We start from the raw sequence: 144179 nt of genomic DNA, 5'->3' as shown, positions 1-144179 counted from the left end.
CACGGAGATTTAAGTATAAATACATCTTATGGTGCCTGTCTACAAAATTCTTTGAGATGATACTTCATAAACTCTGTGGTTCCGACCCCAGCAGCATAAGCGTTAGCCAGGAAAGATACACATTCTTTTTTTTTTTTTTTTTTTTTTTTTTTTTTTTTTTTGCTAAATCAAGATCCCTGACAAGGAAGGATGCCCTCCTGGTAAAGAAATCTAATGTCCTCTAACGCCATTTCTCAGCTGAAGACTGAAACTGTAGCATTGGGAACATGCAGATAGGTATATTTATAAGATGAAGTTGAAAGTCAAGTAAAGATACTATTTCACTGCGTTTAAATGACAAGGCTTCCACACACAAGTAACTTCAATCAACAAAGAAGCCACAGACTTCCTCTCTGAACCACACTGGAATCAGCAATGGATTTGGAAGTATGGTAAAGTTTCTGTTTTTCTAGAACAAAGAACAAGTTCCATGTTACGGGGACAGACCACCTAACAGCAGCAACTTAATGAAGGACGTGGTTTTTCTGTCTTACAGTTCAAGGGTCATGATGGGGAGTCCGGCAGCAGGAGTCTGAGGTGGCTGGTCCCATTGCTTCCAGTCAGGAAGCAGAGAGACGGATGGTGGTGTTATCTTGCCTTCTCCTTATTCAGCCTGGGACCCCAGATCTTCTACTTAGCTCGCCGTTGCTCCAGTCAGCAGAAACCACTGTTGAAAGCAACTGGGAAATCAAAGGGTTTGTCCAGTTTACATTTTCATGTCGCAGGACAGAAATTCAAGCAAGAACTTGAGGATAGGAACTAAATTAGAGACCACGGAGGAATGCTGCTGAATGGGCTTGCTCTCCATCGCTTGCTCTGTTTGCTTTCTTATACAACCCAGAACTGCCTGCCCGAGTAGCACTGCCACAGTGAGCTGGGACCTCCCATGTGTTAATCAAGAAAATGCCCCCACACACTTGCCAACAGGCCCGTCTAATGGAGGCAGTTCCTCCACTGAGGGTCCCTCTTCCCAGAGGATGCTGGTTTGTGCTAAGCTGATAAAAGTCCACCAGCTCACCAGCTTATGGGATGGTGCCGCCCACAGGTGGTGTCTTCTCATCTTAATTAACCTAAACTAGAAACTCCCTCACAGACATGCCCAGAAGCTTGTAACCCTGATGATTCTAAATCCCTCAAATCGTCAACCAAGATCAGTATTACCACATGTACACACAGGGATGATACTGGGAAATATTAGCTTTTTGGTTATTCCTCCCTTGTCCACACAACGGTTTGGCTGAGTAATTTATGCCACCACTCAAAGTGAGTTTTATAGAGAAAAATTTAAAATCCAGCATTGAATGCAAAAAGACAGAAACGAAAGATTTGGGTTCCTTGTGTCGTTTTTTTTGTTTGTTTGTTTGTTTGTTTGTTTTTGTTTTGTTTTGTTTTTGTAGAGTCAGGTACAGCCTCCCGGGAGAGCTGCCCTGCAGGTCACTGACAAGGCCCAGTAAAAGCAGATACTCTTTTCTACAAGACTCTCAGTAAAATGTTTAACCACCGTATAAGATCATGGAAGGTCAGCACGGAGTACTGGAGCAAGAAAGACCAAACTAGAACAATCTGTGAGTGATAACCTCAAACTTTTACTAGATGCTGACTGCAGGAACTCAACATCCCTCCTAGAATGCTGGTGTCCCTCAGGCTGTATGGAATATCCAAATTATCTGTTCCCTAAACCCAGCATGTGCCCTAATGACCTTTCCCTCTGCCCCTCCCATTCTCTGCCCCTCCCTTCCTCTGTCTTTCCCCACTTTGTCCCTCCCCCTTCTGCCCCTCTCCTCCCCTGTCCCTCCCCTCCTCTCTGCCACCTTTCCCCTGTGCCACCCTTCCCCTGTCCCTCCCCCTCTACCTCTCCCCCCTCTGTCCCTCATCTCAGCCCCTCCTCTGCATCTCCCCTCCCCTGTCCCTCCCCCTCTACCTCTCCCCCCTCTGTCCCTCATCTCAGCCCCTCCTCTGCATCTCCCCTCCCCTGTCCCTCCCCCTCTACCTCTCCCCCCTCTGTCCCTCATCTCAACCCCTCCTCTGCATCTCCCCTCCCCTGTCCCTCCCCCTCTACCTCTCCCCCCTCTGTCCCTCATCTCAGCCCCTCCTCTGCATCTCCCCTCCCCTGTCCCTCCCCCTCTACCTCTCCCCCCTCTGTCCCTCATCTCAGCCCCTCCTCTGCATCTCCCCTCCCCTGTCCCTCCCCCTCTACCTCTCCCCCCTCTGTCCCTCATCTCAGCCCCTCCTCTGCATCTCCCCTCCCCTGTCCCTCCCCTTCCCCCCACCACCACCCTCCTCTCCCCTTCCCCTCCTCCTTTCTTCACTCTGATCCTTTCTTTCTCTCCCACATTAACTGTTCTCACTTTACTCCTGGCTCCTTCCAGCCGCTGTGTACATGATACTCTGGACTCGCTCTGATCCAGGCAAAGTGTGAACTCATCTATCTCCCTCTCTTCCTTAGAACCATTACAGCAGCAGTTGAACAATTTTTATTGTTCATGCTTTCTGTCTTTAGAAAGACTGTGAGAATGAGGCCGTCGGGGCAAAATTCAGACGGCTACTTCCAGTCCCCACTTCTGTGATGGGAAAGCGTTTTTATCATCTGTACAATGAATGAATTATGCCATTATCATGAAGGTTCCCACTGCAAAATGCCAGCATCTTCATTGTGTAGCTAAACTGGGGTCACTAAGAGTACAGGAAGTAACTTTGTTTCTAGTATAAGAAGAAACAACTTTATAACAAACGTACCAGGTAGTCAATGAGACGCCCTATAACCAAAATAACCCCTCCCTGTGCCGTCATCCTTTTCACCATCCCCTGCGTTGTGGTAATTTCTGCAGCAATGCAAGTTTTCTTCGCACCTTCTGTCCAGGGCTGTGGGAAGCCCCTGCTCTCGTTTCCTCCTCTCTGCACAGCACAGCCCCTGTTCAATCCTCCCCATTCATGGTCTTCATGAGAATTTCATGCAAACAAAGTCGTTCTTACTTCTAGGCCTTCCCAGAACCTATCATAGGCATGCACCATGAAACGATTGGTTCTCCATTTGGGAAGCTGTGGAAATTTTAGAAGATGGGATCTCCCTGGAGGAGATGGGCCTTGGAGGGTGGGACTATGGGAGTATTGTCCCTGTTGACTCCTTTCTGCCTTGCTCTGTTTCCTGTTTACCATGGCGGAGGCTGCCTAGACCAGGCCTCCTCTGCCATGATGGACAACTGCCTCTGGGACTAAGCAACAAAATAAAAGTCCTTCAGTGAGGTGCCTTTCACGGCACTGACAGAAGTAGCTGGTTTCCAATTTCTAACAACTGGTGATAGAATTCGTTAATTCTAAAATCGTACTACCAAGCCACAAAAAGACATGGAGAAAAACATAAAAGTGTTTTGCCGGCAGCAGCTCTCTGCTCCCAAACCCCGTGGGAGAGAGACCTCACGGCCTGATCAAGTGGGCACTCCTGAGGCTGCAGAGCGGAGGAGACCACCAACACTGCCCACCCCTGCCCACATCCCTGGCCCAAGAGGCAACTGTATAAGGCCTCTGGGTTCCCATAGGGGAGGGCCCGGGAGCGGCAGGACCCCTGCGTCTGAGACACTGCCGGAACCTGAAGGAAACAGACCGGATAAACAGTTCTCTGCACCCAAATCCCGTGGGAGGGAGAGCTGAACCTTCAGACAGGCGGACACGCCTGGGAAACCAGAAGAGACTGCACTCTGTGCACATCCAGGCGCCAGAGGAAAACACCAAACGTCATCTGAAACCCTGGTGCACGGAGGCTCCCGGAAGGAGCGGCACAGATTTTCCCGGTTGCTGCCACAGCGGAGAGGACTTAGGCAGTACCCCACGAGCAAACTTGAGCCTTGGAACCACAGGTAGGACCAACTTTTCCCCTGCAAGAAAGCTGCCTGGTGAACTCAAGACACAGGCCCACAGGAACAGCTGAAGACCTGTAGAGAGGAAAAACTACACGCCCGAAAGCAGAACACTCTGTCCCCATAACTGGCTGAAAGAAAACAGGAAAACAGGTCTACAGCACTCCTCACACACAGGTTATAGGACAGTCTAGCCACTGTCAGAAATAGCAGAACAAAGTAACACTAGAGATAATCTGATGGCGAGAGGCAAGCGCAGGAACCCAAGCAACAGAAACCAAGACTACATGGCATCATCGGAGCCCAATTCTCCCACCAAAGCAAACACGGAATATCCAAACACACCAGAAAAGCAAGACCTAGTTTCAAAATCATATTTGATCATGATGCTGGAGGACTTCAAGAAAGACATAAAGAACTCCCTTAGAGAACAAGTAGAAGCCTACAGAGAGGAATCGCAAAAATCCCTGAAAGAATTCCAGGAAAACACAATCAAACAGTTGAAGGAATTAAAAATGGAAATAGAAGCAATCAAGAAAGAACACATGGAAACAACCCTGGACATAGAAAATCAAAAGAAAAGACAAGGAGCTGTAGATACAAGCTTCACCAACAGAATTCAAGAGATGGAAGAGAGAATCTCAGGAGCAGAAGATTCCATAGAAATCATTGACTCAACTGTCAAAGATAATGTAAAGCAGAAAAAGCTACTGGTCCAAAACATACAGGAAATCCAGGACTCAAGGAGAAGATCAAACCTAAGGATAATAGGTATAGAAGAGAGTGAAGACTCCCAGCTCAAAGGACCAGTAAATATCTTCAACAAAATCATAGAAGAAAACTTCCCTAACCTAAAAAAAGAGATGCCCATGGGCATACAAGAAGCCTACAGAACTCCAAATAGATTGGACCAGAAAAGAAACACCTCCCGTCACATAATTGTCAAAACACCAAACGCACAAAATAAAGAAAGAATATTAAAAGCAGTAAGGGAAAAAGGTCAAGTAACATATAAAGGCAGACCTATCAGAATCACACCAGACTTTTCGCCAGAAACTATGAAGGCCAGAAGATCCTGGACAGATGTCATACAGACCCTAAGAGAACACAAATGCCAGCCCAGGTTACTGTATCCTGCAAAACTCTCAATTAACATAGATGGAGAAACCAAGATATTCCATGACAAAACCAAATTTACACAATATCTTTCTACAAGTCCAGCACTACAAAGGATAATAAAGGGTAAAGCCCAACATAAGGAGGCAAGCTATACCCTAGAAGCAAGAAACTAATCATCTTGGCAACAAAACAAAGAGAATGAAAGCACACAAACATAACCTCACTTCCAAATATGAATATAACGGGAAGCAATAATCACTATTCCTTAATATCTCTCAATATCAATGGCCTCAACTCCCCAATAAAAAGACATAGATTAACAAACTGGATACGCAACGAGGACCCTGCATTCTGCTGCCTACAGGAAACACACCTCAGAGACAAAGACAGACATTACCTCAGAGTGAAAGGCTGGAAAACAATTTTCCAAGCAAATGGTCAGAAGAAGCAAGCTGGAGTAGCCATTCTAATATCAAATAAAATCAATTTTCAACTAAAAGTCATCAAAAAAGATAAGGAAGGACACTTCATATTCATCAAAGGAAAAATCCACCAAGATGAACTCTCAATCCTAAATATCTATGCCCCAAATAAAAGGGCACCTACATATGTAAAAGAAACCTTACTAAAGCTCAAAACACACATTGCACCTCACACAATAATAGTGGGAGATTTCAACACCCCACTCTCATCAATGGACAGATCATGGAAACAGAAATTAAACAGTGATGTAGACAGACTAAGAGAAGTCATGATTCAAATGGACTTAACGGATATTTATAGAACATTCTATCCTAAAGCAAAAGGATATACCTTCTTCTCAGCTCCTCATGGTACTTTCTCCAAAATTGACCATATAATTGGTCAAAAAACGGGCCTCAACGGGTACAGAAAGATAGAAATAATCCCATGCGTGCTATCGGACCACCACGGCCTAAAACTGGTCTTCAATAACAATAAGGGAAGAATGCCCACATATACGTGGAAATTGAACAATGCTCTACTCAATGATAACCTGGTCAAGGAAGAAATAAAGAAAGAAATTAAAAACTTTTTAGAATTTAATGAAAATGAAGGTACAACATACCCAAACTTATGGGACACAATGAAAGCTGTGCTAAGAGGAAAACTCATAGCGCTGAGTGCCTGCAGAAAGAAACAGGAAAGAGCATATGTCAGCAGCTTGACAGCACACCTAAAAGCTCTAGAACAAAAAGAAGCAAATACACCCAGGAGGAGTAGAAGGCAAGAAATAATCAAACTCAGAGCTGAAATCAACCAAGTAGAAACAAAAAGGACCATAGAAAGAATCAACAGAACCAAAAGTTGGTTCTTTGAGAAAATCAACAAGATAGATAAACCCTTAGCCAGACTAACGAGAGGACACAGAGAGTGCGTCCAAATTAACAAAATCAGAAATGAAAAGGGAGACATAACTACAGATTCAGAGGAAATTCAAAAAATCATCAGATCTTACTATAAAAACCTATATTCAACAAAACTTGAAAATCTTCAGGAAATGGACAATTTCCTAGACAGATACCAGGTATCGAAGTTAAATCAGGAACAGATAAACCAGTTAAACAACCCCATAACTCCTAAGGAAATAGAAGCAGTCATTAAAGGTCTCCCAACCAAAAAGAGCCCAGGTCCAGACGGGTTTAGTGCAGAATTCTATCAAACCTTCATAGAAGACCTTATACCAATATTATCCAAACTATTCCACAAAATTGAAACAGATGGAGCCCTACCGAATTCCTTCTATGAAGCCACAATTACTCTTATACCTAAACCACACAAAGACCCAACAAAGAAAGAGAACTTCAGACCAATTTCCCTTATGAATATCGACGCAAAAATACTCAATAAAATTCTGGCAAACCGAATTCAAGAGCACATCAAAACAATCATCCACCATGATCAAGTAGGCTTCATCCCAGGCATGCAGGGATGGTTTAATATAAGGAAAACCATCAACGTGATCCATCATATAAACAAACTGAAAGAACAGAACCACATGATCATTTCATTAGATGCTGAGAAAGCATTTGACAAAATTCAACACCCCTTCATGATAAAAGTCCTGGAAAGAATAGGTATTCAAGGCCCATACCTAAACATAGTAAAAGCCATATACAGCAAACCAGTTGCTAACATTAAACTAAATGGAGAGAAACTTGAAGCAATCCCACTAAAATCAGGGACTAGACAAGGCTGCCCACTCTCTCCCTACTTCTTCAATATAGTTCTTGAAGTTCTAGCCAGAGCAATCAGACAACAAAAGGAGATCAAGGGGATACAGATCGGAAAAGAAGAGGTCAAAATATCACTATTTGCAGACGACATGATAGTATATTTAAGTGATCCCAAAAGTTCCACCAGAGAACTACTAAAGCTGATAAACAACTTCAGCAAAGTGGCTGGGTATAAAATTAACTCAAATAAATCAGTTGCCTTCCTCTATACAAAAGAGAAACAAGCCGAGAAAGAAATTAGGGAAACGACACCCTTCATAATAGACCCAAATAATATAAAGTACCTCGGTGTGACTTTAACCAAGCAAGTAAAAGATCTGTACAATAAGAACTTCAAGACACTGAGGAAAGAAATTGAAGAAGACCTCAGAAGATGGAAAGATCTCCCATGCTCATGGATTGGCAGGATTAATATAGTAAAAATGGCCATTTTACCAAAAGCAATCTACAGATTCAATGCAATCCCCATCAAAATACCAATCCAATTCTTCAAAGAGTTAGACAGAACAATTTGCAAATTCATCTGGAATAACAAAAAACCCAGGATAGCTAAAGCTATCCTCCACAATAAGAGGACTTCAGGGGGAATCACTATCCCTGAACTCAAGCAGTATTACAGAGCAATAGTGATAAAAACTGCATGGTATTGGTACAGAGACAGACAGATAGACCAATGGAATAGAATTGAAGACCCAGAAATGAACCCACACACCTATGGTCACTTGATTTTTGACAAAGGAGCCAAAACCATCCAATGGAAAAAAGATAGCATTTTCAGCAAATGGTGCTGGTTCAACTGGAGGGCAACATGTAGAAGAATGCAGATCGATCCATGCTTATCACCCTGTACAAAGCTTAAGTCCAAGTGGATCAAGGACCTCCACATCAAACCAGACACACTCAAACTAATAGAAGAAAAACTAGGGAAGCATCTGGAACACATGGGCACTGGAAAAAATTTCCTGAACAAAACACCAATGGCTTATGCTCTAAGATCAAGAATCGACAAATGGGATCTCATAAAACTGCAAAGCTTCTGTAAGGCAAAGGACACTGTGGTTAGGACAAAACGACAACCAACAGATTGGGAAAAGATCTTTACCAATCCTACAACAGATAGAGGCCTTATATCCAAAATATACAAAGAACTCAAGAAGTTAGATCGCAGGGAGACAAATAACCCTATTAAAAATTGGGGTTCAGAGCTGAACAAAGAATTCACAGCTGAGGAATGCCGAATGGCTGAGAAACACCTAAAGAAATGTTCAACATCTTTAGTCATAAGGGAAATGCAAATCAAAACAACCCTGAGATTTCACCTCACACCAGTGACAATGGCTAAGATCAAAAACTCAGGTGACAGCAGATGCTGGCGAGGATGTGGAGAAAGAGGAACACTCCTCCATTGTTGGTGGGATTGCAGACTGGTAAAACCATTCTGGAAATCAGTCTGGAGGTTCCTCAGAAAATTGGACATTGAACTGCCTGAGGATCCAGCCATACCTCTCTTGGGCATATACCCAAAAGATGCCTCAACATATAAAAGAGACACGTGCTCCACTATGTTCATCGCAGCCTTATTTATAATAGCCAGAAACTGGAAAGAACCCAGATGCCCTTCAACAGAGGAATGGATACAGAATTTGTGGTACATCTACACAATGGAATATTACTCAGCTATCAAAAACAACGAGTTTATGAAATTCGTAGGCAAATGGTTGGAACTGGAAAATATCATCCTGAGTGAGCTAACCCACTCACAGAAAGACATACATGGTATGCACTCATTGATAAGTGGCTATTAGCCCAAATGCTTGAATTACCCTAGATCCCTAGAACAAACGAAACTCAAGACGGATGATCAAAATGTGAATGCTTCACTCCTTCTTTAAATGAGGAAAAAGAATACCCTTGGCAGGGAAGGGAGAGGCAAAGATTAAAACAGAGACTGAAGGAACACCCATTCAGAGCCTGCCCCACAGGTGGCCCATACATATACAGCCACCCAATTAGACAAGATGGATGAAGCAAAGAAGTGCAGACCGACAGGAGCCGGATGTAGATCGCTCCTGAGAGACACAGCCAGAATACAGCAAAGACAGAGGCGAATGCCAGCAGCAAACCACTGAACTGAGAATAGGTCCCCCGTTGAAGGAATCAGAGAAAGAACTGGAAGAGCTTGAAGGTGCTCAAGACCCCAAAAGTACAACAATGTCAAGCAACCAGAGCTTCCAGGGACTAAGCCACTACCTAAAGACTATACATGGACTGACCCTGGACTCTGTCCCCATAGGTAGCAATGAATATCCTAGTAAGAGCACCAGTGGAAGGGGAAGCCCTGGGTCCTGCTAAGACTGAACCCCCAGTGAACTAGACTATGCGGGGAGGGTGGCAATGGGGGGAGGTTTGGGAGGGGAACACCCACAAGGAAGGGGAGGGGGGAGGGTGATGTCTGTCCGGAAACCGGGAAAGGGAATAACACTTGAAATGTATATAAGAAATACTCAAGATAATAAAAAAAAAAAAGGAAAATTATGATGAAAATATCATTTTAAAAAAAAAAAAAGTGTTTTGCCAGGCAAACACAGCCAACTAAGAGATGTCATAGACTGTGTGGTTCCAATTAAATGACATTCTGAGAAATGCAATACTACCTGGTATGTAGAGGCAAAAGGTTCAGAAATGTTGAGGTCATCTTCAGATGCACGCTGAGTTCAAAGCCAGCTTAGGCTAGAGGAGTCTTTTTATTAGAGAGATGGATGGACAGACAGATAGACAGACAGGAAAGTGTCAGTGAATGATAGAAACCTTGGGAAAGGAAAGGGAGAGGAGCAGTTAGTTAGAGGGGGCACTATAAAGACAGAGCACATGTTCCGTGTGCTGTCGTCTGCTGGACGCAGACTGCCACACATTTGCTGACCCGCTGGGTTGGACAAAGTGTTCAAACCATTCACAAAAAGTGACCCTAAGGAAACTGTAAGCGAGCATTTCAGTTTCTTTAAAAGCCCAGTTGTGGGAAGTAAACACGGTTTCGTTTAATCCTGGGTGTGGGCTATGAGGCTGCTTCAGATTAGCCATGGCAGCAGACTATGTGCCTCGTGCGTGCTCTGGCAGGGGCTTGATTCAGCCAGCTGCAGATCGTTTAATTCTGAGGATGCCCAAGAGGGTAGAAATGTCAGAAACCTGAGAGGGGCATGGTGGGAGCACTCTGAAGAAGAAAGGCAGCTGCTTCCCCTGTTGCTGTCCCCTGTTGCTGTCCCCTGCTGCTGCTGGCTGGCTCATCTTGCTGTGGCCTTTATTATTACTGGTTTACTGGAGAAGATTGGACGAGTCCCAAGGAACTAGGTCCTTACTCAGCAGGAAATAGCAAACAGTGGACCATGCCCTGGTTCCCCTCTAACCTTCATTCTCTCCTACCTAAGGTTGGGGATTGGAAAGAATTAGGGTAGATAACTGTTGGAGGGGAAGTAGAGATAAATGAACACAATAAAATAGATTGACACATATGTACATTATACATATACTATATATATGTGTATGTATGTATACACAGACACACACACATATATATAATACACACACACAGAGCGCCAACAGTCTGAGCTAGGATTTCTGTTACTATGATAAAAACCATGGCCAAAAGCAACTTGGGGAGGAAAAGATTTGTTTCGCCTTACAGGTTGCAGTGCATCTTCAAGAAAAGACCGTGCAAGAACTCAAAGTGAGAGCCAAGAGGCAGGAGCTGAAGCAGGGGCTTGCTGCCCATGGATTGCTCAGCCTGCTTTCTTATACAGCTCAGGACCACCTCTCTGGTGTGGCACAACCCACATGAGCTGAGATGAACCCTCCCCCATTTATTAATCAAGGAAATGCCCCCCACAGACATGGTCATATGCCAATTTGAAAGGGACATCTACTCAGTGGAGGTTCCCCCACTCAGAATGACTCCAGCTTATGTAAAACTGACAAAAACCTAATCAAGATATCTTGTACCAATACTAGGTGATCGGTTGTAATAGATGTGATATGGCAGTGCAAGGTTTAATAAGGGGAACTGGGTTAGAAAAGGGGGATCTGTGGAAGCTACATGTGTTCACTTTTCTGTGAGCCTAAAACTAATCTAAAACAAAAATGGTGAATGACCTCAGCCTACCGGCACAGCCTCTCGGCTACTTGGTTCTGTTTAAGAGAGATTTTGCATGAAGCTGACAGTAGCTAGAGCGGACGTTGAGAAGGTGCGGGAATCTGGGCTAAATTTGGGAAATGTGAGGGGAAGAAAGGGGACATGGAGAGGTTACAGGGATCTAGACGGAGCATGAAGAAGGTGGGGCTTCTGGACGGCACACAGAGAAGTCGAGGCAAGGGAGAGTAGTCATGGAGAAGGTCAGGGAAGAGAGCCTGGACGTGGAGGAGGCAAGGGGAAGAGAAGGAGAGGGAGAGTGGACTTGGAGATGGCGAAGGCTTTTAGACTGGCTCCCAGTCCACATTGATAGCAGAACAACCTTCCAGGCCCCTAGTTCTGACCTAAACAGGTTTTCTATAACTGGCTAGTTTTTCATTCAGATCATACCTGCCTTCCCATTGGTTCCTTTATCCAGCAGCATTGAACCTATTCGTCCACGCCTTTTCCTACAGTTGCTCAGCACCATCCAATCATCTTCTTGTCTGTTTCACTAATTAGCAATTGACTTCTAAATAACACAGCTCATCTTCAATGAATGTTCTTACTAAGTAAGTCGTCAATTACAAAGACCAGCTCCCAGGAATTTATGACATCATTAAGTCTCCAGTCTCCCCTTGCAAAGTCACTTTCAGGTCCCATACATCAGGAGGATGATCTGTAGAGGCAGGAGGAGGTGCCCTGTTCTATTTGCCCTGCGGTTGAGTTCAGCCCAGGCCAGTGAGCCCATCTCCCCAGGACCAGGTGCTGTCACAGCCAGATTTATGCTCTAATTATTTGCCTTTCTTTTGCAACCCCTACAATTTAGTGGCCATAGCATTTCCTTCAGCTCCGGTGTCCCTTTTTCAAATTGAATGCCATGCCATTAGTTCTGTTCAAGCTGCTTCGCCCTAGGAAGGGAGCTTTGCAAAGGCATCTATCGATCTGGTTTCACTTAATAAACACACGGAGTACTCATCCTCAATTGTCTTCTATCTGTGAAGCCGCACTTTGTTCCCATACAGAAAGCCTTTACATGTACCTAGATTAATCACTGACAGGAAGCTGCCTGGTTCAGCATCCCTGAACACTCCCCTCTGAGCTGAGGTAGCATCCTGAAGGGCAAAGGCAGACCCCTCACTCACTCACGTCCTCATGTCTGTTGAATGATGACGAGAATGCGTTATGTGCACCAGTGAAAAACGCATTTGTGGATGCAATTCCTGGCTTTCAACACACTCTCTCTGTCTCTGTCTCCCTCCCTTCCTCCCTCCCTCCCTCCCTCCTCTTCTCCCTCCACACCTTTATCCCTCCCCTCCCTCCCCCTTTGCAGAAGCAAAATACAGATGATCTGCTTTAACTAAAAAAGACTGTGTGTAGCCTGTTCTCCATAACTAGTCAAAAGCTCAGTAAGTGAGCACAGGGAATAGAGAGGCCTTGAAAGCAGATCAATCACTGAGTCAGTCATTGCTTACGGTGATGTGGAAGGAAATTCATCTGTGTAGGTCTCCAGGAAAGGCTGGTGGGACACAGCCAATATAAAAATCATATTGAAAAAATATTTAAGAGGCCACCATGAGATGTTAATACATCTCTATCAGAGTGTTCACTGTGCAAGCATTAAGACCTGGGTTCAAATCCTCAGCACCCTCACAAACATCAAGCTGTGGCTGCATGTGTGCCTGTAACTCACCATTGTGGAGATCACTGGGGTTTGCTAGTCACCTGCCTCAACCCCAGTTCACCAAGAGACCATTCTCAGGGTAATACAATACCATGTGACAGAGCAGGACACTCACTATCCCTTTCTGACCTCTGCATGCACATTGGCTCTCATGCCATCTCCTACATTTATGTGGATACACCACAAAGACATCCGAGCATACCAAAAAAATAAATTTTAAAATGGGACAGCAACCAGCACTTAGGCGGTGCAGAGTAGAACACTTAGACGTGCTGATGGGATGCGAAACAATCCAGCAGTTTTGGCATAAAGCTGAGCATTTAAGTTTGTCAGTTTAAAAAAAATTACTAATTTACCATTTGACCCACTGTGCTAGTTCAAATGAGAGGGGTACCCACGGGCTCATATGTTGGACTGCTCGGTCTTCAGTTGCTGGACCTGTTTGGGAAGGATTAGAAAGTATGGCCTTGTTGAAGGAGGTGTGAGTGCCTCGGGTGGATTTTGAGGCTTTAAAAATCCTGTGCCATTTCCAGTTAGCGTCCTCTCTGTCTCTCTGTAGTCCTCTCTCGGCTAATGCTCCAGCACCATGCCAGCCTGCCTGCTGTGGTATTTCATCTCACAATGATTATGAACCAGCCCTCTGAAACTGTATATAATGTCCACAGTATCTTTACTTGTGGTGAAAAAGGACTCAAACTCTCCCATACATCCTCCGGTAGGCGAGTGATTATTAAACTTTACCTTCAGAGAAATGCTACTAGGCAGTGAAAGGGGCTGAGTAATAGATCCAAGTGGCAGCATGGACGACTGCAGGAGCGTGAGTGCAAATGTCAATGCCGGAGTCCAAGCACTACAACCGACCTCAGGTGTGAAACCTTCCGAGATGCCAGTTGTGTGAGCATGAAAACAACTGAACAAAAATACAGCCTGCTCTCCAGGGTGAGAGAAGACGGGTAGGGATGTTAGCAAAGTGTCAGCATGAAGGGCTAGCATGCGGAAAGTCTTTGTGGCGATGGAGGACAAGTTACTCATCTTGGTAGTGGTGGACATTCACAAACCTAGGCCTGACTTCCTGTATCCACATGTGATACACTGGTGTTAATTTCCTGGGTCTGGCTTGACACTATAGCTCTGTTCAGATGTTACCTTGGGGTTAAGAATGATGAAGGGTGCATGGGACTTCTATCTACTTTCTGTAAATCAGTAATTATTTCAGAATAGAAAGTTAAAATAATATCTAATGATGTAATAAAATAGTCATGGCGTAAGACACATATTGAATGTACGTACTGAAAAAAACATGAATAGTTACATACAGGAAATGGCTAAAATGAAGAAGCCTCTATTGGTGTGGTTGTGCCCACACCTGAAGCAAAAGTTGAGTTCTGTTTCTCTCCCATGCTTTTCCTATCTCCTACCATGTCAACGTGAAAATTCTATAATCGACATGCAGGGTTCTGCTCCCCTGTAACTCACCAGAAGGACTCTACCGGAAGATGGCAAGTTAAGTGGGCTATGCCAGACTTAATGATCCAGAAAGAAGCTGCTGGGATCAAATTAATCCCCCAAGACAATCAATGTGTCCCCTCTCTTCAGGGAAGACAGGAAAATTAAAACCGGGCCGAATCCAGCTTCGGCGACAAGAGCTTCTACTTCAGTGACGTGTGCCTATTATTAACGAGTCTACTTAATACTGTAGCCATCACATTTAAGTCACACACATTATTTTTAGATTGATTGAAGCTGTAGGATTGATTTCCTTGGGGTGTGTTTGTTTACCTTCCCAAGGTAAGCGTCGGGAAGCATGTGTCAATCATACTTAATGTAAACAATCCATATGGCACTAGGAGATGGACCACCCATGCAGCCACTGGAAAATTACCCTGAGATAGGCGGAAGAGTTAAGGGCTTTACTGAAGCATCTTCTATCTGGTAATTGCTGTGAATCTCTCTCTGTCCCATTCTTTACTTCCCATGAGTCTCCTTGCTCTTCTATATAACAAATAAATTATTCATTTTCTATATTTGTACTCATTTTCCCCTTTGGGTAATCTGCATCTATGAACTTATTTTTTGTTAAGTATTTCTAAAAGAGGCCCCTGCACATCTCCAGGATGAGTTTAATAACAAGAGATAACAACGGTCTATGATTTTTCTCCAGCTATTTATGAAAACAAAGAATGGCTTATTTATCATTCAGATGTAATGCTTCTATTCACCAAAAAGGCATTGATTTCACATTTCCAGCTGAAATAATCCTAAATTATTTTAAGTCATGAGACAAATGCCATCCAAATTGCAATTTCAAGATAGGCTCCTCATCAAAAGGGCTACAGTGAGCTGAAATTCAAATCGACATTTCCCTTTCTTTGCATCCATTTAAGCTAGAATTACAGGAGCAATAAAGAGAAAATACATAAATGAAAAGAGAGGAAATTCTCCTTAACTACCTGACAGTCTTAGGAAGATCCTGTCCACTATGCTTCTGAGATAGAAACAACCACAAACACAGGCGTCTTAGTTGGGAAGATAAAACAAATATAGACATGATGGACAGGGCAGGGGAGAGTGAAAATACAAACCAACATAAAGCTGGGCCTGCCCCCAGAGAACATGGGGTCCAAACCTCCAAACCTCAGGACATCAGATGGCCACCCTGATTAGGTCTGACATTCACTGGCTGGCACTACTGAGTTCAAGACAGAAATGCCTTCAGAGCAATGCCACATTCTTCCCTTTAGGACTCAGTGGATGTCTCTTGACACTTTCTATCTGTCCTGGCAATCCACCCTTAAAGACTTAAGGGGCCTCTGTCCTTGGACCTTTTTGCAATTTCTTCCAATATCCTAGCTCAGCCTCGGTTTGGATGACTGAGCAGGGAATTCCTCTGGGATCTGCCTGATGAGAACTCCTTTGCACATATGGGTAGCATGAACTAGACTCAGGGGTTTAATCAGTTCATTAATAAGAGGAACATAAATTTGGGAAGGTGGCAAAGTTGGGAAAGAGATTTGATAGGAGGTCCTAGGGAGAAGTTAGAGGGGAGAATAAAAACAGGAAGCACGATCATGACACACTGTGTAGGCGTAGGGAATTTTCAAAGGATAAACTTTAAACCTAGTATTTTGTTCTCTGCTGTCTCCCCACTCACGCCAATATCAGCTACCTCACGGTCTGCACAGAAAGTCCAAACACCTTTGCATCATTGTTATCCATGACTCAAAATTACTGATATTTCTTAAGTTTTAATTCATGTCCCAGAAACTCTGCTAAGAACTCTGAGTGCACTACCTTACCTGATCCTAGCATCCTCCACCGGCAGTTATGGAAACGTAGTTTCTGTCATAAAGTAAACCCACATCCAGAGATGCCAGCAAAGAGCTCACGATCACAAAGACAGAGAACAGCAGGGTCAGGACTTGAACTCTCTCCTCTTAACCACACACTGCCCTCCATCCATGAGATAATAGCTTTGTGCTCCTCCTGGGTCTGCTCTCACAGAAGTAAAACTTCTCAAAATAAAACAAGACAAAGATGTATTCTAGCCAGGGCTGTAAACTGTGAGGGCATTGCCTCAGAGATCCATGCTGGAATTCAAAAATAGCATAAGACTAGAGAGAGGGCAATGTGAAATTACCCACAGTCTGGCCATACAGGAAACCATCCAGTGCCCATGCCCTTCCTCCTAACACATGAAGAACTACAAAAGAATTTTAAAGAACTTCACTGTGAAGTCTGTGACGATGAATGTCTGTGGGTTGCAAACCTCTCAACATGTAAACTCTTCAAGAGTAGGGGTGCCACTCTGGGTTTGTAACACACACACACACACACACACACACACACACACACACACACACACACACACACAATCCTTTAGTGAGTGAAAGGTAAAAAGAGCACAGCACTCAATCCATCCAAACCCAAAGGAAACTTAGAAACATAGCGCTTCAGCCTAAAGCAGTTATCCCGTCAAAGCACAATGTGCCTGTCTGGGGCTGTCCAAGAAAGAAGCCCTAAGACGAGTCTGCGTACAAACAGTTATGCCAGGAATGTCTCTCCAAGGTCAGTAATAAGGAAAAAATTAAGATAAGAGGAGAAAAGATGGTAACTGCGAGGGTTTTGTCAACTTGCCACCATCTAAAATCATCTGGAAGAGAATCTCAGTAAGAGACAGTCTAGAGCAGGTTAGCCTGCGATCACGTCTCCGGGAGATTCTCTTGACTCTATTAATTGATACGGGAAGACCCAGCCCATGAGTGGGTAGCACCATGCTCCAGGTTTGGGTCCTGAATTGTAAGTAAACCCAGTTGTAGGAATGCATGCATCCATTCTCTGAGTTCCCAATGTGGGTGTGGCTAGCTAGCTCTTTCAAGTGTCTTCCTCGACATCCCTGTACTGACTGGAATTGTAAGCTAAATAAACTCTTTCCTGTTTTAATGCTGCGTGTGACAGGGTATTTTCTCCCAGCCACAGGAATGCAACTAGGGCATTCACCAGCAAGTTAACTGGGTGAGCACAGGCAGGGGCTCACGCGTGAAGCGCTGCTCAGAATGGCCAGGAAACGGAAGTCCAGGTTATCTGCCATTACTCCCCATGCAGCATTCCTGTGCTAGAGGTTATTTCTGAGAGCGCTCACTCCCCTGAAAGTCTGGGTCCGCATAAACAAGGCGAAACAGAGTTCTGTGACTTGGAAGAAAGCGCTTCAGAGGGACTTCCCACGTGGGCTTGGTGGACGATACACGGGGCAGCTGTTGTGAAATCAAGTGGGCTGACAAGGCCTCGTGCCTCACTTAGACTTAGCAGGTCAGAGGCCGTTCTCTAACTCCTGTCTCCTGTGGTCTCCGACTCCCGGGTAGAGCTACAAAGCTGAGGACAGTAAATACCCGAGAGTTCAACCCAGAAACCACTGGGCACTTCTCAGTTGGTGGGAGCGAGGTTCGGGAACCAAACGGACAGGGTTATCTGTATTCATCCACGAAGGCCACTGTCTTCCTTACTTTTCTCATTGCCATGACAAAAAAAAAAAAAAAAAAAAAAAAAAAAGGCAGAAACACTTTCATTTGGGAAGGACATGAATTGCAGAGGCGAGGGGTAGACTCAGCTCAGCCCATAACAGTATTTCTCTCCTCTGATGAAGGTTCACCAAGCTGAGAAACTGTTCTCTGGAGAATATCAAGTTCCAGAGCTAACATTCCAAAGCTGGGCAGCTGGGTCGGTGGCTAAACAGCCTCGCTGTGCAAGCGTGAGTGTCTGAGCCTGACCTAACGCAACTACAGTTGAGAAATGTGTGTGAATATTAGAGCCTGATGTCTGCCTGCCTGCCAGCCTGCCACTGCAAGATATAGAAGATGGGTGTTCAGTGGGAGAAAAACGGAGCTGTAGAAACAGCCCGGGTTTGAAAGGTCAAGGATTATTTCCCATGTGTTTTTGGTACCCAGGCGTGAGCTACCTTCCAGGAACATGGTGAACTATTCAGTCACCGTGCTGGCACATAGAGTTAGGAGAGGTTGATGGTATTGCATCTCCTAGTATCTCATCTCCTGCCACACCACTGCTCACAAGAACCCACTCACGGACGCAGGAAGCCAGCATCTGGAAGCTTGCAATATGGGTCAACATCCAAGAGAAACAAACACCAGCCAAGTAAAAGTGCCTCTTCTCTTTTATCCTGGCCTCTGCTTACCCTGGCCGTAACCCTAGAAAGCCAGTAGCTGGAGACAAAAGGAAGAAATTATTGGGGTCATGGGGCAGACCACCGACGTCAGAAATAAACCAAAAGCAACTTTATTCTCCATGGGGAAAATGCTTCTAACCCATTAGGGTCAGTCTCAGGAGCTGACACAAGGTCCTTGGAAGGGCATGAGAAGGACATGAGCAGTGCCCTTAGGAAGCATGAACCCAGGAGCAGATATTCAGGGGATAATAGAGGAATTTGTAAATCGAGGGTTAGTTCCCTCATGCCTGTGGTATAGCAGATAGCAGGATGTTGGTACAGGCTCAAGGCCACTCTGAAGGCCTCTGTTTAAGTCACCCTTTGTGGTGCTCACACAGCCAGGTGGTTTTACTGCAACTGCCAACGTAAACAAGCAGTAAGATGAGGACAGCAGACCCAGTGCCTGGAGTTACTCTGAGCTCTTCAGAAATGAAAGAATAGCATTCAAAAAGACCACAAAGCTCCTTCCTGGACCGGAGGTCAGGCCTCATCTGAGAGCAGAAGCTCAGAGCTGGATGGGAGGGAGGAGATTTTATTCAGCCATATCCAAATCTGAGCTTCCTCACTCAGTTCAATTCTGATCTCTAGCCTTTCTCATTCTTTGTTGTTGGTTATTCGGTGTTGTTGTTGTTACTGTTGTTGTTGTTGTTGTTGTTGTTTTCAATATTTATTTGGCAGACAGTACTAGTCATACACTTTGTTGTTGCTGTTTTGCTTTTGTTGTTTGTTCCAAGATGGTTCTCCCTGGGTAGCTTCCGCTGGCCTAGAACTCAGAGATCCAATTGCTGCTGCCTCCCGAGTGCAGGAGTGTTTGTGGTTAAAGGGTTACGGCCTTACTTTTTAACTGATAAGTCATTTCTCCACTGGTGAGAAACAGGCACTCAAGCCAGATTAGGTTATATTAACTGCAGGTTTACTGGGAATCTGCTCTAGGGCAAGTTCACTGCCGTCAAGGAAGGAGGCCAGGGAAGTCACCATAGAAAGGGAGCGAGGAGAAGGGGAAGAGAAAGGGAGTGTGTGCAGAGAGAGAGGAGAGAGAAAGAAGCAGAGGAAGGAGGAAAGAAACGCCTGGATTATACCGGGAAGACCCTCTGGGGGAAGGGCAGCCCAGCGCCTGGACTGGAAAGTTCAGGGTTGGGGGCAAGGTATGCCAGGTAAGGACTGAAGGATGCTGGGAGAGCATGGAGACAAAGTCTGTTTTGGTATGTAAGATATGCACGTCAGTTCCTTGTCCCAGGGTCATAAACCAAAAATTAACAGTCAAGAAAATATATATTCATAAGACAGACCTGGTCAGTGGCACACAAGTTAGAGGCCTCGGCCACAGAGTTTGAAGCCAGCCTAGACTACACTATAAGACCCTCTCTCTCTCAAAATGCATTCCTAAAGGGTATGAGGATATAGCTGGCAAAGTACCAGCCTAGCATACATGACACTCTAGGCTCAATCCCTCAGACCACACACACGCCACAAAAAGAAATAAAGAAAATACATTTCCAGAATCCAGGATTCAGTCTAGAATTAAAATTAAGTATTTTTCTCCCCCTGGTCCTTTCTTTTTTTAATGTTTTAAAAATTGCCATATTGTCATACTGCAAGCTTGTGCCTGAGTTACAACCTCAATAAAGCAATGACAGTTTTATGTCTCAGAAGCAGGATGACCAAATTAACCTCTCTCAGTGGAGTTATTAATTGCACATTCTGCCCACATCTCTTCAGTGTGGCTTCCAAGGAAAGGCTTCGAGAAGCTTCCAGAGAAGGGAAGTACATGTTTATAGTCAGCCCTGCGGGAGACTTTGTGTAATTCCTGGAATGATTAAGGCGGTGTTTCTGAAACAGATGAATGTCCTAAGTCATGAAATGTTTTCGTGACGATGCATAGGACACGAATGTGCGTTGCACCTGATAGAGAAAATCTCGGGTCACCAAATAAATAAGTGTAGAGGCACCGGAATGAATTCAGACATGGATATAAGCAGGAACTTATAAGGGGGAAATGAGCTTTGATTCTTGACAAGAGAATTGTCTGTGATCTGAATGAGGCCAGCGGAGCAGAAAAGGGAGCCCTGTGTTCCGGGAACAGGAAGCCTCCCGTGGTTTCTCTGTAATCCTGAGTTGTAAAGGCAGCTTAATGGACAGAGGGGGTAACAGACAGAGTTCTGATGAATCCTGAGATTGGAGTTAAACCTTCTCTAATCTGACTCACCAGCGTTTAATCTTGTAAACAGGCATCCTTAATCAAAACTCAGAGGGCATCTCTAATCTCGTAGGTACAAAACAGATGATGATTAAGGGTCCTGGCCTGCCTGCTTCCCAGCTGCTTTCTCCCTCCCTGCTTTCTAGGCAATCACGGCTGCTCGGAAACTTCAGGAATAGAAAAACCATGTCCTGAAACTTTAGGAGCTACAGAAATGAAGGACGCAATCCTGTGATACTTCTTCGTGTCGGTCTTGCACCTGTTAACTCTTGTTCCCATGGTTAACAAGCATCTATTTCTCCACCACCTACTGTTTCCCATGGTCAGACAAGGCACAAACAAGGTGGATACATCTATCTTTACAGCATCCATTTGAGATTCCAATAAGGACTTTATTACCCTTCCTTGGGTAAGGCAAGCCACTCTGGAAAGTAAATGTGCTTATATGGGGTCAGTAATGCCACAGAACTTTATCCTGTCTCGAAGATGGTGAGGAAAGCTGGAGTGATGGCTCAGCGGTTAAGAGCACTGACTGCTCTCCCAGAGGTCCTGAGTTCAATTCCCAGCAACCACATGGTGGCTCACAACCATCTGTAATGGGATCCGATGCCCTCTTCTGGTGGGCAGCAACAGTGTGCTCACACAAATAAAATAAAAAAAATAAATAAATAAATAAACGAAGATGGTGAGGGATGAACTCTTGACCCATGTGACTTTTTCATAGCTGGCAAGTTTTGCACCCTTTTAAAAGACTGGGAGCTAGGAGTGTAGCCATCACCTAGCCGCAAGTGCCATGGGCAGCCACAGAAAGGCTGCCCACAGGAAGGTAGCCCTCGTGAATCCAAACAGAACTCTAGAGACAAGCAGCTCTGCCTGTGCTACAGGAGACACAAAGAAGAGTCCCTGGAGAAGACATGGGGCATGGTGGAGTCTTTCTATGACCCCGCTTCCCCTGACCACAAGCAGGTAACACCGGCCGTACTACTGTTTAAAGCATCTGTTTTAGAAACGCCATGAACCTTTGTTTTCTTCATTTTTCACTCTCCAAATTCAGGTAGAGGAACCAGGTTTAAATGATGAGCAATTGACCACACAACCCAAAAGGCCACAATAAGGAAAATTAGCCAATAGCCTAGAAAGCATCTTTCTGCAACTGGGGCCAAAATTAATGTTTTTATAAAATGCAGGTCTTCTGAGGCAAGAAGCTTGCTGCTGCTGTTCTCATGGTATTTCCTATGCCAGATCTTTCTAAATGTGCAAACAGAGGCACACAGGCTCCTTCTCATTCCTCCCATTGATCCTTCTTCTTCGAGAATGAACAAATCTGAGTCATAGGATATTGGCAAGAAGACAGTTATCATTGGAGTTTAAAAGAAAAAAAGTGATATTCTGCTCACATATTTATTCTGTCTGCCATTCTAAGATATTGGGCAAAGCTTATGGTGGCAAAAAAAAAAAAAATCAAGTGACAAGTTCCACAATGCAAATAATACTTTCTGTTGACCCTGATGCATGCAAGAACCTATGCAATCCCCAGATGGTTCATTACATAGAGTGGAAAACGCTTCCCTCTTTTCAGCTGTTCTCTTTGATTAAGACCGAATAGATCACCTCTGTAGGCCGAAAGCCAAGCGGGAACGTCACACTCCTTCATTTGTACTTACCAGTTATTGTGCAGATCCTGGGGTTCGGAGAAGGGGGTTTTAGTCATAAGTCAGTTGCTTCTTATTTGTGAGAACATTTTGTGCACTAAGAACATAGCAAGGCACCTTGAGTTGGATCCCTGGCACCTACACTTGAAGATTGGATAACCTTCACAAGTTGTCCTCTGACCTCCAGAGGTGGGCCGTATGCATGTCTTCTCCCTCACCCCCTGCCACAGACACATATGAAACACACACACACACACACACACACACACACACAGAGAGAGAGAGAGAGAAAACTCACACACACACAATACACATACATACACACACAAAATAATATACATACACATATGTACTTTTTTAATTTTAATAGATAATAGAAACACTGAATAAAGACTGACCTGGCAGGGTTGGTATAGAGCTCAGTTGGCAAAGGGCTTGCCTAGCACGCACAGAGCCCTGGGTTCAATCCCCAGCATGGCATATAACCAGATTGAATGAGAAAAAAAGAAACCAGAGTAGAAATCAAAAGGGAGGACATGATTGCCCCTAGGTTTGGTGGACAAGTTTATTACAGACATGAAGGAGAACAAAGCCAGAGGTAGAAACATCTGGGCGTGTCCCGAGTGAACATGACCCTGAGCTGGGTTGTGTGAGGAGAAGGAGTTGGGGAGACAGGAGAGCAAGAAGACCAAGAGGCCAGGAAGATAAAGGGTTAGAAAAAGGACCTGCATAAACAAAATGTCTGAATTACATAAGGAAGAGCCCCAGAGAGGAGCCTATCCTAGCCGCTGGGCTAGAGAGTTCAATGTAGGAGGTTCAACGTAGAGCCACACCCTGTAATAGGTGGGAACTCGGGGAGGCCAGGAGACTGGCAGCAAGGTCTGCTCTGATATGTTAAACAGGCACCTTCGTTAGCCTTTTGTCCAGCTTTGAGACCTAACACAGTTGTGGTAAGAAATACCTATAATCCCAGAGCACAGATAATCATGTCAAGGTGGCTACATATAGAGTTTAAGGCCAGCCTGAGCTGCATGAGACCCTGCCATAGATAGATAGATAGATAGATAGATAGATAGATAGATAGATAGATAGATAGATAGATAGATAGCTTAACAAACACAAAAGACTCCAGCGTTCAGTCCCTCTGTGGTGACTACCAGAAGGATCACTCAGAAAAAAGAACTTGACTGGCTATGCTGTAGCCGATGCAGTTGAGGGGAAGAGTGGACACCATGGGTGTGAAGACCCTTGATCTCAGCAGAGAGCAGAGAATGTCCTCAGCTGCTTCATTTCCTACTTTCATTCTAGAGCAGTGAAGGGAGAGAGAGGAGGAGAGACAGGGTGCAAAGACCATGGCCCCTTCCCACCTCTGCTAACCTGGAGCCCGATACTCTACTTTCAACTCCCTCTGCAAAACTCTGTGTGTCTCCCTCTACAAAACTCTGTGTGTCTCCTTCTGCAAAACTCTGTGGCTTAGAGATAGTCCCTTTTCTTTCTAAAAGGAAAAAAAATACTTTGCAGTATTGGAGACACAAAAGAGGAAGGAAAATAGTACCACTCACTTATGTTTTTATGCCCTGTCAATCCCAAAGATGGGAGGAGAAAGTTCACCAGCCCAAATCATCATGGCCAAATTAATTTTTTTCTTTTCTTTTATTGGATATTTTCTTTATTTATATTTCAAATGTTATCCCTTTCCTGGTTTCCCCTCCAGAAACCCCCACCCCATCTTCCCACCCCCTACCTCCATGAGGGTGCTCCCCCACCCCCACTCTCTCCTACCTCCCAACCCTGGCATTCTCCTACACTGGGGCATCGAGGTTTCACAGGACCAAGGGCCTCTTTTCCACTGATGTCCAACAAGGCTATCCTCTGCTAAATATGCAGCTATGGGTCCCTCCAAGTGTACTCTTTGGTTCATGGTTTAGTCCCTGGGAGCTCTGGGAGCTCTGGTTGGTTGATATTGTTGTTCTTCCTATGGGGTGGCAAACCCCTTCAGCTCCTTCAATCCTTTCTCTAACTCCTCCACTGGGGACCTGGTTCTCAGTCCAATGGTTGACTGCAAGCATTTACCTCTCTATTTGTCAGGTTCTGGAAAAGCCTCTCAGGAGACAGTTAATATAAGATTCCTGTCAGCATGCACCTCTTGGCATCCACAATAGTGACTGGATGTGGGATGGAATGACCAAATTAATTAAAGCAAGCTTTTTTATCCATGTATACAGGTTCCCTCCTCCCCAAAGAGGGGTTCAGGAATCAGCACTGGATGTGAAGAAGACAAGGCTCTTATAGCTCAAGGATAGAGGGTTTCCAATTGGGGGATTTGGTGGGCAAATTAGGCAGGTCACAGGAACAGAATCATAACAATAGACAGTCATAGCAAGGTAGTCAGAGGAGGTCATAGAACCTTTTGAAACAACGGCAGGGTTGCAAGATGGTCTTAAGATCCTTTGAAACAAAGACATGGTTGTCACTTCCTGGGATGTGTGGTATAGAACCATTTGTAGTCGGGGTTGCAGATGGAACACGGTTGGAAAACAGAGGTTTAGTCATACACAGGAATGGGCCCAATCTGTCTTTACCGTAAGATGGCTTTTAAGCCCAAAATGGAGGCAGGCTGGTTCTTCATTCCCTGTCATCTGGCTTGAAAAGAACTACTAGCCAATCACATTATAGCCTCTTTCCCCATCTCGAAATCAGCCTCAGCCTCAGCTCAAAAGCCAGTCTCCTAAGTATTTCCATACACTTCTACTCTACAGAAGCCAACAGCAGCAGACATACCCCAAACATCTTTATGGCTGCATTGTATGGTGGTCAGCCCCCACATACAATTCTATCATTTTCATCCTTACACACATTTTGTATGTTCCTGATTATTGCATATTCTCCTACAAGCTGCCTTCTTAAACAGTATTATATCTTTGTGGTTCTTTCACTAATGTATTGCATTCTCTGTCACTGTCAGCTGCACGGTATGTCACGGTGTGAAACGCTAGCTTAAGTTACTCCGTTTCACTACTGATGGGCATGGAGGTTCTTCCTAAGTCTTCGCTACATGAGCCATTTGGGTCTGGTGTTTACAGGAAATGCTTCCCAGGTAGCGTTTAGAGGAACGGGTGTTCTAAGAAATGGCACACTCAATGAATCTTCAACAGGAACAGCACTAAGTATGGCAAATGGATCTCCAAGTGGCTCTGCCAGTAGACAGACCTGTGTCCCACACAGTGGCACCCACAGCTTTACATCCAGCATTCAGCAGTGAATGCTGTCAGATTTCACCATTTCTGCCAATAAGATAGATACGAACTCTCCTGGTTTCGTTTCCTAACTTCCAGTGGGGTTGAGCATCCTTTTGAATTCCCAACAGCTGTCTGTGATATTCCGCTCTCTTTCTTTTCTGCTGCACTCTCTTTGCTTTTCCCCTTCCTCAATAGTATGTAGAGTTACGGTGGAGAGTGAATAGTAATCCTCTACTGATTGCACCCTTTTTCTGTGTTTTATCTTATGACATGCTGCTTTTATGCCAAATTAATTAGCAACATATTGCTTGCTACTATAGTATACACCATCTTTACAATTATCTCTAAAATGGGTACAATAACACTAACACCTACACAGCCAAGAAGCAAATCCTACTCAGAAGACCCAAAGGTACTTAGGACACCTACTGACTTCACTGATGTGATTGTGACCGCCACCATGTTACAAGAGGCAGGGCTTCTCACATGAGTAGTCAGCTTCCCACTCCTCTCTGTCACCTATCCTACCCCACCTCTCCCTCACTGATCATACACACCACTCTGTCATACACCAGCTTGGTGATGTGGATGATGTCCTCAGTTTCTCTCCATCCATTGGCACATTTATTCTCCAGGAAACTTCAAGCTCCACTATATATCTCCGTGAGGATGCTGATCTTGATTCTTCTTTCATCTACATTCCCCTCGACACTACCACTCTGGTTATTAGAGAAGTCTAAAGGAGAATGATGCTGGTGGCTTCTTATGGCTGAAGTAAGCCATGAATTAGGTGCCTCCAAATGACAGAGATTTATTCTCATAGTTCTGGAGCCTTAAAGTCAAAAGGCAAGGTGTAAGCTGAGCCACACTCCCTCTGAAATCTGTAGAAAATTCCTACCTGGTACCTTTCCAGCTACTGGTGATCTGCTGGCAATCTTTGGACCTTGGCTTGTAGCTGCATCGCCCCAATTCCCCATCTTCCCAAGGTGTCCTCTCCATGTCCCAACATAGATTGTTTGGTAGACACCACTATCTTCCAGAATGACTTCATCTTAACCAATTACATAAATGCCCCTGTCTGCAAATCAGGTCACAGTCTGAGTTCTTGTGAGTTAGGACTTGATACTTCAGAGGGTAGAAAATATAACTTTGACAAGATGTTGGGGCTTTAATCCAATTTCTAATTTCCACTCAAACATCTTATTCACCGAATGCTGGAACACTGCCTTTATGTAGCTCCAATACTCCTGCAGCCAGTGGCTCTAATGTGGATATCCTGTACAGCAGGTTACCATAAACCTCAACTACTAACCAGTCCCCCTTAGGGGAGTCTGAAGAAAGAAGGTTTAAGACTGACTCAGTGCATTGGCACTACTGTGGAAGTCAAAGGCCTAGACAGGAGTCTTAAATGTCCATCCTAAAGAAAGGGCAATTAGTGGAGCTGCCAACATCAACCCTTGGCACCCAGGTAGCTGCTTACAAACCCACAGGTCTTGAAAGAAGATGTTTATGGAGGTCTAGAGTCTGCTTGATAAATGCCTAAAAGGTTAAATTAATTTTGCTTCATGATTTAAAAATGCTTTTTGTAGAGCATTATAGAATTTAATGGATTCCAATTGCTGATTAGAGTTTAATTGTACCTTTGGTCTCCATAAGCTGCAGTGCCCACCTCAAGACCAACAGAGGGCACTGCAGGAATCTAGCCATGGTGATGAAGCTTGGAAGCAGAGGCTGCCCTTTTATTTAAGGGGAGCAGGAGGGGGAGGAGGAGGAAGAAGAGGAGAAGGAGGAAAATCCGAACAGTTGTCGTTTGCTACAAGCTTGTTACTTACCAGACACTCCTCCTCAAGGCCTTATCCATGTATTATCCTGGACAAAACAGACAAAATCCATTACCGGTGATGCTTTTATTCTCCTAGAGGAGAAACAATGAAAAAGCAAGATACATTGACAAAATTCACATCAATTCATGATAATAGGTATTTCAGTTTCATCCTAAATACCTGTACAGGTCATCCAGCCATGGTAGAAAGTCAACAAGCAAGCACTTGACCAAATGTTGGTTAGACTTTGAGAAACAAAGTAGGAAAATGGAGTAGGGATATAAGGTGGGGCACAATCTCAGATGAGAGAACCAAGCACAGCCTCAAGAAGTATAACTGAAGTACATCTCCGAAGCCGTGTGTGTACATCTGGGAAGGAAGGAAGCCACTGGACAGTCTATACAGAGACCCCAGACAGGAGCATGCTCAATGTGATCAAAGAATGGCATGGGGTGTGGTTGGAACTGGGAAATGGATAGAAAGCAGGAGAGAGAAATGCTGGAGAACGGACACATGGTCACATTAAGAAGGCCAGATGACACTGTGGGAAACTCAGTGTTTTATCTGATGTGGGATGGGGGCTTGGGTTTATTTCAAATCCTGTATTGAGAAAACATTGAATGAGAATAAAGACAATAGCAGAAAGATATTTTTAAAAATTCAGACATGTTTGAGGGTGACTTCGATCAAAATGTACAATGTACGAAACTAAAGACATCACGAGGATCAAGGTGCTGGGTACATCTGGAACTTTGGAGCAAGAGGATGTGCTTACACATGGGAAGTTAGATACAATCGAGGAGGAGGTGGTTAGGGTTATAGACGGGTAAGGGGGTGAGGGACCTGGAAATATAATGAGTGGCTGGTGGATGCAAAATGGCTTAGTCGCCTTCAACAACTGAGGTCCTGAAGAAGTTACAGGACATCTCAAAAGCTGCACATCACCCCTGGCAATGAGGGAAATGCAAATCCAAACAACTTTGAGATTTCATCTTTCTGGTGTCAGAATGCAAAAGTCAACAAAACAACTGACCAAAAAGAAAAAAACTCTATAGAGGATGGGGAAGTCAGGAAACCTTCATACGCTGTTGTCTGAGATTTCAAACTGGTGCAGGCACTATGGAAATCAATGTGGAGAATTCTCAAAAAGCTACAATAAATCTATCACATGACCCATGTACAGCTCGTCTTGATAAATGCCCAAAGGACTTGATATCCCGCTTAACAGACACCTGCTCAGTCCTGTTCCTTGCGGTTCTATTCGAAACACATAGGAAATGGAGACAACTTAGATTGTCCTTCAGCTGAGGAATGGATAGTAACATGTGGCATTTAGATACAGACACAGAGATATAGAAATAGATACATAGATACACACTTTGGAATACTATTCCTATATAAAGAAAAAGGGAATCATGGGCTCTTCAGATAAACCTGTAAACCTGGGAAAGACCATAGTGAGTGAGGTTGTCAGACCCAGAAAACCAAATGTTGCTTGTTCTCTCTCATCCATGTGTCCTAACTTTAAATCCCCAGATGTAAGCACATGACCTGGAATAACTGCAGAAATGAGAAAAGTTAAAAAAAAAAAAAAAAAAAAAAACAACCCTGAGATTGGGAGTGCAGGGGTCAGGGTCTAACAGAACACCCATGCTTTGAAGGGGTGAGCCAGAAAAATGGTGGGGGACTTAAATTAGTAAGAGGGAGGTGAACACAGAAGAAGGAAGTTAAGGATGGCTGAAGACGTCGGGAGGAATCACACTATTGTCCAGCCGCTTAAGATTACATATACCATACAAGTCTGTATACATACGCATGCATAATTTAAATGAAATGTCCTTATCTCTGCTGGCAATGCTCCCTGCGAGAGGCATAGATCATCTTAAAACCAACAAACGATGACAACAAATAGCCCTCAACACTGTAGAATGCCACTGTTGCCCCCTCGGATGCCCCTGGAGGTTGGAGGGTTAGACCCTGTTGCTGAAGAGGCCATGCACTTCAGACACAGAGCCTGTTGGACCCAAGCCGGATCAGACCTGAAAGCCTCCTGTGGTACCAGGAGGCTTTATGCAAGCTACCAAGGGAGGGAACCAACCTAGCTATGGCGCCTAGGAATGGAAACGATGACCAGCGTAGCATTATATCCCTAAGGCTGCAATAACAACACACAGACCTTGGTGGTAATCAACAGCGCCATGATTGGATTGAAGGGCCACTCAATAAGAGAGACCTACTCTAGCTAGCGAAGTCATGAGTCTCGGAGGAAAACCTACAACTGCCACTTTACTTAAACCAGCATAATCCCTATATATGTTTATATGTATATATATATATATATATATATATATATCAGTTTTATTCATAGGAAAAGCTAGAATTTATGTAAAAATTACTACTATCACTGACCCTTAAGAAACAAAGTTAGCTTATAAAGACGACGTAGAGACTAAGAGTGCACAGTGTGCTCTGCCAAGAGTCAAAGGCACAAGGCTCAATAATCATTGCTAATTCACTTAATCACCACACAAGAACTGCAAGTTAAACATTAATGACCCCACTTTAAACAGTAATTGGGTCTCAAGTTCAATAACCTTCTTACGGATATACACATTAAAAAACAGTGGAAGAGAAAAATACGTTCAGCAAACCTATGAACGATTTCTTTCCCACTTTCATGCCACATCACGAAAGGTGGTTGGCCTCTGCGTCACCTCACTGCATCACGAAAGGTGCTGACTCTTTTCGAGTGGACCTCTCAAGGAGGCAGCAGGCATGGCAGAGTAGGCTCTCTCTAGAGGTGAGAGGGCTTACGTGAAGATGTCAGGCTGCTCTTTAGGGACCAGAACGCAGCCTATAACATTCTCACGTCTGTGTTGCCCGTCTGTAAAATCAGTTTGATATGCAGCCATTAGACCTATTACAATGACAATTTCAGATAGTTCAAACTAATACCTTCCAACCATGGATTTTATGTGGAGTAAAACATACATTAAAGCATGTATACCTTGTAGACATGGAGATGGTAAGGATTTTGTGCACAGTAATGATACAAGCATCCTTATGCCTAAAGAAGTCCTAAGCTAGAAGGAAGCTCTTCAGCTAAGGAAAAATGAATGAGAAGCAGGCTTCAGGACACAGAATTGTCACACGTAAATATAAAGCTGGCTTAATCACCTTAACAATGACCTATGGGCTACTTGATGGCCAGCTTCCCGTGATATGGAAGAGATTCATCAAAGTCTGGCTGTAAAGGAGAGATGGAGGGACAGTGGATGGGGCAGATTCATATACGATAAAAGCTAATGCTTGCTAATATTCAGAAGGTACGATATTATGAAGCATTTTAGATTTCAGATTTTCCCGACAAGGGATGTGCAACTAGATAAGTCTTTGCAAATTTAAACTCTCTGAAATCTGAACTGTTTCTCGTCGCAAGCATTTCGGTAAAGCGTGTTCAACTTGTACATGACAGAGAGCCGGTAGTTAAGGGATTTCTTTCCCTCTCCTTCATGGTTCCACTTCCCCATATTCAAGAAAGGCTGAGCTGTCCGACTTCTCCTCTTTATAACGTTTGCTCTGGTTTACCGTCTCCCTCCTAATAAACAAATACAGAAGAAACTCTGACTCAGAATGACAGCGCTAAGATTCAAACTCGAATCCTAATCTACTCCTAAGACGCTGTTATCAGATTCGGTATTCTTTTGTTTCATTTTTCTAAGAGTAGACCACAAGAATTCATAATAGGGAAAGAAATTGTTTTCCTAGGAGATAAGATTAGAAAGAAACAGTTCGCCTTCGAGACGGAGTTGGAACGCCTCACTGCATCTTACCTGTAGGTGACAGAATTGAAATGATGTGGGGGAAGATGGATGTTTATGCTTGGATGGTTTCCCTTGGGTCAGAGGCTACAGTAGAGTCTAGGGGGAAAAAACTATCCCATAATATTATAATAAAAGCAAGTTTTTTCTTCTTTCCTTTAAAAGGCAGAGTCTAAGTGAAACATCTGCCCGAGAATGCATATTTTTAAATTACAGTAAGGAAAAGACTCATTTACCCAAAATTAATGGCAACCAGGGGTCATTAAAAATTCCTTGCTAGCTTCCCAGAGCTTTCTTAAGAATCCTGACTTGTGGCCTCCTTGCTCAGTGACCTTAGGCAGGCTGTCCAAGTCCCCAGTATAACTATGTCATTCATAAATGGAGATCGGGAAACACTGACTTCATAGGGTCGTTACTAAGATTAAATAAGATAGTATATATCAAGCAGTGAACACAGTACCAGGACAAACCTTGAAAATTAAAAGAAAAAAAAAAGCAAGCTTAACTATCTATGTATATGTGTAAGCTCGGAAATGAAGTCATGGGGAGAGCTTCTTGTTTGAAGAATGTGGTGGCTTGAATAAGAAATGTCCCCATCGTCTCAGACATTTGAACATTTGGTCCCAGTCGGTGGCATTGTCTGGGGAGGCTTGGGTGGTAAAGGCTTGCTCGAAGAAATATGCCACTGCGGACAGGCCTGCCTGCTTGTAGCTTGTTCTTATTGCTTCACGCTTGTCATTCAGGATGTGAGCTCTCAAAGTCCTGTTCCTGCTGCCGTGGCTGACGCTTACCACTGTAGGGCCAACACACTCTTCCTACTGTAAGTTGTCTGGTCATGGTGTTTTACCACAGCAACAGAAAAGTAGCATCAACAGAAAAAAAATCAGGTTTTCAGATAGTAAATCCCAAAACTACTACTACTCTACAGAGTTGGTACCACAGCTGGATGATATCAAAATGTTTCTCCTCTGCTGCCACTTTCCTAGATGTTTTCAAAATATATTTGTTCCCCAAAGAGGAAATCATATGAATGAGAAATTTGAAAAACATTTTTTTCCTGGTACCATGATTCCATGGGTAAAGCACTGAAATGCAGGACGGGGGATTCTAGTAGCTGAAAATGGTAGAAAGGACAGTTTTTAGCATCCCACTCTCAGAAGAACACCAAGTCAAGCTGAAGGGTTAGGGGAATTGGGTGACCAAAGGCCGGCCTTCAGTTAGGTATTACAGAAGACGCAAGGTGCCTGCTCCTCTTGTCTACAGCAGACACCAAACCTAAGTGGTTTTCTCCTTGATGAGTGAGGGAAATAAAACAGGAGCTGGGGGTTTTTCAAACACATCAGGATGAAAGAAAGGAGAATACCAACAATTCACTCAGAGATAGAGCTCACCTCTAAAACCACCTACGGAAAGACTCAGGAAGTGGGTAGCTTTCAAAATATCACAGGGGTGCCTGACTCGTACAAAGACAGCAAGGTATACAGGCTGAAAGGAACCAAAGAAGAGATCGAAATTAGAAAACAAATGAAATTTCAAACTTGAAGTTTAAAGTAGTATGGCTGCTGTGTAAAGCCAGGTGATGGGCACCGGGAAGGGCTGGAGGAGACGCAGATTAATAGCAAGAAGGAAGAGCTGCAGGGAACAGGTGTCACCATGACAACCCCAATATGTCTCATGAAGGTGAAATCGCAGAAACTCTTAAAGTGGGTGGGAAGGCAAACGAGGCAAGATAGGCATAGTCTCCAGACCGGGTGGTGAAAACCGCCTAAAATGGCATGCTCCTGTGCCAGCTCGTACCTGTAAATCTCAGCATTTGGGCCATGGAGGCAGGAGCAGGCTAGCCTAGGCCACAGCATGGAGCCCAAAACAATATCAAAGTAATTATTTAAATGTTTGAGAGCTCAGAAACTCAAAGACATGTAAGCAGAAGGATTCACTCCAGTATGGACCATAGAATAAGTAAATAAACATAAATAAAAAAGGTAAACAAAATATTTTATATATTTATGACTTAAAGATACTTAGATACAGATTTGATTTTACCTCAAATGAGTTACTATGAGGGGACAAAGACAAGGTGACCAAATTACCACCACCACCACCACCACTACCACCACCCCAGGCACCCCATCCCCACACTCCACCCCACCCCCCACCCCACCCCCAGTGAATAGTATAGACTTCTAAAAAGAAAATACAGGAGCCTAGAAATTTTTATGCAAACAGCAGGGGAAAATAAAAATCAAAGGTTTTATCTCTCACAGAAACCCTTGCTGGAAAAAAACTAACCTAAAGGTAACTGTCATTTTGGCAGACAAAACTAGATCACAATCCCAAGAAAATTGTTTTAGAAAATAAATACTAACACAAGAACATAAAACCATACCACAGGTGAATTTAGTCTGAATGATTATCATTAAGAATCCAGACCCACTGTAGGAGGATTTGTGGACGTTTCAGTAGTTTTATAACAACAGAGTCTAGTGTACCGGAAGCAAATGTGTGCACTAAGTGTAACGTTTACAGAAGACAAGAACAAATGGTTATGTTTATGATTCTCCTTCCTCAATAACTACGGAAGGATAGCTTAATGAAGGCATCTTCACACTTCAGTGTAGTGGCTTCAGGGACAGCAGGAGGGGTGTGAAAGTCCCAGAACCTAAGAAAATGTGACCATACAGAATATCTCAGAATCAGAAGTGTGACAGTGAAATGAGCGCCGGGCCCCGCCCCTGCCAAGCCCCTGCCCCACCCTGCAGGAATGGTGGCCCTGTCCATTGTGGGTGTCACAGCTCAAAGCATCATTTCCTCTTAGAAGCAAGGAACCCACACCTCACACTGGGCTTTTAATTTGGCAACCTGTGGCCACATAAACTATTGAAACATACTACCCTGCATTTCTCTTCCATTTCTCACACTGACGTCTATTTTAACCTTGAGACAAATAAAAATAAATGCTTAAGTAAAATATGGATTATATTTTATAATTTTGACCTAATGAGTATATGTAAGAAATTTTTAATTAATTTGATGTTTAAAGTAAATTTATGACTTAAACGTGAAAACCATTAAGATAACTAAGATTAAACAGAAAGATAATCTGGGAGATTAAACTTTGATTTTATATATAAGGTTAACTTCATTTCCATAATATATAAAGGTATATGGAAACTTCATTTCAATAGTATATAAAATATTATAAATGAAAAAGAAAGACGTGGTACTTCCATATAAAGGCGGGTTAAAGACTTGAAGGGAAAACTGGTAAGCACAGATTCAAGAAAAAGATGTATTTGAGTAAGAATGAACGAAATTAAAATGATGAGACACTTTTTTCTAACATCAAGTTATAAAATCTTCAGATCTCATAGTACTAAGAAATCTCAAAGATACTCTGCAATAGGAATGTCCACTCCATAAGAGCAATTCTGCAATAAAATTTAAAAGTACACCTGCTCCTTGGCCCAGCCAGGCCCCTTCCAAGAACCCACTCTTGGACATATGTATGTCACACCCACAAAACAGCTACAAGAAGGTACAAAAACGAGAGAAAACTGGAGCCAGCCTGCCAGGCAAAAGGGAGGCTTACAGAAATAACTGCCAACCTCCAAATTGTCTTTCTCTTTATCCAAAGGTGCTTCTTTATACTTCTTCTGTGACATTAAGCATACTGTATTATATGTGCAAAAGCATAGATCAAATTACGTTGTTCTACATGCACACTGGTGCCCTCTGATACATGGAACAGCCTTGGAAGGAGGAACACGCTATTCTGTTCCATAGTGAACTCTCCGGAGTCTTGCTGAGAACTTAGGAAGTGCTTCGCACAAAGTGTGTGTGTGTGTGTGGTGTGGTGTGTGTGTGTGTGTGTGTGTGTGTGTGTGTGTGTGGTGTGCATGTGTGTGTATGTGTGTGTGTGATGTGGTGTGGGTGTGTGTGTGTGTGCGTGTGTGTGTAGTGTATGTGTGGTGTGTGTGTGTGTGTGGTGTATGTGTGTGTGTGATGTGGTGTGGTGTGTGTGTGTGTGTGTGTGTGGTGTGTGTGTGGTGTGCATGTGTGTGTATGTGTGTGTGTGGTGTGGTGTGTGTGTGTGCATGTGTGTGTGTATGTGTGGTGTGTGTGTGTGTGTGGTGTATGTGTGTGTGTGTGGTGTGTGTGTGTGTGTGTGGTGTGTGTGTGGTGTGCATGTGTGTGTATGTGTGTGTGTGTGTGTGGTGTGTGTGTGTGTGTGTGGTGTGTGTGTGGTGTGCATGTGTGTGTATGTGTGTGTGTGTGTGTGGTGTGTGTGTGTGTGTGTGTGTGGTGTGCGTGTGTGTGTATGTGTGGTGTGTGTGTGTGTGTGGTGTGGTGTGTGTGTGTGTGTGCGTGTGTGTGTGTGTATGTGTGGTGTGTGTGTGTGTGTGGTGTATGTGTGTGTGTGTGGTGTGTGTGTGTGTGTGGTGTGTGTGTGGTGTGCATGTGTGTGTATGTGTGTGTGTGTGTGTGTGTGGTGTGTGTGTGTGTGTGTGGTGTGCGTGTGTGTGTGTATGTGTGGTGTGTGTGTGTGTGTGTGGTGTGTGTGTGTGTGGTGTGTGTGTGGTGTGCATGTGTGTGTGTGTGTGTGGTGTGTGTGTGTGTGTGGTGTGTGTGTGGTGTGCATGTGTGTGTGTGTATGTGTGGTGTGTGTGTGTGGTGTGTGTGTGTGTGGTGTGGTGTGTGTGTGTATGTGTGCAGTGTGTGTGTGTGTGTGTGTGTGTGTGTGTGTGTGTGTGTGTATATCCCATCAAGACAGTGTAGAAATCCTTCTCTACTGCAGTAACTACTGAGTGCCAAAACTGGCATTGGGCTCAAAGGTAAACAAGCTATCCTCTGCTGTCACTAAAAAGACAGGAATGAAAAAGTACACAAATGACTGTAAAGTCTGAAATGGCAGTGCACATAATCTCAGGAAGATAAAACAGAAAATTATTGGCAGAGGTCTCCTTTTGTTATATTGGTCAGAAAAAACACCACCGTGGCAACCTTGGAGCTGATTTCAAAGAAGTCATAGACAACAGTGCTGGAGAGAAGCATCCTAAGTCCAGGAATAGCTGTACAAACATTTTGATTCAAGAAAGGCTTGAGTGATTGCATTTTCAAAAATGATCCTGGTGCAATGGGAGATTAGTATAGCCTTAGGTTGGAGAGCTATGCAGAGGTGCACACCAGCCTTTGTGAATTTAGATTTATTGGAAGTATAACAAAAAGTCACTGACACCTTAAAAGTGTGATGTCCTTAATGGTGTAGAGACTATGACTGCTTGTAAGCACTGTGGTAGAAAGTGGAACCTTGACCAACAAGCAGAGAACTGGGAGATATCCATGAGGTTCTGTCACCACCCAGGTGAGGGAAGAGCTATGATCAGGATAAGCAGGCAGAAGAGGCAGAGAAAGAAGTGGGGCCAGGATACAGAGTCTAACACAGTTGCTGGAGGCCAGAGAGAAAGGTTTTATGAAAAAGGGGAAAATGAAGACTGACTCTTAGGTTCTGGGTTGAACAACTTCAACAAATAGGGCTGCCTATTTAGACGAATCACATGAGGATGTGAGTGATTTGTTGAGGCTGATCTGTCAATCGACAATGTCGTTCAGAACAATTGCCCGAGTTAGAGGTCAGTGCCGGAGTCTTCAGTCACAATAATAATGAGTAAAAAAAGGCATAAAGAGAATAGAAGAGGATGCTGGACGCGAAAGGATGCTAACTCTTATGGGGAAGACTGGGAGCTCAGGAGAAATGGAAACAAAGCAGCGAGCTAAGGATCAGTGGCCTGTAATTATCACCCAAGAGGTTCAAGAAGTGAAGGGCAGCCCTACCAAACCCTGCTAAATGGGGAAGAGGATGAAAGAAATGCAAACACTGCTAAGGCTCTGTGAACTGCTGGGGATCCCTAGAATGTACATGCCACTCAGAGAGACTGGGGTGGGGGTGGGGGGACCAAAAGGAAGTGGGTTAGAGAAAAGTCTCATTAAAGATGTAGAAATGATATAGCTAGCAACCTTTGAGAAATCTGGAACCGAGGATAACGGAACCCTGTGTAGGAACTTAAGGCAGACATGGAATGGAAAAAGGTGACTGTGCTTGTTGCGTTGTGATTGGTTGGAGTAATGACAGTGGCAACCAAAACACCAATAGGAAGCAAGGTAAAGGGGCAGAGCCCATCCTCTGAGTGAAGGCTCTCCCGGGACTTCCCCACCACGCACAGCTTGCATGCGTTCATGTTTCGGTTGAAAGTGTTCTTTGAAGAGTTTCCTGGTCACAGTGGGTGTCTATATAAGGCTTTAGGGCATCCAATGATTCAATTAGTCTCTGGTATAGCCAACCATTCAGATCGACATGTAGGTACAAAGGAAACAGAGATTCGAATTTCACCAGACTTGTATGCGGGAGATGAGGGAGAAGAACCCTGGAAAGCATGTGAGGGGCAGCCAATAAGAACATGGTAGGAAGCACTTAGTATCGTACACACGAGCAAAGGGTGAAAGAAAACGTAATAAGATTTGCTGAGGTCAAAGAGCACAACGGATTTCCATTTTATCACTATGTGTTACATTTACACCGTACATTTTCTATGATAGGCATATTTCATTTCTAAGTATGATTATATTTTAACAGTATCTAGTATAAAAGGAAAGCAGCCATATACTTAAATCAAGTTAAAATTGAGAGAGTAAAATTGAACACCCAATTTAATGGGTTGCTCTGTTTAAAACCACTGACTAAAATATATTAAATATTCAAATGTCTTGAAATATGAATATATTTAATAGTTTAATGAACAAAGTAGAGAATAAATATAAAAACTTTATATTCAAACTGTGTTTTGAAAAATTAAAGTCATGTCGGTCATAATTAGATATTTCTGGACTCGTTCTGAAATTCAGTAAGTATAGATTAGAATCCTGCATTATCTTCTCTCCTTTGAGTCATGCTTCAAGTTAAACAAACAGACGTGAAGAACATCTTTCCCTATACAAGAATTCCAATCAATTCAGAAAAAGTGTTGACTTAAAAAAAAAATCTTGCCACTCCCTGTGAAAGAATGGCAATAGTTAACAGTGATCATAACTGGCAAATCTTAAAATAAATAGACAATCCCGATCACATCAGACCCAACAGCCATTTTTAGAGTGGGAATACATAAAAATCATGCCTAATGGCATGATACAATATTGAATATGCAATACTGACTGTGAAATATTTTTGACCCTTATGAAAAATAAACCAAAATTTAATAAAGCTTCTAGACTCAGTACCAGTATATAAGAACTAGAAAGCATAAGTTGGGAGGACGTGTTGGTGCACTCCCATAATCCCGGCACAGAAGAGACTGAGGCAAGGGGATGGTGAGTTCAAGACCAAGCTGTAATATATAGCAATACCCACACATGTATACACACACACACACACACACACACACACACACACACACACACACACAAAGCTATAAATACAAACAAGGCAAATAACACCACAGGATAAGATCAGGTTCAGGATGTAGGAAATAAAAGAAGAAAAACATCATATTAAACAGATAAATGGTGTTGTGGTTTGAGTGAGAATGCCTCTCATGGGATTGAGTGCTCGTTCCACTGTTGATGGGAGATGTTTTGAGAAGGATTAGGAGGTGTGGCCTCGTTGGAGAAGGTGTGTCATGGTTTGTGGGTTTCCAGGTTTCCAGCACCCCTGGTGTTGTGGATCAGATGGGAGCCCTCAGCTTCTGCTCCATCACCGTGCTGGTCATGGGTTCCTCATGAAGCTGCTCCCAAGCTCCCCACCATGATAGTCACAGCCTCTCTAGCCCTCTGGACCTGTGAGCCCCAAACTAAATGCTTTCTATTATAAATTCCCTGAGTCATGGTGATCTGTCGAGGCAATGCAGAAGTTACCAAGACAAATGGAAGAGAGAGAGAGGAGAAACTGCTAAGACTTCGTAAGACCCTGCGACAGGTCACCATCAAGACTCAACCTTTTTTATTATTAATTGTAAAAATAAATACTTTTAAAAGTAAAGGGTCTATAAATCAAACTTAATTAGCAACTTTTGGAGGTCTTAACTGGAATGAATGTGCTGTGTTTAATAAGATCAAGAAATCTAAACATAGACAACTGACATGTTTAAAATAAGAATGTTATTGGGTATGGCAATAATATTCCAAGTGGGTCGTTTTGAAGCCCGTGTTTGTAGTTCTGTACTGAACTATTCATAGATGAGGGATTACTGCACATGGACTGACTGAACACAATTGGCAGATAGCTGCCCAGTGTGTGTGGGGAGGGGGGTTGATAGCATCATCGTGTGTCCTATTATTGCATGTTATTTTAGATATATTTGAAAATGCAGTTTAATAAAAACAAGCAAACAAAACCAAGTGAGAAAGACAGTGTGGCATTAAAACCTAAGACTTGAGACCCAGGGCACCTATAGCCCTTTCAGAGGCTAAATCAACCTTCAACTTCAGATTACACACACTGCTCTAAATGTCACCACGTTGTCACTCTCCTGAACTGACATTCTCTGCTCCAAGATCTATAATAAACTGAGCCACCCAGCTACCTGCAGGGGCTTCCTGTCTCTGTCATTTGGAAGAGAAAAGAACATGTGGCTAGAATCATTCAAGTATCTACCAAGCTTCAGCCTTTCAGCAGGTGACTACAAGGGCATTAAAATTTACAGCCCATTACTTCCTAGCAAACCATTCAACCAGCAGATTCACCTGGGTTCCTTCAGCCAGAAGACCAGGGAAACGCAAGGAGCAAGTAGCGGTGTGCAGCCGAATGCACAAATATTGATGACCACATCCCACCAGGCAATGAGATTTAGTGCCCAATCTGAAACCATACCATGTAGATCCCAGGCAGCATGGGGCAGCCAGAAGAGCCTCTAGGAGATGCTGAAGCCTTCCCTCTGTCTCATTTCAGAGACAGCCAAACGGGAGAGGCATAGAGCTGTCAAACTACATCAGTTCTTCTGTGTCATCCTTTCTCTCTCCTATATACCCTTGGATCTTAACAGAACTACCATGGCTTTATGCATGCATATGAACACACACACACACACACACACACACACACACACGCACACGTGCGCGTGCGTGCACTTCCATTTGCTTCAACACCAGCAGATCTGAGCATGTGTTCTTGATTCCAGTGGTACTCACCTCCCTTTGGAACCTATGCTATATGCCCCATTCTGTAAGTCCCACCTCACACCCACAGACCCAGGAAAATCACTCACTTGGGCCAGGGATCAGCACCCATGCATTAGCCAAACAATTCTGAATAAAAAGAAAAGGAAAGTTATGCGCTCTGTGGAATTCAATGAGGTTAGAGGAAACACTGTGGTTCCTTTTAACTCTTGAAAGCCTGGCATGGAATAGAGTAAGATATTCTAATTCAACCCAGGGTAGGAGCGGAACCATTGAGAAACCAAAGAAAGAGGAGAGAGGCTGTGTCTACACTGTGTTCTCACCTATGAACATCTGAAGGATTAGTAGCCTAACATTCCCTGAAAAATAAGACCCGGAGATGACCACCAGTCTGGTGTCAGGCAGGCCTGGGCAGCCTTCCAGGATGGAGAGAGAGCCGGAGACTACAAGAACCCTACCTGGGATGCCAGGCCCTGGGAGGGAGGGAGCCAGAGGCAGATAATTCTCCCATGGAGCCACTTGGGTGAGCCCAGGCCAGGAGCGAGCCTGAGAGGACCACCAGTTTGGTGCTGTACAACCTTTGGGGGACAGACCACACCCAAGATGACCCCTGTCAGACACCATAATGCACTAGGGGGCATAGCACTCCTGAGATGACCCCAGACACCAGGTACCACTAAGAGGAGCAAGTAAGTGGTGGAGAAATGGAAGAAAAAGAGAAACAGAAGGATGGGGGCACAATGAGGAGACACAGAACTGGAGACTTGAGGGTAGAGGGGAACTGATATGAGTAGCCTGTGATGCCACCTGGGACCATTGTGGGGTCCTGGTCTGTGCAGCCCCTGGGGACCATGTGTGGATCCATAGCCCTGCAGTAGCAGTGTCTGTTACCACCAAAGGCCAGGCAGACATCCCTGGTCTGGGCTGCCATCCAGGGACATGTTGATGTCTGAGGCCTATGCAGAACTGGCTCCGCCCCTCGCCTGGGCATCATGGGAGAACTGGCCGTGGGGATGTGAGAGCAGGAGCGCCGCCTTTTGTCTGCTGAGCAGTGGCACAGATGAGGGAGAGACACCCTCCTCCCCTCCCTCATCCCTCACCATCTGTGGCAGGTGGGAGAGCTGGCCCCGGGGTCACGAGAGTGGGAGAACAGGCCCTGTCCCTCACAGGCTGCAACACTGCAGGGACTGGGCCGGTTGACCAGTTCAGACACCTCTCAGGCCCAGATGCAGGGTTTTGAATTGGTTCACCCCGACATCTACCCCGTCAGTGAACTGCTGGAGTCCATGAAGAGGTTGGTCCTACAGATCCAAATCTACAGAATCTCCATGACAGAGGGCAAGAGAGAAATCCCAGCTCGGTTCCAGGACTGAAGAGTAGTGATAGTCAGAGGCCTCGAAGCAGACCCATGAGCCATTGCAATGAACATTTGCAAGCAAAGAAGTGTGGACCAAAGGGTTTGCTGTGGGACACACTGTGACACACTACAGCTCCCACGATGAGATTTTTTTTCTATTAGGAAGGGGAGGTTTCAAGGGTGGAGGTGGGTACGAGGGGAGGGGAAGATGAGTGGGATCGGGGTGAACGATGTGAAATTCACAAAGAACCAATCAAAGTTTAAGAAAAGAAAATGAAAGACCAATGTGATTAAGGGTGATGAGGTAAGGGTGGGGTCAGAAATGAGGGCTAGGTGACTGTCTCACCACACTCCTCCTCTGCTCAGCCTATATGCCAGCAATCGTGCATTAAACAATTCCAGTGTCTGCTTCTCCGAAATATACCAAAGGATGGTGAGACTCGGAGGGAGAGCATGGGGAGAGCATTGTAGTGTGTCACAGTACTCCAAAGGATCCGGAGGACTGTAAGCACAGCATGGCATGCGCGAGCGAAGGGGTAAAGACACTCCTGCAGCGTCCACATTCTCTCATGTACCTTCTCTACGTCTAGAGAGAAGAGGAAGGGTCTCTAGAGAAAGATAAAAAGCATGTTCAAAGACTGGATCCGTAACACGCATCTCAGCTCCAATTGTGAGGTGAGTCCTCACTTGTTTTGAATCCAAACCAAGTGTTCCTTGCACAGAGCTCTGTGTTTTCTAACTCCTGCTGAGAAGGGCATGGGAGGGTTCACATCTCCAGGGAAAAGACATCAAGGAGAAGGAGGCTTCCTAAGTAGGAATGTGTTGCTAATGCCACCATGTTCCCAGAATACATTTGATTTTTTGCAAAAATTCAAACGCCCAGGGTTTTTCTTTTACTTTTATTTTTATTAGGTCATAAAAACGAGTGAGATAATGATTCACACTAAAAAGAATTATTTTCAGGTTTTAAGCGATCACCATGTTTCAAACTCTTTTCGTATTATCTTAATTACCGTGAGACTGCAGAGTATTTACAAATGTAGAGGAAAGTCACCCAGATGATAATATTTCAAACACTCCCTACATTCTATTTAATTTAATAAAGCCACAAGCCATCCTTTGCAGAAATAACTGCCTTAAGCTTAAAAGAAAAGAGTTTTCCGTTTAAAAGTAGTGAAGTTCAACATTTTTAAAGTGGGTTGTTTTATTACAGTGTCTATAGTAAGAGGAAAACTACTAATGGAAGAGATTCAAGGACAGCGACCCCTTCTGATCATGTTCAATGTGCATGTACATCTGTCTGTCTGTCTGTCTGTCTGTCTGTCTGTCTGTGTCAGAGAACAACTCTTGCAGGAGTCTGCTCTTTCCACAGTCATGGGGGTCCTGGGGAGAGAGCCCAGGTCCAGGCTCTCTGGTACCTGCCTTTCCTGGTGAGCTGCCTTCCCTACTCCTTCTCATACTTGCTGCTCCTTTTCCCTCTAGTTTGGCCATTTTATCGAAGGCCTTTATTATTTGGATTTTCTGCGAAGGACTGGACTTGTTTTTGTGGAAACAAAGACAAATAGAAAGAGAAGAGGCACAGCGGCAGTGTATGCAGCCCTGGTTATTGCAAAGGAGTCAGTCACCATTACTTGAGTTCTGCACTGACTCAAGGACAAGCACAGGCAAGGGATAGGCTGTCGGGTGGGGACACGAGGAGTCCTGCACATACTTTTGTTGGAGGCCAGTGCCAGGGGAAGCTGGAGGCATTCCACTGGCTACAAACTGGGCCTCTGTGGACATAGAGCTTTCTCTGACTGGCCCAGAATTGGAAATGGGAATAAATTCCCTAATTATTACAAAATAGTTATTTAGTTATTTTACATATGAGAGTACACTGGCGTTCTCCTCAGACACATGGTTGTAAGCCATCATGTGGTTGCTGAGATTTGAACTCATGATCTCTGGAAGAGCACTCAGTGCTCTTAATGACTGAGCTATCTCCAAGAAAAAAAAAATCAATCCCTATTTTTTGTACTCAGAGGAAGGCACTTACCTCTGTGGTCATAGGGCTCCAAACCCAGGGGACACGTCACACCACTCCACTCGTGTAAGGGCCACAGAGACAACATGAAAACACTGAAGCTGACAGATACAAGTTAAAGACAGTTGCAAGCCACTACACACAGGTTGTCTTCACTAGCGAGGGTAGCAAGGGAAACAAAGTCCACCAGCTCTAAGAAAAGAGGAGAACAGCGCTGGACTGAGAAAGTGCTATCACTGCAGAGGTGCCCCAGCACTGACGCAAAACCACTGTGAGCACCAAACAAAAATGCTGTCCAGGGAATATGGTCCAGAAGCCAGCACACTCATGACCCTGTCCACTCCACTACACTGGCCAGAGTCACCAATTGTATGGTGCACAAGGCACAATGTTGTTAAATATGTATTCTTAATGTCACCTCACTCAAGAATGGCAGAGTTGGGATGCCTACAATCAGTGGTTGTCAAGAATGAGGGTCTTATATCCAGATCTTAGGCATTGGCCCCTGGTTGAGGACACCCACCCATCTCAAAAATATTAGCACAGTATTGTTCCTGTCTAAAAGAAATACAGGGACAAAGAGTGGAACAGAGACAGAAGGAAAGGTCATCTAGAGACTGCCCCACCTAGAGGGGGGGCGTCCATCCCATATGCTGCTACCAAACCCAAACACTAATGCTGATGCCAAGAAGTGCATGCTGGTAGGAGGCTGATATAGCTGTCTCCTGAGAGGCTCTGCCAAAGCCTGACAAATACAGTGGCAGATGCTCGCAGCCAACCATCAGACTGAGCATGGGGACCCCAATGGAGGAGTTAGGGGAAGGACTGAAGGAGCCGAAAGGGTTTGCAACCGCATAGGAAAAACAACAATATCAACCAATGGAGCCTCTTGCCTCGTCTTCACACCGTGGGAGGCAGAAGGAGAGAGTGGGTGGGAGGGTGAGCATCCCCACTTCTGTCCTTCATAGGGACAAAGTCCACAAATCTTCATAACTTAGAAACCTCAGCTAGGAACCCTTGTATTGGGGGCTAAGTTTCCAGAGCAGAGGGACAGTGTCAACATCAGAGTTGGAGACTCCCAGGAGGGGACTGGGAAAGACAGAGAGTACCCATGATGACAGGAGGTTGGGAGGGGATAAAAAGGGAATCAACTTACTGTCTTAGTTGAGGTTTTACTACTGTGAACAGACACCGTGACCAAGACAGCTCTTATAAAGACAAATTTAATTGGGGCCGGCTTACAGGTTCAGGGGTTCAGTCCATTATCATCAAGGCAGGAGCATAGCAGCATGAGAGTTCTACATCTTCATCTGAAGGCTACTAGCAGAATATGGCTTCCAGGCAGCTAAGATAAGGGTCTTAAAACCCACACCCAGGGTGACACCCTACTCCAACAGAGCCATGCCCACTTCACATCTTCTAATAGTGCCTGCCACTCCCTGGGTCAAGCACATACACTTACTATTAAGTCTAGAAAAATGTGCTGTCCATTCAGTGTCTGAACTGCCCCACAGCTCAACCAAAATGCCAGGAAGAGTGAGGCTCTGGTGCTATCCCAGAACAGGAATAGCATCCCTGTCACTTCAGGTGGCACCTTCCTTTTTGGCCTCCAGCATAAATTCTAGCTTAAAAACAAGGGAGCAAACAAAACCCTGGACAGTCAAATGAACATCCCCTCAACTTTTCCTCTCTCCTCTCCTCTCCTCTCTTCTCTCTCCTCTCCTCCTCCTCCTCTCTCTCTCTCTCTCTCTCTCTCTCTCTCTCTCTCTCCCTCCCTCCCTCCCTCCCTCCCTCCCCCTCTCCCCCTCCTCCCTTCCCCTCCTCCTCTCCCTCACCCGCACCTGCTGTCGAGACACTGAGCTGCATCCCATGCCCGGGCACCCCTTCCACAGTTTACTCTGAGATGGGTCTAAGTTGCTGCGAAACTCTAACCCAAGCAGACCTTGACCTTGTAATCCTCCTGCCTCAGACTCTGAGCCACCCACCAGTTTAAACTTGACTTCCCAGTCCCCATTTTTTCAATATTCAGTAGTAATTTTTTAATTATTATATCATTTGATTCTAGGGATAGAAAGTAAATTTTCTACCCCCCATGAATAAACATTTGCCGTGCTAATTTTGAAATACACTCTCTTTGTTTTCAAGAATGTGGTCTTTGACTCTGGAAGCACAGTGATAACCCAGGGGCACCTAGAAGGGGGCTCTTGTTGAGAGTGACATTTCAGGACACTTATTCCTTCTGCCTCAGAAAAAGTAAGACAGAGAAGGTTGTTTAAATTCATTCTTTTACAGCTTCCCAGTCACGCCGTTATAATCTGTACCAAGTTTAAAATGGATAAGATTGCAAAATAAGACTGAGGGAAACTTCTCCATGTTCAACCTGTAACCCGCCCTACCCCCACCTCTATGATTCTACAGAGGAAATGACAAACCTACAGTATGTAGCCCAAGCCCCAGAACGCACTGGACGGGCAGCACCTAGGTTCCTGGTTTGAGTAGGTGTTATGGAGTAACCGTGTCTCTCAAAGTCCATACTTTGAAATCTTAGTGCCCAAGGCCACCACGGTTGGAGACAGATCCTAAGGGATGTAACCAAGTCCTAGAATTAGAGGATTCCTGATAGGAGAAAACACTATCCTGTTTTCTCATGTGAAGGAAGACACAAAAAAGAAATATCTGTCTGCAACCCAGAGGAAAGCTCCATCCAGAAGCTGATCATACTGACCACTCTGTGCTGTTGGATTCTTAGCCTCCAGAACAGTGGATCTCATCCTTCCTGATGCTGTGACCCTTTAATACAGTTCCTCATGTCATGGTGACCCCCAGCCATAAGATTATTTCATTGCTACTTCGTAACTGTACTTTTGCTGTTGTTATGAATCATAGTGAACTGTGGGAGTTCAGAAATCACGAGTACCTGATGTGTAGGATATCTGATGTGAGACCCCCCTGAAGGAATTGCAACCCACAGGTTGAGAGCCGCTGTCCTAAAGCAATGGGAAATGAGTTCCTGTGGCTTACAGGATACTCGGTTTGGGTTACTTTATGATAACGCCCTGAGCAAATTAAAGGAAGAAAAGGCAGCTTGGGAAATTATTCAGCAAGAGGCCAGGCAAGAGCAAGCATGATAAAACCCCACCCAGTAAAACACAGAGTCAAAGTTTCCAAATGCTTGCTACCAAGACCTATTATAAAAAAGCAAAATGACATGCCATGATGCTCTGGGCATGGACACACATGATCTATTAAAGTTTCAAAAGCAACATTTACTCACAATGTGTAATCCATATTGATAGTTTATATTCGGGTTTTTACAATGTTGGTCCATGACTCATACAAATTGATTTCTGGACCTTAACTGTCTACAAACAGCAATATAAACAAGACTCATGAGAAGAAGATGGCCCATGAAAGGAGGGGCTTCTCATATGAACTAACAATATGCCTTTTCTCCCTGAAGTATCACACACACACACACACACACACACACACACACTCACACACTCACACAGACACACATATAGACAAACACACAGACACATACACACACACATATAGACAAACACACAGACACATACACACACACACTCACACACACAGACACAGACACAGACACACACACAGAGACACACTCACACACACACACTCACACACAGACACACACACACACACACACACACACACACTGTTCCTTCTTTATCACAGCAGGGAACCATAAGTCCCTGACAGTACAGAAGAGTTATACCACTGGAAGTTTATACTCTCGGACTTATTTTCTCTACCTACCATGCACACCTCCCAAATCCTACCCATTGTGCGATAACATGAGAAGTGGTGTCTTTATAAGTTACTTGCATGTCACCGTGACCAAAACACCTCCCAGAAACAAGGTCAAGGGAGAAAGGTTTCTTTGGGCTTATAGAATAGGAAATCTCAGTCCATTACGGCAGGAAAGGCACACTGGCTTGGCCGAGACCACCCAGAGGGGGCGTGTGGCAGCGGCTAGTCTAACAAGCAAGAAATGTGGTAGGGTCTGACTTTCAGTGATCTGCCACCAGAAACCTTCCTCTGTCATCCAGGTCACCAAGTTCTAAAGGTTCCACCTTCCCCCTTCCCCAAGGTAACAATATCATCTCACAAAACTTAGAAGAGATGCCTACTGATGGCATGGAAGTCTATTAACTATCTCTCACTATTTTTGCTTGACTTGTGAAGTGAAGGTCTTGAGTCAACTGAAGTAGTCCTGAAGGAAGGTCTCGCATAAATTATGTCCTCATTGCTATGTAGACCTTCATTTCATATGGATGTGGCAACCTTGAGTAAGACACGTCTTGTAACTTTTATTTTCCACCAGGGGGCACCATGCACAAGGCATTGGATACCAACAGCACCTTAGAGATAGCCAAAGTTGGCAGGCAATACTGGAAAAACAAAAACAAAACGGTCATGCTTCAGACCATCTGACACAACTCTATGTTAGACAGTAGAGGAGAAGAGTCATTCTAGTGAGTGTTTGTAAGTTCTTAGTGTCTGGAAAGTTCAAGGTCATGGTGGAAACTGGCACACCAGTTCTAAAGGAGCTGTGCTCTGTTGTCTTCAGGCTTTTCCTGTTGGCCTTTAAGTTAGAGAGCGAGTACTGGCCTGTGGTGCTTCGCTCACCGGGGTCACCGTGGATCCCCCTGTTCTTCATTCCCCACTGCCCTCATCCCTGACCCTTGTCTCCCCTCTTCTCCACCCTCACCCCAAATAGTTCCCACCCTTGATTTCATGTCATGTCTCTTCCCTTACCTTCTTTTCCCTGACTCTTTAAGATCTCTTCCTTCCTTCTCACAATCCTGTCTAGCTTCCCAGCCTACAGCCACATGCACACACAGAGGTAACGTCAGGTGTCTGTCTGAGTCCTGCTTGTTGCACTTAACATGGTTTCCACTTGCAGCAAATTTCTTGGAAATGTCATGGTTTCACTTTTGATTGCGTAATAAAATCCCATTCGTGTAACTGTCACATTTACTTCATCCATTCATCCGTTTGCAGACATCTGTCCATTGCCTGTCTGTGGACATAATGAGACAATTAAACACAGGTGTGTAAGTATCTCTACGCTACACTGACTTAGAAACTTCAGCGTTATCCATCTGAGTCATGTGGGGTGCTGTCGTTAATTGCTTTAGAAACCTCCACAGTGGCTGCACCAGCTCACACCCCCATTGGCAGTCCTTTTTGCACATCCTCAGCCAGGATTTGTAGCCCTTTGTTTGCTTAATGACACCATCCTGAGTTGAGACAATGTCACAGAGCAGAAATAATTTGCATTTTCCTGTAGATTAAAAGCATTGACCATATTTTATGTATTTATTGGCCATTGGTAACTCTTTGAGAACTGTTTATTAAATGGATTGATCGGTCCACTTATTGATGGTTTTGTTGTTTAATTTTTGCAATTCTTTATGTAATCTAGCTATTTTTTAACTACTTTTAGATTTATGTAATTTTGTGCCCGAGAGTTTTACCTTCACCTATGTCTCTGTAGTACATGTGTGCCCAGTGCTCACAGAGGTCCCACAGAGGTCAGTAGAGGGAGGGAATTGGATCTCATGAAACTGGAGTTCCACACTGTGGTGAACCACTTCATTGGAAATGGCCACAAACTCGAGTCTTGTTTCCTAGGGTCACTTTGCTAGTGTTGAGTCTGGAGCAGTTGACGTCCACAACTGGCTTCACTCTTTCCCCTGTTTTACACACCAGGTCCCTCTGCTGCCCGGACTTCCTGTGCAGCCTGTGGGCTGGGCAGACTCCCCAGATCCTACTCTCTAAGGGTAACTAATGGTTTGCTGGGGAAGGGAGGCCTCTTCCACCCTGACTGAGGATATGAAAACCAGCAACGTAACTAAGATTGGTACCAGGAGGAGATCTATCTTTTCATTTCCAAGACTTGCTGAGTGTCCATCACCTGCTGAAGGGATGAGGGTAAGGTGGATGGCGCTAGAGGAGCCAAGTTCAGCATTGGAACGTGGGCTGTCAGGCTCCGTAGAGGTGAAAGGCAGATTGATAATTCCCGAGACTGAGCCTCCGATGAACACAGGCTCAGAGCGACTCCAGGGTTTTTCTCGGTCGATGAGGTCTTTGCCCAACCTTGTGATTCCCTACCTGTGCTGGGCCTCCTGCAACCTGCCGCCTTCAGCTGGGCCTTCTCTCACACATGCTAAGATGAGGAGGCTCGCTGCGTTCTGGCTGTTCTCTCTTCTCAACCTCTTCTCCTTTCACCCCCGCTAGGTCAGTTTTTAACAACTTGACCTCTCAAGCCAGGAAGATGACCAGCCACTGCCATCTAGATCTTAAGGAGTGACAAGGGCTTTGTCTCCAGTGCTGAACCATCTCCCTGATCTGCCACTAGAGGTGAGGTGGGTGGGACTGTCCTGGGGACTGTCTTATCTCGCCTAACTTTCCTTACAGCTTCAGGTTTGTCCTCCTGCCAGCACACTTCACAGCTCACCACACTGTCATGTCTTTCCCTCCACGTTTAAGGATTCTTGCATTGCCTCATGTGATTAGTGAATCTCCCTGTTCTCCTCTGCAAAGTGGTAGTCGGGGAGGTGACACCCACTATCGTCCTGCCCTGTCCTCAGCCACCGCTGGTCTCCTTCGCCCACCCTGTAAGAGCACAGCACAGCGTCACAAGTAGGAGCTGCCAGACCCAGTGTCTTCTGAAGTTTCACAAACAGCTTAACAATTTCACCGCAGTAGCAGTGCTGGGGTTTGCCATGAGCCAGTGGGAACAACGTGGCCGTGAGATCTGACAGAGCTGTTTCGACATCCAGATTGATGAGTCGGGGAATTCCTATGAAGCATTACACAGCATCCGAGAGCCTTTGCCCTGTTGAAGTTGCTTCTGTGAGTCAGATCGGATTCTTGCTGACCCAAGAGGCAAAGTAAATGTAGAGGAAGTTCTCCGCATTACCTGTCACGAACACCAATTTTGTTTGTCTTTAATTATCTGGGTAACTGCTCTGGTTCCTCTACTTGCCTTTACTGAGAGGCGGAACAGGGACAGACAGAGTATTCATGGAGGCTGCTTTCCCCCCACCCCCATCCCCTGGAGCTGAAGACCAAACCCAGGACCTTGCACACCTCGGAGCTGTTTTTCAAGTACAGCTTCTTTGGCCTGACCTCCCCACTCCCTAAAGCAATGGCTTAGTTATCTGTCCTTGCCTTGTGCCTATCAGCGTCTGGACTGCTGTAAAGTAATGAGGCCTTTCTAATTGATCTGTGTTGCTGCCCTCCTGGAATTAGGAGGGTTGTTTTTAATGCATCTTAAATAGTCAAATCTTCTTTTTAAAATATAACATGTAGATTAACTTCCTAATGTAAAAAACAGGAAAGTGGCTAAGACAGGGGTCTCCAGGATTTTCCAAGGGTACAATTCTACTCTTGAAGATAGTTTTTGACAACCACGTATAAATCAAGCCAGAGTTCATCAGATACACACACATTCACACATTCTCTCTCCTGTCTCTCTCTCCTCTCTCTCTCTCTCTCTCTCTCTCTCTCTCTCTCTCTCTCTCTCTCTCTCTCTCCCTCTCCACTGGTGTTTCTATGCCCATGGACAGCTGTCATTAAAGTCTCTGGACGTGATGGTTTGAAAACTTAAGAGGTGAAAGGTGAGTATAGGGCTGTTGAGTGAGTTAACAAACGTTTACATGGCAGAAGTGGCATTTCAGGGGAGTATGAACACACCATTTGGCATCAGCATGCAACCCCCAAGGGCAAGTTGAAGCCTACCCACCCAAAGGATCCGCAGATCTGCAGAAATCCCCTGCTGGGTGTCACTCAATAAAGGGTGCAGTCTTCTGAGTTCTGCCTCTTTGTATCTCGGGAAGTCCCACTATATAGTTCAGACATGTCAAATTATACCCCAATAACGAATGACCCCAACTCTCAATTGTTCACGACCACACAGGTTTATTAATTTCTTGAGGCGTTCTAGAGAAAGAGGTGGAAGCTTTATCTGTCATCAGCACGAAGAACCTGAGAAAATAGCTCATTGGACTGTGGTAACTGAGAAGTCCTGTGATCTTCCACATGCAAGTTGAAGACTCTTTGCATCCAGACCAAAGGCCGGAGATCCCGTGGAACCCGTGGCTTGTCTGGGCACAAAGACAAACAGTGCCCAAGCAGGAGGAGGTGTATTTTCCTCTGCTCCCTGTTCTTTTCAGAACCTCAGTAGACTGACAAAATGACACCTACTTAACGGGAGAAAGCAGCCTAGTTTACTGAGTCGCTATTCCAGTGCTAAGGTTACCCATAAGTGTCCTCACGGGCACAGACACAGAGCCAGTGCCTGAGCCAATCCACATGATGCATAAAGCAAGCCATCACATCCACACCACATGCCAAGCAAAAGTAGCTCTGGCTTTTCTGGAGAGAAAGGGCGGACAGAGAGGGCGGTGTAGCGCTTCCTGGTGCATTTGCCCACCGCTTTTCCTGCCTGTATTTCATTACCCACCCACTTCTCCTCAAATGGCCTGTGATGACATAATAGGTTTGACCCCCAAAGATTCCTGTGTTCGAATGCTTCCCCCACGGAGAGTGGCACTATCAGAAGGTGCGGCCATATTGGAAGAGGTGTGGCCTTATTCGAGGAAGTGCGTCACTGTGGAGTCAAGCCTTTGAGGTCATACACAGGCTCAAGCTCCGCCCAGTGAGGAATTCCAGTTCCCTCCTGCTGCCTAGAGATCAAGATGTAGAATTCTCAGCTCCTCTAGCACCACGCTGCCATGCTTCCCGCCATGATGATCACGGACCAAACCTCTGAAGCTGTAACTAAATCAGCCCCAATGAAATGTTTGCTTCTTTCCTGGGTTTAGCAGAGGTCAACGAGAAGCTTAGTAAATACAAATACTGGTCTACCACGCCATTAGTTATTCTCCTTCGGAGCCACTGCTCCAGTGACTGCCTCTCGTGTCACCCCACGCCATTCTTACCACCTGTCTATGCAATCCGGGTTCTGGTCTTACCTAAGAATAACAGGCCTCTCCCTTTATTCTCAAAAGTACAGAAAGTACACGGATAGACACATAAACACAGTTAACAGAGGACTTGATTGTAACAGAGGGGATTATAATGGAGAACAAGAAAAAATACAGCACTGGATATAGCCGTGACTGCTCCTGGAGTTGTGTCTGTCAGCCATGCCCCTGTGCTGCCCTTAGTTCCATGGTTCCCTCTAGCCCATTCATGGCCATGTGCCACAGACACCCACAGTACCCTTGCCAGTCCTTCTAATAATCCACGGCTTTCTCACTCAGAGGCAATGCCCCCATAGCAATACAGAACTGTAATTCTTCACACAACCCTCTCCGCCCTAGGTGACTTTATTCGTAGCCTGTGTGGATGAGCTTCTAGGTGGGGAGTTGCCATTATGTGAACGAAGGAGTCACTAAAGAGTAATTTTACTGAGGGATAGTGAGTGCCTTCTATCTCAAAAAGAACAAATTACAAGATGATTCAAAATAATCTTTTCTACTCATGAAAGAAGGGAGTGATGTGTGTTCTATGTATATATATATATATATACACACATATATATATGAATAAAGTGAGTGTGTATGAGGATATATATATGCTTATATACATATATATATATATGAAATTTGGATATTCAGCTAAGTGCTGATTTACACTATGCTATTTGGAAATTTCAGTATTTTATGTAATTTCTTAATGTAGTTGAAGATGACATCTTAGCATGCTGACATAATTTGTTACAGCATTCTCTTTAACTGGATGTTTCTCTTTAGTGTAATGAATGAGGTTATCATATTACTTCATGCATAGGAACCCTGCTTTTATTAGATTTTAAGATTTTTATTTATTTTACATAAGTGAGTACACTATAGAGTGAGTACACTGTAGCTGTCTTCAGACACACAAAAGAAGGTTTCGGATACCATTACAGATGGTTATGAGCCACCATGTGGTTCCTGGGAATTGAACTTAGGACCTCTGGAAGAGCAGTCGGAAATCTTAACCACTGAGCCATCTCTCCAGCTCCCTAGATTATTTTACAGAAGCAAATTGCTCAGGATAAAACTCCTGGTCAATTTACCTTGTACTCATATCTCTAGCCCAATTTATAATCATCATATGTAAGTATAAAATAACTATACAAAATGTAACATTTTTATATTATGTTAGCTCATTCTAATTTGATAACTAATCTGTGAAATGAGGGTGGTAATGTTTTCTTCTAACATGAAAATAATTATCATTTCCCCCAAATAAACTTAAGAGCTTTGTATTAAGATGAGAAAACTACCTCTTAATATCAAAGTGCTACAATCTAGACACAGTGTGTATGGGGTCATAACCCTTTGTCCACATTTAAGAAACGCCAGCTTGAGAAAGAAATGGCCCCTTTCATTGTTAGCTTCAGCTGCTAGCTTGAACAAAGCCTAGAGTCATCTAGAAGAGGGAACCTCACGTAAAGAGTTTCCTCAACCAGACTGGCCTGGGAAGATGTCTGTGACGTGTTTTCCTAATTTCTAATTGATGAAGGCGAGCCCGACTTGCTGTGGGCGGTGCCATCCCTAGCCAGACAGGTGAGCTACCTGAGCATCTCATACGGAGCAAGTCAATAAAACTGTTACTCCATGTTTTATGTTCCTGGTTCCTGCCTTTGGTTCCTGCCTTGGCTTTCTTCCACGGTGGGCTGTAATCTGTAAAATGAAATAAGCCTTGCCTTCTTCGGGTTTCTTTCAGTCATGTTGTTTAACACAATCAATAGAAACCAAACGAGGACACCCATCCCAAAGCAAGGAAAACTGATCAGTTAAACCTTATAAGTACCTGAGCAAGTCGACATTAGCACGGAAGCTGCCTGGGCTCGCCAACCGTGCCCTGACAAGTGGAGTATTGTCAGGATCCTCTTACAGCCTCCTCTTCATCTGTTTCCTTCAAGTCTTTAAGCTTCAAGTTCTCTGTCTGCACACCACAGAGCTCATCTTTCACCGTCTAGGACTGAGGAAGACGATGCTTCCACCCTTCCGCAGGCTACACCCAGGCCATATCCTCTATGTAGGTGCTGATTTTTCTGCCTTGGCATTGAGTCCGTCTATATGACTCACATCAGTGACACATGTGTAGAAGTCATACTATGACATGGTAGACATTGCAAGTTTTTACACATTCTCATGGAACATACACCTAACCAATCTGCTGCGCTGTAAGAGGCATATGCAACAAACTCATAAATCACCAGTGTGGACTGCAGACACAGACAGCCAGGCTCCTACAATACAACCAAGACAGCCTACATCTTACGCGTGTGTAAGTGGTATTGCTGAGGGCAGCTTAGTCCTGCCACCAGACCTGCAGATACGAAACTGACAAAAAGGTCAATGCGATATGACAGCAATAGCATCTGTGGAAGTGAAAGTCCCAGGAGAGAACAAGATGGCAGCTCCTGCCTTGGGAGAGGACATGTCAATAAAACCTGAGGACCCAGAAGACTTGGAGAAAGAACCTTGGCAAGTAACTAGCCTGGTACCCTGAAAAGAACACGACTTTCAGTTGGGAAGCAAACAAAAGTAATCGCTACATTTCACTACTTAGCAAGGGGTATTTTATTGATACATGGTTCCTATAACCTATTCTTGGGTTCAAAAGGAATTTAAATCAACCTGCAGATAAAGGAGAACTCAGCACAGACAGCTGGGTCACAGTTATCACAGGGCCACGACTTTTAGGATTTAGCGCCTAAAAAATAATTACCTCGGGTTGGAGAGATGGCTCAGCGGTTAAGAGCACTGACTGTTCTTCCAGAGGTCCTGAGTTCAATTCCCAGCAACCACAGGGTGGCTCACAACCAGCTGTAATGGGATCTGATGTCCCCTTCTGGTGTGTCTGAAGACAGCTACAGTGTACATTTTAAAAGATGTTAAATCTTTATAACTATGGGCAACTGTTGATCCGATGTTTGATATCTGTGGTAGGAAATGGGGTCAAGGGCCAAAAGTCTTCCCTTGCTTGTCCGTTTAAAAAGCTTTTAGAGCAACTACAAAGTGAACCCACTTTCTTTGAATTAGTAAGAGCAATGGGCAAGTTCTACGTGTGTATATGTTCTGTGTGTGTATATGGAAGGCTTTAACTTACAAATAGCATGCAAAAATATTTTTATTCCATGATGAATTAGAAAAAAATATTTGGGAAATGAAGGTTTATCAGGCTTGACCATTCCACCAATAAGTTTTTCATTACTGACACAAATACCTGAGACAATCAGTTTGTAAAAGAACAAGCTTGGAACTGGGGGCTGGAGAGATTGGTCAGTGGTTAAGAGCACCAACCAATCCCCCTAAAGGATTCCAGTTCAACTCCCAGCATCCAGAAGGCTCACAAGCATCTGTAATGCCAGTCTCAGGGGATGCCATGCCCTCTTCTGGCCTCACCAGCCATTGCTCTGCACATGGCACATAGACAGATGTGCAGGCAGAACACACCCACACGTAAAATGATAAACGTAGTTTTGTTTTTTAAAAGAAAGAAAGGTCTTTGTGCAGCGGAGACAGGTCAATGGGTAAAGAACTTGCTGTACACAGAAGCACCTCAGTCTGAATCCTCCGAACCCATGTAAAAGCTGAACAGAGCAGTGCATGCACCTTTAACCCCAGCATATCCACTGAAAGATGGGGAGTGGACACAGGAGAATCCCCAGGACCTTGCCCTCCAGCTAACCTGGACTACTCAATGAGCAAATATGAGCCCCTCTCAAATGAGATGGAGGGTGAGGACTGAGGCTGGATGCTGTCCTCTGACCTCTAAGACAGACAGACAGACAGACAGACAGACAGACAGACAGACAGACACACACACACACACACACACACACACACACACATACACATTAAAGGTTCCACTCCCAGCCACTCGCTGAGGCTACAACCAAGCCTCAATGGCCTTTGGGCGCATTTAAAATTCAAACCATAACAACGTGCAACTCACGTGGGGTTGGGGAGCTCGCTTGACATTTCTGGTGAATAGAGGTCGTTGAGAACCCTGAGTTCCCTGAGCCTTTGCCTCCTGCTCATTTTATGAAAATGGTTTCTGGCCTTTCTGGACTGCTCCCCAACAACTGTGAAATTAACTACACGGGTTGCTTAAAATCTGGCATTGTGAGCCTAGTAAATTCCAGACCCCTCACCTGAATGACAACCTCTGCTAAGCAAAGTTTTGTCTGTCTGAGTGTCAGTCTTGTTTAACAGACAAAGATCTTACTTCAGCTTAGAACAGGGCACTAATGCCATCTTGAAAGAGTGGCTTCTTTTTACAATACTCAGTTTCCCATTTACCTTGCGTGGGAAAACGAAGGCAACGCATGAAGAGCAACTTTTACTAATGACTATATAAGTGTGCCGGTCCCGAAGAGGACAAGTCTGCATGAGCTTCATGCAGATAAATCTCGAGATTCCACAGTGAATCTCTGCAAGTGTGACTGGGCTTTAATTTAATAAATCCATCGGGTTATAAATATCCTGACCTTGTTTATAAAGGAAGCCAGTTTGCTCACTTAATGAAGACATCAATTTGCCACTCAGCTTGGACTGATTGCTCATTAGCTGCTTTCCCCTGACCAACAGCTCTGCCTTCAGCAAACCCAACCTCGAAGCCGATGTAGATGGTGATGTACTGCCATCTATGGCCGTAAAGAGAGAGATGCTTTGCAGCACATTCTGAGAGCCACAGCTACGAACAAGAATGGCCAAGAATACACAGTACAGGGTGATGATGGTGGTGGTGGTGATGGTGGTGGTGGTGGAGGTGATGAAGTTGATGATGAAGATAGAAAAATACAGTCCCAGGTTCCCAACTGTGGCCCTTTCACCATGTTAAAATCAGTGCAAGACACTGGTTCCGAGTAAAATGAAACAAATAAACCAAGCAAAAGAGTGTCGCAAGTGCAAAGTGACTCATGGCTGGGGCAGGTGCAAACGGAAAGCATGAAAATGGTGTTGGCACAAGATCTGCTAGAGTTACTTTCCGAGTAAATCCTGACTGGGTTTTCACAGAATTCCTGCCAGGAATTTTCCCCTTCCTTCCGTGTTTTTCCTAATCTGGAATCAGCAACATTGGGCTGGCTGGTATTATGTCTACTTGACACAAGCAGCAGCCATCAAAGAGGAAGGAATCTCAATGCCTCCATAAAAGCCACCTGTAGGGCATTTTCTTGATTAGTGGTTGATTGGTGAGGTGCCACCTTGAGTCACGGTTCTATAAGAGAGCAAGCAGAGCAAGCCAATAAGACAAATGACAACAAATTCCATTTATTACGTGGAGAAAGAGCTCTTCCTTACCATTGGTGGGAGTGTAGACTGCACTGAGGCAGTCAGTGTGACGGCCCCTCGGAAAAACCTCCAGGTAGAAGTACTGACCAGCTACGCCACTCCTAGGTACTGACCCGAAGGACTCTAGGTCACTGTATCTCGAAGATGCTTGCACATCCATGATTACTGCTGTTCTGGTCACAATAGCTAAGAAATGCAGTCAGCTCCCATGCCCATCTGCAGAAGAGTGGATAAAGAAAGGTGGACATCTACACAATGGAATTGTATTCAACCACAAGGAAAAAAATGAAGTCATGACATTGGCGGGAGGGGGAGGGGTAGAATCATCGTGTTACCTGCACAGAAAGACAAGCCCACATGTTTTTTTTCTCATAAGCAGAATCTAGATTTAAATTGTGTGTGTTCGTGTGTGTGTGTGTGTGCACGTGTGTAATAAAAGTATAAAGAGAGCTATGTGTGGAGAGGAAGAGATCTTGAGGAGGTGGTCAGAGGGTAATTGAATAGATGTGACCGAAACTGACTATTTGTGGGGAAAAAGGAGACCCGAGAGTGAGCGTATTGGAGAATGGAGTTGTTTACAGGAAATATAGGATTGAAATTTGTATCAAAATGTCACGAGGAAACACATTTGTACATGCATACTTTGAATGCTGACTTTAAAAAGAAAAAGAAAAAGGAAGCTAAGTCTACTCTAACAGGTCCATAATTCTAACATCCAGGAGGCTGAGGCAGGAGGATTGTAGTTTACTGCCCTGCAGGGCTACAGGGTGAGTTCAAAGCCAGCCTGAGCAAATAATCTAGAGAGGTGGGGGGGGAGAACAGGAGAGAGAGAGAAAGGAAAGGAAAAAAGGAAAGGAGGGATATAGCTCAGTGGTAGAATACTTTCCTACTATGTACAAGGCCATGGGTTCAATCCCCAGTAGATAAAAATTAAAAATAAATTAATAAGGAGGATTTTGGAAATAAAAGTAAAACCATAAACAATTTCAAACACATTATTCTTTGAAATTCCATAGCTAGGCATAACCCTCAAATATTTGTACTTCCAAACCAAAGGACAAAGAGGACCCATGGTCCACTAGCAGTCCCTGAGAGCAGTGGCCACAGTCATTCACTCTTCATGCTTCTGAAGTCTTTCCTCCTACTGCCAAACAGCTTGCCTCATGCAGTCACATAAAGGGGGCACAGAAAGCTCACAAAAGGGCCACTGTGTTCTTTAATAGCTATGACTTAAACATGTTGACCCTTCGAACAAAAGAACTGCAGTGTGTTAAGATCTTGGAGTCCCAAGCAAAGAGTTCAACTCTAAATCATCAAAGGGTAGCTGGAATGGTAGACACACACTCGTACACACCACACACACACACACCACACTCATACACTCACCATGCACTCAAACACACACACACACACACACACACACCACACACACACACCACACACATACACATACACATACACACACACCACACACTCATACACATACACATACTCACACATACACACACACACACACACACACACACACACACACACACACTCCACACTCATACACACCACAGTTTGTTTGCAGTAATCATTTTGCTGAAAGTCGGACCCAGATATCTAATCAGCCCTATAGAAAGGACTTAGTTGGAATTTCAGCCAATGACCTCATACATAGATCATCTGGTCCATATTTCACTTGCTTTCCTAGGGGATGACACAGTTTGTGTCCATCCCATCAACTCCCTAAAACCACAACTCAATAGCTGTAGGCTCATCACTGGATTCTAATAAAGTTCCTTGAACTTTGACCTTTTGAGTCACCATCGAGTTATCTCCCTCACTAGCGACATCCTGAACACTGTCACAAAACAAATATGCTACTCTTCTTGTTTGTAACCCAGCTTTTCTCTGTATCTCAGATCTCTCACTTCCTACATTCCATGAAACTAGTCATCTTTGTGCTACCACAGCTCTGGTGGGACTGTAGCTACATACACAGCCTACAACCACAGCCAACATCTTTCACCTCCAGGCTTCATGAGACCATCTAGCTCCTCTCAGCATCTGCATATGCCTTTGCCTAGGTCCCTACTTTCTCCTCACCTTTTTTGTTTCCCCTGTCTTGCATCCCTCTCAGTCCTAACCTTGAAGGTCAATCTCACCTTTCTTCTTTCTCCAATATGCTGTTCCTCAGAAGACCCCTGTGTGGAACAGAATGTAGAGGGAGCAAGGAGACCAATTAGGAAGTTCTCCGGGCTCGGTGGAAAGATGGAGATAGCTCAGAGGGGAATCTTGGCACCATAAGAGGTGCCCTTAGATGCTCTACATATTGTTCTACTACATATGGTTTTGTAGCAGAACCAACCGGCACCGCTGGTACACAGAGGATTGGAGAGAAAGTAATGCATGTGATGACTCCAAGGGTTTGAGTCAGCAAAGGAACGAGCAAATGGTGGTGCAATTTGCTGAGATGGAAATGACTGGAAGACATGCTGGGCTTACCTCAGGAAGTCATTCAAAGAATGTCTTGGTCATCCTGAGTAAGGTGATTATGACACATCTAAGAGGAAAAACTGAAAGAACAACTGGAGTTCAAAGTGTAGCTGAGACAACACCTCAGACCACTGCTACACATCGAAGCGCTCCTAAAGCATGGTCCTAGGCAAGAAGGTCAGCTTGTTAACACTCATGGACTCTGAGGCATGGGGAATGGTCTCTGTCCTGCAAACCTGGAGCCTCAGCTGGAAAGGCTAACACAGTAGGGTGACTGGGGTTAAAATTACCTAGAGGCGTCACTCATGTATGAAGCCCCATGTTTGAAGCTAGGCTCAGCTAGTATTGTCAGTGGGTGGGGTGCATACACATGACCTTTCCACATGGCTTTCCCACAGCATGAGGACATGAGAGCGTCCCTGCTTGCTCATTATAACACAAAGTTCCAAGAACAGCTATTCTGGAGCTGAGCCAAGAAACAAATCATCTTCTGTGTCATCACTGCCATAGAACTGCACCCTGGTGATCATGCCACTGAGCAGTAGAGTGATGGATGCCCAGGCTAGGAAGGAAGAATGGCAGCATCGCCTCTAAATCTAAAACATCAAGCCAGGGACTTGTGAGATCAGGAGTTGAAGGCCAGCCTGGGCTACATGAGACGTTGTTGTTGTTGTTGTTGTTGTTGTTGTTGTTGTTGTTGTTGTTGTTTGTTGTTGTTTTGTTTTGTTGTTGTTTTGTTGTTGTTTTGTTATTGTTGTTTTGTGTTGTTGTTCTTTTGTTGTTTTGTTGTTATTTATTTATTTGTTGTTGTTGTTGTTGTTTTGTTCTCCTCCTCCTCCTCTTCCTCCTCTTCCTCCTCCTTGTTTTTAAAGAATCTAGGTTATTCATGCAGGTGATAAAGAAAATGGGGAAGTGATTCTGAGTTTAAGAGACCTGTTTCATGCCCATCCTGGAGGCCCCAGCCTCTTAAGAGACTAAGCAAGAGAATCACAAATTCAAAGCCTGCCTGGGCTATAGAGTGAGTTCAAGGCCAATCTAGTTCACTTAGTGAGACACTATCTCAAAACAAAAACTAGAAAGATGATGGGGGATAAAGTTCAAGAGAGTGTTTGCTTAGCAAGCAAAACCCAGAGTTCCATCCAGTACTGCAAGTAATGGGAATAGGGGGGACAGTTGAAAGAAGGGAGGCAAGGGGGGGAAGAGGGGAGCACCTTCATGCGAGAAAGGTCAGGAGGAAGGAGCTGAAATGCAGCTTAACTGGGAATGGCCTCAGGCTAACAGTACACATGGACCCTGAGAACAAAACCTTGTGCTTAGACTCCATTCCTAGTGGGTAAGATCAACCAAATAAATGCACATGATGCAATGCAGTCATGTTTTTTATAGACAGTGCCTTCCTACCCTTTGGTGGTTAGAGCTGGGGCAAGTCTCAACCTTCCACCAGCAGATTTTTGAGAAGGGTGTAAGGATGGTTTTATTTTCGAGGAGTTAAAAACTCAAAACGGAATGTGTATGCTAGCTGTAGAAAGTGGATTGTTTGACACAGAAACAGGATTCCAGCTGCGTTTGAAAATCTCGTTCTACAGCAGATAACTGGAGCCCAGTGAGGCAGCCCATGCCTCTGCTTGTCTCTCACTCCGTGAGTTTCACTCACTTCTGCTTGGTCTCAGGATCCTGGGAGCAGCCTCAGGAATGGCATGTGATTCAGTCCTTCTTCATGGGCCTACTAGTTTTTTCTGCTGTTGAGGCCTCTAGTTGTGGCAAGCCACCAACTAAGAAGGCACTGACACGCTCTGCTGAGGCACGGAGAGGCATCTTGTAACTGACATCTGGCCATGGCCGCTCCACCCGGGTCCTTCCCTGTACAAACACAGACTTTGTCCCCAGCCATGAAGGCAGGTGCTTTATATGGCTTTAGACTGGCTGACCCTTGGGGCACACTTATAGTGCACCCCTACGTGGGCCCCTCCAGAGAGGCTATGAATGGCAGGGCAGGCTGCCTCTCTGTCTCTCTCCTCTGCACGTGTTCACGGGGAGCTCTGCCAGCCTCTCTGCCATTACATTTCTCCAAGGAGAAAGAGGATTTCTGAATTGGTAGAGGCCTACTCCTCAAACCACCTATCAGAGGAATGAGGAAGACGGCTTCACAGGCAAGAGTGCTTGCAATCACAAGGACCTGAGTTCAAATCCCCAGCAGTCACATTAAAAGCAACAGCAACATCTAGGCATAACTGCATGCCCGTAGGAGGAGGAAGGGTAGAGACAGGCAGATCCAGATCCTACGAGCTCTTTTGCCAGACAGCTAATCTGAAACACTGAGTTTCCAGTGGAGAGCAATAGAGGAAGAGACGCCACATTGTCCCCTGGTCACATCACAATAAGGAAGATACTCTATATCCTCCTCTGATCTCCATTTATGCATGCATGGGCATGTGTACATACACACACACACACACATATATATATATATATCACAGACACACACACGTTATCATGCACATGCATAATATACACACAGCATACTTTGAAATACACATACCCACCATGCTTTGCACACATGCAGTTTTGAACACACTCATCACATATCAACTTCACTCAAGAACCATTCAAAGAACAAAAGGCTCGCCCAAGGTCATGAAGTTCACATGAATCTAGCAAGGAGTAAGATCTCAGGCTCTCCTGCCACTAGACAAACCCATCTCTATGAGGGGCTCCTGGGAGGAGTCTCTTCTTGAGTCCTACAGTCCTCTCCACTCCCAGGAACTCACTTAAAGAATTTGAACTCTTGATATATCGTGGGTTCTCCTAAATATGCTTGGGGAGCAGAAAAAAACTGGCCAAATGATTAGTACTCTAAGTCCTGCATGTGTCATTGTTGATCTTTGTCCCCCTGCCCCCACTGTGTGTCCATCTCTCTGTCTGTCACCTCACTCTCTGACCTCTCCTTCCCTTTCTCTGTTTTGCTCTGAGATAAGGTCTCACTCTGTAACCAAAGCTGTCTTGGTATTCCAGGCTGCCCTGGAACCTGTGGCAACTCTCCTGTCTCCGTGTGTCAAGTGTGTCAGCTGACATGTCCAGTGTGTGTTGGACACTGGTCTCCCGTGTCTTAAGTTTTGAGGCTTGTACTGACATCCCAAGGTGGTCTCGCACCAGCACACCCCTCTTCTGTATACAGAAGCATTTCCCTTGACTTCTCAGTGTGACACATTCTAATGAGCACTGCCAATGGAACTTACCACAAGGACAGTGTACTGAATCGAAGTTTGTGCTGTGGAAACCAGAGCCTAGTGAGCCCTTGAAACGTAGCTGGTGAGAATGAAAGATTATGTCATTACCAATGTTCATTAATGTAAAATAGCCACTGCTTATTTTATTTATTTGTTTATTATTTTTACACTCCAGATTTTATTCTCCACCCCACTTGCTCATTCTTCTGTCACATCTACTATCTAATATGTGCATGTTTTATGCTTCTGTTAATTTTTCCTCTATGTTATAACATAAGGTGAGCAAAGGTAGAGCCTATGTCTCTTTCTTTAGTGTAGTGGATCTCAACTGTCCCAATGCTGCCACCCTTTAATATATCTCCTTGTGTTGTGGTAAACTGGACCACAAAATTATTTTGTTGCTACTTTATAGCTGTAATTTTGTTAGTGTTATGAATTGTAATGCAAATGTCAGCTAAGCAAGATATCTGAAAGGGGACCTCCAAGGGGATTGAGAACCTCTGCTCTAAGGGATCATTGGGTTTTGTACGGTTTTTTGTTTTGTTTTGTTTTGTTTTGTTTTGTCTTGTTTTCTGATGCACAATGAGGTTTTTCTGTGTGATGAGTAAATTATCTTTTAGGTTAGGCAGACACTCCACGGAAGGAATGCAATATCGTCTAAAACCTCAGTGGGTTTCTGAGTGAAGATCAGAAGTGAACCTCCGAGGCAGAGTCCAAGGGAAGTTGGACTGCTCTGTGGCTTGCAGAGAGAACCAAGCCATGAGTAGAGAAATGAGGAGGGGCCAGTGTGCAGAGCCACAGTGACTGTAGCATTTGCTGGGCGAGCATGAAAGCTCCCTGGCGCAGCGTTCAGTCTTAAGCTATGGTGTAGACATTGTATCTCCCAGATTTTCAGTCAAGTGTAATCTGACCACAGAACAATTGGCTTACCTAGTCTGATGGAGCTCAAGCAAGTGTTGGAGGGAAGTGCACCCAGCCATGTTAACCACAGAATAATAAGACAACTGAAAAGCTAACTGGGTTTGCTGCAGCAGGCATCCAGACAAGGTGGCCATGAGACTCTAAGTCAAGCATAGTAATAACACCCACACATACCACCGACAGATGAAAAACACGTAAGGAAGTCACGACCAAGAGGAATTAGTTTTCTTTTAGCTGTACAGCTGTCAAACTTCAAGCCAGGCTCCAGAACCAGATGTCTCTTAAGACCGGGTCTGTGCACTCACATTCCTCCCAGTCCCTTTAATGAAGAGGGCTTAGATTTACGCCCGAGCCACTGCCCAAATCTGTGTCATTCCTTTAGTTCTTAAGCCCATACCTCACACTGACTATTTCAAGCATGCCACAGCTGTCTGCCCTCCCAGACTCTGGCGAACATAATCTAGTAAGTTCTTCAGCTGGCCAACTTCTCCCACCTTACCAGAGCAGCTACGAGTCCCACCACTCCTCATCCCTATAACGTTTTAAACTCCATGCTGGGTTCCATATTGAGCTCCATTCCCGGATGCTACTCCTCTGTGTAGCTGAAGGAGAGACATCCTGAGTTCTGGGAATGCCAAGGAAGATGTCTTGGCAGATTAGGCTTTCCACCGTTCCCTAAGAGTCAGTCACCCTTCAAATACTGAGAGCTCAACCAAGGCCAAAATGATTTTAAAATGATCTTCCTTGGGAAACTTTCCGTTAAAGGCACCAGTGGGCAATCCTCCACCCAACATGTAAAGCTGTCTAAATCAAATGAAACTGTCCACATGATCGCACCACAAAGCAAGATTCAAGCAGCACCTCCTTACACACGTTGAATAGCATATCTGAAAACTGCTATCATATCCTATAGCAATTAGAAAATTATTTGGGTCCTGGTATTCAGAAGGAAGTTAACTCTTCAGGAGACAACTGTCTATGAATAATTCAAAGTAAACTTAGAGTTGAAAGCATCAGGTGCAGAAAAGATGGCTGTGTTTAAATGAAGAAGAAATGCGGTCTGCTTGGTCCTGAAACCCACTCTGATCTCTTCCTTTAAACCTGAAGGACAGCGGGTGGAGCAGAGGGGAGGGAAGTGAGCACTTTGACTTTAAAGCTGGACCCGTGTCCATTTTAGAAGTCCTGTAAGGCTGGGAAGGCAAGTTCAGGACTTTCACTGGGGTCTGCCTCTCTTGAGGCCACCCTGCTGTTTTCTCTCGAACTTCTTGAAGCTTCCAGATTCCTGCCTCTATGTAATTCTTCTCCACATTTCTCCCAGTGTTTAGACAAAGTGTTTCCCCTTAACCTTTTTGTTCACTCCAGCCCTTGGGGACTGACTTTGAGTGGGTGACTGATATTAGGGAAGAAACCTGGTAGCTCTCATCTCTCCTTGGTCACTTTTCTCCTCGGAATAATGTCCCTCCCACCAGCAGTAGTATAATGTTGGGGGCTGGTCTGGTGCTGCTTTGTATTCCAATACTAACTACTGGCCCCCAAGGTCTGGTTGCCCCATGACATCCTCATCCTCATTCACACCAAGTGATGCTATGTAAGCCTTGCTCCCCAGGTTAGTTGGTCAATAAAAGGCTCAGCCTTGTGATTGAACCATAGAGAAAGGTGGGGCTTAATGACAGAGTGTGTGTGTGTGTGTGTGTGTGTGTGTGTGTGTGTGTGTGTCTCAAGAGAGACCAGAGGAGAGAAGTAAGGATACAAAGGGAGGATGCAACTGTTGTGACAGGAAATGGTCCATAAACACGTGGCCAGGAGAAGCAGATAACAAGAAACATATGGCTGGGACGTAAGTCCGAATAGCTCAAAACCTACCCAATCCAGGCTTACAGCTTGTACATAAAATACCAGGACTATGTGTCTTCTATACAAACTAGCTAGAATATATAATTCATTTTATAGTAGAGGTCATGTGCTGCTGAGAGGAAACCTGCTCTCCAAGAAAATGAGTGTAGGGAAATTATTTCCCTCCAACAAGAACTAACTGGTATCGGAAGTCCATTGGCCTAGTTTTGGAGTCTGCCACTAGGCGCTTGCGCAGAGCAACTTGTCATCAGCAATTGGGGTTTAATTTGGTTTTGCATCTACTATCATTCCCCTTCTCTAGTTTTCACTGTGGGGAAGGAGCACGAAAGATATCTGAGAGGCACGGTGGAGAGAAAGCGTGAGAAATAGAATGTGAAAAGTGCTTGTGTGTTTAGGACCCCTGAGCCACAGCTCTGCGCAGGCTCAGAGTACAGCGTACTGCGCAAGCTCAGGGAAGGCATTTGTTGGTGAAGCTGCTCGAGGTGAGCATTTTTAATTTGGAAGGTTGCCACAGTATAGTGCTTTATCCAGCAAACGTGATTTCCTGTGGAGGTTCCTTTCTCCTTCCTTGCGTCTTAGAGAATGCAGTTTGGACACATTTAAGCCAAAGTCACTGAAACCTCAGCAGAAACGTCACCGTTCACTGGACTGAAAGTCCCTTCAGGCACGCCATCATATTGCCCCACTGCCAAGACTCCGAAGGGACTGATACGAGATGATCGTCACCTGTGTAGAAAGCTCACAAACGTGCAGGTACTAGTAGCAGGAAAAGTGGTGTTTCTATAATGGAGCACCTGGTATGCTCAGTACTTTGTGGAAGACGCCCGCTGTGTCTGCAGGAAGGAATGTCAACAGAGAATAGCACTGCCTCAGCCGTGCCTTGATTTCTGCGCATCGTTTTCTTCTGCGGAGAACCTACTCTCTACGGTCTTTAAACGGCAGAAATGCTCCCTCGGGCTCCGACCCCATAGACTGCAGGAGGCCTTTCAGAGTGTGCAGTGTGCCTGGTTAAATAGTGAGTGGCAGGGTTGTGGGAGTCCTCTCCAGCTCCAGCAACTGTAGAGCGATGCGGTAACGACAAGCTTTGTGTGTGCTTGGGGCTGGAAGGGTGCGGTAAGGACCTCAGATTCAGTCAAAGAATTTATAAGACTTTCAAGTACAAATAGGAAGAATATGTACTGATGATTCAGTTTCCAAGGCAACTGGGTTCCAATGAAATGTCGAGCACCCTTGAGGTTCTAGCTTTTGAGAGTTATTTCGGCAAAGCCAGCGGGACGCACCAAATTCCACACTATTGGTCCCAGAGTGAAGAGCAGAGATCCCAGTCTTGAATGCAAGAGGCCCCTCCTCAGTACTTGCTGTTTAAGCCCACAGAACAGCCAGTCCCTAGGCAGCCATTTTTTTAGGCCACATTCCAGTGACCCTGGCCTAATCACAAGGCCTGAGGGAGCTAAATCAGGTCCCTTCAGCCCATGCCAAAGCTGTCCTGTTGGAAAGGAAGTGTAAATTAAGGGATCATGCAACGCTTGGTCCGTCTCCCAGCATGCTCACGGTCAAAACCAAACCATTTCTAGGCAGTCCCAACGGAGAGTCTGAGCACAGGTTGTGAGCTCCAGAACAAACACATCTCTCAGAAACAGAAGCCAGTGTCCCCATGCACACACATCCCACTGAGTTCTATTACCATGCTGGAGCAGAGGGTACTGAGTTCACAGGCTATAACTTTGTCCCAGACAAGTGATTTACATCTTGGTATTAGCTGACTTCAAAGAAGTATGGCTGTGGGGCCACAGGTGAGAGGACTTTACCCATCTGCTACTATGTGCTAAAACCATTGGCTCTCCACCTGTGGTTCACAACCCCTTTGTAGGGGGACAAATGACCCCCTGATGTTCACCTAAGACCATCAGAAAACGCAGAAATTTGCATTATGACTCACAACTGTAGCAAAATCAGTTATGAAGCAGCAACAAAATAATTTCATGGTTGGGGGTCAGCACGGCATGAGGAACTGTAGTAAAGGGCCACAGCTTTAAGAAGGCTGAGAACCACCACTTTAAATGGTGATGTCAGACTCTGAGCCTCAGCCTTAAGCCTCTCCAGGTTCCTGCAGGAGCTTCCATGGGACGACGAAGCTCCACCCCATCCCAGGCATTGCTAGGCTGTACGGGGTTCTAGTGTTCCTAAAACTTTCCCAATTCGAGTGAGGCAAATTAATTCTTCTAGACTTCAGTTTTAAGCTTTGAATTTTAACCTCCCAAGGGACTGGCTCTGAATTTGTCCTGACTCAAAGCTGAACAGACTTTTGTTCATCTGCAGAGCACCACAGCTGGAGTCCTTCCTTCGTGTGCATCTTTCTAATGGGTATCTTCCTGTGTCAGTGTTCGTTTACTCTTACTGCAGAATCTCTGATATGCTGACCAGGTACGAGGCAAGGAGGGAGAAAGGATTATAAATGGGAGAGATGAGACTTCACAGTTTGGAGTACACAAGAAACTTCATTTAGTTACTAGTATGTTGCTGGATCCGCTTTTCAGCCTTCCGAGGGACCAACCACAGCCCTGAATGTGACAGCCTTGAGCTGGAACCTGAGGGGGGAGGGAAGTGGCTTCCTTCTCGGGTGTCGATGGCAGATGGCAGCTGTGTGTCTGCAGACTGACTGACTTAGAGGTGGGAATGTCACAGGTCCAGATCCATGCTATCTCTACAGTGGCAGCCCCCTGAAATCCTCACACTGCTCGTCACCTGAACATTTCTCAGATGTCATCTTAATGCCTTATCAGTGTCCCCAGGGCTTCCCGTCAGTGTGACCAGACACCTCAGGACACGGACTGTCCAGGGCTGTCTGTGTGCTGTCACATGCTCAGCAGGATGTATCCTCCACCGGCACAGTTGGAAATCAGTGTTAAGAGAACAGGCTGTAACCAGTTGCTAACATTAAACTAAATGGAGAGAAACTTGAAGCAATCCCACTAAAATCAGGGACTAGACAAGGCTGCCCACTCTCTCCCTACTTATTCAATATAGTTCTTGAAGTTCTAGCCAGAGCAATCAGACAACAAAAGGAGATCAAGGGGATACAGATCGGAAAAGAAGAAGTCAAAATATCACTATTTGCAGATGATATGATAGTTTATTTAAGTGATCCCAAAAGTTCCACCAGAGAACTACTAAAGCTGATAAACAACTTCAGCAAAGTGGCTGGGTATAAAATTAACTCAAATAAATCAGTAGCCTTCCTCTACACAAAAGAGAAACAAGCCAAGAAAGAAATTAGGGAAACGACACCCTTCATAATAGACCCAAATAATATAAAGTACCTCGGTGTGACTTTAACCAAGCAAGTAAAAGATCTGTACAATAAGAACTTCAAGACACTGAAGAAAGAAATTGAAGAAGACCTCAGAAGATGGAAAGATCTCCCATGCTCATGGATTGGCAGGATTAATATAGTAAAAATGGCCATTTTACCAAAAGCAATCTACAGATTCAATGCAATCCCCATCAAAATACCAATCCAATTCTTCAAAGAGTTAGACAGAACAATTTGCAAATTCATCTGGAATAACAAAAAACCCAGGATAGCTAAAACTATCCTCAACAATAAAAGGACTTATGGGGGGATCACTATCCCTGAACTCAAGCAGTATTACAGAGCAATAGTGATAAAAAGTGCATGGTATTGGTACAGAGACAGACAGATAGACCAATGGAATAGAATTGAAGACCCAGAAATGAACCCACATACCTATGGTCACTTGATTTTTGACAAAGGAGCCAAAACCATCCAATGGAAAAAAGATAGCATTTTCAGCAAATGGTGCTGGTTCAACTGGAGGTCAACATGTAGAAGAATGCAGATCGATCCATGCTTATCACCCTGTACAAAGCTTAAGTCCAAGTGGATCAAGGACCTCCACATCAAACCTGATACACTCAAACTAATAGAAGAAAAACTAGGGAAGCATCTGGAACACATGGGCACTGGAAAAAATTTCCTGAACAAAACACCAATGGCTTATGCTCTAAGATCAAGAATCGACAAATGGGATCTCATAAAACTGCAAAGCTTCTGTAAGGCAAAGGACACTGTGGTTAGGACAAATTGGCAACCAACAGATTGGGAAAAGATCTTTACCAATCCTACAACAGATAGAGGCCTTATATCCAAAATATACAAAGAACTCAAGAAGTTAGACCGCAGGGAGACAAATAACCCTATTAAAAAATGGGGTTCAGACCTAAACAAAGAATTCACAGCTGAGGAATGCCGAATGGCTGAGAAACACCTAAAGAAATGTTCAACATCTTTAGTCATAAGGGAAATGCAAATCAAAACAACCCTAGATTTCACCTCACACCAGTGAGAATGGCTAAGATCAAAAACTCAGGTGACAGCAGATGCTGGCGAGGATGCGGAGAAAGAGGAACACTCCTCCATTGTTGGTGGGATTGCAGACTGGTACAACCATTCTGGAAATCAGTCTGGAGGTTCCTCAGAAAATTGGACATTGAACTCCCTGAGGATCCAGCTATACCTCTCTTGGGCATATATCCAAAAGATGCCCCAACATATAAAAAAGACACGTGCTCCACTATGTTCATCGCAGCCTTATATATAATAGCCAGAAGCTGGAAAGAACCCAGATGCCCTTCAACAGAGGAATGGATACAGAAAATGTGGTACATCTACACAATGGAATATTACTCAGCTATCAAAAACAACGGCTTTATGAAATTCGTAGGCAAATGGTTGGAACTGGAAAATATCATCCTGAGTGAGCTAACCCAATCACAGAAAGACATACATGGTATGCACTCACTGATAAGTGGCTATTAGCCCAAATGCTTGAATTACCCTAGATGCCTAGAACAAATGAAACTCAAGATGGATGATCAAAATGTGAATGCTTCACTCCTTCTCTAAAAGGGGAACAAAAATACCCTTGGCAGGGAAGAGAGAGGCAAAGATTAAAACAGAGACTGAAGGAACACCCATTCAGAGTCTGCCCCACAGGTGGCCCATACATATATAGCCACCCAATTAGACAAGATGGATGAAGCAAAGAAGTGCAGGCTGACAGGAGCCGGATGTAGATCGCTCCTGAGAGACACAGCCAGAATACAGCAAATACAGAGGCGAATGCCAGCAGCAAACCACTGAACTGAGAATAGGACCCCCGTTGAAGGAATCAGAGAAAGAACTGGAAGAGCTTGAAGGGGCTCGAGACCCCATATGTACAACAATGCCAAGCAACCAGAGCTTCCAGGGACTAAGTCACTACCTAAAGACTATACATGGACTGACCCTGGACTCTGACCTCATAGGTAGCAATGAATATCCTAGTAAGAGCACCAGTGGAAGGGGAAGCCCTGGGTCCTGCTAAGACTGAACCCCCAGTGAACTAGACTGTTGGCGGGAGGGCGGCAATGGGGGGAGGGTTGGGAGGGGAACACCCATAAGGAAGGGGAGGGGGGAAGGGGATGTTTGCCTGGAAACCAAAGAATTATTATTAAGTATTAAATAAATTAAAAAAAAAAAAAGAGAACAGGCTGTGGCCGTGGATGGCCTCAAAGTGAAGCAGACAGCCAGAGCTCAGCTCTCAAGTCTTTGATGAGGAGCAGATCTGAGAATACTTCTGTGTGACTGTGTTGTGTGCACACACATGTTCACACATGCATTTGTGTGTATGTGTGTGTCACAGATAACCTAGAATGCCGTTCCTCAAGATACCACCTCTACTTGTTGAGACAGCATCCTCACTGGCCTGGAACTTACCAAGCAGGCTAGGCTGGTGGGTCGGAGAGCGTAGAGATGCGCCAGCCTCTCCTGATGTTGTCACTGTTAGGCACACAGGCTCAAGGCAATGCCTGGACTCTTCTAATGAGTGCGTTTTGAGAATTGAACTCAGTTCCACGGTGAGCCCCTTACCAACTAACATTCTTCCTCACACCCTGACTGATAAACACCCTTTACATGCACCCACTCCACACACTGAAACTATGTAACCCAAACGCAAGACTAAACTCTGTCCGACTTCTTCTACCAGAGCACTGGGAGGTTCCCCCAACCCAGGCATAAGATATTCAATTAATAAAAATTCTCCCCTATCAACACATAATCAGGCTTGTAGTGACTGATCAAAAGACTACCGTGGTGAGGTGCCCTGAGCCTTGGGACAGGAATGTACAGCTCTAGTCAACTGAAAGCTGTGAGAGGAACTTTATTTAACTGTCAGTCTAGCATCACCATCTCAGACTTAAACTGACGCATCCAGACAAGCACATCAGAAAGAAAATGTAAATTAAATATTATGAGGTATACTACTAATGAAATATGGGCTTAATAGGACATGAATATATAAGTTCAGTGGTTTTATTGCAGTTAGAAAATTATATTATGAAAGATACAAAAAAGTCATTATTATTATTTGTTTATTTTACAATCAGTATGCCATCTTTTACCACTATGGCTTTAAATTTTCATTCTACCCAACAGGTGTCAAGGAATAGTTAAGTCCATGCCTTAATAAAACAGTTAAAATATTTACAGATTCAAAATAGATGTTTTCATAACTGAAAAGTTCACCTGAGAGTTCACTGTAACGGTGCCGTTGGCTTCTCTCTTTTCTTTCCAAGTTGTTAGCATGGCTGAGGGCCCTCACGCCATCTCCACTATCCGTGTCCTAGATGTTGAATTCCTCACTTAAAATTGGCTAAGCATCAAGCTACAGTAAATTGTTCTAAAGTTTGCAGGTGGACAACCAATGTCATATCCATGTTTACTCTTAATATAAGCAATTTAACAAATTATTTTGATTGTAGCTATAGTATTCAAATAAGGGGCCAAAATTTAAGATGACATTATTGTATTGAGTCAGACATGACATCTTTTAAAAAAAAATCACCGGGCGTCGAGAAGGCTGGCTCACACAGTAAGGAGCTCCAATTGTGTGATAATGCAAAACGCCAACCAAACCCCCGTCCAAGTGCTGCATGAAGGAAAAGGCATACGTTGTACACACACATGATCCTGCATTTGTCTTCGGCAACCCATCCCCCCCCAAATAGTTCCTTAAAACAAATTTCCTTAGCAAAGAGAACATTTTAGAAGTTCATGTTAAAATAGGCATAAGTGTTTATAATGCTATGCGATATATTTCTATTATCACCTACCTTATGGCCAAAAGACAAAGTAAAGCCTGTCCTGTCCACCTACGACAACTTGAAAATCACGAAGGTACGGATGAGGTAGTGTAGTCACTTGTATTACATGCTGGCTGTTAAAAGTAATGCTGAGTTTTAAAAAATATTACACTTGGCCAATCACCAGACACCATTAAAATTAACCCTTAATGCTAAACTGTTCATGAATAGAGAGAAATTTAAACCAAGTGTCTAAAACAAATACCTTTAAACTGAGGAGAGAACTGGGTTTTATCATAAAATGGAAACTTTCCAAAGCAAGTATTTACATTTAAAGCAAACACACAAGAACTGATGACAGACAGCCGAGTGTACAGTGAGGTAGGAAATCCATTGGCTTGTATAAGATTTTACACTTTGTAAACCAGAGAAGTTTTCATATTATTTTATGTAAAGTTGAAGTCTAAACTTACAAGTATCAAATAGCTGCATGGGGACATATACATACATATGTGTATACATATATGTTTGCATACATATATATACATGTTTATGTATATATGTATGCATACATGTGTGTATGTATATATGCCTGTGTATATGCACACATACACACACACACACAAATTCTTTTGTAACATGGGATACATTATCACACAGTGAGCACTCTCTCCCAGGCAAACTGAGTGGACTTTTCGAAGTTTCTAGAAAATAGTTCCAATTTAATTTTCTCTTCCAAAATGAAACACATACTACCCTCCCTCCCTTGCTGCACCCCAAGGGAAAAGGGCAATATCTGCTAACTATGAAATCATGAAATATTGCTGCTGGTCCCCGTATCTTCTCATGGCAAAATCAGCTTGCCACTGACTGGATACCACTCAGGGTAGTGTGCACTCTCCCTCTCCGCCCGACCCTCCCTTCCTCCATCCCTCCGCCCTTCAGTAGATGCAGCATGCAGTGAAGTGTCTCTCTCTGGTATGTGACCCAGAGAGATGCCATCCTATGGACTGTTCCCCTGACAAAGGACTCTACAAGCGCTCCCAGGAGCGACCAGGACTCCTCTGTCAGAGACGTCTGATGCAAAGCGGATTCAGGCTCTCCCCTGATTGAGGACAGACCCTCCCCCAAGTCCTAATGAGATCCTATGTGCCCTAGGCATATAAAGTCTCAGTTCAATGATCTGTTTTGACTACAAACTCCCTCGTGAGTTCAGGACTAGTTGTCCCACAGCTCGGTGTTGAGAATATCTCCAGTTTTAAGGCATCTCACATTCCTTGACGAGGGATATTGAACCTGTATAAACAAGGCTTTGTTTCCACTGCTGAGGTCTACAGAGTGAGGTCCCAGAATGGCTAAGAATCACTGTAAAATGTTACGGGGGGTAACAGATTATTATCTGTTCAGATTATTATCAATTCAATTTCTACCAACATTAAATAAACACAAGATTGATCTTTCAATGCCCAAGTCAAACTGGGGTATGTGCCTTTACACCGTACGAAGTGTGGGAATAGGAAAAACAATAAAAGGATTAAATCTGGTTCTCAAGTGCAAACCCACAATGGACCAAGACGGAATTTTAACGTTTCAAATGCCAGCAGAGCCTCAGGGCCATGTCTGCCTCCAAACTCAGCTTTTTTACACACCACAGTCTTCACAGGATGCCAATAAGCCGCTCTTCCGGTCAATGTGGACATTTCCCTCTCCTTGACCCCAGTGCCCTCGTGGTCATCAGTGACCTGCAATGAGATGACCGACATCCTCATGCAGCTCTCTCCAGGGAGAGGCAGTGACGGTTCTGGCCAGATCATGCACACTAGGGCTGCTTCAGCCTAAATCCCAACTTCTTCCTCCAGGGGACGAGAAAAGTCAGGGAACAGAAAGTTTCTAACAGCCTAGACAAGGTGGAGACTAAAGAGAGGAACAGAAGCGAGAGCAGGGAACGTTACACTTTCTAGTTTGTGCAACCAAAACTCCTAGTCAATACTGAGGACAGCAGAGGCCTCCAGCTCAGGCCAGCTGCGGCCTTTGACTAGGTCCGGCCAGGGCAGCCTGAGTCACCAGGTCCAGCCCATGCTGGACTTTGGTAGGAGCTGAGGAGCAGAGTGTTGGAGTTCAAAGGTGATTTCTTTTCCACATTACAGCTCTGCACTGCTGGGGAGATCCCCACTGTATGGCTTAGGGGGACTCTTTTTTCTGAGCAGGAGGACTGCATGCAGATGCTTTGAGCTGTTGAGATGGACACTGTGGCTTCTATTGCTGTAGTTACTTTGAACACTAGGAAATTATTACCTGGTCACACACAATTTCCCATCATTCAAGAGATAGAGCATGTCATGTCTCCTATGAAAACCAAGGAGAACTCAGGGTCACCTTAAAGAGAAATTCCCTCAATAGAAAGCTACCAGGAGGAAGCAGGGCTGCTAAGACACAGCCACACTAGGCTCTCAAGACAATGCCAGAGCGTCAGAGGGGAATCCGTGAGCTGAAGGACACTCCTGCGGCTTACTCATCAGTAGTACACTTGTCAGACATCTGCTGACAGAAGTCTGAGATCCCAGCACTCTGCCGACAGGGTTCCAACAGCGTGGCCTGCTCCGGGGTGGCTGTGGTGGTTGGCTGAGACTCCTGCACAAGCTCCTGGCGGGCCGCGGTGCTCCCTCGCCCACAGGGAGGTGGTGCAGTTGGAGGCATGTCAGACACACTGAAAACTGAAGTAAAAGGAAGCTCGCCGTCAGGAGTACTTTTTCCTTTCTCAGAAATTAAAAAAGAAAGCGGACAGTCTGAGGCTGAGTACTTGGCGAGGATCTGAATCTGCTCTGGACTCAGTGCGGCTTCCTTGCACACTTGTTGACAAAGTCCGGTAAGGTTCTGCTTTGTCTCCCCGAGCGTTGACAAAATGTGATCTCGCTCCTTCAGCAAGCTCTCCTTTTCATTTTGCTGTGCAGAGAGGAGAGAGCACAATGGTGTTTATTGTGTCCACCGACATCTCTAAGGCAATCAAGCACTCAGTCTACAATGTCTTCTTCAGTAAGATCATGCTGAATGCTGCCTTTCAATCAACTCCAACACACACCCGTGTCAACTCAACAAGCACACTTGCAATGTTTGCTGCAGCACTACTCACGATCTGTAAGTCGGGGACCGACCCAGGCGCCCAACTACAGAGGAAGGGGTGACCTGCATCAGTACGTAATGGAATCTTTTCCACCATTAAAGAAAATGCGGTTATGTTTGCAGGAAAACAGACACGACTGAAGCTTACAATACTTGAATTAAGGTAGGATTTGAAACACCAATGTTTTCTCTTGTATGTGGGTCCTAGATTTTTAGAATCATACAAACCACATATGATATGAAAGCAGAAACAAGTCTAGAGGAACAGAGAAGACTAAAGGGAGTGGAAGGTAAGAAAGGGGATGCAGACTTCTCAGTGTACAAATGTGCTTGTATGACAGTGTCCTCATGTAATGTAGTATTATACACTACTCCACGCACAGAGTACCCATGTGTCCTCACGTAATGTAGTATTATACACTACTCCACGCACAGAACACTCCATGTACAAGGAATATGTAAACTGAGAACTGAACAGACACAGATAGCACACACACACACACACACACACACACACACAGAGTAAATACCAAAGGCTCATTATCCTTCATCCAAAACTCCTAGAGTCAGTCCCTACGTTGGAATTGAATACAGGTGTGCACACCAAGTGCTCTGGTGTGTGTGAACTTAGCACCCACTATCAAACCTCCTTATACTCTTAAATGAAACACTGAAATATCAAGTAAGGCAGAAAGTGGGGGAAAGACCTTATAGCTGCTTATCAAAATGGGCTGCGTTCTGGCCAGGATTCCAAGGCAAACTCACTGTCTGGAGAGCTTGGGTTTGAACTGTGGGTAAATACAGACTTGACACTGTGTGGAGACCAACACGGTTCCTAGTTAGCCCCTGAACTTACCTCACTGCAAGACTCTAATGCCTACTCTCCTGACATGTGACTGTGAGCCCAGGGTGATGGTCAGTGTTGTAAATATGCAACCTTAGCTATTCACAGTGACCTAGTAAACCAGAGTAAGACTTCGGCATATCCGTACAAGATGACTGGGAGGTGAGTTCCTAGAGTGTAATGAGTGAAGGCATCATGGCCAACAGCATTCCCCTTCCCACCATCATCCCGCCTCCTACCTCATCTTACCCCCTCCCCTCATCATTGCCTCCTACCATTCACGTCTAACCTTTTATTACCTCATCCTACCTCCTCCCCTCACCATCACCTCCTACCATTCACGACTAACCTCTTATGAGCTAGGCAACCTAGTAATCAGGCTACTTGTAAAGGGGGAGTTAACAAATGCTAATCGAGGGTCAAAGGTTTCACCTTGAAAATGAGATGACTGGTGGTGTCTGAGCACCGCTGCCTGCTTTCTGCTCACTACAGGTTCTGCAGGGTCAAGGCTGCCGCAGACCTCTGAGACGGGGTACTTCACAGCAGTAGTTTCTAACTGTCAAACTTCGGTCCCACTAGCACAGCAACACTTGAAAGGCATAAGAGCTTTGCCAGATACAGCAGTACTCCTACAGTTTCATATTCACAAAAATATTTCAACCGTGTTATGTGAGAATTCAATTATTAGTGGTGTTTGTTAAATATTAAGATTATACAATATTTTTAAATATGCAATCATAGGAATTTTTGTTATAAGCACAATATAAATTTCTATAATGAAAAGCAATTCTCCAATTTGTTCAGATTTGTATGCTTCTTTTAAGGCAAAAATAGGAGCAGAGCAGGTCATGAGAGAGCGTGCGCTCGCTTGTGTGTAAGGTCTTCCTTCAGCCATTTCCTTTTTTTTTTTTTTTTTTTTTCTTTATTTTGGAGCTGGGGACTGAACCCAGGGCCTTGCGCTTGCTAGGCAAGCGCTCTACCACTGAGCTAAATCCCCAACCCCCAGCCATTTCCTCTTACACAGACTCTTCAGTTACACACCAGATAAGATCAATCTGCAGGTGTCAAGCGGAGAAGAGCAGCCCTGACGTCTATTCCCGAAAAGAACCACATTTAATACCATGTGAGGCTTCTTTGCTTTGCACCTCTCCACAGCTCATTCTAGTGGGAATAGAGAAGACCTGGGCGAGCGTAAACTCCCCCTTTACTCAGTGACAGCGATACTGATGTCTGGGTTCCTCTGCCACAGCCAAGATGAAGCTTAAGTTAGGAGAGGTTAGCTCTAACAGTGACCGTTTGGGCTTGCTTCCTCCTACAAATCACAGTGCTCAGAGATGCTATAAAGACCACGAATAATTATGTAATTTCTGTATCTTCATGTAACTATTTATCTATGTGGTCCCTCCACATTCACACTCGCATTCACACTGCAGCACTAAATAAGAGATGACGGCATTCATTAAAGAGTTGGCGGATGGCTCAGTGGGTCACAAACATAAGGATCTGAGTTCGAATCCCCAAAACCCAAATACACTGGGGCTACAGCAGTGGCACTGTTAGGAGGTGTGGCCTTAGAGTAGATGAGTCATTATGGACGTGGGCTTTAAGGCCCACTTCCTAGCTGCCTGGAAGTCAAGTCTTCTCTTAGAGGCCAGCAGAGGAAGATGCAGGCTTCTTTCTCAGCTCTGCCTGCACCAGGCCTGCCTGGAAGCTGCCGTGGTCCCACCTTGATGATACTGGACTGAACCTGTAAGCCAGCCACAGTTAAATGTTGTCCTTGTAAGAATTGCCTTAGTCATAGTGTTTGTTCACAGCAGTGAAACCCTAAGACACCAGCCTAGCCAAAAACAACAACAACAACAACAAAACCAAAAAAACAAAACGGGCAAACTGCAAGTGTGCTCAAAGGGCAGAGGACAACGGAGACAGGACCCAGATAGCCTCTGGCCCCTCATGAACACACGGGAGTGTGACGCACGCGCACACACACACACACACACACACACACAATTTTAAAAATAGGAATGTCCCACAGAAGAGGACTTGTGCTCAGGTACACCATGAGCTCTAGAATCGTCCATCTGTTCTTCACACACCACATCAGTTAACTGGTGTTGTCATTTACCTGGGTCAGAACAGCTGCCGAGTAGTAAATCAGACCAACCCAACACAATCGCTTCATAGCAGTATCAGCACCTCCAGACAGACGAGGAGCAGGAGCTCAAAGCGAGCAACTTAACTGAGACACCACCTGAAGACGTTTTCAAAATGGGGGTGGTAACAGTTCAGCACATATGTGAGGCGCTAGGCTCAGCACTGGGGGTGGGGGAGAATCGTGTCTTAAGCACCCCCAACTTCAAACACAAGCTAACTCCTGAAGATTATAATCGTGTGCTCCTTAACAGGAACCCGCTCTAAGAAATGTCTTCTGAGGCAGCTGGGCTGCTGGCCAGCATGGGAATGGTGCCCCGTGTAACACACCTGGGCTGAGATCTCGCCCGTTAGCTCCTGGGCTACACACCTGAACAGCGTGTTCCTTCCTGAAGCTGTGAGTGTTTGCATATCCGCACCTATGCAAACATGAAAGGGCTGCGGGCTCCGTGAGACATGTTCAGGAGAACATGCACCTGCACGGGCGCCGGCACAGTGGGGCTCCCAGGACCGGACCCTGCTGCCGCTGGGAGGGCAAGTGAGGAGCAAAGGCCTGGCCGTGGCTGTGTACTCCAGCGCCCTGGCAACCATACCACCAGGCCATGTGAACTGCCTCAGCGCACTGCAGTTTTTTCTCCAGTAGCGAACCTGGTTTATTATTAATTGTTTACTTTATACTTTAGAGTTACTTTTTAACATTTGAAATAACACAGCTTACCATATAAAAAGAAAACAAAGTGAGACGGTGATGGTAGAGTTCCAAGTTTGTACCTAAAGTAAGTGCAAACACTGTGCGGCTACAGCAAAGTACTTTCTCTGTGTCCTTAGCCTGTCTGTATTCTTTCCCCTTTTTAAAGGACTTTAAAAACATATTTCATTTAAAAAAAAAAAAAAAGCACCCATGCTGGCCCAGTTTGCACAGGGATCAGCAGTATCGCTGTCCCTGATGAAACCTTCAACACCTCGCCCCTCTGGAGGGTCTTCAGGGGTGTGACACGCATGGAACCCCTCGAGATGGCTCTGGTTCCGCCAGCTCCCTCCTGGGGACCTGCCTGAGGCTCTGCTGAGAAGGGCTCACCCTGCAGAGACAGGCACAAGGCAGTGTGCTGGGTCTGGTTGTGTTCTCCACCATCCCTGCAAATAAGCAGGTAACAGACACTCCTGTCTGTCAGGGAAGCTGTTCAGGGACCTGTTTTACTACTATTACAGTAGTTTACGTGGAGGAGGGTCACGTCCCATGGCACATATGTGAAGAATTCTCTCAATCCACCGTGTGGGTCCCACGGGTTAAACTCATGCTGTTGGGTTTGGCACTGAGATGCTGCCTAGTCTAAGAATCAGACTTCTAAAGGAATCGGCTGTGGTCTACAAAGTCACCACTTTCTCCATACTTTCTCTCGCAGCTTGCTTTCCCTCACCTCACCTTCTGCATGGTGACAGCAACCCAAGAACTTCCCCATGGTGAGGACACTGATTCAGCAGAGCACTGAGCCCTGAAGTCACCATGTGCCATGATGCCACCAAGTGCCATGATGCCACCAAGTGCCACGATGTCACCGTGGGCCATGCATCTGTAGCTGAAGCATCACATTCTATACTTTTGGCACCTTCCTCCTTCTTAATTGCTAATAAACACACTTTTTGCCACCACCCCTTCCTTTTGGAGAAAGACATGCAAGGCAGGAAGGCAGGACCAACATTTATGTGTAGTGCGCCCCTTGCCTCTGCACCTAGGATTTGTAGAGGACTAGGGTGAGAGTGGTAAAGACTGAGTAGGGTTCAGGGATGGACACCCATAGCCCAGCTCAACCACACATAAGCCAGCAGGCTCTCCAGGTAGGGTTTTGTGACAGAACTGAGCTGTGAGAACAGACGGCCCCCATGAGCTACATACTTGGGCTGCTCCGAGAGACTCAATTCTTGGCTATCCAGTCATAACCAGGACATAAGCCTCATAAGGCCAGTCCTCCTCCTTCCTCCTGAGCCTTCAGCGACGACTGTAGGTGTTACCTGTCTTCATGAATGCCTTAGGAGCTGGGAGCAACCCCCTCGTGGCTTCCCAGTTACACGCTATTCACAAGACCTGGCTCTATCCCAGGAACTACACCTTAGAGCATATTCTATGCACTCTTCAGACGGCTCCTGGGTTTTGTAGCTGGAGTCCATATCAATACAGCAGGTAAATAAGACTAGCTCTTCTGATTTCTGTACTCACAATAAGGGCCGCAGAACTGGAGAGCAGTGATCTTTCTGTTGATGAAAGAAACCCTTCAGGGCTGAGAGGAGAGCAAAGGAGGCCAATCAGAGTTCACAGTGAGTCAGTCAGTCTCACAAGCTAGGGTCACCCAGAAGGGACTTAAGCTGAGAAAATACTTGGGACAGATGGCTCGTAGGCAAGCCTGTGGGCCATTTTCGTGATTAATTCCTGATGTGGAAGAAGTCTACCCACTGTGGGCAGTCCTGCCCCTGGGCAGCTGGTCCTGGGTAGTGAGCAGAGCCATGAAGAGTAAGCTAATAGGCAGCACTCCTGTGTGGTCTCTGCTTCAGTTCCCGCTCCCAGGCTCCCGTCCTGCGTTCATGCCCTGACTTCTCCAGATGATGGAAATGAAGTAAAACTCTCCTCCTCAAGTAGCTTGTGGTCCTGGTGTTCAGCGCAGCAGCAGAAAGTGAACTAACACAATCATTAGGAGGAGACGTCAGGAAGGAAGCCAACAGAGCTGAGAGAACTGGCTGTAAGTAAACAATGATGTGGCTGTAACAAGAAATCACTGGGATTTATTGGGTGCTAACTCTGTAAGTGATCCTTAGGAGTTCTGACACAATAAACCATTTACTCTTCACAAATGAACATCTTAACTTCAAAGTGTTAGTAACATCACACACACACACACACACACACATATACACACACACACATACACACACACATACACATACAGACACACATACACACACATACACACACACACATACATACACACACACACACACACACACACACACACACACACACACACACACACACACACTTACTTTAGGCTATGTCTCCTACCCTCCTTGTCACCCTAGGTATATGAATTTTGTTTGAAAAAATAAAGTTATCCGGCAACCTAGTATATGCCTTCAGTTCCAAATACGGGACCTCTGAGGCAGCAATGGCAAACTGCACAGCTACTCTTCAAACACACAGCCATTCCCTGTGCATAAAATACAGGGAGTCTTCAGCAGACATGTTTATTTTCGGAGTGAGAAGACCGGGAAATGCTGCAGACGGCTGTAAGTGACCAGGTGAGGGGAGAGAGGCGCAGGCAGCAGAGGTGCTCACTAAGACCACGTGACCCCACAGTGTAGACAACATCTGTGCAGTAACTGACAAGCAGACTACAAACCCATCCATCCGGAGGCAGCGGAGTGCAGGAAGGGGATGACACTAAAGACAAGCAGCGTGGGATGGTGCGTGCGGGCCAAGCTGCCTGTGAGCCTGCTCTGTGGTCCGAGGAACTCCAGCCAGCCTGAGGTCTCACCTGAGTCCTCCTCCATCTTTTTACACAGCTATACTTGTACCTGTCTCTCCCCTAAGGATGTACATGGTATATACGTAATAAAAAGTTTATGTTTCAGCTACTCTTAAAACCATAAAAACATCTTTTACATTTTACTGTTTCTAGTCCCGCTCAGAACTAACAATGTTCACACTTGGAGTGCTTGAAGACCAGTTATAAATACAACTTTCAACTTTCACCCTTGACTAGCCAAGACACAGACCTGAGTATCTGAGGACTCTTGTTACCGTTTCCCACTGTTGCTGCCCTGCCACCTGGCCCATAGGTGGCCCTCAGCTGGCTTACACCATCATTGTCCTCTCACACAGTGGGGGCAGACTAATCATCTCGCAATTAGCTTATGCTCTGAGGCCAGAAGAGATAGATAGGTCCAATAGGCAAGCACTCCATGCACTGAGAATCTTGCCACCGCTAGGGGCTTCTACTCTAACCACAACATCACAGCAGACTTTCCCTTGGCAGAGAGAGCCTGGTTCATCTGCTTGGATTTGGTGCCAGAACAGGTAATTCGGGTCTGCAGTTCTGCTCAACTGGAAAGCAGCTTTACAGAGATCAAACGTCACAAAGCACTATATAACTGTTTTAATCTTTACTCAGCCACCAAGGATCAGATAGAACAGCCATTAAATTGAAAAATCATTAAAAAAAAAAAAAGAAAGAAAGAAATACTTCCCCACCTACACATTTTAGTATAGCATGCTAAAAATGTAGAATGCACATACAATCAAAAGAATCCACAGAGACCGTACTTTTAATCTTCTAATCTTCCTGAACATGCCCTGATTCCTCTTAAGAGGTATTTGAACTCTGACTCTTACCTTGGAACCTAAGTAACTATTTTATTCTACAAACAGAAATGTCTGGGATTTAACAACCTGGAGCCACCCACCCACTCACTCACCAGCTTCTCAATTTCTGACTCAAGGTTCTGGATGCAGTCGAGCTTCCTCTTGCGACAGCGCTGGGCAGCGATCCTGTTCTTGCTCCTCCTGCGGATGTCATGGATACAGTCCAGCTGCTCTGGGGTCAGTTTGTGCATTTTCAACAAGGACTGGAAATCATTTCGTGAGAGCGAAATTATTCGTTGAGCATTGAAAGGCAGTTTCACCTAGAATGTGAAATAAACATTAGGGGCTACTGCAGTGAAGACAGGCCCTGCACATGAGCTAACGTGTGCACGGGGAGACACACATTTCATTTTCAGAGACGTTAGCACATTACAAATCACACAGACCTTGGGTCAGAGGAACGGTTCAGGGGTGTGGTGCGCTACTGCCCTGCAGAAGAGTTGAGGTCTATGTCTAACACCCATGTTAGGCATTTCACAAATGACTGTGACCCCAGCTCCAGGGGCCCAACACCTCTGCTCTTTGTGGACACCACCACACATACAAGCACACAGGGACACACCCACACACCTAAGTCAAATAAATCCCTAAAAGACTGTTCTTCCATTCCTACATAATCTACCCCGATAAGAACTAACAATAACAGCCCACCTGACACTCCTGGCCCGGGAGAGCATTCAAAAGTCAAACACTGCGGCAAACCAGACACACCAGCCAAAGAGTAATACATCTACAAGTTTACTACTGTATGTTAATATTTTAGTAGTTAGTATGTTAACAACTTCTTTAAGTTTCTGCCTAAAGTATTTTTAATATGTGTTCTTCATTTCCCCAAATGAATTCCATCTTGTCTTTGAGTATTACCACATAGCAAAGACACTACACTATACTGGTGTGAAGTATGCTAATCATGTCTATAGCACTTTAAGAAATTTCTTTTCTGTCAAAAATTTAGTTTCATATGACTTATTTAAAAAGCTATATCTCACTTGCCAATGGAGAAAGTATTAGAACAAATTAGGAACATTTTTTCCTAGAATAGTTTTTGGTCTGTGTGTTTTGGTGGTCCAGTGACTGAACCCAGGGCCTTAAATCCATCTCCTCCCAGGAAAGGCAGCCTCCTCTGACTAATCCATCCAATTGCTGCGAAGGAAAAGACGGTGATGAAGAACAGAACATGGGGGAATGGGTCCTGATACACGGGTGGCAGGAAGCAGTGCCGATGCCATGAAAACCAGCATCAAGTTCTCAGGAAGACTGAAGGTAGTTAGTACTCCTACCCCCAGGTACCTGTCCAAACGAACTGAATTCAGACCTCAAAGTGGCGTGGCGTCTGCCTTTCTACACGCACTGCTGTGCTCACACTGACAGCAGCCCAGGCAGAGAGACCGTCTGAGCCCCACACAAAGGGGAGTGGACAGAGGAAATGTGGTCAGCCTTATGGAAAGACGAGCTGCGGTCTGAAGAGCATTACAGCAAGCAAAATCAACCGAACTCCACAGAATGAACCTCCATTGCTTTCCCTATTACAGGCGATAACTAAAACAGGAAAGCCAACAGCGACAGAAGAGTGGTGGGTCAGGCTCTGGGAGATGGGGCAGGGGAGGGGCATCGGTGTCCAGTGAGTCTCAATGACAAAAACAAGTTATAGAGATACACCACGCAGGTACAATGAGCAGAGCTAAAAGTGCCATGCGGGACACTTCATAGACGGGCCTCGTGTTATCACAGGTTTCATAAAAAGATAAAAGAGTATGGCTGAAAAGTAGTTATAAAAACAAAGTGAAAACTTCCAGTGTAAAGAGAAAACTGACTTTTAAAAACAAAAGAATCCTTATTTCTAGTGCACGGACCTCTACTTTCTATCACTGAATCACTTCTCACAGAAAGCAAGCAGTACGTACAAACTTCTATACACTGAACGCGCACACGCAGACCAAGCTTGACACGGTTAATATGTCAGTAGCTACATGTAACTCATGCTAAATTATTAGGATACTCATTAAACAAATACTTAACATGGCTAAAGAAAAACAAAACAAAATAATACATAAGCTCAATAGCTATGAAAATCAATTCTGAGAAAGCTTTCCCTACAGGCCACAATCCTGCAGCTATTCACAGCCAACCATGGCCCACATCCCAGACTGGTCTCAGGTTTGTCAACCCGGGGGCTACAGGTACCACAGACTAAGGGATGCTCTTGTTTAACAGTTACCATTGGGGAAAGACCTGCTGCCCCTTCTCCCTACTGGGACATGTGATTACAAGGTACTCAAGCCTGTGTTGAGGTCTCCATGATTAATACGCACAGCAATGTGCGATGCATGCACACAGCCCGTCTCACCGCTCTGGAACTCGTCACACAGTCCGTCTGTCCCTCCCTCCCACTCACCTCACAGTCCTGCTCCCTGGCAGAACAGGACTCGCTGTCGCCTTCCGTGTCGGTCTCCGAGTCATCTCCCAAACTGATCACACAAGCATACGGGCAAGGCTCCTGCTGAGGCTCTGCGACGTAATCATAGTTTCCAATTTCCAAGTTGCTTGAGCAGCCTTCAGAACTCAGAGTACTAATAAAAGGGCAGTTGACGGAACTGAGAGTTGTGAAAGTCCGCTGGCCTGGCTCCGGGCTCTCGCTGATCCTGATACCCAACCAGGGACACTCAGATCGCCTTTGAGAGTAGCCCTGTTCTGAGCCATCTTTGGCCACAGCGGATGACAACTGCATTTGGCAAGGCGAGTCCGTGCTGCAAATGTCACTCCAGAAGCCTTTGGCCAGGTGCTCTGCCACCTCTCGCTCCACACTACTCCGATCCTCGGACGCAAGGCTGCTGCTGTCTTCTTTGGGTCCCATGTTAGACTTCAGGTATAATTCCTGATTTTCCAATGGCTTCTCGTCCTGGGCATCTGGACCCAACAGAGGCTTTTCTGTTTTCACTGTTTTACTCTGCAGCCCAGGAAAGCCCACATCGCCTGACTGCTCGTATGTGTGTAGGACCGACAGGGAATAGAGCCCGTGAGGTCCAGCAGAATCCTGGGACAAAGCAGTCACTTCAGCCTGCTCTGCAGGACACTGAGGGGCGGGGTCTTTGCACTTTGTGTCTTCCCTCTCCATGGCTGGCTTCATCCCTTCACATTTTAAGATCACTTGTAAATCTGCACAGCCCTGCGCTCCCCCTAAACACTCAAGTTCAGATGTCTCCTTTGGATGGACAGAGGCAGCATGAACATCTCTGACGCCGGATTCAAGAGTTCGGATCTTGTCGGTTCCAAATGCTTTCTGGAACTTTCTATATTTGGGGCATAAAGATGGCAGTGCCAGGGCTCCGTCCTTGTCCACGCACATGGACTGGCACGTCGGACCGACACTGTCTTGGAGATGGGGGGATGCTCTTACATTGCCCTGACATCTTTGGGAGTCACAATGAGAAGTCTGAGCACTTTTCTTTTCAAAGAATTCATCTGCTTCATCAATTTCTAGATCTTTCTGTTCTGAAAATGAAAATTTAAAATCTGCTTTCTGACAGTGTGAGGAGAAGCACTTTTTTCTTGCACATCCCTGCTGCTCTGAGGTGGAGTCCAAAAACTTAAACTTGAGAAACTGAAAGCAGGATTCCTCGATATTGTGTACGCTTAGAAACTCCACACACTTGCAGACTTCGTCAACATTGTCTTTACTTAAAATGAGTTTGGCAGTGTAGGCAAACTGAATTAAAGGTTCAAATCCTTTAACTGTTACCTGTTAATACACAAGATAAAAGTAAACGTGGTTTAATAGCTGTCTGGTCAAGACAACAGAAGCAGAAGAGCAACAAGGAGAGGGCAAACTTATCCAGGCTCACTGAACAATAGGTACATTAATTCCGTAAGAAGAGATAACCCTCTAGGACATCGAACAACCTTTACACAGAGGTCTCACATCAGATATCCTGCCTGTCAGATACTTACAATTCATAAAAGTAGCAAAATTACAGTTATGAAGTAGCAACAAAACTAATTTCATGGTTGGGGTCACCCAGCATGAAGAACTGTGAGAAAGGTCACAGCATTAGGAAGGTGGAGAACTGCTCACTGCTCTAGGAAATACAAGACCAAGGGGGACCAGGCTAAGCAGAGTAGAACCCCTACTCAACAGGACGAAACTACAATTCTGCAATATCACATCAATACGTGTTACTCCCTAAGACATTGCCATGATTCCCCCATGTAGGGAATTCACCTATGAATGAAGCAGGACAAATCCACCTGTAACCGTGCTAGAAGGAAGACAATGAGTCCGCCAGGTGTCTGAGGCTAGCACAGCTCCCAGAGGCCAAAACCTGTGAGCAGCAATAAACTACACAGGGGAATTTTTAAGAATTAAAAGTACTGCTAGAGAGGCAGCTCAGAGATCACAGACCTGCACCTCCTGCGGGGAGTCGGAGTTCGAGCCCAGCACCCACATGAAAGGTTTACTAATGCTATTACCCCAGCTCTGGGAGACTGGATGTGTGCACTGGCACCTGCATTCATATCATACACATACACATAAGCACACAAACATATAACCAAAAATAATATTAAAAAATAAAACGAATCTAATAAAAATGAAACGACTGTCTTGTGCCAAATACATGTAATGGAAACATTTTTAATGATCCAGGTTACGGAGGCTCTAAAGCTGTGTGCGGGCGCTGGGCAGCAGAATGTCTGACGGACACTGTGCATCTATAACTGAGTCTGCATGTGCCAAGCTGACAACGTGCAGAGGGCATTCACCCCGCGCAGTCACACATGTAAATTACAACTTCCGGGTTACTGTCCAACTGACCAAAAATCCTAAGACTTGCCCAAAACATGCTAACCTTACAGCATGTGACTTGAAACAGCTAAAATAAAATTCTGTTAGCAGAACAGAACTGGATCACTCCCAACGCTGTGGGAATGTCCAGTGGACACCCATTTCAAAAAGTCGCTTGGTCATATTTTAGAAATCTAAACGTGCAAGCACCTTATGACCAGAAACTCACTTCTGGTTTTATATCCCTAATAAATGAGAAGTTGGCAAAAACATCCTATACCAACTTCTATCTGTAGCGATAAAAACTGAAACTAATCTCAGTTCCTTCAATGGGTAAAAGATTCTGAAAAGAAAAATTAAGACATCACTATCACAGTGTCCACACAGGACAAACTGTTGACACATGAAACCTGAAGCATCCCAAGTGGGAAAAGGGCAGCCCGAGAGGTGCGCAGAGCTCTACATGGTCCCACTTACACACCTGTTTGGAAAGGAAGACTCCCCAAAAGGAGGACAGAGAAGTGGTTGCCAGCATCTAGAGCTAGGAGAGGGAAAGGAGTCTGGGGCCAAGTGTGGGGAGGAATTAGTGTAAGGAGATCCAGATCCTAATGGCCGTGAATATAGGGACAACCTAATGACTGCATGTAACAGAACAGCCATCTGATTACCAGGCGTGCATTGTGTCTGCAGTAACATTCCTGCGGGGACATTATTAATTTTCCAAACTGTTAGCCACAGAACACTGAGCAAAGGCTGAAAAGGAAACTCTGCATTACTCTGTACAACTGTACTGGACTTACAATGTTAATGGGAATTTCGGTGAGAATGTTCTAGAATAAGCTAAAACTATTAACTATTACAATGTAGTGTGATGAAACAGCTGAAGCATTTGACAATGTGTGACTTACACGTTCAGAATGAACGTGAAAAATCCAAACATACACATTGTCCGTACCCATGGGTATAAATATATGCACCTTCTCTCAAACATCCACTAACCAAACTTCTGTAGAACCTCCTTAAAGAGCCAGAAATATGAACTGTAGAAAGCGCACCATGACTGTGACTCATGTCCCTTTGTAAAAGCAATGGTAAGGTACCCTTGGCTCACACCTCAACACTACAGCCATAGCTGCACAGATGCAGCACCCGGGACAAGCTCCCCTGTGGGTCAGCTGGGAGATCATTCAATTATACCCATCGGGGAACATCCTCATGATGCCTCATACACAATACTTTCTACACACTTCCTACTCCTCCCTCTACAACTGTGTCCAATGTCAAAATATTATAATGGCAAGCACACACTCCAGTAAACAGAGCCAGGAAGAATAGTACAGACAGCTCCCCCCGCCTACCTCAGACTAGTCCATTGAAGCTAGGACAATGGCAGGGACAATAATATTTATAAGCTTGAGTTGTACAGACAGGATGGAAATGTGTGTGTAAAAGCAGGGTTCTACAGTAAGACAACAAAGTACTTTTTATTTTTAACATGTATTTATTGGGAGGGGGGCGTGGAAGGGTTAGGCCAGCATATGCATGGAGGTCAGAGGACAACTCGCAGGATTTGTTTCTCTCCTTCCACCATGCAAGTCCAGGAAATTGAACCCAGATCAACAGCTTGGTAGCAAGTGCCTTTCCCTGCTAAGCCGTCCTCTCACAGGCTGAGACAGCACACCACTTCTCTCATCCCACAGTGCAGGAAACTGAAAGGAAGGAAGGAGATGTCCACCTACTGAGTGCCTGTTTTTCATGGGCCATGTCTCAGGAGAAAGAGTATACACATCCTGGAACGGAGTGCTGGCCCTCAGTCACCCAGCCAAGTACCAGAACCTGTCCAAAAGCCTATACTCTATCAGGTACTGCCTCAAAACAACCCACTGTTCAACGAGGGTCAACATCCAAAGTGATAACCTTACATGTAACTACTCCTGTTGTGTGTGAATATCCCTACAACAAATGCCAGGTAACGGTTACTACGGTAATGCTCCTTGGGATGCTCATCTCCTCGGGAGACTAGGGTTTGTCTCAGTTTACAAGCAGAAGGTAGCTGCGTCGTAATGACAGGCTATAGTCGCCACCACTGTGGCCCCTCACCTCTTGCGGCAGTGTGATGGTGAGCTCGGCATCAGTTTGGCCTACGATTCGCGAGTGGAAGTAGCTGCTGCATGCAGCCAGCACCGAGCGGTGGGCTCGGAACTGCTGGCCCTCCACCAGGACAGTGACATCGCACAGCACATCCTTCTTCCGCTGGTCATTGAGGCTGAGCAAGACGTTGGTGCTGTGCACAGAGGACTCGTAGGCAAACACTGCACTCTCACTCACAGACATCCTGGGTGGCAAACGGGATCAGGGAGAGCAGTGGAAAGCATGCTTCTCACTGTCATCGACCTGCAAACACACACGGAAGATGTCACGTAACAAATCCTGTGGGGACTGGGTTTTAAATGACAAACTGTGAGTATACATTAAAGTATGTACTTGTCTCTGACACAAAAAGTGGAAACAAAACTCTCCAAAGAACAATCTAAATTCATTCAACAAACCTCAAGTAAAGCAGACCGACCACAGCAGTTCTACTTTTAAGGCAGGAATCTTAGAGAGACAATGCAAGCACTTCCTGAGGCCGGGACGGCCTAGACTTCTCAAAGGAAGGTCAGTCCACTCGAAGGACAGTATGGATGCTGGCAATGGGCTGCCTGAAGCTTCATCAGGAATTCCACCCACTACTTCAAGAGTTTACCGGTGTGGACAGAATGGGAAGGTCACACATGTGGGTGGGCACCCCCCCCTCCATGTTCCATTCACCCACAAGGAGAGATTAGGAAAAGACTGTGCCTTCCATCCTGAGCCTCCGATCAGCACAAGGGGAAGCTGGCTCACAAGTCCAGAGAAGCAGCGACCCCCATGTGTCAGGACACAGCTTAGGAGTTGGGTTCATACACTGCACTGGAGGAGGCCAGAGTCAGGCAAAGACACAGTATCACCAAGAACATGGTCTGTCATGCCCAGAAAGCCTCTGTTTCCTCGAAATGCTACAGCATAAGAGAAAGTCATCACAATCTATTTAGCCATAAAGTGGCTTCCAAACATCTGTGATCAGGTGCACAATACTGGCACTCAGAGAAAGAAGGTAACCCAAATACATATCCTAACATGACTGTCCTGATACACACAGTCTGGGACACACAAACTAGAATTAAGAGTCTGAGACGGCATTTTCCTGCAGCCCCCTCCCCTCGCCATGGTCTGTACTGAGCACTCCCAGGAGTATAAATTCCACTGTGAAGCAGACCAAGTGCAGAAGCCTCCCCACCACCCCCATTGTGCATTTCTCCTGACAACTGACTCACTGCCTGGCCTCCAGAGGGTCAGTGACGGAGACACTGTCACACGTTCAGGTTTGATACAGCATAGGGAAGAAAGGAGAATTCAGAACTAGTCAAGTTCTCACAGAGCACAGGCGGGTTCCACCTCTCTGTCCTGGTGTTTTAGCTGCAAACACACACACAATCAGTGCAAAACTTCTCTTCTAGTTGGTGTTTGCTTTTATACCTTACTCCTTACATGTGTACACGAAAGCACTGTCTTCCAGAATGTGGTTAAACTCTGCATCAGGTTGAGGATCCAGCCTGCCTTTAGCAACCCAGAAGACACACAACAGCATTGTTGACTGTAACATTAAACATGAACTTGGGGTTGTACCTTTGCAGAAGGAACAGATTCTTTAAATGGTCTTCCTGTTACCAACAAAAGAAGTAACTAGGAACTGCTAGAAGTGACAGCAACTGTCTTTCCGATATCCCGTTATCCCATCTAAGGATGGGCACTCCAGCACCAGGAGCGTCCCCCCTCCAAGGCAGCTGTCACCCTGGCCTGCTGCCAGTCAAGGTAAACTCCACAGCTACTATCTGCCCCATGATGGCTCCTACCCCTTCCTGCCTCCTGACTTAAACCCTTTAAAAGCACGTTACTGATCCATCTATCACTGTCAGTCTGGTGACACTGAGCTGCCACAGGAAAGCAGAGAAGCCCGGAGATGGATGTTGCCATTAGTGAGGGATGTCAAAGGCTCAGCCCTCTCCACCAACATGCTATACATGCCCTTGTCTCACCCCACAACAGCTTGCCACATTTCTCTTCTCCTCAGAAAGACAGAACTGGGCAAGGTGCATGGTAACCTAAAGGTTGTTTGGATCCCAGGGTGACTCCAGGGGAACTGTGAGAGGCTAGCATCAAGAACCGACACAAACAGCATGAGGACCCAGTAAGAGGCCAGGCTCTCTACAGGCGGACCAAGTGCTGGCCCCATTCGGGATCTCACCGTTCCATGGTTCTCTGAGACGCACTCCTCATTTTCTCAGGCAGATACACAAACAATTCTACAACTCTGTGCCGAGTCCTGGTGCCCCTGCCTCTTACCCTGCTGTTCCTCAGCTCTAATCCAGGCCCTCGTCAAGTCCTGTTTCTACAAATACGTTTTCTCCTACATGGCTCCCAGTCTTACACGGGTACCAGTGTAGTTACACAGAATTAAAAAGTGAAAAAACTTCACACGTCAGCACTTAGTTCTTACCCCATACAAAGTACTCTGACATTTTTCTACTTTAAAAAAATAAATAATCCCAGGAACAAGAGATATGGCTCAGGAGTTTGGGTGAGAGAAGAGGATGGGGGTCTGGATCCCAGCACCCACTCTGGGCAGCTCACAACTGCCTGTAACTGGCTTCAGATACACTGCCCTCTTCTGGCCTGCCCTCTCCATCTGCCTGTGCCTTGGATGACGCCAACCAGCTGACTATTCAAGACCTTTAAGTTAGATGTCATGTGTTTGTCTAGACTGTGTTCTGTCACAATCCAAGTACACAGCACTTGCCCAGATATAGGCATCTGCTGCTGAATGAATGACTTGACATCTTAATACAATCCCAGATCATGTAATACAATATTGGTGAATGGAAGTTCACTAATGAGGGCTCACTGAATGCAGTGCCTTGATGGCTTTTCCAGAACCACAAAAGGCACTCAGGATCCCAGCTCAGACCCTTGGAGATACAACCCTAGATAGAGACTTAGGAGTTAGGGCCGCCAACTGTTGACTTATTAAACCCAAACCTGGACTCACTACACTGGAGTAGTTCTGTATTCTCGGAAACACCACCGCCCGCCCCGCTCGAGCGAGGGTGTGCTGGCGGAACTGCTGACTCACACCCTGATGCTGACGAAGGATGAACGTGCACTTCAGAGCTTCCTGAACTTCAGTTTGGAAATAGCTGTTCTCTACTCACAGTGGGCAAGTTACATTTTAATACAGCTATTGTGTGGTTGATGTTTTCACTTTCAGAAGGCCACTGGAAATTAAGGCACAGGGCTCTGACTCATCACCATGTAGTAACACTTCAGATAAGGAAAAAACTCAACGTAAGGTGACCTCAGACGGCAGGGATAGGTGTGTGACGAGAAAGCCGCAAGTGCTTGAAGCACTATTTGCCACACAAATTCCAAGATAGTGATGTGATGTGTTGTGTCCCTGTAAACAAGACTGTGGGCCAAACCTCCTGTCTGCACTGCACAACGACACAAGTTCTTTCTTACAACGGCTAATGTATACCACTCTATGCGTGACGTGCTGGAGAACACAAATGAAAAGCAGGCCACTCAAGAACACGACCTGGATGCTCAAGAGAGGGAGAATCCGGGGTAAACAGACAGGGCAGCAGCTGTCAGCAGTCACACAAGACACCTGACACATATTACAGCAAGTACTGAAGAAAAAGCTGGTCATTTTTCATTTAACCATACTATTTAGTTAGTGAGAAAAAATACTGTCAAAAGAACTTTCTCAACCGTGTGCATGCGTGTGTGCATTACACGTGTGTGCACAAATATGCATGTGTCTAGAGAACCACTAACCAATGGGCATCAGAGATGATACATAGGACATTCGTCATGGCTTCTCTGTGTTCGTATGCCTGGATCTGCAGCTGATCCAGCCTTCTGAACCTGACTTCCTCTCCTTTATAGAAGGTTCTCCTCCTCGATGCTTTTGCCTCCTGCTGTCCTCATCAGCTGCTGTGACTTCATGTCCACCTAACTGGAATACACGGCTTATGATGGCGACCTCCTGACCCAACACCTTTCTTGATCCTTGATAAGCTTCTAACTCCCCTATTACCCACCAAGCACCCAGATGTGAGTGCTCTGAACTCTGGTAGTTGGTCTTACACCATTCTTTCAAGTAGATGACAGTCAGTCAGCACGCTGTGGTATGTACACACTTATTTTTCTTTAAAATGTTAAAAATTAAGATGAGGCTGCCCACAGAAAAGAATCCTCAATGCTATTTTTTTTTTATTTTCCTTGAGTTTTCAAAAAACTTAACATCAAAACTTGGTGGAAATTCAAACCAGCAGCATCTTCCCAAAACCGTAAGACTCAGCGGCTTGAAAAGGTCCAGAAGGAAGAATAACCCAGTAACAGAGAGCGGCTACGTCCATTAGTGTCTTGGAGGCTTAAGTTCACAGGCTCAGCCACCCGCCCTGATACCACATCTCTTGGGTCAGTTCTCTTAGCGTTGGTTGGCAGAAGCCTAAAGTAGGACATGACAAGAAACGCTGCTCAAAGTATTTTTCTAAAGCCCAGATGGACACCAGCAGCAAAGCAGAGCGCTAACAGCACCAGCCAACAGAGAAGGCTACCAGGTCAGGAGACCCAGGGAGCCGGCTTAAACAGCTCCACACCTAAGGAGGCATCACTTTCTAAAGCTACATTTTTCAGTCAGCACACAAAGCACTGGGCTTCAGGCAGCTCTCTCAAATGCTGTGTTCTAGTTGTCCTGCCCACTGTGCTCCCTGCTCCCCATCAGCCTCCCCTCTGTAGTGTCTCCCTCCGGGCACAGCCCCTTGTGCTTTAGTGGTGCAGGGACTTTCTAAAAGGAGAGAAAGACACCAAGAACCTGGCAGCACTGAGGGGCTGCCTGAGTCGGCCGGGCTTCTCCCTCTCCCCAGTCTGAACAGTTAGGTACTTCAGTGATGCCCTGTCTGTTCAGTTTGTTTCCTTGGCTTTTGTTTTGATTTGTTTTTTTTTGAGACAAGGTTATATATAGCTCTAGGTGTCCTGGAACTCACTCAGTAGACCAGGCTGGCCTTGAACCACCTGTCTCTGAATCGCAGCTGCTGGGATCTAACATGAGGGATATCGTACTTGAACTGCCTTATATATTATCAGGATTAAATGTCATATCTAAAATTTTAAAACAAAGTTAGGCTTAAAAGCAAGAAGTTGAAGTGTTGGGGGCACCTGGAAAAAGTATGCGCACATGAAACCAGCATCGAGGCACACGGGTTCTGTTACTCCGCAGGACTCGGAGTGGTCTCCTCCATGTCCCTGGCTACAGGAAGCTAATGACCCGCTGTCTGTCACCATCATTGGACATCAGCATGAATCTTCCTTTGGATATGGAAATGGGTTGTGTCAAGTTTCTTTCACTCATCTGAATGATTTCAATACACACCCATACTAAGAACATCTGATGGTTTTGTTGTTGGTGGTGGTGTTTTGTTCGAAAATATTTCACTATGCAAATATGCAACAATTCATCCACATCCATCGATAAAGATCCATAAGAGACCTGGCCCTAGCTTGGGATGCTAATAAAGTTTTATTAGACCCTGCCCGACACACAGGGCTGAGTGGTATGGGAGGTGTTCGCTCTTTAGCACCCCTGTAACGGCTTCGCAGAGGATAAATCCCTTCACTTTGCTACCGGTATGGCAGTTCCAGTGGCCCTGAAGCAGCACTGAGCCTTGGTGCTGTCCTAGTCTTAGCTATCATGGTGTGTGCACAGTAGTTCACTGGGGTGTGTGTGTGCCTTCCGCATGGCTAATAATACTGACTGTCCTGGCACATGCTTGTCGGCCAGCTTTTATAATCTCCTTGTGCGAAATATATTTAATTCTTCCTAGGCTGATTTTTATTATCTTTGAGTTGGAAGAGCTAGTAGAACTGTGATTATAGTTGCAATAAAAGTGCCCATTAATTTAGAGGAAATAGCTAACAAATCGAGTTCTCCGGCTCACAAGTATGGCTTGCCTCTCCATGTTTAAGGGCTTCTTCAATATCTCTTAATGTTATGATGATGTCTAGAGAGAGCAGCTCTGTGCATCTTCTACTGAATTTACTCCTATACATTCTGTGGTGTCTGTAGCACTTAAATACATTTGAGTTCTTGAGCTTTATTGTCAATCTTTACTATATAGTTGCAACGCATTTCTGAGACATGAATCAGAACCTTACAACCTTAACTAACTCATTGACTGCGGCAGCTTCCTTGTAAATTCTTCTGTTTTCCGTGCACAGTCACATCTTCTAAAAACAGATGTTTTACGTCTTTCCTTCCTTACCCTCCATTTCTACCCTCAGTGCAGTGACTGGTCATGTAACAGTAGAGGACCTGACTTGTCATGAGACTGTGGGGAAAACTGACTAGTCATGTGACAGTGAGGGGGACCTGACTAGTCATGTGACAATGAGGGGGACCTGACTGGTCATGTGACAGTAGGGGGTCTTACCTCACTCATCTCCAATCGAGAATAGCTTTAGGTTACAATGCAGGGTTCAAATGATCCTGTCCTACCTTAATGAGACCAAGCAAACAATAAAAACTATTTAGAATGGAGTGAAGCGGGCTCTTTATAGGAGAAACAAAATCAACTGGAGCGTAACGGGGAGGGGAGAGAGAGACAGGAAGTCACAGACACAGAGGTAGGTGGTCACCACAAAGTTCAACACCAGATCTGAGTAGACACTGAATCTCTGCAGATGGGATGCAGTGAAGCAGGCTTTCCCTACCTTTTTACACTCTAAGCAACCTCGTATTGATTTCACTAAAAGCAAACCTGAAAGGCATTCACAGAAATAGTGACAAAAACCAGTCAGATTCACTTAAATATAAATTGCTGGTAAAGTAGCTATGAGTAAACCTTTGAAGATTTTTCAAATAGAAAAGGCAGTCAAAAGAGAAAAATCGATTTTAAACTAAAATCTTAGATTTTTGACCAAATGAGAAGCTAAGAGAAGGTGGGAAAATTCAGTATTAGAGGGGAGGCGTGACTACACAAGACTCCAAACCATAATACAAAGGGCCTCTGAAATTCTTGACCCTGCTACCCCTTTGAGATGGTTAACATGGTCGACCTTGCAAGCAGTCCTGAGACAAGTCTCTGGGCACACTTGAGGGCCTATCCTACCCGTGGGCAGCACAGCCTACCTCAGTACTTCATCTTACTAATGCTGCGAACCTTAAATACCATCCCTGCAAACCTTTAATAGCACCCCTCGTGTTGTGGTGACCCCAGACCATAAAGCTGCTTTGTAACTACTTCCTAACTAACTTTGCCGTTAGGAATAGCAATGGAAATCTGATATGCGTATCTGATATGTGACCCTGTGGGGGTGGGGACCCACAAGGTGGGAACTGCTGATCTAGCAGCAGCCTGAACTAAGGAAGCCCAGGGAGAACAGTTTTCGCTCTTTGCCTGCTTGCTTTTGTGTCTTGCTGATGAGTTAAGTTCATTTCCCAGCTGCTCTGACCACTATCACTGTCTACACTGCAGTCATCAACCCAGAGTCTTCGGCCATCCAATGTGTGGCTCTTGAGGAATCCCCCAGGCCTTTGATGCCACACTGGGACTGCTGAGCCGTCCAGCCCAGAGGCCTGTGGAGCTCTGGTTCTCAGCTCTAACTCCCCCCACTTAGAGCACAGAAAGTCATCGCTGGTCCTTTCAGGAAACATCTCGTAAGCCAATCTAATTAACTCTTTTTAATATGCAGCAGTTCTCTCAATGTTATACAGAGAACCCTGGCTAGTACACACTTACACTTAGAATTCTCTACCTTTCTTCCACACTGTCTCCACTTCCCTCTCTGCAGTTCCTCGTGAGTCCACCAAAGCCAAATGGTCAGTTTCCTCAGTTTCCTCAGCAACATTCAACACCCTTTTCATCTCTTCCCTGCAACTGCTGTGCTCCTAGGATCCCAGCACTTCCCAGACTTCCTAAGATGAGTAGTGTTAATTATCAAGCTGACAGAATCCAGAGTCATCTGGTGGGGCGTCAGCCTCTGGACACACCTGTAAGAGTCCCGACCGTGGGGGGAGAGCCGCCATTACTGAGAGCAGGGCAGAGGAGCGAGAGCGGAGCCGGCACTCCATGCACTGCCCTCCTCACTGTGGAAGTGATGTGACCCGCAGCCGGCTCCTTCCACCTCGACGTCCCACCCAGGATGGACTAGACACATGACCTGTGGTCCAGGATAAACTCTTTCTCCCCTAAGATGCTTTTGTCAGGGTATTTTATCATAGCAATCGGGTAAGAAGTGGAGATAACCCTCCTCTGCCTGAAAGCCTCCGACTTTAGAGAACCGAGGCTGCCCTCACATCTCACCTCATCTTGGCCTCCCACAAACCACCTTCACAGGCTTATCGAAAGCCACAGGAAGAACATAGACTCAAGGTCACCAGATACTCCTGTTTGTTTGTGATCTAATCGTGACTCCAGTCTTAATCTTCAGACTCACATACCCACATATGCACTCAAGTTATTAGATGTTTGCCCAACAGGTGTCTCAGATTCACACGTGCAGTGACATCTCGGTGATATCGGGGTCATCCGTCACTACACTCCCAGGATAGTCAGCAAAATAGCGAGGGAATTTTTATCTTGTTCTTCCTTCTGTTTCTGGATTCGAATTATCAGCTATAAACACACTACCTTACAAATAAAAAGAATAGCTCTAAGCATAAAAAGCATGCCTTAGTTAAAATGTAGCTCATGTTTATTTTAAAAGTCAATTAAACTAAAGGACAAGTGACATTTTCATCTTCACAATGGGGTTTCCTGTACTCAGCAAAGACGGTTAGCTCAACACTGTGGAAAGTCTACCAGTGACTTTAAAACATAGGATCCCGCCGATATGGCTCATGGTGACTACCAAATACACATTAAGTTTTACTTTGAAAAGTGGCTTGGGGCTAGGGAGGTGGCCTAGGGTAAAGTCTTGCTCTGCCAGCGTGAGCATCAGAGTTTGGGTCCCTAGCACCCACACTGGCAGTTCCCACTTGTGAGCCCAGCACTGAGTGCAGGGAACACAGGGAGGTGTGGGCAAACACATCTCTGGGTTGTCCTGAGCAGCCAGCCAAGCCAACGAAGGAACTTCAGACTCAATGAGAGGTGTGTACCAAAAAAAACCCAAAAGCCATGGTGTGGGAGTGACAGAGGAAGACAACTAGCCACCACACACACACACACACACACACACACACACACACACACACACACACAGACGTCAGACATTAAAGCCAGTCAGAGGTTCCACACATTCCCCTCGACACTGACATATGTGAGCCCAAGCTTGGGGGATGCTGACACAAGTAAGAGATAGGAGCAACATCTATCAGACTTTTAAGGAAAGTCTTACACACTGATAAAGAGGCATCCATGGCAGGGGTGGGGCTATCTCTCCTCCCAGAAAACTTAGTCGCTGAGATAAATCAGCTAGAGCCAGCTATCTTGCAACCCTGGGAGGAGGATGCTGGCCGTTATCTCCAACTTTTATCCACAGCTAAGCGTCTGGAGAATGTCTTGGACTTGCTAATGTAGGCCAGCACTATCCTCTACTGAGCCATGTAGTCATCTTAGTACTAAGGCTCTCCTGACTTCCCCAAATGTCGGCTTCTTGTAGTCTGATTCCCTAGCGCATTTTACTATAACTGGCCAAGCTGTAACAGAAGTCTGCTGGTCTGTTAAACTGTAACTTCTGGGTCACCGGCGTCCTTCAGAGCGGAAGGAATATGGCGTCTGCTAGTTGTGCCATCCAAAAACTGGGGAACTGGGCGTCTGGGCAAGACCTGCGGGCAAGACCTGCAGGCAAAGCTGCAGCTGCACTACCAGGAGATCGGACCCAGCCACCACCGGAGCTCCCTGTGGGCCCCAGTCCCAAGCTGTCCAACAATTCTACTGTACTCCTGATGGCCGCCGGGAAGTTGTGCCTCCCTCAATCATCATGTCCTCACAAAAGGCCCTGGTGTCTGGCAAGACAGCTTAGAGTTCTGCTGTGGCAGCCACTAAGAGGGTAGTGACACCTGCTCCTCCCATGAAGAGGTGGGAGCTGTCGAGGGACCAGCCATACCTGTGACCCTGAGTTGGCTACCTTGCTATGTTTCCAGGGCCACATGACTGCTTTTCCTTCTTGGATTCCCTCTGGGGAGAGTGTGACCAAATTTATAACAAATACATGAAGTACCACATTGTTTCCAAAACAAACAAACAAACAAACCCTGTAACTTCTGTAAAGTTCTGCCGATATCTAGAGAAGTTCCTGGCATATCAAGCTGTAGGTATTTGTTTCCTGCATCACACGTGCAAACCGAGCATCTAACAAGCTTCGATGTCACGCATGTTCAGATACATTTAGCAACCCACCCTACTACGCACACTCGTGGGGATCTGTGTGTGAGTTTGGGAAGTGCAACAGCACGCACCAGGAGGCAAGAACAGAGCACCTCAAACCCAAGCACCCCTGACCCACCCTGAACCCCAGGGAGCTGTGCAGTTAAGGGAGGGGGTGGAGGGACGCAGTACTCTAGGAGGAGCTCTCCCACCAAGAACAGCTCCTTACTCAGTTGACTCTAGTGACCACTCCAAGGTGCCCCAGATACTTGAGGTCTGAACCTAACTAGACCAGGGATGAAGGCAAAACACAGCTCACGGAAACCCAAAAGAAGTCGAGCTTGATCAGTACATGTGGCGTCTTTACAGAGAGAACCAGGTATCGGAAGCTGACAGTGGCCACAGACTCAGCGTCAGCTGCAGGCTCCTTTGACTTCTCTCAATGGCAGCTACAGCTGAAGCCATGTCAGCAGAAGACGCCCACTCAGAGGGGCAGCAGGCCCTTCACCAGCCAAGCCAGGCACAGCTACGACTCTAACATTCCCGAGGTGGAGGCAGGGGAGTCGTGGAGATGAAGGCCAGCAAAACCCTGCCCAATAACAAAGTCTTACACTAAAATGAAAAAGTGTGTGTGTGTGTGTGTGTGTGTGTGTGTGTGTGTGTGTGTGTGTAAAAAGCCATAAATTCATTTGCTGGTTCTTCCCATTTAAAAGATGTCTCCTACTCGGGAGTAAGCTGTGAGCTGTGCCAAGAAGACACGTCAGGAAAGTACAGTAAATGAACGTCAGTTCCTTGGAAAAGACACCTGAGCCAACACAGTAATCAGTTTTCTCTTCAAAACTAGATGTCAAATATAAAATGTACACATAAAATGACTGCTCTGGCCAGGAACCACTTACTCTGGAATTACAGCCTAATAAAGGTATTGAAATGTTAATGTTTATAGCTTTATATTTTGTAATCAACTCTCTGAACTGATGGAGCCAACATCTAAAGGATGCAGGCATCCTGAGGGGAGAGAGGACATTAAGCAAAGGAAAGCACCAGTAAGCAGGGAGGCGGGCAGGTGGCTCTCACTACTTCTTCCTAAGGCTTCGCCTTCTCAGTCAGAAGCACCTTCTGGCAATAAAACAAGACAGGACAGTTGGGAGGAGGGAAGGAGGGCAGAAACCTCTCTCTACCTTTTAATCTACAGCTTAGAAACATGGCCCATTGCTAATGTCCAAGACACAGAAGAACGGCGGCCGAGAAAGCTCTGCTATGAGGGAGTTCTGCGCGGAATTCAGGCTAAGAAGGAACGAGAGGGCAGAGAGCAACTGTCCAGTGTCACTGACCCCATCTAAAATCTGCCAGAGACCTTTAAAGTGTAAAATAACTTTGACAGATAGTACGGTAGGTTGAGTAAGAGTGGCTCCCACAGGCTCAGAGATTTGAATGTTTGGTCAGGAAGGAATGGCACTGCTTGACAGGCATTAGGAGGCGTGGCCTTAATGGAGGGAGTGTGTCACTGAGGTAGGCTTTGGAGTTTCAAAAGCCAAAGCCAGGCCCAGGGTCTCTCTTCCTGCTGACTGTAGATACAAATGAAGAACTCTCATCTATTTCTCCAGCCCCATGTGTGCCCCCATGCTCCCTGCCGTGATGAAAATGATATAAACCTATGAAAGTCTAAGCAGGCCTCTGTGAAACTGTAAGCAGGCCTCAGATAAATGCCTTTCTTTGTAAGAGTAGCTGTGGCCATGGGGTCTCTTCACGGCAACAGAACACTGACTAGGACAGACAGAAACCAGTAATTATCATTTTATTACAAAAGTATTCCTCTGAACAAAGAATACCCCAGGCTTGGAGAAAATGCATTTAAACTTCCTTTTAACAGAATATAATTTGCACACAACTTCAGTGCACTGTAAACATTTCCAAACTCTCCCGATGCTGAGAAGGGAGCCTGCAGCTGGCCAGCTTCAGAGCCATCCAGGTGCCCTAACAGCAGTTACCACCCAGTCAGGATGCCGGCAGACCCTGGTTCATTGTTCCCCAGGTTTGCCTCAGGGCAGTTTTTAATAAACTCTGAGGTCCTAAGTAGAAATAAGAAAGGTCTACTCTGAGCCTGATGATAAGAAAGAAAATGTTAGGTATACAAGACAGGGAACAGCTCCACAACCCAAATTATATTTGTTCAATCCCCTCTACATCAATCACAGGTAAATAAATAAATAAATAAATAAATAAATAAATAAATAAATCTTGAGATCAGTTTCTTCTCAATCTCAAGAGAAGGTTTAAAAATGAGTTAATTCCAGCCACTTCCTCAATAATCACGGAGTATGAAAACAGAAACTCAAAACCTCTAAGTGTGTCAACTCAGTATACAGTCAAGAAGGACACATAGCACCATCCCCAGTAAACTGCTAAAAGCAACAGAATTTCAGAGCCCAGAGGACCAGAACTAGCCCACACTGGATCGCTGTGCAATCAGTAAACAGGTTAGTAAGCAAACACAGCCAGGGCACACTGAGCTATTGGGAGGAGGGAGGGGGCAGACATATCTTCGCCAGCAGGAACTCACTCACGAAGGATTGAACAGAGAGGATCCAAGTGTTTGATGTGCATTTGGAACCATCACAGCTGCAACTGCACCTGCAACTGCACCTGCAACACACCCCTGTCTTTGGGTCCCTATCCCAGGTAGCTTCTCTACAGGGTTGTCATGGAAAGGAAACCCAGGGTGAACAGGCTGCATCTGGAGGGTAAATGTGTGCTATCCATGCTCCCCATAAACTGGACAGAGTCCAGAAAGTAGAATGGAGAGCCCAGTCCCATTCTAGCACTAATAAGCCAGGAGGGGAGTGGCCAGATTTAGTGGCTGCTAAATGCAATGGTGAGGGCATCCTCAATAGGATTCGAGCAGGATCCAGACAGAAAATTCAGTGTTCTTTACTTCTTCAAAAAGCAATTACATTTTACTAGCAGGGCAGAATGGGGTGCTCCACAGTGTTGCCAAGCCTGAGAACCCATGAGCACCAACCTGAAACTTTCTAGTCCCAACACCTGCCCTACGGCAAGTGTTCAGCGATGGTGGCCGCTAGCTCAGCTCCCAGAAGGACCTAACGAAACCAAGTAAGAAAGCATTCAACCTGCCTCTCTCTGGACACCAGAAAATAGCACCTAACAAATTATGTCCTGACCACTTGATTCATGGTATCACACTTCATCCTCACAGCAATCTATGATAGAGACCATGATCACCATCAATCATCATTATCACCACCACCACCACCATCATTCCCATTTTTCAGAAACAGAAAGGCACAGGACAGCTGACCCCAAGTAAGACGACGATGCTGACACTGACGGATCTTTAGCAATTTAGTTCTGTATTTCCCATCCAGAACATATGGCTTCTCTAGAGACTGTACAGGGACCCCAACTTTAGATGTCAATGCCATGCACTGCTAAGCCAGGAGCCAGGGATTGACAGAGATGTAAACTGGTATTTTACCTGCAGTTCTGAAATGCTTCTCTCGGCAAAAGGTCAGGCCTTAGCAAACAGAGCTCACATTCCCAATGTGTCGGGCATCACTTGAGTCCGGTACTTGGCATTTTTATTTTTTTTTTAACTCAAAAGAATCTCATAAACCGTCCATCCCACCCCCTGAGATAATCCCTTCATTTTGCAGGCTTGAGAGACTCAGGGTTGAGGGTTCGAACAATCGCCCCACCAAAAGAAAGGTAGAAACCGTGAAGGGAGGTGACTGTTAAAACCGTCAGCCAGGGACAGAGCAAGCTGCTGCGCTGTGAAGAGTCTTCTGACACTTGGTCATTTCAACAAGCTTTGTGGCTGCTCTGGTGAGAGTCACTTCCATAGGCCCTGAGGTGGAACCCAATGGTAAATAGTAGCCATGCCTCCTGGGCCAGTGAGACAGGTCAGTGGGTGAGGGTGTCAGCTGCCAGGCCTCAGGCCGCAGTTCAGTGCCCAGACCCACGTGTGGTAGAGAAAGAGAACCTATTCCCACAGGATGTCCTCAAACCTACACACACACACACACACACACACACACACACACACACACAGAGAGAGAGAGACAGACAGACAGAGAGACAGAGAGACAGAGACAGAGAATTAAGACAAATATGTAAATAAAAAATTAGTGACTACCCCAAGAGGTTGGCAGTCTAAGAAACTCCACTTCCTAAGGATTACCTAAATGCACAGTTTTAAGAATAATCAAAAGAATATAAAAAGAGGGGGAATCCACAGGCCTCCAAAGCGTAAGAGAATTTTTACCTTAAAATTTAAAGTTTTTGTTATAAATATCACATCCCAAATTCTAACCACTACTGTTCAGATCACACACATTCACCAACCGCCCTAGGGGGTTGCCTACAAATCCAAAAAATGTTATCAAAATGTAACTTTTTTTAATCTCTATCACTAACTTTAAGAATGTAGTAAGAAATTTACATCTTCCGGTCTTTACGATACAAAAACTATACATGAAGTGAAAAGTAAGTACTAAGAATATTTTGAAATAACTACAGCTCTCAGGAAGAGATCAGAAAATACAGACACACACACACACACACACACACACACACACAGTGTCTGTTGCAGACTTGGAATAGCGGTAATAGCAGTGGAAAGCAAACTTTATCCCTCAACAGACAAAAGGGATGATGTGCGTATAACCACATTATCTAATATGCAGACATTGATGTCACTCTGCTTCTTTAACTTCTTGCTGTGGGTATTTTCATGTTAGATCAATCACTCTGTATACTCCCTGAAATCTCCTAACATCTTAAAAAGACATGTTGATAATCCCTAAATCTAAAGCAGCACACCAACTGCTTCCCTGCTACAGATGTTTGAAAGGAAAACCGTCAATAATAAAAAATTCAGTATCATCCTTGGGGACCATGCAAAGGTTGAGTGGTTAAAGGCACTCACCACCAAGCTTGATGACCTGAGGTCCATGCCCCAGAACCCACAGGATAAATGGAAAGACCCACAAATGCAAGTGTCAAACAAATAAATAATAAATAAATAAATGTTAAAAAATTTCATAAGAAGCCAGCTCTCCTCCCCTTCAGACACGTTTCCTTTTCAAACTTTACACGGAGGACTGGTGTGAGTGTGTGTTCATTTTTTTTTTCAGGCAAAAAAGAAATCCCACAAGATCCATAAAGTCAAGAGACATACATAGACCCCTCTTCTTGGGCTTGACCCAAGAAGACCTGCTGACTCTATCCTTTCCCACCTTTCTCCCCAAAAACTAGCTATGCGGGAAAACCTAAAAGCCCTAAAAGGAAATCCCCTTTGTGGCCTCATAAAAAAAAAATAACTTTTATAAAGAATAACTATGCATGTATTCACCACTCCGCATCAATGCTAACGGCAAAGCAAGGCCAGCAAGAGAAGGAAATGTTACAATACTGTTTTGTTACAATACTGCTGAATGCCTTACCTCTACCTGAAATCCCTCAGACACCGCTTCCTCCAGCACAAATTGATTCTCCCGCAGTAGGCCACGCGGCTGCTGTTTAAACACCACCTAGATGCTACTTGGCCACGTCCTAAGCATGCTCTCCCACGTCACCTACTGATTACCTGTATCAAAACACACAGCCCGCAGCTGGGCCCCCTCCGGCCTCCCGAAGCAAGCCCTCGTGTGTGCAGCTCACCCTTTTATAGTGGAGGCATGTGATGCGCGTATCTGCACCAGCTGTTCCTAATTACCTCTCAGACTGGGGTGAATGACTCAGCAACACAAACTCTTTTAAAGAGTCACCCTACCTTGTTAGCCAACCAACGTAGTGAACAAAGGGAAGCCACTTGACAGATCCGACGACGGTTAAACAACAAGAGTCGATCACTCCTCCAAAGCTACTCAACTCCAAGATGACTCACCAGGAGCCTTTTTTCCCCTAGACTCCCTTATGAGGTCCAAAGCCAGAAGTGGCAAGCGCCTTCAAGCCCAGCCCAGAGCTTGCACCACTACCACAAGAGCAGGAAGAATAGGCCAACCCATACCTCTTCCCATTTCTCTGTAGCGCTCAAAGGCTCGACCAGTAACAAATCTACGGTGCTCATCCTTTAATCTTTCTGAACTGCCTTCCCTGCAAACACAGTAGTCTGAAAGGAGTGCTCGAATACCTAAACAAAGACCCAGCAGGGGCATCCTCCGAGGCAAGCAGTCACAACACTACAGTTCTCCAAAAAAGAACAGCATCCTGCAAAAACAGTCTTTGTTCTTCCAAGCCTGTCGCAGGAGCTGGATTTTCCCACACACGTTCTTTCAGAATTACTACGTCTGCCTTGACTCAGCGCACGCTGAGCGTAGAGAGCTCACTACATAAAAGCCAGCGGCGCAATTCCACTAAATGACACCAAAGTACCGGAGAAGATCGAGAACGCGTTGGCCCTGGCGCTACCAGACACGAACACAAAGCTGATGTCTATCATCGAGACCCCACTCTGCCTATGCTGTGCGAGTCTAAATTACAAACGTGCGGCGAGCTACAACAAAGGGGAGCGCGGACCGCCGGCTGGTCCCGGAACCCCGGCCGGCTCGGCCTTGCCCCCGCAGCAGGCGGAGCGGGACGCGGCCCGCGGAGCGCGGTGCAGGGCGGCGCCGGCACGGCCGACCCGGAGTGTCCGCGCACCGCGTAAACAGCACGCAGTCCGCCGCCCCTTCTAGGCCCGCGCGGCCGCCCGCCACCAGCCCCGGTGACCCCCGGGAAGGACGGCAGCCCGCACCGTCCGAGCCACTCACCGGAGCCGAGGCGCGGCACGGCCCGACTGCAGGCGGCAAGCGGCGGTCAGGTGACTCACTCCCTCCGCGCGGACGGCCGCCCGTCTCCTCCCCTGCGCTCCGCTCCACTCCGCCACCGCCGCCAGCGCCTCCCGGCGCTAAAGCCCCGCCCCGCCCCAGGCCCCGCCTCCTGGCTGAAGCCCCGCCGAGCTCCAGGCCACGCCCGTGTCTGAGCCACGCCCCGCTCCAGGCCACGCCCTCCGCTGGTAGGATCTCTATTTCGCCTTGGGCGAACTCGGTGTAACGTTGTGGAGCAAAGTACTGTGTGCCCAGGCCTCCAACCGCGTGCCCTACCTCCTCTGCCTTTGGTGGCAAGGTTACACGTCCCGGGAGACCACCTCCTCTAACCTGCTGAAGGTAAAAAAAAGAAAAAAAAAAAGAAAAACCTGACGTCTCCACGACCCCTGAGTTGTTGTTCTCGCCACCCACACACAACAGATTAGGTTAGGGTCTTCTGCCCCACAACCTCCAGAAACCTCGGAAGTTCGGTTCAGCTAAGCTCCTGTGCTGCTTTCCTGTAGGAGCGTGAGAACCAAGTGTTTGAACTTGCCGAAAAGGGTGTGTCAACATCTGTCTGAAGCTAGGCAGGACTTTTAGGAGCAGATTCTGAGAGGAGAAGGCTGTTGCCCTTCTAAATGATCACTAACTCCCCTTCAAGTTGTTTGTGTCCGATGAGGCCCTTCCTCGAAAACCACAAGGCATGTATGTAACCTGGACTGTGCTTTGCTCATTATAACCCTTTAATATGCATGCTTCCCTGATCAAATCCTTTCGCTGCTTGTACTCAGCCCGACACTGCTTTGAGAGTAATTCCTGTGCCCTTCACAGTTGCCTGAATAATCTGCACTCTTATTTACTAGCTGTATTCACCAACAAGCAAACACATTGTACCGGCCTTTACATCCGGAATAATGTACTAAGCATCTGGTAGCCTACTTCTGTCCTTCTATGCTGTACCACCAGGAACCATGAACGCCGGTTCAATGTCCTGTTGATGTCAGCCATCGTTCCTCAAGTCCTGCCCCTGCTTTTATCCTCAGCTACTTATTTGAATGCTTGTCCAATTGTTCGTTTTTATTTTTTTTATTATGTTCACGGTTCAAGGCAGTGTCTTTCTGCAAGGCTGCATGCACTCTCCACAAGGCTTATCAGTCTGGAGAAGGGGTGTGCTGGGCTGACTGACCTGATTAGAAATGAGGAAGGAATTACCACCCCAGAGGCCTGTAGCCCCTGAGACGTGTAGCCCTGGTAGGATTTCTGGAAAGAAATCGTGTTGCTGGCTTTGAGTTCTAGTGGAAAGATGCAGAAAAATGGGTAGCCCCAAAATGCAATGTACTCCTTAAACACACATGACAGGCCAGGGGCTCCAGGCAAGGGGTTGCTACCCAGTAGTAATATCATTGACATGACTACATCTGTTCAGTGCATAAACTGTTGTGACTTAAGAACACTCAATTACCTCCAAAACAGGTGAGAATCGGGCCTAAGTGTCGTGGGTGGCCGTGTGAGTGACAACCCAAAGGCTTCCTGAGGAAGCAGAGCTAAAACCAGGGCTTGGCTGAGAGGAGTGTGATCCAACAGGCCGTGAGGGGATCCAGACATGGGGGCAGGTGGCTTCCGGATCCTGAAATCATTATGTAGGTAATCAGCGAGAAATGAGGGGTGTGGGTTGATGAGGGCTCTGACAGACATTCGAGAGTTCTGAGGCATCATCCACTCTACTTCCGTTCCGAGACAAAGTATAATCTGCCTGCTTTCCACACCTCTCCAGTACATTATTTGGAAAAATTACTTTATATAATTACTTTACTTAAGCATGTTTATCTTGACTTGTCCTCTAAGAACACGTATTTTAGCATGGGCTGCCCACCCCAACTATTTGACAAAATGGGAAGAAAAACGGCAAAACAGACTGTCTTAGTCCGGGCTTCTATTGCCACAATAAAACACCATGAATAAGAAGCAAGTTGGGGAGGAAAGAGTTTATTCAGCTCACACTTCCACCTTGCTGTTCATCAGCAAAGGAAGTCAGGACAGGAACTCACACAGGGCAGGAACTTGGACGCAGGAACTGATGCAGAAGCCATGGAGGGATGCTGCTTACTGGATTGCTTCCCCTGGCTTGCTCAGCCTGCCTTCTTATAGAACCCAGGACTACCCGCCCAGGGCACACAGTAGGCTGGGCCCTCCCCACTTGATCACTAATTGAGAAAATGTGCCTTACAGCTGGATCTCATGGAGGCATTTCCTCAAGGGAGGCTCCTTTCTCTGTGATAACTCTAGCATGTGTCAAGTTGACACAGGAAACCAGCCAGTACAGAGACCAAAGAGTACAAACATTGTATCCATGAGAGGAGCTAGAAAGTGAGCTGTTTCCAATAGAGATCCCATGCTATTCAAAGATCTACAGGGGAAAAGAGAAGTCAAGAGTTCAGCCGTGGGAGTCACAATCATAGGGAGAAGGCTCAACTGGGAACTCCTGCTCACTGCTCCAAATTCCTTAGTCAGGTTCTACTTGATGAGATCAGAGCCATATTTGATTATGCCACATCTGAAACGTTGCTTGTCCTTTTACCTGGGAGCCTCACTTGAGGGTACACTCTGCCTGGGACCCTTGACGGGGAATTCCAGAGATCTGTCTTGAAGATCCTTCCCAGCCTATTTCTACTGGATGTGCTAAGTAGTCAATTTTATGATCTACCCCTTTTCTATTTATTATTTTACTTTGGTTTCTGTAGGCTGATCAGATTCACTCATTCAAAACTAAAATGGCAGCTATCGTAGACGATTCTCCGACTCACACAGAACAACACCTATGCAGTCTTTCTCTGGAGCATTCTTCTCCCCTCCACACCAAGATTTCAACGTTTTCTCACAGGATCACAATGGCCTCTATTCTGATCAGCCAGACGGAACTTTCCTACCAAGGCATCCGGAGATTTGAGATTGCCAGGACTGTGAGGAGCAACTCAAATGACAGCGACTGAGATCTACAGGACTTGAAAGTGCAGACTCTGGACTGAGATTCTAATTCCACAGGACTGAGCGGCACAGGGATCAGCACTTTTAACATTGATGTGGGTGGCCTTCGGGTCACGGTTGAGAAACTCTTAAGTTCGAACTTGAAGTTTGCCACCTAGCAGGGGGGAAAAAACATGATTAATAATAAAACAAAACCAAGCCAATGGGAAGGATAATGCGCTATACCTGGAGCTGGATTTCTTCCCTTGGCTGATGAGAGATCTTTCAGATGTGTGTTGTTTAAATTATTCTAAAGTTGAGAGGGTAGAAAGAGAATGTGTGTAGGCTGGATGAAGGGAAAAGACAATAATTTTCAGTGTTCCTTGCTTTGAATCAAAACCACTTGAAGAAGGAGGAGGAGGAGGAGGAGGGAGAGGAGGGGGAGGGGGAGGAGGGGGAGGGGGGGGAGGGGGAGGAGGGGGAGGGGGAGGAGGGGGAGGGGGAGGAGGAGGGCGTCTTTCTCTACAGTCTGACCATCGGCATATTCACAAAGGGCTATGTGGACTGACTCCGCCTTCTGGACGTCCTGAATTAGCATAGCGTATTAGCTACTAAGTCAAGAAAACATGGGCATTGCCCCCAATTGCCGATTATTCACTGTACTCCAGTTTTTCTCCCCGCCCCCCCCCCCGCACTGAACATGTTTACAAATTGAAGCGTGCACAGTTTCCTATGCTCTTCTGAGGGGGTTTCATCTGTCGGCTTTTAAGGATCTCCTTGGGATCTTTTGCATTATTTGTTCCTTAAAATATTAATAAAAAAAGATTGCTCAAGTTGGTTTTTTTCTCATGAGATTTTTAAAGGGAAAAGAACCTTCAAGGTGATGGGCAGGCTGCTGGGAAGATGCAGGTGTGAAGACTTGATGTCAAAGCCAGTCCACACCCTGTAATCCCAGCACTGGAAAAACAGAGATGGGGGACGGAGGTGGGGGGGTATCCCTGGAGCTCAGAGGTGTGGGGAGGGGGGAATCTCTATAGCTAGCCAGCTGAGCCAAACCAATAAACTTTAGGTTCAGTGAAACCCTGTCTCAAAAACAAAATAAGGTTGAGAATTATATAAGACACCAGGATTGACCTGGGCCCCCACATGCAAATGCATGGGGTACATGTGCATAGACACGTGAATGAATTCACACACATACATCCCTGTGATGGTTTCTACATGCTTGGCCTAGGGAGTAGCACTATTAGGAGGTGGGACCTTGTTGAAGTAAGTGTGTCACTGTGGGTATGGGCTTTAAGACTGTCTTCCTAGCTACCTGGAAGTTAGTTTTCCACTAGCAGCCTTCAGATGAAGATGTAAAACTCTCGGCTCTGCCTGCACCATGCCTGCCTGGGCACTGGCATGTCCCTGCCTTGATGATAATGGAGTGAACCTCTGAAACTGTAAGCCGTCCCCAATTAAACGTTGTCCTTATATGGGTTGCCTTGATCATGGTGTCTGTTCATAGCAGTAAAACCCTAAGACAATCCCCTACAAATGCGCGTGCCCGCCTGCCCCCCCACAGAGAGAGAGAGAGAGAGAGAGAGAGAGAGAGAGAGACTGAGACTGTAGGAAGGAAATGTGATTATTATCAACTGATGTTGACAATCAATTGAGAAAATCAGCCTGGTGCAGAACATAAAGATTCTATGCTACTGTCCCACATGATGCTTCTTTGCCTCATAGCTGTGGTTTGCAGTCCCCAGGAAGATGTACCCATGAAGCAGGGACATCCCACCCTGTTGATCACTTACGCTCCTTGACTTATGCAAAGCGGTGGCAAAGCTTTCTATGCGCACACCTCCGGTCCATGCATCACCAAGCTTGCGCAGCGCTGCGCATGCGCATTATTCCAAAAACAATACTCTTGTTTTCAAGCGTTTCTTGTCTTCATTCTCTTTTCAGACATTATAGCGGCTTTATCGCAAAAACAAGATTGTGTCGTTTACGCTGAAACGCATTTTAAATAACTCCGAGCCGCTGCCGAGAAGAGATTTTTCGAAGAAATCTAGAAATATTCGCCATCGTTCTCTCTTCTGGGGACAGAGTACCTGGCATGGCTGTCAAGATGAAAAACCCAAATCCTTCCAGGAAGCAGCACGTGGTGACTGTGAGTGACAACGTGGCACCATATCTGGACAAAACATAGCATTCGTCAGATGATAGGTGGGTCCTCCGTTTTCTTCTTCTTCCTTCTGGGGAGAGCTACAGAGTCACAGTTACTTCTCATTCACACTCAGCTCCGTGTCTTACTTCCTAGGACACCTTACAGTCCCTCTAACGCTGGCCCAGGGCATCCTCTGTCATGCTCTGGTGCTGTGCTTCTGTAAATAACTGTCCACTAATTCCAGCAGCAAAATCTCTGGACGGGTGCCAAATCTAGGCTTTGAACTACAAGTAGGGGATGCTGAGATAAAACAGACTCCTACCTCCAGGAACGTTGCCATTTAATACGTCTCTCAAAAGTGATGAAGAGGGGTTGGGGATTTGGCTCAGTGGTAGAGCGCTTGCCTAGCAAGCGCAAGGCCCTGGGTTCGGTCCCCAGCTCCGAAAAAAAAAAAAAGAAAAAAGAAAAAAAAAAGTGATGAAGAACTGAAACCATGGCCCCTATTCTTCATTTGAAACTACGTGTGTGTGTGTGTGTGTGTGTGTGTGTGTGTGTGTGTGTGTGTGTGTGTGTGTAAAATGCAGATTTTATTTCCTAGGGAGCAGTGTTTACTGGAGAACAGGAAAGAGAAAGAAGGTGAGGAAAAGGTAGCCTCCAGTGAAGAGAGAAGGCAGAGGCCAGGACTGGTAGCACACACCTGTAAGCACAGAGCATAGAGAGTCATGAATTTGAATTCAATCTGGGCTACAAAGTAATACCCTTGCTCATTTTCCCCCAGAAGCATAGATAGCAGACAAAGGGAAGGGAGGCGGGGTATTAGAGCAGAAAAAAACTCTGTGTGACAAGGACTGAAGGTGTGAACCTGGTGATACTGAGATTTAACGACATCCAAAGTGGCTCAAAGACAGGAAACATAAGCACTTCCAAAATCCAGCAGAAGGCTGTAGTGGGATAGAGACGTCGTCGGCAGAATTTGTCACTCTCCCCATTGTCTCAAACCTGGTCCTGCCCTGAGGAAAACATGACTGGATCTAATCTAACAGTGGAGTGGCCACTATTTCTTCTCCTGAAATGACCTCCCTTAGAAGGTCATGCGGAAAACCAAGCCACTTTGCTATTAGAAAGTCAGCACAGGACATGCCTCTCCATTCTAACCCAGCAAAGTCTCTAGCATCAAATCCTGGTCTCTTGCATGAGCCCCTGCTATGCGGGGTACCTCCTCAGCGTAGACATAACGGGACGGTGCTTGTCTTTATCAGAACAGCTGTGATTACCCATCAGCGACCCTCGTGATAAGACCTAATGATGTTCTCTCAGAGAAGAAAGGCCAGGGCTTCATTAGTTCCTCCTCTGAGATGTCAACAACTCACTTTTTGCACCTTTCTGCCAGCCATCTGTGATTCTGCCCTAGTCGTCTGTAGTCTTAGATGCTAAAGCGTAGAACGTTCACCGAAGGCTAGGACTCCGTCTGTGCAGCTGTAGAGACGCAGTCATGCCTTTCGGTTGTACAGCTGTTCTGGGGTTCTCTAGTAAGTAACCCCCAAGATAGGTGGGTAGGATCATTTCACTGATCTATCATTAGCACCCAACCTGGAAGGAAACTGAAAATATACATCCTTGACAGACTGTGTTCCAGGTAAAAGAGTACTTGTACTTTGGAAGGGCGACAGTGAGTGAGAAGTGCTGTAATCCTAGAGAAGAAAAGAGTCGTGAGTACAGATGCCATCACAACAGCCTGTTTCCTGGAATGGAATTCGACAGGTAAGAAATACTTTCAGTAAAGAAATGATTACCCTCGGAGATTTAAAAATCTATAGGTAAGATCTGTGATAACAGAGGAGAGATGTCTTTGTCACAGAGACACAGAGAGTTGGATTAATTGCAAGTGGCTAGTTTGCACTGCTGGCCACTCCACTTCTGTTCCTCCGACCTCCGTCCTGCCCTGTGTTCCCAGTGGCACACCTAAGGATGCATGGGCTCCCCATCAGTTGTTTGTGTACCGTAGCATGTGACATTATCAGCTGAGCTGCTTCCCCACTGTGCCACGGGTATGGCTACATTCCTTTCTTAAAACCCTCAATTCCTTCCAGGTCACCTTCACCTAAAGTTGTAGTCAAAGGAACATCATTTTAGGGGTGCTGATACAAAATGTCCTGTTTTGCATATCTCTCACATTAGGATGCACGCCCCCTCCTCAGTGTGCTCTGTCCTCATCTCTGGGAGTGGTCTCAACTGGTTCTTCCTAGTTCCCTGACCGATTGATGGCCAACAGTCGAATGAAAGTGCAGTGGAGGGCTGGAGAGATGGCTCAGTGGTTAAGAGCTCCGACTGCTCTTCCAGAGGTCCTGAGTTCAAATCCCAGCAACCACATGGTGGCTCACAACCATCTTTTTTTTTTTTTTTTTTATTAACTTGAGTATTTCTTATATACATTTCAAGTGTTATTCCCTTTCCCGGTATCCGGGCAAACATCCCCCTCCCCCCTCCCCTTCCTTATGGGTGTTCCCCTCCCAACCCTCCCCCCATTGCCGCCCTCCCCCCAACAGTCTAGTTCACTGGGGGTTCAGTCTTAGCAGGACCCAGGGCTTCCCCTTCCACTGGTGCTCGTACTAGGATATTCATTGCTACCTATGAGGTCAGAGTCCAGGGTCAGTCCATGTATAGTCCTTAGTTAGTGGCTTAGTCCCTGGAAGCTCTGGTTGCTTGGCATTGTTGTACATATGGGGTCTCGATCCCCTTCAAGCTCTTCCAGTTCTTTCTCTGATTCCTTCAACGGGGGTCCTATTCTCAGTTCAGTGGTATGCTGCTGGTATTCGCCTCTGTATTTGCTGTATTCTGGCTGGCTCACAACCATCTTTAATGAGATCTGATGCCCTTTTCTGGTGTGTCTGAAGACATCTACAGTGTACTCATATATAATAAATAAATCTTAAAAAAAAAAAAGAAAGTGCAGTGGATATGTTAACACAACTAAACAAGAAAGGTAGCTGTGGGGAAGAGAAGTTAACACGTGAAGACAAGAAATAAAAGCCAAAGGTAGAAGCAACAATCCTGTGCACTGCCCAAGGTTGAAGATGTGTAGCCATAGACATAATATTTGATCCCGGCACTCTTACCTAGGATGACAGGAATACAGATTGCCATGGTTTGCATCATTGGTTTAAATAAGAATGAACCTGGTAGGCTCATATTCTTGAATACTTAAGAAGTGGCATTAGGAGTTGTAACCTTGTTGGTGTGGACTCATTGGAGAAAATGTGTCATGGGGGTTTATTTGAGGTTTCAAATAATCAGTACAGTGGCAGGATCTAGAGCTCTCCCTCCTTCTCCAACACATCCAGTGTGTCTGCCTGCACACTGCCATGCTTCTGGGCATGGTGATAATGGACTAAACCTCTAAAAGTGTGCACCAGGCCTAGTTAAATGTTTTTTTTCTTTATAAGAGTTGCCATGGTCTTGGTGTCTCTTCATAGCAATAGAAACCCTAACTAAGACAGCCATTGAAATCATTCTGCTCACATTCCGCTTTGACTCTGTCTACTGGCATCTGGCTTTGCATGCAACCACTTTTACCTCAGGAGGCAGATAAAATAGTGGGTAGACAGTGCTGTTTGATACACTACAGGACTATTGATACAATGAAGCTTGTTGGCAATGGTCTTGTTGTAAATTATCCATCTCCCAGTGTTCTCAATGCTTCTGCAACTTTGTATGTAGGTGCCTCTGAAAGCTGAATCACCACTGATGTCTCTAAGTCAGACTTCAGAGGCAGCAAGTTCAGAGTCGCTGTGAGAGGGATGAGGGAAACCCTGGCCAGGCCTTCTCAGTGGAGTCCCTACTGCACAGAACCACCTTTCGCATTCATCTCTGGTGGGTTCGTGACTTTCCTTCCCCCGAAAGACAGACAGAAGGAGGAGTCCTTTCAGTCAAAAGTTTAAACATCACAGAGTCTTAGGTCAGCAGGACAGGACACGTAGATGCAGCTCAGGTCCTCAGAGGCTGCCATGAACAGATGCCCCATTGTGATTTCAGAGTTTCCTCTCTAGGCAAGGAAAGAAATCCCCATTCTTCTGAACTTCTACAAGGGAGTTTCTGTTACAATAGGCTAGTGTGTTGACCTGTAGGTCCTATAAACTCACGGCTTAATCTCAAGCCTCCCATATTTTTCTGATACATTCCGGGATGAACAGGAGTGCAAGGACTATTAGGAAAATAATGGACTGGATGGAGTTTTTAGCACAGCAAGATCAATTTTTTGATTTCTAACCCCCATCTGATGACCACAGAGGCACGAGGAATCTACAGGAGGTTAGTAGGCGATAAGGATAACCCTTGTGACTAGGGTCAATGCCTTTGTAACACATCCCTGGGAAACTCCCTTACTCTATGGCAGGAAGGCAGAGAAGGAAGAGCTCCCACTAGAACCAGCCATGCTTAACCCTTCCCTTAGAATTCCATCCTCTGTGACTGGGAGGGACAAACGTTTAAGTCACTGCAGTGTGTGGCAGTGTGGCATCGTGTGTTGCGGTGCAAATGCTGGAGACACTCAGCCTGTGATTGTGAAGTGGAAGTCAGTCAGCGAGCAGCAGGGAACAACCGTGTAATGGTAATGACAGAAAGAGAGGGCCGGATACATGGACCTGACTGTGGAGCTATGGAGACTGTTATTATTGACTTACAGGTTGCTACTTCCTCTTCAGGATAAGTAGATCACGGAGAGGAATGCAGAGATGTCAGTAAAAATACTCTGACTAAGTTTCAGGAAGTGACTCTTTTGAGATATGGGACAGCTGCCAGAGAGGGGAAAGGGGAAGTGGAAGTTGCAGTCCTTCAAAACAAACTCATGGATTCTAGCTCCATGCAAACCCTGGGAGAGCGTGAGAAATCGTATGGCTCCTTCTATACTGACACTTCAAACTCTCATCCCTTTTTGACGAATCAGAGAACAGAATAACTAATGAAGACCCACATCATAATTGACAGGTCACGCCAACTGCTCTGTGGGTAACATTTTAAAATTAGATGCATGTTAAATCCTTGTAGATAAAACGAGCCAACAGAAAGATGAGACATTAAATCTCATTTAGTTAAAGGAGATATCTTTATATACCAAAAAGAAAAATCTGAAAATTTTACAAAAGTCAAAGGAACATCTTTAAATTAATTCTAAAAGCATCAAGTTAAATTTATTATTAGAACTTCAGAAAATGTCCTATTGGCTAAGACCTTAGGGATGAATTATGGGCCAGCATTGTACATGACACTAGATGGTAAGTAGAAGAGAGATGACAGAAAAAAAAATTCATAGTTGTTGCTGAACTAGCATAGCTTTTAGAAGAAATGTCACTCACGGGTAAAATTCTTATTAAATTTCTATTTTTAAGTATGCTGCTGAGAATAAGAATATATAATTCATTGTCATTTGTAAGGGGACAGAGCGATGTTGTTAAAAAGTGCAAACAGCCAGAAGGAGCTGTATCCTATTCAACCCTCTGAATACATCTCTTTCCCACTTACTAATTTACAAACCATTTTCATAGGTTTTGTGTCCATTGCTACACCACCTTCTAAAGTAGATTTAAAAGGAATCATCCCAAATGGAAAGGTGGACTTGTCAATCAAAAGGATCACGGCAGGTGCTGTGCCGTTCTTCAAACTCATTGGCCAGTAGCCTGTTCCTGCCCTGGGCACCCTGTATAAGGATCCTGTAAATAAATACGGATAACTGAACTCGATGCCACCAGTTTCAATCCAGTTTCAACGCTCGTTCGTTGTCCTGTCACACTGATTGACACTCCTGGCTATTACTGTGTGTGCCCTGTGATGCACCATCCCTTCTAAAGTTGGACCAATTCCTTAACAAAGAGGGTATTCTAATCCGTCTTACTGCAATGATCAACAATGACATCCCCTGATCCAGGTGGAGTCCAGCTTGGAGTCACCTCGAGCAATCCAGGGATGTCACGGAAGGGGAAACAGGAGGGTGTGAAGTTGGACTTCCTACTACTAAGTCAGCAAGTTCAGAGAGCAAGTGTTCAGTAGCCTTGGATACTTAGTAGTCCAATGATGGGAAGGCACAGGGCACACAGCTCACTGCAGGCTGCTTTTAGAGGGACTTTTGTCCCTACAGAGAGCCATCTCAAGATAGTGACGGCACGCATGGACTTTAGAACCCAGCAGTTTGCGTGCTGGCTCCACTCCCTGCCACTTGGGCTTGCTTTGTTGGCCACTAATAAGAGCCAACCTGGTTCTTATTACAACGGAGTCACCACAAATACTGAATGAGATAGAACAGAGAGCATTTGGAACAGCACCAAGTGTTAGCTTTGTAATAGTGGAAAAGAGGATTTTACTTTTGACAAATTAAAAGTAAAGGTATTATCAGAGACCAGACCCCCACCAGACCCCACTTTTCTGGCTCTGAGATAGAATCAAATCATGAAGAATTAAGTAGTGGGGTAATGAGCACTAATAGAACACTCCCTGGGAGATCTTATTGAATGAGAGCTTTCAGGATAGAGAGTAAAACGCATGGCTTCAGCATCTGCTGCATTCCTTTTAAAGACTGATCATCTATGGAAGTTGCCTGCCCTCCCCTTCCCTGTGTATGCCAAATTAGAAATGTCCAAGATGTTATTTCTCCCTGGGAGGCACTTAGGCCAGAACGTAAACATCATGCTCCCTTGGCCATGGTTGGGGACTACACCACAAGACATAGTCTCCAAGTTCCCATTGAAAGCCTGCCTCCCGTGGGACTCCTGCCCAAGACTGCCCGTTGGTCTGGGCACTAGCTACTTTTCTCATAGCTGTGGCCAACCTAATAAGAAATAACTTAAGAGAGGAAGGTTTATTTAGGGCAGATAACCCATCATGACATGGAAGCCATGATGGTCCAGGTTCTGTTAGGAGTGGCTGGAGCTTGCGACTGGGATTCATCGTCCTGTGGTATGGATCCCGAGGCAGACCCAGGACCCCTGGGTCTTGGACTTCCAAGCCTCCACAACATTGAGCCAAATCAATTTCATTTCTTTACAAATGCACCCAGTCCGTTATTCTGTGACTAAAAACTAGGTCTTGATCAGACCTATATCTGTCATAGCCTTGATGTCCAAGCCTCCAGAAATTCTGATATTTATAAGCCACACTGCTTATGTTTATGGTATTTTTAAAAAGCAGCCTGAGTAGATTAAGGCCAAGAAATGCCTCACTTTATAATGTGAAGGTGTACTCTTGGGCCAGAAGACCTGAGTCCAAATCTTACCTCACCATTTATTAACACCAACGTGTGTGAGGCTGCATCCTACCTGTGAACATTTCAATCTAAGTAACTCATTAGTCAGGAATTGCCTTACATTTTGAGCTGTCTAAATAAGCATTTGCTGAATACTCAGTACAGAGGTAGGCAGTCCCCATGCAATACTTCACAATCATCAAAACAATGTGTGTATCTAGCCCTGCTTCATAATGAGAAGTTTGAGTGGCCGAGACATGAGACGATTTGTCCAAGATCACTTGGAATGACTATCCACATGCAGGGAAAGATGTGTTCAATATGAAATAGTAAGAAAAAAAAATCACAAAAGGAAAAACTTCATTCTATATACGAATAGCATGAAGGAGCTTTTGAATGGTTATCAATACTCCAGAGAGTGCAAACATATATGAGGCAACTTCCTGGTTGGTATTCACAATCCCAAAGATGGGAAAGTAAAAGGGGACATCGGACAAAGCCCAAAGGAGCTTATGGAGTTCAGAGCAGCATCCAAGGGGAGCAGAGGTGATCATCATTTCTCTACAATTAGGACCAGGAAAAGTCCTAGTCTTTTGCACTTGTGATCAGTAATCACCAGGGTAGACTGAACAAGAACACATGGTATGACTAACTCAGGTTCTTCGAAAGGCAAACACCAGGATGAGATTGCCCAGGACAGTCAGGGAGAATGTCTGTATGAGATGGAGTAGGAAGACTTTTGTGCCAGGTCTGACTTCAGTCCAGGAGACAAGAACTGGGCAGTCTAATGAAGCTTCACAAACACCAGCAGAAAATCCACGAGCCTAAGACAGAACCAAGAGAACGCCCACGGCTCCATGAACGAGGTTGCTAGACAGCTCCAACATTCCGTCACTGACCAGGAGCGGCCCATGCGGGGCCATCGCCTGGAGCAAAGTTACTCATCCATTCCTAAGATTCGTAATTATATGGCTGAGCTACATTAATGGGGGATAGGGAGCAGGGTGCATCCTCAAACCCCCTTTAACACATCCCAGAATGTCTCTATTGGGATATCCTCTTCATTCTGAACGTTTTGCAGAAATAAAAATAAATAAATCGAGCAGTCACTTTTTTTTCTTTTGAGACAGGGTCTCCTACATCTCAGGCTCGCCTCAAATGACTCTATAGCAGGTCTGATCTTGTACACTGGGTTCTCCCACCTCTGCCTACCGTCAACTGCTAGGATAGTGGATATGTGCCATGAGGATTTATGCAGGACTGAGAATCAAACCCAGAGCTTCGCGCACACAGTGCAGACACCTAAATACCTGGGCTACCACCCCGGCCCATTGGCTAGCTTTGATTAAGGCCTTCTCTGTACCAACAGTCATGCTGAGTGCTTGGTGTAATTTTTTTCTTTTACAGTCCTCACATGCCCAGAGGGAAGATATTACCATTACCAGTCCAGGAGGGAGGGGAGTGGATTTCAAGATTCAGAGAAATTGAAAAATGTCCTATTAATAAAAACCTAGAAAGAGGCAATGTCACGGTTAAAACTAGGCTCCTGAAGTAGCTTTCTCTATTAAGGCCTTAATGACACTAATTTCACATTAAATAATATAATTATGAGAATCAAATGAAACCACCCAGGTAAAATCCCACAATGCACTGCTCAGGTAGTAAGAGCTCAAGGAATATTATGTTTACTTAGCAGTTGAGCCAACACTCAGTTCCAACTCTGACTAATATGAATGTCTGTGTCTTGGCTGCTGATCTGGAATATTCGTCCAGGTAAAGTCTTTGTTTCAATCAGATAATATTGGGAGTAGTTGCAAGAGGCATTCAAAAAGCAAAAGGAGATGTGGAGCTCTGTATCGCCTTGAAAGAAATAATATCAATCACACAGATAGAATTCAATGATAGGGGATTCTAGAAATGTCAGGTATGTGTCCTTTCATTCCCCAGGGAAGAGAGTCATGCAGGTGCAGCTTGTTTCCTTCCTGTTCAGAACTAGAATTACGCAAGATTTGTGAGACAAATGTGCCAGTGAAGAAAGGATGAGATGAATCACACCCTCGCCAATTTTAAAAGTGAAGGAGGCACTGTAGAAATATCTAGATCTTTACTCCTGCCCAAGATGGCAGGAACAGGAATAAGACTTCCCGCTCTACCACAAACAAACAGGCAAAGACTTTTAAAAAAGGAATGCAAAATTATAATGTCTTTTACATCTTGGAGTCTGGGGACATGGGGCAGTGTTCCCCGAAAAGAAGAAATCCACAAGGGATACGTCTTGTGAGCATTGGCTGTCTATCGCACAGACAGAATTCCCAGGCAGAACCAAGTGGTTGAGCTGTAGTACTTAGAGCTCCTTGGCAAAACCAAGATAGCTAGAATTCGCATAAGACAAAGTAAAGGAGCAGGGAAATGGGAGGGACGGGGAGAGAGACAGGATGGAAATGAGGCAGAAGGGAGAGAAACCACTTACTCCAGGAAGCTGCAGAGTTCTGCAGCCTAGCTCTTTACGGTTGGTCTGCACATGCATTTGGGGGAAAATGCTGGCAGATGGGGAAAGAATTGCGCATATTTAACAAAAAGGCAGAGGAAACAGATCCTGAGTCCCACAGAGCTGGAAATGGTTGAAGCATCTTCTTGCCAGAGAGGAAACCCTCCTGACAGTGCAGACTGTAGAGCAGTCAGGATGTTGATTTAGAAATCAGACAAGTCAGCTCTGAGAGATTGCGCTGCTCCTACTCTGTGAGGCCCAGAGGCTCGAAAGGATTAACAAACGTTCTTAACTATCTCAGTGAGGTTCAAGAATATTTATTCATGGAGTGTCAAACCTGTCCATTTACAATGAACTGCTTAAAATATTGGAGGAAATTAACAGCACACTAGGCACTAGGGAAGGAAGGATTAATTTGGAGATGCTGCAATAGAAATGATCCGAAATGAAACTGATTTTAAAGGCAGGAACAATGAGGAGGCAGTCACTCTCTTGTGAGGCAAATGGGAGAAGTCCACCATACAGGTCTTTGGAGTTGCCAAGGAAATGAGAAGGAAAAGTATTTAAAGAGATAAAGGTTAAAAAGTTTGCCTAATGTGAGAAAAGCTATGAAAATATTTCTTCTAGAAGCTCCACAAAGGACAAACACAGGAAAAGAGAAATGCACCCGTCTGCTTTGCTGCCTTCTAACCCTTAAAGAATTACAGCCAAAACTATCCCTCACCTTCTTTTTGCCAAGACAGATCAAAAAGTCATCTCCTGACTGGAACTCTCCCCACACTTCCAAGAAATGATACAATGTTTCAGGATATAGCCCACATAAAATGTAAATAGAAAAGAGACACTTGTTGCATGTCAATAATTAATCCACAGTTAAACGCTTTCATCATTTTAAACTCAGTAAGGAAAATCTGAAGATGATAAGACCTTAACACCATTTAAAAGATAACAATAAAGAAGTTAAGGCTCTGGGTCTTTTCTCAAATGGCTTTCACAGTTTGCATTCTGCTTTTTGACAGTAGGAAGTTTCAGGTTCCCCTTCCACAGTGTGTTTTAAGTAGTTTGAGTAAGAATGGTCCACCTAGGCTCATATATGCTGGGTCAATGCTGGGTCTTGAGGGAGTGGCACTACTTAAGTGGTGTGGCCTTGTTGTAAGAAATCTGTCATTGGGGGGTGGGCCTTGAGCTCAAGCCAAGCCCAGTCTCCCTATCTCCCTCCCTCTCCCTCTTCTCCTTCCTTCACTCTCTCCCTCCCTCCCTGTCCCTTCCCTCCTCCTCCTCTCCTCCCCTCCATTCTACCTCCCTCACCCTCTTCCTTCTTCCCCCCTCCTCTTCCTCCTCCTCCTCTTCCTCCTCCTCCTCTATCTCTTCTCCTCCTCTCCCTCTTCCTCTGTCCCCTCCCTCTCCCTCTTCTCTTCCCTGCTGCCTCTGTGGCTCAGATGTAGAACTCTCGGCTACTCTCCAGCAACACATCTGAGTCCATACCACCATGATGACAATGAATTAAACCTCCAAACTATTAGCAAGCCCCCATTAAATACTTTCCTTTATAAGAGTTGCCTTGGCCATGGTGTTTTTTCACAGCAAGAAAAGGTTGATTAAGACACTATCCCCAGGTTACTCCACAGCCACTGCAGCACGCACATGATAATGCCCTGGCTTCCGCTCCTGAAGCAGTGAAGGTCTAAGACAGAGGAAGGCAGAGCCCATAGAGCTTTGTATAAAAATCTACAGTCAAAAGTTACAGGGTAACATCCCATGTGTCATGAAACTCCATCGTAATCAAAGTGGGAAGGTACTGCGCTAAGTCGTAAACAGGATGACTAGGGGTCACTGGGGTCAGCTTGGAGGTTGGTTAACCATCAACCTAAACTGAAATCAAGCGCACAAGAAGTACATCTGATAATAATCAGCTTAAGACACTATTACTATTCGATCCAACAATACTTTTCTAAAATGTTTATCTCTGTGTTTCTAAAACATACATTCTTTTACCCCATCACAATGATATGCTCCAAGGATTGAGGGGCTACGTGATTTTGTCATTGTGCGAGCACACTAAATAGTACTTACTCAAACCTAGGTAGTGAAGAGTTATTACTTGGTGTGGCTTCTTGATTATCACCAAGAGATACAAGGTAGGAAGACAGGCAGGTCTGCTATCAGGCAGGGAATGTTTGTGGTTTTACAGGAAGCGTTTCTTTCTCTCTAAGTAGAATTAGCAACAAGGAAAATAGCAAAGATATAAATAAGAGCACTATGCTACACATATAAAAGCCAGTTACACAGTAATGGATCACTGCTATTAAGTATTATACACTATACGTGAGTGCACACTCTGTGTACTCCGTACTATTGCACATACTGGGTTTTTTACACTGCTAACAGCACCGACCGGCGAGTGACAACATTAGAATGTCTATATTATCATTAGGTAATAGGAAGTTTTCATTTCTTTTTTTTTTCTTTTTTCTTTTTTTCGGAGCTGGGGACCGAACCCAGGGCCTTCCGCTTGCTAGGCAAGCGCTCTACCACTGAGCTAAATCCCCAACCTCAAAGTTTTCATTTCTATTATCACGTTTGGCCTGTCATTGACCAAAATGCTACCTGCGGTGTACACTGTACCTGTTTGGTTTTACTTTCATTCAAAGGGTAGTATTACAGACAATCCCTTGGCACTTGGTTCTTCCCACTTAGTAAGGTTCATCCATTTGTAAGTCTTACAGTACTTGATTAAAAGTAATTAATATCCCATTGTCTGGTTACTAAATGGTGCTTTATATCACTTTCCTATTGATGGGCATTTGATTTCTTTCCAGGTCTTGCCTGTTACTGAATTGTGCTAGAACTCTCTCTTTACTTATCTTCATATTCTTAAGAGTAGAATTTATAGGTCACCTGACATACTGGGTAGTTTTAACTGTCAAATGGACACAATCGAGAATCACAAGAGAAGAGGTTGTTAATGAGGAATTGTGTTGATTGGGTTGGCCTGAGGGCTTGTCTGTGAAGTATTGCTAATTAAGGTAGGGAAAACTCAGCCCACTGTGGGTGGCAACATTCCCTAGGCTGGGAATGTCTAAGCACAGAGCAAAAAGCAAGGGAGCATTTACCATATCTGTGTTCTTAACTGTGGATGCGATACAACCAGTTGACTTAGTTTCTGCCTTGATTTTTTCTCCTAAAATGATGGACTGTAATTTGGAACTGTAAGACAAAGAAACCCCTTTTCCATTGTGTTGCTTCTTGTTAGAGGACTTGTCAGAGCAACAGATGCAAATCTAGAATGCCCAGTATATGCACATTCATCATCAAAAAACAAACAAACAAACAAAACAATGCTTCTCTGCTTTCCCCAGTAACTGTACCCACATATGTCCCCACTGGTGATGCGAAAGATCTGACTGACTGTTAAGACTTTCTCTTTCTTTCCTTTTAATAAAAACTACTCTAGCCAACCAAAGAGTACACATGGAGGAACCCATGGCTCTAGCCGCATATATAGCAGAGGATGGCTTTGTTGGACATTAATGGGAAGACAGGCCCTTGGTCCTGGGAAGGCTTAATGCCCCAGTGTAGGGGAATGCCAGAGGTGGGTGTTTGGATGGGAGAGCACCCTCATGGAGGCAGGGGGAGGGAGGATGGGATAGGGAGTTTCCTGAGGGGAAACTGGGAAAGGGAATGACATTTGAAATGTAAATAAATAAAATATCCAATAAAAAATGAAATAAAAGAATATTGTGGATTTGTTTTATTGCTTATATTTTGTTACTTAGATTCCCAAATTACACAGGAATTTGCACATCTACATGTAAGGGGTCCCTGCCCCCCAGTTGGCTCTAACTGGTAAAGTTGCCTTGGCCAATGGCTGGGCAGGGAGACAGAGGGAGAACTTGAGGTTCCCAGGCAAGGAATGCAGGGGAGAGAGGAAGAGGAAGAACCACCACACAGGGGAGAGGGAATATTGAGCAGTAAAAGAGCCAGGGACGAGTGGTGCCAGGGCTTCCCCAATTGAGTTTAAGGTATCAAAGATGGAATGTAGATCTTAATAACTAATAATTCAGGATTATTGGAGGAGAGGCGTCAGCAATGTGGAGGTTTGGCTTTAGAAGCCCTGGTGCTCCTTTAATGATGCATCTCAACATAGTACAAGCACAGAGAAGCAAAATAACCCCTCTCAGGGCCAGGAATCAAAAGGCAAAGAGAGCAGAATCCATCATCCCTTTGCGGGCCATAGCCTCCCTTCCTGAAGCTTCTCCAGTCTCCTAATGTTGTCCCTGTGGGAACTAAGCCGTTTGAAGAACATGCAAGATCACACCATAGCAGTACCTAGGTCCTTCTCTTGGTTCCTCTCTTGAGTCTGAGCTTTCTGTAAAAGACCTCCAAGAGGAGAGAAGGCTGGGAAGTATAAGGCAGAGGAATATCAGGTTGTTTCTAATTTCATAAATGTTTTCAGTAGGAAAAATGCCAACGAATCTCAACTGACGTACTTGATGTAGTAGGTTTTTAAGGCAAGCAAGATAAATTTGAATGCTAATTGCTAAGGGACAATTCTCCTGGGGGCGGGGGGACAGTTATGTGCACATAAATAAAGTTGGGTGGCTTTTTCTGAGGCGATGTGAACAATTGGGAATCTGCTCTTCAGAACTCAAGCACAGTCATTTAATTAAGTAATTACATGGGACTTACAGTGGACATTGTACGTTAGAGAAAATTTACATTACTGTTATATTTTTATGTACTGTATTTTTGCAGTGAATTAAAGTTCTTTCTATATGGTATTTTTATTTACAGTATTATTATTCCCTCTGTGGCGTTTTCAGTCAGAGCTATGAATAGATACATCATGTTGGATCAGCAACCCTAGCCCTAACCGTGATGACATCATTGACACAGTGAAAAACACTGTCTTTAAGTGACGATGTTTCTGCAAATACACCTTGAGTCCGTCTTCTGTTACTGATGACTCAACAGCACAGATTATGGAAGTCGTACAGGTAAGAAGTTTATTTGGAGTCAGGATTCTGGCCAGAGGTCAAGGGCTCACGTGTACCAATCACCATCCGACTGGCAAAGTTCAGAGGTGATTGGGAGGATCACACAGTGAGAGGCAGGGAACTCAAAAGAGACACAGCCCACGAGGTTTTTACAGATGGGTACTTTCAGGCTAAGCCATCAGTCACATACAAGGAGCCCCAGTCGACTGTTAAAGGTTACAGTTGGCCCCATTTCTAACTCTTCTCATGGGAATTAAGGTTTCAACTGGAGTGTCAAAGCTTTATTTAGGTCCCAGCACAGTTATATTGAAACAATATATTTATATTGAATTTACATTGACTATATCATACCTATATTGAAATAATATATTTTCAGATGTAAGGTCTATAGTTTCCCTTCATGCACTCGTATTTAGTGTGCATGGTGCAATGGCTTAGGGAAGAGAAGGAATGAGTCTTGGCTGCCACCAACAGGAAGTTGCTCTCTGTCTCTCTGTTTTTGATGTGTGCATCAATCTCTGGACTTTGTTAAAAATACACAGTGTGTCTGTGAAGAGTGGTTCCTGAGAATCTGTGTTTCCAATAAATAATATGCTGTGAGGCCGCCTGGGAACAGTAGCCAGGAGGAGCCGGTAGGACATGGGGCACACCTACCCACCATCCCTCCGATGGCCTTACCCTGTTGTATATTCCTATAGCAGAGATTATCTGCCCATCTGAATTATCTTGTCACTTTACTTGATGGTAGGGTATTTGTCTGTGTTCTTACTGCATCTGGGAGGACACAGAGCTTTTCTGTCTTCTTTCCTCTGCATTTCCAGTGTTTGTGACTTGATTGGTTGCTAGTAAAGATTTATTGGTTCAATAATATATACAATGCTAAGTCATTGTGTGTGTGTGTGTGTGTGTGTGTGTGTGTGTGTGTGTGTGTGTGTGTGTGCTTTTGTAGGTTAAGAGATACGTTTCATTTACACATTGGACATCATTGGTTAGGAGTATGGAATCTTACATGGCACTCAGCTGTTAGATTACATGTACAAGGAATATGAAGTCCCCTGCTCCTGTGTCCTAATGTATCATCACATGGGGTAAGAATGACTGTGCTTGAGCAATAGTGATAAAAACTGCATGGTATTGGTACAGAGACAGACAGATAGACCAATGGAACAGAATTCAAGACCCAGAAATGAACCCACACACCTATGGGCACTTGATTTTTGACAAAGGAGCCAAAACCATCACATGGAAAAAAGATAGCATTTTCAGCAAATGGTGCTGGTTCAACTGGAGGTCAACATGTAGAAGAATGCAGATCGATCCATGCTTATCACCCTGTACAAAGCTTAAGTCCAAGTGGATCAAGGACCTCCACATCAAACCAGACACACTCAAACTAATAGAAGAAAAACTAGGGAAGCATCTGGAACACATGGGCACTGGAAAAATTTTCCTGAACAAAACACCAATGGCTCATGCTCTAAGATCAAGAATCGACAAATGGGATCTCATAAAACTGCAAAGCTTCTGTAAGGCAAAGGACACTGTGGTTAGGACAAAACGGCAACCAACAGATTGGGAAAAGATCTTTACCAATCCTATAACAGATAGAGGCCTTATATCCAAAATATACAAAGAACTCAAGAAGTTAGACTGCAGGGAGATAAATAACCCTATTAAAAAATGGGGTTCAGAGCTAAACAAAGAACTCACAGCTGAGGAATGCTGAATGGCTGAGAAACACCTAAAGAAATGTTCAACATCTTTAGTCATAAGGGAAATGCAAATCAAAACAACCCTGAGATTTCACCTCACACCAGTGAGAATGGCTAAGATCAAAAACTCAGATGACAGCAGATGCTGGCAAGGATGCGGAGAAAGAGGAACACTCCTCCATTGTTGGTGGGATTGCAGACTGGTACAACCATTCTAGAAATCAGTCTGGAAGTTCCTCAGAAAATTGGACATTGAACTGCCTGAGGATCCAGCTATAACCTCTCTTGGGCATATACCCAAAAGATGCCCCAACATATAAAAAAGACACGTGCTCCACTATGTTCATAGCAGCCTTATTTATAATAGCCAGAAGCTGGAAAGAACCCAGATGCCCTTCAACAGAGGAATGGATACAGAAAATGTGGTACATCTACACAATGGAATATTACTCAGCTATCAAAAACAATGACTTTATGAAATTCGTAGGCAAATGGTTGGAACTGGAAAATATCATCCTGAGTGAGGTAACCCAATCACAGAAAAACACACATGGTATGCACTCATTGATAAGTGGCTATTAGCCCAAATGCTTGAATTACCCTAGATGCCTAGAACAAATGAAACTCAAGACGGATGATCAAAATGTGAATGCTTCACTCCTTCTTTAAAAGGGGAATAAGAGGGGCTGGGGATTTAGCTCAGTGGTAGAGCGCTTACCTAGGAAGCGCAAGGCCCTGGGTTCGGTCCCCAGCTCCGAAAAAAAGAACCAAAAAAAAAAGGGGGGGGGATAAGAATACCCGTGGCAGGGAATAGAGAGGCAAAAATTAAAACAGAGACTGAAGGAACACCCATTCAGAGTCTGCCCCACATATGGCCCTTACATATACAGCCACCCAATTAGACAAGATGGATGAAGCAAAGAAGTGCAGACTGACAGGAGCCAGATGTAGATCGCTCCTGAGAGACACAGCCAGAATACAGCAAATACAGAGGCGAATGCCAGCAGTAAACCACTGAACTGAGAATAGGACCCCCGTTGAAGGAATCAGAGAAAGAACTGGAAGAGCTTGAAGGGGCTCGAGACCCCATATGTACAACAATGCCAAGCAACCAGAGCTTCCAGGGACTAAGCCACTACCTAAAGACTATACATGGACTGACCCTGGACTCTGACCTCATAGATAGCAATGAATATCCTAGTAAGAGCACCAGTGGAAGGGGAAGCCCTGGGTCCTGCTAAGACTGAACCCCCAGTGAACTAGACTGTTGGGGGGAGGGCGGCAATGGGGGGAGGGTTGGGAGGGGAACACCCATAAGGAAGGGGAGGGGGGAGGGGGATGTTTGCCCGGAAACCGGGAAAGGGAATAACACTCGAAATGTATATAAGAAATACTCAAGTTAATAAAAAAAAAAAAAAAAAGAATGACTGTGCTTAGAGTACTGGATAAAGCCCTCGTAACTGCCTATGACAGAGTCATATACACAAAGGTACACAGTATATAGGATGCCTGGAAAACCAAAAGCTGTGATTTGTTTTAGCATAGATAGGTGTAATGTTTATAAAGTCTGGAAGCTTCCTAAGGTATGAGCCATATCTAGTGCTATGTGTGGAACAGATCAAGCCTACAGGCAGATGGATGGTTTCCAAGCTTCTCAGAGACACTGGGGATCTGTGTAACCCTACCCAGATTCTGAGGGGAAGGTAGGCAGAACAATAGTCAGGGCTCTGGCCCAGCGAGCTCCACTGCTGTGCAAAGTAACTCTGCTCTCTCTCTTTGATCTCATGTTGACATTTCCAATCAGTTTCTCCAATAACAATTAATGTAAGAGCTATTGGGTGTGTTCGTCTCTGAATACCATTCAGCAATACCATCCTATCAATTCCTCAGCAGTGAGGCAGTAAACAGACCAGTGTTGCTAATGGTTCCAGAAGACACCAGGGAGGTCTCGATATGCATCTATTATCCGTACCTTACAGATCCGTGTATATTATCAGCTGTTTCTGGAGAATGGGAACTGTGGAAGCTGGTCTGAGATGGGCTAAGGAGTGAGAACGCAGAAGCCTTTAGCAGCTCCTGTCTTTAGAAACAGTAGAACCAAAGCAAAGAGAGAGCATTTGAAGAAAGAGGTCCAAGAAAGAACGTTCTAGGGGATCCAGCAGGTCAGGGGTTGGCTTTGAGCCTGTGTAATGGAGCCCTTTCCACAGTGACTCGCCACCCTGTAGGTGTTACTTATCCTTTGGGTCAGTGATGCTCCGTCCTGATTCTGACTAGAATCACCAGAGAGCTCACAGACAACAGCAAGCAAGGTCTGAACGGTCAATACGCGACCTTTGAAAGCACGTGCCAGGTATCCCATTGCATTGTTAGGGCTTCTTCAGGCAGTTCCAAAGGCCATTTGGCCTTGAATCTCACTTGAGAATTTTAAATAGTTTCAAATAAAAATGTCTAAAAAATCTATATTCTTGAGCTTTACTACGAACTCACTTTACTAAAAGAATATTTTACACAAAAAAATTTTAGTTAACTTAAATAGATGTATATGCGTGTGTTTCTGTTTGCATGTGGTGTGTTAAATGTCATGGTCAAAGACTATTTAGTGAACAAATTTCTGCCTCTATATTAATTCAAAAATTTAGGGAATTTTGATAAATAATGTTTTATTTTTAAGGTACATACCTGTCTTTCGTTGGAGAAGTTATATAAGCCATAGATGTATAAATTATATCAGATATGTCAGCCTCAACAGTGTCCAGGGAATTTTTCAAAGGAATGTTGATATTTACTTTGGAAACAGTAGATTCATACTATAGTAGAGTGCTATATGATACAGTTTTTAAAGCAATCAGGGGAAGGGGAAGGTTTTAAAGACAAACATGGAGAGTGTTGCATTGGATATTTTGAAGCAGTAATTCTTGGTCAGGTGGTTACCATCTAGGGTAGAGTGAGGCACAGACTGAATGCACAGTTTGGAGACAGATGTCCTTACAGAAGTTCCATTAGTGTGTAGCTGTGCTGGCCTCTAGACAAAGCTGGCGAGCCTACCAGTCTTTTTCGATGTCACCACCAGGCAAATAGTCCTAAGAAACTTTCCTTCAAAACCTGCTGGTCCTTTACTTTTTTGATAGGTGGGTAGAAGAGACTCCATTTTCATTCTGGCGTCTTTGCTAGCTCTCTGGATAGTTCTACGAGTGAAACATTTTGGATACAAATCCCAAGGCGCCCTCCATGCCTGCTAGCCAGAAGATGACTAGAACAACAACTTCTAGACTCTTCTCCCAGTGCTAAGCTCTGACTGGCCTCTGTAACCGTACAGAAATGGACAGTGGGTTATGAAGCCTGGATCCATGTGACTTCAGTACTGGTTCTGATACCCACCCCTAGCACTTGTGACGAATACCTGACCTCTCTGAGTCTGTCTCCTCACGTAGAAATGAAGACCTCTTCAGCTGTTTCTCATTGGCTTTTGACGATGTGTGATGATTATAATTGGCCCAGCGAAGCATCTAGCTGTGACTTTTTCATTTACCTTGACCTACTGACCTTTGAGTCAGTGCTCAGCTGGGATACAATGTTGTTTTTTCATTTACCTTGACCTACTGACCTTTGAGTCAGTGCTTAGCTGGGATACAATGTTGCTCGTGCATCCTACATAGAATTACAATGCGGATTTTCTTTTAGGTTTCTTGGCATCTGTAAGGATGAGAATGCGTTTTACTGTCTGGTATAAAACTCTGACCCTTGGGTTGTATGGCTTAAAAACAAGTTCCCTACCTAAATCAACATCTATAGTGTAAACCCCTATGGGATATGCAGCTATCTGGCATGAGTTATAAATGTGTACAAATTGGAATTTTTTTAGTTGGGGGGCTTGATATTATAAAAGTAGTATGAGCGTTAAGTTTTAAAAGGTTTTTAAGTTTTTAACTTGCGGTTAAGACCAAGGCCCTCTGACTCAGGATACACTGCCTCTGGGCAAGGGTGGTATTGGACTTGTTCGTTCCTGTAATTGCTGTTACTCAGAGACTGCCTTCCCAGTAGCTGTTTCCTATAGACTGAGGTGGCAAAGCCAAAGAAAACACAGCAGGGCCTAGATGACACTTGGGTATTGTTACTTTTCCAAGGTAGCAAAATGTACATTTTTAAGATTAGGCTTATGGACTTCTGACATCATTTCTGTCTCCACCTAGGTGTCACCGAGTCTGTTACTGACCTCTGACCCTTTAGAATCTTGGTTATCAGATCCTGATTTTGTCTTAGTTTAAGGAGCTCTAATTCTTGACTTGGAGACTGGGCTTCCCATAGCCTACTTGGCTTCCCAGAATCGTTGAGCCCCAAAGATCCTGAAAGTACTTTTATTTGATTTCCTTAAATAACGCTACTTATAGCTACACCCTATAATTTATGGTGACAGGTTTTCTGAGTCTGTCTCTCTCAGTTCTCTGTCTCTGTGTGTCTCTCTGTGTTTCTCTCTCACACACACATACATACACAAACTCTCTCTCTCTCTCTCTCTCACACACACACACACACACACACACACACACACACTTTCCTTCTCTTTTTCTGTCTCTCAGCCTCTGTACCTTGCATCTTCCAGGGAGGAAGCAGCAAGAGCCTCCCCTCCCCAGGTACCGGAGCCTTGATTTTGAACCTCGGCCTCCAGAGTTCTAAGAGGTAAATCCCTTGTGACTAACCCAGCCTGCTGTATTCTAAAACAGTCTCCTGCTGGGTGCTGGGGGCAGCAGAGGTCCAATGATTTTCTTAGGTCATAAATGTACAGTGTACAAAAATATCTGTGGACAGATGCATGCTGAAGTATGAATTATATATTATTCACTGATAACACACACACACACACACACACACACACACACACACACACATATATATATATATATATATATATATATATATATATATATATACACTCACACACACAATTATTTTTGGAGAGGTTTAGGGAGAAGATATACACAAAACTTCACATTTGTTTTAAATTATTCAAAAACCCCAGGAGAAGGAAAAAAAAACTAGGAATGAGCATTTAAGAATGAAAATAGAAGTTGGCCAATAATGCCACAGGCCTTTAATCTGCCTTTGTGAGGCAGAGGCAGTGGCTCTCCAAGAGTTCAAGGCCAGCCTGGGCCACAGAACAAGTTTCAGGACAGCCAGGGCTACATAGAGAGGCCATGTCTTTTGAGGGGTTGGGGGAGTTAGGGTGGGGAGGTGGGGGGTGGAGTTCAATCATAAAGAGGTCTTTAGAAAGTTCATTAAATTATCGTGGCTGTTTTTTTTTTTTTTTTTCTTGTTTGGCTTTGTTTAAGTCACAGAGGAAATCCCAGGGGATAAGACTTTTCCTGCTAGAGATAAAGGGAAGGAAATCCTAACAAAGACGAGCAAGCCGGGATTGTGCAATTCGCTAGAATTCAATAAAGAGACACGGCTAGGAGAAGTCTGTAGCAGGCAGAATCACATAGGCATGGCCTCCGGTAACTGCAGTCTGCAGCAGCAGATGAGCACGTGCCAGGAAGCTGCACCTACCTTCCTCCTCCTGTGGCAGGAGCAAGCTTTCACCTTCCCGGGAACTTGCCAGTACCGCAGGGTGCCTGTTCAGCAGAGCTCTGGGATCCTAAGCTTGTCCCCAGGTTTCCATGCCTCCTCCTTTCCCCAGGGTGTGTGTGTGTGTGTGTGTGTGTGTGTGTGTGTGTGTGTGTGTGTGTGTGTGTGTGGTGCATGTATAGAACTCAGAGGATAACTTTGTGTGGTTGGTTCTCACCGGCTTGTACCACCAGCTGGCCCTCGAATGAATGTATTTCAAAACCTAACTTAGCCTGACGATAATGCAGAGTTTGCACATTTGTGAACATCGCTGCACCGTGCCTTCTGGTGGATAAACGGCCACACTAGCCATGTCGAGGACTGGCTCTTCCCGTCTGTCTTCCCCACTTGGCTCTCACTCACAGTGACCGCAATGCCTCATGGGTAGGTTAAAACACTGTGACCACAGAGGGGGAGCCAAATGGAAGGAATACCACTCGTGGGACATGTCTTGTGGATAAGGCTCTGAGACAGAGATCTTTCTGTTATATTGTGGTTTGAATTACCACATCCATGAAGGACATGGGGGTGAGTTCTGTGTTACAGTTAGGATCATTGTTTAGGAAGTCTCAAAGAACCGAGCTCTTAAAGTATGGAAGGCAGATTTCAATGCTCCGTCTGGTTCCAAAGTCTACACTCTTTCTATTATATCACATTCTGAAGTCCGTAAGTCCAAAGTCCTTGAAAATAAGAATGGCATTTTCTTTCTCACACTTTCTAAGGGCACTGTGAGCGTTCAAGGGCCATTTGGAAGAAAATGATGTCCCAAAAGAATGACAAAAAGGGAAACATTTTGTGAAGGTCATTTCCTATGGAAAATCCCCAAAACTTCCACTCACTTATTCACTTTATGACTGAAATAAGAAAGCATTCAAAGGAAAATTCATTAGGCATTACATATCCACATTCTTGAACAAAGAAGCAGGTGGTATAATACAATAACAAAGGTTTCTATAATTAAACCGAAATCCTGCGATCCCGGGCAAGTTATTCAGCACCTCAGCCAATCAGGTATCTTGGTAGCTGCAGATATTAGAGTTTGTTTTATATGTTTGCTCTGAGACTTAAACAACAGTCATAAAGAGTCTAATACAGTGCCCAGTACAGTGCATGAAGTTATAAATTTCAGTCATACGTTTAGACAGAAAATTATTCTGATGGATCGTCAAGCTTAAAAACTATCAATGGCCTTAAAACTCACTGATTTATAATACACACTGCCCTCTCACTGCCGAAGAAAAAGAAGAAGGAAGAGGAGGGAGGGGGAGGGAGGGAGAGGAGGAGGGGGAGGAGGAGGAGGAGGAGGGGGAGGAGGGGAGGGGAGGGGGAGGGAGAAGAGTAGGGAGAGGGGAGGGGGATAGGGAGGGGGAAGAAAAGAAAGAAAAAACCAGAAAAAGCGTTGTACACTGGTTACTCTTTATTTTGAGAGATATGTTTCAAGATTGTCAGCCGATACCAGACATTTGAAGACGCCAAACCCCTCATATAGAGAGATACCATGTTTCTTTACTACCCCGACATACACAACACTGATGCCTTTTCCGTATAATTGGATTGGAGGGCATTTTGAGAAAAGGTCTCACTAGGTAGGGCACTTACTCACTGTGTGGCCTAGGCTATCCTTGAACTATCGACCTTCCTACCTTAGCTTCTCAGTGCTGAAGTCAGAGTTGTGTACCGCCATGCCTGGCTGCCGATTCCACCTTAACTAAACACTTCTCATGCACTGTGGCTGTGACATTTGCAGTTTGAGGTGACACAGCGAAGCTACTGCCAGGGTCAGTAAATCTCCCCCAAAGATCTGTTGTGGCTGGTGGTGTTAGGGTGTGGTGGGGTCTATAGGAACTGGTGTCTCCAGTGGGTGGGCCTTTACCTCTTACAGGAGAACGTGGGCCTGTGGTATTTCCTTTTCTGTTTGTGTTTGGTTCATGAGACAGCCTTTTCCTCTGCAGCAAAGTCCTCCCAAAGTAACAGGAACATGCAGAAGCACTATTTTAAAAGAAGAAATGTTTTGAGCCATAGCTGGAACTAGGGAGACAGAGGCAGGAGGATTGCTCACAAATCCAAGGCTTGTCTGAGCAACCTAGTAGGTGGCAGGCCAACCAGGGATCTACAGTAAGATTTTATCTCAAAGGGAAAAAAGTTAGATTAAAAATTTTCTCTTTAGAAGTTGTGGCAAAAATAAAAAAGTGTTGTGGAACCAATTCCCGATCGTACCCTGGTGGTCACGCTCTCTAGATGGTTCTGGCTCTCCAAGGCTATTGGAATGAGCGATAATTTATCTCAGCGGCTCCACGCTGCCCCCATCTACTCTCTGACTCGCTGTCTGCGAGCCGTTCCAACATGGCACCCTGTCGGGATGCCCCACCCTCACTCACAGCTCTCTTGGCTGGGTTCCACCACGCCAGGCATACACATCCCAATTCCAAGGCGGGCCCCGTGTGTCCTGCCACCATACACTCTCTTGAAATCAACTAAGTCGCCACATGAAAGAACATATCACACAATATCCTCCGAACCAATTGATAAGATATAATTTGTCCATCTAGACAGCACAAAATCCTGTACACATCTATCCCTTAAAAATAGTCATAACAACCTGTATCTATGCGCAGAGAAGAATCTTAACATCTGCCGCCATGTTCTCTCAGCTGCTTTTTTTTCTCACTCCGGTCTCCTCTGCCTCTCTAAAACTTTTCTCTGCCCCTCCTTCCTTCTCGTCCAATGACAGGCCTCATTCTAGCCTGTAACTGCCTTCACCTCCATAACGATATCAACCTACAAGAAGTTAATTGTATCAGGTAGTTCACATGGAAAAAATATAAAATTTTCATAATTTCACGGATGATAGGTGCACACTTCAGGAAGTAGCGCTGGGTGGTTTCCATGCTCTCCTCACACCCTGACAACCTCAGCTAAGCAAACTTATTGCAGGATTCGGGACCCTAAAAACAGATATCAAAGAGTAAAGGAAAGGTAAATACAGTGTAGTTACGGAAGAAGTTATTTAAATAAAAGTTTGATGGAGAATCTCCAATGGGACATTTGCAACAATTTGCCATCTGCAAGAGTGAACAGATGGCCTGTACATTTACATGAAGGCCAAAGCCAGAAAAAACTGTGACTCAGCACTGACCCTGTGTCGTCTGCTTGCCTTTCAATGTAAGATGCTAACGTCTTTCGAACATGTGACACGTAGGAGGTTTTGAAGTTAGTATCTTTTTGGAATGCTAAGAAAAGATGAATACTTCTAATAAGGATTTTTATTAACAGATCACGACAAAGTGAACTGTCATATAATCCCATCAAACATGCATGCTGGGAAAGACCAAAGCGACAAGTCTCCTCACATATGGGAAAGCTTACATGTCTATCTTTATTTTTTTTCTTTTTTTCGGAGCTGGGGACCGAACCCAGGGCCTTGCTAGGCAAGCACTCTACCACTGAGCTAAATCCCTGACCCCTTACATGTCTATCTTAATGTGTAATATTAGTCTCTGTAGGGTAGAAGGGGGCAGAAAGGCGAGAGAAGTGGAATCCTGGATACCAAGACACAGAAGGAGTAAGTTCTTATACATCACAGATTGACAACCACAGTTCACCAGAACTCATCATGTGCTTCAAGAAAATTAGGAGGGCTGGAGAGGTGGCTCAACTCACTGGATAGAGCTTTTTCTCTGCAGAAATGAGGATTCCCTAGAACCCACATAGAAGCTGGCACAGCAATACACATGTCCTACACCCTCCAGCAAAGGCAGCTACAGAAGCATTGCTGTGAGCTTGTGGGCCAGATCTCCTGACAGCAGTGAACAACCGAAGAGAGGCCCCAAGCTCAAGTGAGATGGCAACTAGAGTCATCTTCAGAGTTGATTTGGATGTCATGTGTCACTTACATTTATACACATGTGCTTACATGTACACACACACACACACACACACACACACACACAAACACACACACACACACAGAAGTATGATGAACAGAGGGAAATGTCATTTACCCTAATGTAGTTGGTGTACTTTGTATGCACATGTTAAAATATCATACTATACCCATTAAAACATACAACTAATTTGTCAAAATATTTATATTTATTTTATAAGTCTACTATGATTTGTTTTTTAGTGAGATTTAGGAAAATAAATACCTCACTAAAGGTAACATAAGGAGCTAATATAAGCTTCGTTTTTTAATTGGATATTTTATGTATTTACATTTCAAATGTTATCCCCTTTCCTGGTTACCCCCTCTCCCATCTCCCCTCCCCCTGCTTCTATGAGGATGTTCCTCCTCCCACACACCCACTCCCACATCACCATCCTGGCATTCCTCTACACTGGGGAAAAGAGTCTTCACAGGACCAAGGGCTTCTCCTCCTATTGATGCCAGACAATGCTATCGTCTGCCACATATGTGCCTGGAGCCATGGGTCCCTCCATGCATACCCTTTGGGTGGGTGGTTTAGTCCCTGGGAGCTCTGGGGGTTCTGGTTGGTTGATATTGTTGTTCTTCCTATGAAGTTGCAAACCCCTTCAGCTCCTTTGGTCCTTTGTTCCTTCCTCTAACTCCTCCATTGAGGGGCCTGTGCTCAGGCTGAAGGTTAACTGCAAGCACCTTAATCTGTATCAGTAAGGCTCTAGCAGAGCGTCTCAGGAGACACCCATATCAGGCTCCTGTCAGCAATAGTGACTGGCTTTGGTGGCTGCATATGGGAAGGATCCCCAGGTGGGGCAGTCTCTGGATGGCCTTTCCTTCAGTCTCTGCTCCACTCTTTCTCCCTGTATTTCCTCCCATGAGTATTTTGTTCCTCCTTCTAAGAAGGAATGAAGCATCCACATTTTGGTGCTTCTTCTTCTTGAGCTTCATATGATCTGTGAATTTTTCTTAGATATTTCAAGCTTTTGGGCTAATATCCACTTATCAGTGAGTGCATACCATGTGTGTTCTTTTGTGACTGGGTTACCTCACTCAAGATGATACATTTGCCTAAGAATTTCATGGAGTCATTGTTTTTAATAGCTGAGTAGTACTCTGTTGTGTAAATGTAACACATTTTCTGTATCCATTCCTCTGTTGAAGAGCATCTGGGTTCTTTCCAGCTGCTGGCTATTATAAATAAGGCTACTGTGAACATTGTGAAGCACGTGTCCTTCTTATATGTTAGAGCTCTTTTGGGTGTATGCCCAGGAGTGGTATAGCTGTGTCCTTAGGTAACACTATGTCCAATTTTCTGAGGAACGGCCAGACTGGTTTCCAGAGTGGTTGTACCAGCTTGCAATCCCAACAACAATGGAGGAGTGTTCCTCTTTTTCCACATCCTCGCCAGCATCTGTTTTTTATCTTAGCCATTCTGACTGGTGTGAGGTGGAATCTTATGGTTGTTTTGATTTGCATTTCCCTGATGACTAAGGATGTTGAACATTTCTTTAGGTCGTAAGCTTCATTTTTAATCTATGACCTAAAATCCTTCTTCTATGTCAGATTCTGCTTAGGGGACAATAATTGGTTGCCCAAATAATTTGTCTTAAATCATTCCATCCTGTCCTCTGTAACCAGAGTGGGCAAGAAAAGTGATTTCACATCCTCTCCGCAGCTGGCAGCTCGAGTCAACTGCACTCGTTATTTTCCCTAGAAAGATGACTGTGGATGATACCAGCTCTGGCTTTGACAACGGTCCACAGACGCTGAGAACAGATGGGCTTCTTGGCATAGAGCACAGGTGAACAGTTTCTTGAAGAAGCCATGAGTCCTAACCCAAGGACTAGCAGATCATAAACACTGGAGCCAAAGACAACAAATCATTGCTATTTCAAAGAGGTTGACAGGTCATAGCTTTGATTGAATGAGTTTGCACCTTTTAGGAAATGGTACCCAGACCAAACAGCACATGACATGCTGGCTTCCATTGTTGTCTGTGACCCAGAGAATGAAGAGTACAGCCTTCCTCCAGATAAGCAAGCACTGCAAATTAGATATCTGGACTTTCATGTGTGGTGACAGCAGAAAACTGTCCCATAACATGAGGAATCACAACCATAAAAAAAAAAATCAGGGGGAAAAGGGCCTGCGGTAATTTCAACCAAGAATGGGAAAGAAGGACTACCATGCAAGAAACAACCCTTGTGCATGACATGTCTTCATAGGCTCATCTAGTTCAATAATTGGTCTCCAGTTGGCAGAGCCTTGGGGTGGGCTTTGAGGGGGATACAGCCTTGCCTTACTTCCTCTTTTTTCTCTTTCTCTCTCTGCTTCTTGTGTGTGGATAAAAATGTGGTCACCCAGCTCCTACCCCACCTGCGTGTCTTCCCTTCCACCTTTAGTTACAGTTGTATAACTGTAAGGAAACACCATGAGCAGGGCAACTTATAAAGGGAAACACATTTATTCAAGGGCTTGCTTCCATTTTCAGAGGGTTAGTACGTGGTTATCATGGAGGGAAGCATACAGGCACGGTTCTGGAGCAGTAGCTGAGAGCTCTACATCCCAATGTGTAGCTATCAAACAGAGGGGGGTAGAGGGAGGTAGGGAGGGAGAAAGAGAAACTCAGACGGGCATGGACTTTTGAAACCTCACAAAGCCCACCTCAGCAATACACCTTCTCCAACAAGGCCACACCTCCTAATCCTTCCCAAATGGTTCCACAAACTGTAGACCAAGCATTCAACATACAAGCTTGTGGGAGGCCATTCTCATTCAAACCACCACACACAGACATATATCATACCACACTCTATCACTCTGGAACTGTAGACAACTACTAAAATAATCCTTTTCTTTCTTACGTTGCTTCTTGTCGTGGTATTTTATCACAGCAAGAGAAAAAGAAATTGATACACAAGGAAACATGAATACCTCACTGCACACCCATCCTCTGAGGAATCAAGTGCTCAACTTTACTGGTACCAGTATGGTTCATGCACCTGATGGGATGAGGACAGAGCTGGGAGAGAAAGATAGGGAATAGTCACTGCTTTGGGGACCAGAGCCTATGGCTTAAATGACTTCTGAGGAACATGAGACAAATAGAAGCTCAGATGTGCTAGTAGAAATATTAAATGCATTCACAGTTCTTCTTAAGAAGTTACACTTAGGCACAGGAACTCAGCTATAAGAATTTACCAAACAGAAATGAATACTTCTGTGCTTTGTGATAGCCTGTGACAGTCAAACTCAACTGAAAATTTGATGTGATCCAGACTCATCTAGATGAGAGACAATCTGTGAGAAATTATCTTGATTGGGCTCATTGACATAGGAAGGCCCACCCACTGTGGGCAGCACCATTCCCTAGGTTGGGATCCGGAGTTTATAAAGAGTAGAACATGAGCTGAGCATTCATATCCCTCTTCTTCCTGACTATGATGCAGTGTGACCAGATGCTTCAAGCTCCTGCCCCTTCCACCTCACCAGACCTGGGCTGCTCGGGAGAACCATGAACTAAAACAAACCCTTCCTTCCTTGTGTTGCTTCTGTGAATTTTAGCAACAGAAAACTAACATTTCCCTGAACTGGAAATAAGTCAAATTTTCTCCAAATGGCAAGTCATGAACAAAACGTGGTAGGTTCATGGAACTAAATACTATTTAGTGATATGGGGAATGAATTACTGGCTCATGAGGAAAAATGACAGGCCTCGAAAAGTCTGTGCTAACGCAAAGAAGTGAGATATGAGTGACTGCATCTTATGTGGTATAATTTATGTGAAATCTCTAGTAACAGCCAAGCTCTAAACAGAGGGAGCAGATCATGATTGCCTGCAGCTAGGAGTGGAAAAATGAGTATTCCCAAATGGGGGGCAGTGAACTTGTCATTCTTTGAGGAGAATGTGGTGGGTTTTATTCTTGTCATTTTCAAAAATTTGACCCATAACAGCTATATTTATTTTGAGCACAATGAGACAACCCAAGCATAAATACAATGGATAATAATCAAATCAGGGTAATTAGCATTTCCATCCTATAACTATTTGCCATTTGCCCTACTTTACTTTCCTGTTGCTGTGATAAAATGACTCTCAGATGAAAGCCACGTGAGGGAGGAAGGTTTCTTTTAGGTCACGGTTACAGGTTACAGCCCATGCTGGTGGAGGCCAAGACACCAGGAGCTTAGAGCAGCTGCTTAGGCTGTAGCCACAGTCAGGAAAGAGGAGGAAGAGACATGTGTGCTCTGTTCACTTTCTCCATTACATACAGTCCGAAACCCCAGTGCAGGGAATGGAAAACTCGCAAGTCATTTAACCTTTCTTTGCCTCTGGAAAATGGGCACAATAATACTTTATGAAGTAATTACAATTGCTAAAAAAAATGGCTTACCAAATGTGAACACGTTTAAAAGGCTGACGGTAAAAATGTATGTGTTCATCATGATTATTGCTGAGCAAAAACTAAATAACTTTTATCCATAA

At 45.0% G+C, this 144179-nt stretch overlaps 1 protein-coding gene, 2 long non-coding RNA genes and 2 pseudogenes across 7 annotated transcripts; 3 read left to right on the top strand and 2 right to left on the bottom strand.

The window, feature by feature from the left end:
* The first annotated feature begins 40962 nt into the window (after positions 1–40962).
* On the top strand, positions 40963–41080 carry LOC120095766 (small nucleolar RNA SNORA17; annotated as a pseudogene).
* Positions 41081–73285: 32205 nt separating this feature from the next.
* Bach1 (BTB domain and CNC homolog 1) lies at positions 73286–108683 on the bottom strand. Of its 4 annotated transcripts, none has more exons than XM_017598018.3 (5): positions 107289–107584; positions 91478–91771; positions 86993–88336; positions 84651–84857; positions 73286–77014 (listed from the first exon to the last, which is right to left on the bottom strand). In XM_017598018.3, exons 2-5 carry the CDS (start codon positions 91709–91711, stop codon positions 76580–76582), a joined length of 2220 nt encoding a protein of 739 aa, XP_017453507.1. In that variant the 5' UTR covers positions 91712–91771; positions 107289–107584; the 3' UTR covers positions 73286–76579. The 4 variants fall into 4 exon arrangements, with proteins under 4 accessions (XP_017453507.1, XP_038944365.1, NP_001100583.1 ...); XM_039088437.2 differs by having other exon boundaries at positions 107432–107584; NM_001107113.1 differs by lacking the exon at positions 107289–107584 and adding an exon at positions 108597–108683 and having other exon boundaries at positions 75715–77014.
* Ndufa7-ps1 (NADH:ubiquinone oxidoreductase subunit A7, pseudogene 1) lies at positions 100753–102117 on the top strand (annotated as a pseudogene).
* Positions 108684–108720: 37 nt separating the features above from the next.
* On the top strand, positions 108721–111882 carry LOC102554346 (uncharacterized). Its single transcript, XR_358121.5, has 3 exons — positions 108721–108992; positions 110106–110272; positions 111374–111882. It is a non-coding gene; the product is annotated as an uncharacterized LOC102554346 (long non-coding RNA).
* On the bottom strand, positions 111654–136655 carry LOC134480966 (uncharacterized). Of its 2 annotated transcripts, XR_010056038.1 has the most exons (3): positions 135718–136655; positions 113690–113772; positions 111654–111771 (listed from the first exon to the last, which is right to left on the bottom strand). It is a non-coding gene; the product is annotated as an uncharacterized LOC134480966 (long non-coding RNA). The 2 variants fall into 2 exon arrangements; XR_010056037.1 differs by lacking the exon at positions 135718–136655 and having other exon boundaries at positions 113690–116216.
* Positions 136656–144179: the final 7524 nt, after the last annotated feature.

Source organism: Rattus norvegicus, chromosome 11, assembly GCF_036323735.1.
Source record: "Rattus norvegicus strain BN/NHsdMcwi chromosome 11, GRCr8, whole genome shotgun sequence".
Classification (NCBI taxonomy): domain Eukaryota; kingdom Metazoa; phylum Chordata; class Mammalia; order Rodentia; family Muridae; genus Rattus; species Rattus norvegicus.
This window is presented reverse-complemented; position numbering and strand designations above follow the sequence as displayed.

Excerpts from the sequence above, each read along its gene's own strand:
- Bach1 (NM_001107113.1), bottom strand. The coding sequence starts at position 91,711 with ATGTCTGTGAGTGAGAGTGCAGTGTTTGCCTACGAGTCCTCTGTGCAC. Across the intron at positions 88,337-91,477 it reads CCATCACACTGCCGCAAGAG|GTAACAGTTAAAGGATTTGA; the intron begins GTGAGGGGCCAC and ends GTGTATTAACAG. Across the intron at positions 84,858-86,992 it reads CCAGGGAGCAGGACTGTGAG|GTGAAACTGCCTTTCAATGC; the intron begins GTGAGTGGGAGG and ends TTCACATTCTAG.